The sequence below is a fragment of the Orcinus orca genome, chromosome 12 (assembly GCF_937001465.1).
Source record: "Orcinus orca chromosome 12, mOrcOrc1.1, whole genome shotgun sequence".
Classification (NCBI taxonomy): domain Eukaryota; kingdom Metazoa; phylum Chordata; class Mammalia; order Artiodactyla; family Delphinidae; genus Orcinus; species Orcinus orca.
In genome coordinates this window covers 31,604,103-31,748,281 of record NC_064570.1, presented here as the reverse complement: position 1 = coordinate 31,748,281, position 144,179 = coordinate 31,604,103, and the positions used below count along the sequence as shown (strand labels likewise).

General features: G+C 40.1%; 1 protein-coding gene across 1 annotated transcript; it reads left to right on the top strand.

The window, feature by feature from the left end:
* Positions 1-40,044: 40,044 nt before the first annotated feature.
* On the top strand, positions 40,045-111,675 carry TMEM200A (transmembrane protein 200A). The gene is made up of 2 exons (XM_004263831.4): positions 40,045-40,342; positions 108,720-111,675. Exon 2 carries the CDS (start codon positions 108,736-108,738, stop codon positions 110,209-110,211), a length of 1,476 nt encoding a protein of 491 aa, XP_004263879.1. The 5' UTR covers positions 40,045-40,342; positions 108,720-108,735; the 3' UTR covers positions 110,212-111,675.
* Positions 111,676-144,179: the final 32,504 nt, after the last annotated feature.

Here is a 144,179-nt window from a genome sequence, read left to right as displayed (position 1 = left end):
AAATAGAGCTGCAATGAACATTGTGGTACGTGACTCTTTTTGAATTATGGTTTTCTCAGGGTATATGCCCAGTAGTGGGAGTGCTGGGATGTATGGTGCTTCTATTTTTAGTTTTCTAAGGAACCTCCATACTGTTCTCCATAGTGGCTGTATCAATTTACATTCCCACCAACAGTGCAAGAGGGTTCCCTTTTCTCCACACCCTCTCCAGCATTTATTGTTTGTAGATTTTTTGATCATGGCCATTCTGACCAGTATGAGGTGATACCTCATTGTAGTTTTGATTTGCATTTCTCTAATGATTAGTATGTTGAGCATTCTTTCATGTGTTTGTTGGCAATCTGTATATCTTTGGAGAAATGTCTATTTAGGTCTTCTACCCATTTTAGGATTGGGTTGTTTGTTTTTTTGATATTGAGCTGCATGAGCTGCTTGTAAGTTTTGGAGATTAATCCTTTGTCAGTTGCTTCATTTGCAACTACTTTCTCCCATTCTGAGGGTTGCTTTTCGTCTGCCTTATGGTTTCCTTTGCTGTGCAAAAGATTTTAGTTTCATTAGGTTCCATTTGTTTATTTTTGTTTTTATTTCCATTTCTCTAGGAGGTGAGTCAAAAAGGATCTTGCTGTGATTTATGTCATAGAGTGTTCTGACTATGTTTTCCTCTAAGAGTTTTATAGTGTTTGGTCTTACATTCAGCTCTCTAATCCATTTTGAGTTTAGTTTTGTGTATGGTGTTAGGCAGTGTTGTAATTTCATTCTTTTACATGTAGCTGTCCAGTTTTCCCAGCACCACTTATTGAAGACGCTCTCTTTTCCCCATTGTATATCCTTGCCTCCTTTGTCATAGATTAGTTGGCCATAGGTGCATGGGTTTATCTCTGGACTTTCTCTCCTGTTCCATTGATCTATATTTCTGTTTTTGTGCCAGTATCATATTGTCTTGAATACTGTAGCTTTGTAGTATAGTGTGAAGTCCAGGAGCCTGATTCCTCCAGCTCTGTTTTTCCTTCTCAAGATTGATTTGTCTATCCGGAGTCTTCTGTGTTTCCATAAAAATTGTGAAATTTTTTGTTCTAATTCTGTGAAAAATGCCAGTGGTAGTTTGATAGGGATTGCATAGAAGGTGTAGATTGCTTTGGGTAGTATAGCCATTTTCACAGTGTTGATTCTTCCAATCCAAGAACATGGTATATCTCTCCATCTGTTTGCATCACATTTAATTTCTTTCATCCATGTCTTATAGTTTTCTGCATACAGGTCTTTTGTCTCCTTAGGTAGGTTTATTCCTAGGTATTTTATTCTTTTTGTTGCAGTGGTAAATGGGAGTGTTTCACTCCCATTGGTGGTGCTGAATTGTCTTAGCTTTTTCTTGTGTGTAAAGGTTTTAATTTCTCTATCCAATCTGAATGAGATCCTTGCTGGTTAGAGTAACCTTGGTTGTAGCTTTTTCCCTTTCATCACTTTAAATATGTCCTGCCACTCCCTTCTGGCTTGCAGTGTTTCTGCTGAAAGATCAGCTGTTAACCTTATGGGGATTCCTTTTTATGTTATTTGTTGTTTTTCCCTTGCTGCTTTTAATATGTTTTCTTTGTATTTAATTTTTGATAGTTTGATTAATATATGTCTTGGCATATTTCTCCTTGGATTTGTCCTCTATGGGACTCTCTGTGCTTCCTGGACTTGATTATTTCCTTTCCCATATTTGGGAAGTTTTCAACTATAATCTCTTCAAATATTTTCTCAGTCCCTTTCTTTTTCTCTTCCTCTTCTGGGACCCCTATAATTCAAATGTAGGTGTGTTTAATGTTTTCCCAAAGGTCTCTGAGACTGTCCTCAATTCTTGTCATTCTTTTCTTTTTTATTCTGCTCTGCATTAGTTATCTCCACTATTTTATCTTCCCGGTCACTTACCCATTCTTCTGCCTCAGTTATTCTGCTATTGATTCCTTGTAGAGAATTTTTAATTTCATTTATTGTGCTGTTCATTATTGTTTGTTTCCTCTTTAGTTCTTCTAGGTCCTTGTTAAATGTTTCTTGTATTTTCTCCATTCTATTTCCAAGATTTTGGATCATCTTTACTATCATTACTATGAATTCTTTTTCAGGTAGACTGCCTATTTCCTCTTCATTTGTTTGGTCTGGTGGCTTTTCCCCTTGCTCCTTTATCTGCTGTGTGTTTCTCTGTCTTCTCATTTTGCTTAACTTACTGTGTTTGGGGTCTCCTTTTTGTAGGCTGCAGGTTCGTAGTTCCCATTGTTTTTGGTGTCTGTCCCCAGTGGCTAAGGTTGGTTCATTGGGTTCCTTAGGCTTCCTGGTGGAGGGGACTGGTGCCTGTGTTCTTGTGGATGAGGCTGGATCTTGTCTTGTTGATGGGCAGGACTGCATCCCATGGTGTGTTTTGGGGTGTCTGTGACCTTACTATTTTAGGCAGCCTCTCTGCTAATGTGTGGGGTTGTGTTCCTGTCTTGCTAGTTGTTTGCCCTAGGGTGTCCAACACTGTAGCTTGCTGGTCGTTGAGTGGAGCTGGGTCTTAGCATTGAGATGGAGATCTCTGGGAGAGCTTTCGTCATTTGATATTATGTGGATCCAGGAGGTATCTGGTGGACCAATGTCCTGAACTCAGCTCTCCCACCTCAGAGGCGCAAGCCTGACCCCCGGCTGGAGCACCAAGATGCTGTTAGATGTTAGATGCCACATAGCTCAGAAGAAAAGGGAGAAAAAAAGAAAGGAAAGAAAGAAAGAATGAATGAAAGAAAGAAAAGAAAAGAAAGTTATTAAAAAATAATTAATAAAAATTAAAAAGTAATAAAAAAAACAAGATAGAAAGAAAGAAAGAAGAGAGCAACCAAACCAAAAATCAAATCCACCAATGATAACAAGCACTGAAAACTACATTAAAAAAAAAACCCCCAAAAATGGACCGACAGAGCCCTAGGATAAATGGTAAAAGCAAAGCTATAGAGACAAAATCACACAAAGAGGCATACACACACACACTCACAAAAAAACAAAAAGGAAAAAATATATATACCTATATATACTAAAAAAAGAAAGGAAAAGAGCATCCAAATCAATAAACAAATATACCAATGCTAATAAACGCTAAATACTAAACTAAGATAAACATAAAACCAGAAACGAATTTGATGCAGAAAGCAAACCCCAAGTCTACAGTTGCTCCCAAAGTCCACCACCTCAATTTTTGGATGATTCATTGTCTATTCAGGTATTCCACAGATGCAGGGTACATCAAGTTGATTGTGGAGATTTAGTCCACTGCTCCTGAGGCTGCTGGGAGAGATTTCCCTTTCTCTTCTTTGTTTGCACAGCTCCTGGGGTTCAGATTTGGATTTGGCCCCGCCTCTGCGTGTAGGTCGCCTGAGGGCATTTGTTCTTTGTTCAGACTGGACGGGGTTAAAGTAGCAGCTGATTGGGGGCTCTGGCTCACTCAGGCCGGGGAGAGGGAGGGGTACGGATGCGGGGTGAGCTTGCGGCGACAGAGGTCAGCGTGACGTTGCACCAGCCTGAGACGCGCCATGTGTTCTCCTGGGGAAGTTGTCCCTGGATCCCGGGACCCTGGCAGTGGCAGGCTGCACAGGCTCCTGGGAGGGGTGGTGTGGATAGTGACTTGTGCTTGCCCACAGGTTTCTTGGTGGCAGCAGCAGCAGCCTTAGTGTCTCATGCCCGTCTCTGGTGTCCGCGCTGATAGCCGTAGTAGCTTGCACCCATCTCTGAAGCTCGTTTAGGCGGCGCTCTGAATCCCCTGTCCTCATACACCCCGAAACAATGGTCTCTTAGGTCTCTTGCCTCTTAGGCAGCTCCAGACTTTTCCCCAGACTCCCTCCTGGCTAGCTGTGGCGCACTAGCCCCTTCAGTCTGTGTTCACACAGCCAACCCCAGTCTTCTCCCTGGGATCCGACCTCCAAAGCCCGAGCCTCAGCTCCCAGCCCCCGCCTGCCCCGGCAGGTGAGCAGACAAGCCTCTCAGGCTGGTGAGTGCTGGTCGGCACCAATCCTCTTTGCAGGAATCTCCCTGCTTTGCCCTCCGCACCCCTGTTGCTGCACTCTCCTCTGTGGCTCTGAAGCTTCCCCGCTCTGCCACCCGCAGTCTCCACCCGCGAAGGGCCTTCCTAGTGTGTGGAAACCTTTCCTCCTTCACAGCTCCCTCCCACTGGTGCAGGACCCGTCCCTATCCTTTTGTCTCTGTTTAGTTTTTTCTTTTGCCCTACCCAGGTACGTGGGGAGTTTCTTGCCTTTTGGGAGGTCTGAGGTCTTCTGCCAGCGTTCAGTAGGTGTTCTGTAGGAGTTGTTCCACATGTAGATGTATTTCTGATGTATTTGTGGGGAGGAAGGTGATCTCTACGTCTTACTCCTCCGCCATCTTGAAGGTCTGCCCCTGTCTTCTTATATCAGGGAATAGCATTCTACGAGAGTTTTCTGGCAGGCCTTTCCATTTGAGTCACAGAATCAGTTTCAGTGTGTTTCTAAGAAGGTAAAACACCATCACCATAATTGCCCCCCTACCTTTATAAATATTGGAACTTTTTAATATGAATGTAATCTTAGTAAAACCTATATTGCCTTTTGAGAAGACTTCATTTCATATGCAAAACATTTTAGAACCCTTCATGGGTAGCATTTGTATTAGTAGAAATATTTCATATATGTTATCTCATTATTGGCCAAAGGAATGATTTATTTTACAAGGTTAATTATCTTTGTCTTCTAAAAGTACTTGTTGGTTAATAAAACTATTTAAATTCTTTTTGTTTAAAAATTAAGTCACAATATACCACACTGTAACAAAATTCCTATACATTGTGCATATACATAGCTCTGGTTTTGATCTAGGGAACACAATTTTCTTGAATGTTATAGTTTTCTATTCTATTTTAGTATTATAATTTTTCCTGGCAATAAATAATGTGCTTGTATTGAATTCAAAATTACAGTAAATGTGCTCACTGCAGATAATGTAACACCTGTAAATTCCCAAGCCCTACAATTGTAGATTGCATATCTCAAAGCCTTAAGGATCTGAATTCTATTTCAAAAGTAATGAGCTGAAGATTGATTGCAAATGTGTATCTGTTAAGACAGCCACTAAGTTTTTCTACTGCTTTGGATAGATCTGAGCATGAGGCATTCAAAAACCACAGCAATGTTTTGGATTAGCAGGTTTAGACCTTTAAAAAATAAACTAAAATAATAGCTAATACTCTTCTCCAAGGGATTGAGAAGGGAGAGTCGGTCAGTGGTAAACCCAATGGTAGGTACTAGCCAGGAGTACCTTCGGTATATGATCTCACATGGAACAGTGCAGGGAGGATGGAATAAAGGCTGAAGCAGAGCCAGGAAGCCCTGACAAAAAACCACACATTCTGTGCTCCATCTCACCTCTTCTGCCAAATCACGCAGCTACAGAGAGGAGGAGCTAGATTTAAAAAGGAAAACCAATAGAATAAGTAAATAGGATCGACCTCCTCCCCATTCTTCTGTTTTTCATACTTTCAGAAGTGATGTTAGAATTATTTGATTCGAATCTTTTCTTGTAATTGAGTCTTTTCTACTGAGTATTGATTTTATTTATCCAGTTATCAAAAGAGTGTTTTATTTTATTGTCAGAATCACAACATATTAGCCCTGGAAGGTTATTTAGAAATCACTTACATTTGATTAAAGATGCATTTGACAAGACATGAGGGAACTGGGGCTTGGAGAAGCTATGTGCTCAGCCAAAAGGCCAGAGGCAAGGGCAAGCCCCCACCCCAGCCCACTGACCTGCCCTGGACTTTTGTGCAGCCACTCTCATGGTACTGGGTACCTGCACAGCAGTATTCTGAGTCTTCCTGAAAAAGTGAGGGAAGCGTCTTCCAGGGGCTGACCTTCCTATACTTTTAAAAATCAGCTGAAGCTTAGAGCAAGGGGAATGCCTGAAGTGTTAAAAATAAAATTTGTAAAGACAGTTGTTGGACTACTGCTTTCTTTTAGGCTTTTTCCTGATTCATCTCCTAGGTTCTAGTCTGGAAACATCCCATTGAGAAGGATCAAATATACATAAAAGGAAATACTTTGCTGAATACGCATTTCCTATCCTAAGGTTTGGATTCGGTCACACACTGGTGGGCTGACCCAGTTTATGGGGCTTCCAGTCCTAGATCCTTTTTCTCCCCAGACCATGACTGAGTTTTTAAAAGAGCAAACTACTCAGTCTTTAGCCAAGGAAAGTGTAGGTAGTTACAACCTGGAGTTGGAGGAGGGGATTTTTAAAAATTTATTTTGGGGGCTGACTTACCACACAGTTCGTTGTTGGAGCTTCCACTTCCTTCCATGTGTATAATTGTACAAGTCTGTAAGAGTAGGATTCAATCTGCCTCATTGTCAACTTGGGCATCAGTACAATAGGTGTCAGATATAAAATGATTGAGGTAAATCCTCCCACGCAGAATTTATGAAGAAAATGTTTGAGAACTGATTCAATATTTTTTTGACCTCTTTGCCAACTTCAAATGTAAAAGGGCTGAGAGCAGGGCAACTATGAGAAGCTCTTAGAGAGAGTTGTTATACTGTCCCTTCATCCCCACCAAACACAGTGGGAGTCACTGACCTCCAACTCCACACTAAGTGAGTGAGGGGCTGCTCAGAGAGCTTGATGCCTGAGACAAACTGAGAAATTTTAAGCAGAATGGAGGTGGCTGTGTTGAGGACACAGGCTATGGAAGGGTTTTCTGTGGCCAGAAGCCAGCTGTGTTAGAGAGAGGGAGACGAAGAGCCAAAGGGAACTGGTCTGGAGCAGAATTTAAAGTCCTGTCCTAGAGGAACTTCTGCTTCTACTTGGTTGGACAACCAGAGGACCAGGAACCAAGGTTGGAGAGGTAGCTAGAGGAACGGATTCTATCTCCCATCAGGAGAGGGGCCTCTGATGAAACCAAGGAAGTGCCCAGTGAGGAACAAGCCTGTTTGAAACCTCCATTGAGCCCAGAGAGTGTCTCTTCCCCTCTTCTTCCTCACTTCCGAGACCTCAGGTGCTAAACCACTGTTAGCACTGGTGGCAGAAACAGAGCAAAAGAGAGGAAGCCAGAGCTAACAAACACCTCTTCCTAATGAACACCTTCTTGCCTTTGTGAGTTGTAGCTGAAAGAGAGGGAGGAGAATAAATTTGGAACAAATAAATATGGAAGTGTTGATTGATATACTGGGCTGGACATTTCTCATGTGTAAATTGAGACTGTGTTTCGTGACTCTAAGTGATGGTGGAATATTTTATTAGTTTAAGAGTGAGAAGACATTGAAACTGCTGAATGTTTTTTCTGAAAACAGGAGAAGACAACTTTCACTGAACAACTTTGAAAACCACAGCGGGAAACAAAAAGTTAAGTAGGCACTGATTCCCAAGTCATACATGCTCAAGATATTGTTACAAAATGCTCTTGCCTTGTCAGGAAAGTCCTTCCTGGTCTCTAAGTTTTGCAGCTCCCCTCAGTCAGAGCTAGTATCTCAACGTTTGAACCAACTATCTGTCCGGAATCAATTCAGTCCTTAGAAGATAATAAAGTCATTTAACTCTGTTCACTCTGGGATTCAGTATCAAGTTATCCTTGTTATAATTTGGGACCTAATTTTGAGACCCCTGTTCTGATTCCGTGCCTTGTTTTTGAACCCCATCTTATTTTGTTGAATATTCATGTATTAATATTAATTACAGGTATACCTCATTTTATTGCACTTCACAGATACTGTGATTTTTTACAAATTGAAGGCATCAAGCCAGACTATCAGCGTCACTCTTCAAACAGCATTTGCTCACTTCATGTCTCTGTGTCACATTTTGGTAATTCTTGCTATATTTCAAATGTTTTCATTGTTGTTATATTTGTCATGGTGATCTGTGACCTTTGATGTTACTACTACGACTCACTGAGGGCTCGGATGATGGTTAGCAATAAAGTTTTTGTTAATTAAGGTGCGCACATTGTTTTTGTTAGACATAATGCTACTGCACACTTACTAGACTACAGTAAAATGTAAACCTAACTTTTATATGCACCGGGAAACAAAAACATTTGTGTGACTCACTTTATTGCGATATTTGCTTTTTTGTGGTGGTCGAGATCCAAACCCGAAATATTCCGAGGTATGTCTGTATAAGATTTCAGTGTGTGTGTGTGTGTGTGTGTGTGTGTGTGTGTGTGTGTGCAGCTGACCCTTGAACAACATGGGTTTGAACTGCATGGGTCCACTCGTACATGGATTTTTTTCAATAGTACATACTACATGATCCATGGTTGGTGGAATCCGTGGATGCAGAACTGCTGATACGGTGGGCCAAGTTATACGCATACTGTCAACTGTGGGAGAGTCAGCATCCCTTACCTCCCTGTTGTCCAAGGGGCAACTGGACATATATGCACACGCATAAACCTTTTGTTTGTTTTGGTGGCTGACTTTCTCAATAATCTTTTGATGTATCTTGATGTTTGTTCTTTTTAAAGAGTAAAGCACTAACAAGCTGATGGTTCTCATGGGGTAGGAGTGGGTTTCGCATGTGATGAGAATATTGAGGAAGTGACAAGACTTTTGCGTGGAGGATCACCAGCTCTCAGCACCTGTAGGACCTTTTTCTTGGGTTGCAATTTCCTTAGAGCGTTGGTTCAGCAATAGTTGTCATACTGTACCTGGATCAGAATTACTCGGAGGGTCTGTTTAAAAGGAGGGCTGAGCTTCACCTCCCTCACCGCCACACGCACAGTCCTCAAGGTTTGTGATCCAGTAGATCTATGGAGACATCTAGGGAGAATTTGCATTTCTGTCAAGTTCCCAGTCATTGCAGATGCTGTTGATCTGGGGACCACACTTTGAAAATCACTGCCTTGGTACAGAGTTTCTCAAACTCAGCACTATGGACATTTTATGCCACATAATACCTCGTTGTGTGGGGCAACGAGGTATTATGCATTTGGAGGAGGCTTACCAGCATACCTGGCTTCTACCACTACGATGCCAGTACCAAACATGTCTCCAGACATTGCCAAATGTCCCCAAAGGGGCAAATCACCCTGGACTGAGAACCACTGGCGACCTTATGTTTTTCTGTTCCCTGCCTGGAAAAGAAAAGCCCAGCTATAAGCAATCTGGGAGACAACGGAAGCCTTGAGAGTCTCACCATTCAGTTAGGACATTCAGTTAAGACATTCTGTTTAATTCCCTTAGTTTTGGTTTTGCCTTTCATCAATACCAACACACTTTCCATTTTCAACTGTAAGTCTCTCCAAAGATAAATCTCTTCAGTAGAGGTAGAAAAGGGCCAGACTCTTGGAGAGGGAACCTGGGGGTCTATCTGACTCTCACACAAACTTTCTACTTATCCTCCAGGTTGCAGTTTTGCTCTCAAGTTCTGCTTTCAGAAATATCTACTGTCTCTAGAATTTGTGCCTTTCTGACGTTTAGCAGAGCTAAGCAACTTTCTCTCCGGCAAGCTCACAGTTCTTTTATCTCTGATCTGTTAAATCAATTACTTTTCATCCATCTGCTTCCCTGAGCCCAAAGTTTTGTTGACATCTTTCATCTGCTGTTATCTGTTCTTCCATTCTTTTTGTTTTTGTAGATTTATGCCCTTTTATGCATTTATTTTCATTTTGCAGTATTAGAAAGGATCGACAGTAAATGCATGTGTCTAATTCACTCTGTATAACCAGAATTCCCAGCTGCTTTTTTGATATTAGCTTTTGGTGAGAGGGAGGGTGGAAAGGGCATAAAAGTATGTGAATTGGGGAGGTATTATTAATGACTTTGGTTAAAGATGAAGAAAAGAAACTTAAAGATACAAAATACAGTCTTTTCACATGTTTTGGCCTAAAGTCCTTAGTGTTATATTTTGTTATCATCTGTTCAATAAAAACAGCATTCGAAGTGGAAAATATAGGCCTTATGAGATTCTAAAATGGCGAAACCCAAAAAGCAAATATCTTTGAGCAAGACAATATTTATTAAAAACCTTTTATAAATTTCAAATATACACCTATGTTAAGCTATAATTCCTCATTTAAGAATATAAAGATTATAGGTCTTAATTTACCCACAAAATCAAAGCCATATATTCTTATAGTAGACTCGTTCTCTACTTTCAAAATAACACTGGCAGTAATCCAAGTGGCTTAAAAATGAGTTTAAAAGCCCCTGAAGAATTTAGAGGTTTTAAAAATTTATTATTGTTATTAATATTCTAGTCAGCAGAACCACTTGGCTGCTTCCCCCCAGATATTAATAATCTGAAATCTGAACACAATCTGAATGTGTTATTTAGGTATTAGTCATACTTGCTCATGTATAACTCCTCTTATTGTTGAGAGAGCCCAACTTGTGACTTTTGGGGATCAGGTGGGATTTAGTCATAAGTAACCAAAGAGGTTATTGAATTTAAATTCAGTGATTAACAAAATGACAGGTGGAAATTCTTTATAGATACCTATCTGGCTCTGGGAAAATTACTGGATCCCTCAGAAGTAAATCTCTCTCAGTAGGGGAACTGTACGAACATCACGGCTGAAATAGACTAAGTGTCCCATGTCTAAAACTTTGACCTTGCATTTGACTTCTTTTGAGCTTTCTGCAGGTATAGTTGTATGTGACAAAATGCCCTCCAGCTACTTCTAGGAATGATCAGTGCTTTTTGAATACTAGCACTTTAAAAAGTTTGGTTAGCACAGAGTCATTAAATATAAGTGAATAGTTCCATGGCATTATGACTTATTTGGATCTCAATATATGGACAAACCAGAGGGCTCCGTTAAAATTGTGTAGTATATCTGCAGGAATTCCCTGGAGGTCCAGTGGTTAGGACTCTGCGCTCTTACTGCCAAGGGCCCGCGTTCAATCCCTAGTCAGGGAACTAAGATCCCGCAAGCCGCGCTGCATGGCCAAAATAAATAAATTAATTAATTAATTAATAATAAAAATAAATTTATGTAGTATACCGTGCTTTCAAGCTAACAAGCATTGAGAAATAATACGGTGTTCTTGTCCTTGATTTTCACAACATCTGTTGACTTATAATGGCATGTTGTATAACTTGAATGTGCTAGGATGGAAAGTCAATAGAAAGTGTGGGAGGGGAGAGAAGAGGTCATTGCCATCCTACAGTGTGCCAGAAATATATATGGAACATTTATATATTCTCTCTATATACATATATAATATATAAATGTATGTAAAAACAAATATAATTATATGTGTATCAAAAAGAAGTCAAATGCAGAGATAATTTAGAATGTCGATGAAAACTTGGAATGGAGATGGCATATATGGGAATAATTGTCATAAGAGCCAGTGATATATGTTGGTATATTCACTGGATTTGACATTTGGAGATCCAGGCTTGTGACTTCAGATACAAGTCATCTGGCTTCTCTGAAATTTCATCTTTTCATCTGTAAAATGAAGATAATATTTGTCTTTCCAGGCTCTCAAGAGGTTTGTGAGGATTTATTGAGATAATAGAGGTGAAACCACTTTATAAACTATATATATTACATGAATGTATGTTGGTTTTTTTTGAATTTTATTTTATCTTTATACGACAGGTTCTTATTATCTATTTTATACATATTTTTGTATATATGTCAGTTGGGAGATTGTACGTTGTTGACAAGAATATAATCATAGAGAAAAACAGAACTGCTAGTATCCATAAGAGATTGCTTCGTTTATTCACCTGCCAAAGCCATTCAGGAAAGCATCTTATCTGTATATTCCTTTATTTATTTTGATGATATTTCAATTTTCTCCAAACATTTAACAATTGTATCTATTAAAACTGGGCACAGTATTTTTTTAGTATGAAATAGTTTCAAAAATAATTTTAAATTATTAAAAAAATAATAATCTATCACGTGAATGGGATTTTTCTTAGACATAAAGATGAGCTCCCCAAAGCAGGATCCCTTGATAGACTCTGGGGAAATTTGTGGCTTCCTTGAAATGCATGTGAAAGTGTGTGTATGTGCTAAGAGGCAACTTCTTGGGAAGAAGGGCCATATCTTTCATCATATTCTCAAAGAGATGAAAAAAATGGGATATTAGAGGGGAGAAGAAGGAAGGTGAAGAAAATGTAAGAAAAAAAAGAAGAGAGAGGGAATAGAAAGTGTGAACGCATTGATGGGAAGAGTGTGCTTTCAGTTGTCTGTGCCCATCCAGGACCAAGAAAATGTCTTTTATTTAAAAGGAGTGAAGGGCTTCCCTGGTGGCGCAGTGGTTGAGAGTCCGCCTGCTGATGCAGGGCACGCGGGTTCGTGCCCCGATCCAGGAAGATCCCACATGCCGCGGAGCGGCTGGGCCCGTGAGCCATGGCCGCTGAGCCTGCGCGTCCGGCGCCTGTGCTCTGAAGCGGGAGAGGCCACAACAGTGAGAGGCCCGCGTAACGCAAAAAAAAAAAAAAAAAAAATTCCAACAAACAAAACTGCAGGACCAGATGGCTTCACAGGCGAATTTATCAAACATTTAGAGAAGAGTTAACACCCATCCTTCTTAAACTCTTCCAAAAAATTGCAGAGGAAGGAACACTCCCATACTCATTCTACGAGACCACCATCACTCTGATACCAAAACCAGACAAAGATATTACAAAAAAAGAAAAGATAAATATAGTCGCAAAAATCCTCAACAAAATACTAGCAAACAGAATCCAACAACACATTAAAAGGATCATACACCATGACCAACTGGGATTTATCCCAGGGATGCAGGATTCTTCAATATACACAAATCAATCAATGTGATACACCATATTAACAAATTGAAGAATAAAAACCACATGATCATCTCAATAGGTGCAGGAAAATCTTTTGACAAAATTCAACACCCATTTATGATAAAAACTCTCCAGAAAGTGGGCATACAGGGAACCTACCGCAACATAATAAAGACCATATACAACAAACCCACAGCAAACATCATTCTCAATGGTGAAAAACTGAAAGCATTTCCTTTAAGATCAGGAACAAGACAAGGATGTCCACTCTCACCACTATTATTCAACATAGTTTTGGAAGTCCTAGCCACGGCAACCAGAGAAGAAAAAGAAATAAAAGGAATACAAATTGGAAAAGAAGAAATAAAACTGTCACTGTTTGCAGATGACATGATTCTCTATACATAGAGAATCCTAAAGATGCCAACAGAAAATTACTAGATCTAATCAATGAATTTGGTAAAGTTGCAGGATACAAAATTAATTGCACAGAAATCTCTTGCATTCCTGTACACAAATGATGAAAAATCTGAAAGAGAAATTAAGGAAACACTCCCATTTACCACTGCAACAAAAAGAATAAAATACCTAGGAATAAACCTACCTAAGGAGACAAAAGATCTGTATGCAGAAAACTATAAGACACTGATGAAAGAAATTAATGATGATACAAACAGATGGAGAGATATACCATGTTCTTGGATTGGAAGAATCAATATTGTGAAAATGACTATACTACCCAAAGCAATCTACAGATTCAATGCAATCCCTATCAAACTACCAATGGCATGTTTTACAGAACTAGAACAAAAAAACTTAAAATCTGGACACTATAAAACTCTTAGAGGAAAACATAGGAAGAATACTCTTTGACATAAATCACAGCAAGATCTTTTTTGATCCACATCCTAGAGTAATGGAAATGAAAACAAAAATAGACAAATGGGACCTAATGAAACTTAAAAGCTTTTGCACAGAAGGGAAACTACAAACAAGACGAAAAGACAACCCTCAGAATGGAAGAAAATATTTGCAAATTAATAAATGGACAAAGGATTAATATCCAAAATATATAAACAGCTCATGCAGCTCAATATTAAAAAAAACAAACAACGCAATAAAAAAATAAGCAGAAGAGCTAAATAGGCATATCTCCAAAGAAGACATACAGATGGCCAAGAAACACATGAAAAGCTGCTCAACATCACTAATCATTCGAGAAATGGAAATCAAAACTACAATGAGGTATCACCTCACACCAGTTAGAAACGGCATCATCAGAAAATCTACAAACAACAAATGCTGGAGAGGGTGTGGAGAAAAGGGAACCCTCTTGCACTGTTGGTGGGAATGTAAATTGATACAGCCACTTTGGAGAACAGTATGGAGGATCCTCAAAAAACTAAATAGAATTACCATATGACCCAGCAATCCCACTACTGGGCATATACCCAGGGAAAACGATAATTCAAAAGACACATGCACTCCAATGTTCATTGCAGCACTATTTACAATAGCCAGGTCATGTAAGCAACCTAAATGCCCATCGACAGACGAATGGATAAAAAAGATGTGGTACATATATACAATGGAATATTAATCAGCCATGAAAAGGAACGAAATTGGGTGTTTTGTAGAGACGTGGACGGATCTAGAGACTGTCATACAGAGTGAAGTAAGTGAGAAAGAGAAAAACAAATATTGTCTATTAATGCATATATGTGGAAGCTAGACAAATGGTACAGATGAACTGGTTTGCAGGGCAGAAATAGAGACACAGTTGTAGAGAACAAACATACGGACACCAAGGTGGGAAAGTGGCGGGGTGGTGGTGGTGGTGTGATGAATTGGGAGATTGGGATTGACATATATACACTAATATGTATAAAGTGGATAAGTAATAAGAATCTGCTGTATAAAAAATAAAATAAAATTCAAAAGGAAAAAGACACTGTTAAAATAAAAGAAAAAAGACTCCTTGAATCTGTGACTGCAGATGGATCAACATAACTGGAAAGTGTTCATTCAAAGTACATTATGGGATGAATGATTTTGTGAACAAGCTGGAAATCTAACAACCACTCATGATATCATTTCTATATGCAAAGGAGTTTTGTATTCCAAGCAACCAACGTATAAACAGAAATTGTAAAGAAGTGTGGGCTTGAGATACTTGCATTACAATTTGTCAATCATGGAGGCTGCTGCTAAGACCCACTAGGTGGCAGTGTGTTCGTGATTTGCTGGTAAACACAGAAAATGGAATAACTAGAGTTGAATCTCAAGCTACTATTTCTTTCTGACATTTATAAATTTACAATAGAAAATGTTCCCAGAATAGTAAATGGAAAGTCAAACAATGACTATCATGCCAACAGCCATTGACATATGAAATAAAATTGTTTTACAAGTAGTTAACAAGGAAGCATTTTATAAAAGTCAAAACAGCAAAGAATGTTGCCTGTTATGTTCTTTAGTGATTCTTCTGATAGATGAATATTAGACATATCTGAAGTATAGACAGGTGAGAGAATAGGATGATGAGTACCTCTTTGCCAACCGTTACAAAAGCCAGGTTGCCTAGCTGTGCCTAGCAGGCTTCAAGGGTTTTCTGTCCTCAGGCCACAATTCTTCTTAATCAGTCCACATTCCGTTTCCTTTTGAAATGCTATTGGAGACAAATCCCTGACAAGTCACTTCATCTGACTTTTTTTTTTTTTTTTTTTTTTTTTTTGCCCTACGTGGGCCTCTCACTTTTGTGGCCTCTCCTGTTGCGGAGCACAGGCTCCAGATGTGCAGGCTCAGCAGCCATGGCTCACGGGCCCAGCCGCTCCGCGGCATCTTCTCGGACCGGGGCATGAACCCGCGTCCCCTGCATCGGCAGGCGGACTCTCAACCACTGCGCCACCAGGGAAGCCCCATCTGACTATTTTACTTCATTCTCTCCATTTGTATTTCTCTGAAGTTATGTACAAAGACACTCTAACATTTTGCACTGTTAATTTTCTCTATTCCTTTCTGTTTCTGGGACCACTACTTAACTAGCTAGCTGTGTGACCTTGGACAAATTACTTAACCCCTCTGAGCCTCATTTTCTTTATCTGTAAAATAGGATAACAATAGTACTAACTTCATAGGATTGTTGTAGGGCTTACATGAGTTAATATGAGCGCTTAAAATAGTGGGGCACATGGTAAACACCACACAATAGTTTGTTCCCCAACTGTTACTGAATCAAACTTGGGTCTGCTTGCCCGATGTACAGTAAAGCCAATCTACTGACACCAGGTTGTGTTGTAGGAAATTACAGTGCATATTGCAGGGCTAAGCAAGGAGAATGGACAGCTCATGCTCAAAGGACCTGGACCCCACAATAGCTTTCTGGGAAGGGTTTTTAAAAGCAAGATGAGGGAGTTCCTCCTCAAGGGCTATAGATAATATACTGAGCCATATCCTTGCATTGTTTTGCAGATACTAAAACCCCCACCAGGTGGAAGAAGTTAGCTGCATGCTTACCATAAGCACATAGACCCCAGACTGGTTGGAACCAGAAGGTTGATGATGTTGACTAGGTGAAATATCACCTAGTTACCTCACCACCAACCAATCAGAAGAATGTCCACAAGCTAATCACAAGCCTTGCAGGGTCCTGCTCATTTTCACCACCAGAATATAAGGGAAAAGGGGAAAAAAACTGCATTCTTATTCCCTTTTATTTGTGCCTTATAAGTGGTGGATATGCAGCATATGCTCAATAAATACTTAAATCAATGAATGAATAAATGAATGGCTAAAATATGATGGTGCATGTGAGATACACAAGGGAGGACTTAATAAATACAATCTGGCATTTAACTTTGGAACATTTTTATGAATATATTATTCTTGCATGATTTTAAAAAATATTATTTATTAATCTATTATTTATTTATTTATTTTTGGATGTGCTGGGTCTTAGTTGCGGCATGTAGGATCTTCGTTGCAGCATGCGGGATTTTTTTCTTAGTTGCGGCATGCGGCTTGTTAGTTGTGGCATGCGAACTCTTAGTTGCGGCATGCATGTGGGATCTAGTTCCCTGACCAGGGATTGAACCCGGGTCCCCTGCATCGGGAGCACAGAGTCTTAACCACTGGACCACCAGGGAAGTCCCTTTTGTGATTAAAAAATAGAACGTTTAAAAAAGTTTTTTTTAACATTTAAAATATTTTTTTACATTTTATATAGATCAAATGTTATTAAACGTTAGGATAATAGCTCAGAAAGATGAGTTGAATCCCCAAATATTGATTTAGTAGACTTTATTAGTTAGAAACTAATTTTGAGATAATTAGGTGAACTCTCTCAAAACAAGGCCTTTAAATTCAGTAATTTTTTTTTTCCTTTTTAACCCATATTGCTGCCCCAATCTGGTAAAAGCCGTAAGTATGATGAGTATGTTAAGTGTAGTTGATTTTATTGTTTAAAAATACATGTGAGGAATACTCTTGGCATCTTATGTTTCTGTATGGTTGTATCAATTTATGGAGTATCAAAACATAATTAATTTTGGAACTAGCTTCTTTATCATAAAAATATAAAATTTTATTCTTGGATCTGTCTTAGACTGTTTCAAATTATGAAGCACTTTCTGGATGTTTGTACCAATTTACTGTGTGCTTTCCTCTTCCTTGAAACTATTTCTCTCTCCTTGAGGAAACTAGGTTAAAACTCTGCTTATCAGGAAAATTAGGCTTGGAGGAAGACAAATGATCTTTTAAATATATCAAGTAAATTCCTTAGTTCAAAAGAGTTGAACATTATTCTTGAAAATAACTGGAACTAAAATAACAAAAGTTACATTTTGGAAAAAATTTCTTGGAACAGAAAAATGTTAATTCATGCATAAATCTTGCCCAGACGCCATCACCTAATCTGGTCTGGGTGCAGCCTTCACACAAGAACTAATCCTTTCCTTGTGTCTTACACTGGAACACAACCCGGCAAGTTTGCCAAGGAGTTAGGGCGTCTTGTGGGGCTTTTTTGTTTTTGTTTTTTTTACCATTTTAAATGATAATCTTGCCATTTTTATTGAGTACCTTTTTATTGCCATAAATATCAGTGTAGCCTTAAATGAAATTCTGCAGGTGCAATTCGTCCCTGGAGAATTGTATCCATTTGCAAACAAAAGCTGTACCAAGCAGGCTTTTAGTTTAGCAGAAATCTCACTGCTGTTCATTTAGAATTTATATATTTCTTTGTATTCTTGGTGTAGTTCAGTACTGAGATTATTCTTTAAATTTCATGGTTGAAGTGCCTCAAATTCAATGTGTCCTTTACGGAACTTGTCATTGTCCATCTCCTTTCCAGTATTACTGACTTCAGGGAATGCACCTGAAGTCTATCCAGTTGTCCATTCAGAAATCCAGAAGCCAGCCTGCATTGCTTTTACTTGCTTGCTTCCACATTTCTCAGGCACCTAATCCCTGAGTTTGTTTCTTGTGTGTCTCCCCTGTGTGACTGCAGCTGGGCAGGGACTTGGTCTATGAACTCAGAGAGGCTATCACAGTCTCTGATGTTCAATAAATATTTGAGGAATGAATGAATGATGAACATTTATCTACTCTATTCCCTCTTCTCTATTTCTGCCATATTGACCCTAGTTTCACCATTCACCATAGTCTTATCTGGATTATTGTAATAACCTCTAAGTTGGACTCTGACTCTATTCACATCTCATTGCATTTGCCTTAAGTCTAGCCTCTTCTTTCTTTACTCCTGACCTTATTTTTTTAACTTAAATAGTATTGAGCTGGCTATAGCTCCTATATACCCTTATATTTCTTGCCTCTATGACTTTACCCATGATGTTTCTCTCTAGAAATGCTTGGTTATTTTTTTTTTATTTGCAAACTTGGTCATACACATTGCTCAGTCCATGTGACAAACTTCCCAGTAATTCTTTTCTGCAGTCCCAGCTTTTATTAAATGTCCCTTTTCTTTTGTCCCATTGCACCTTGTGCATTTCTCTAACTGAATAGATGTCTTGTAGTTTATTTTTGTCTTTAGCTGCATTTCCCTAACCGAATACACATATTATAGTCTATTTTTCTGTTTATCTGTCTGGCTTTCCTTCTATGCTCCTTTTGGGTGGGAATTCTTTCTTAGGCATTGTAATACATTCAATGGTACACAAAAGTCAGTCCATAAATATTCATTAATTTGAAATGTAGGTATTTTTCTTTTTGTGGAATGAATAAACAGGAATTTAACATTGTTCCTAATTTTAAATGTGTCTACCATATCTTAAGGCCACTGAGTACATTGTACACATTGTGCACTGCACAACACAAGGGGTGGGTACTAGTGCCATAGATTATAATGTGAATGTCCTCTCTACCTCCCTTGACTTGTATGTAAATTATACAAGTTACCCAACTACAAGCAGTTGCCCTGATGGAGACAGAGGAAGCAATGCAACTGCAAGATGATTATATTTTAAACTGAAATTTACTTTGGGTTTTTAAATATCAGATCTATATTCACTAAACAAATAAATTTGGTGATAATTTTTCTGATACTGTCTCTTTTCATAGGAAAACATTTGTCTTAACACGATCTATTTCCTTCCAGTACACACCTCATAAATTGTGAAATGTTTTACCTTTCTTTCCTGGACCATAGTCTCATTTCTTTGATTGAATTTGCAACCCCTGGAACATAAAGTTTGTATAAAGGGACAGATATAAGCCAATTGATTTCACTATGAAAAATAAACATTGGCTTGTAAAATAGTTATTTCCATCAAACGAATCAGTCAAAATTAGAACATTATTTTTTTAATCAGAAGATAAGGAGTTGATTCTAAAAAAGCTGCCAGTAGAAAGATATTACCTTCCTCCAGATTCTAGAAGTAGACTTAGTAATTGAATTTATCATTAAATTTCAAATTTATAGCTTTAAAAAAGACATTACTTTTCTCTAGGAGATAGAAAAACTTAACTCTTAGAGAATTTAGGACTAAAAAACATGAAATTCCATATTTAGTAGCTAGCAAATTATAAATTAATGGACAATAAACCAGATAACTATTTCAAGAAAGTGAATTTAGTAAAAATAGCCATTAAACTTGTGCATCAAGAAAGTATCAAAATAGGACTTCCCTGGTGGCACAGAGGTTGAGAGTCCGCCTGCCGATGCAGGGGACGCGGGTTCGTGCCCCGGTCCGGGAAGATCCCACATGCCGTGGAGCGGCTGGGCCCGTGAGCCGTGGCCGCTGAGCCTGCGCGTCCGGAGCCTGTGCTCCGCAACGGGAGAGGCCACAACAGTGAGAGGCCCGCGTACCGAAAAAAAAAAAAAAAGAAAGTATCAAAATAAAAACTGGATAAATGGTCAACTTGGCATAAGGCCTAGTGCAGACTTATTAAATGAACAGTTGGTATTTATAATCTGTATGGAACAGATATAGATATTAATATTTATAACAACCACCGTATTGAGGGTTATATAACTAGCACTCTGCTCCATGTTACGTACTTTTAATTTTGTCATTTTAATACTCAAAAGAATTTATAAGATAAAGATGATTACAATGTCCATATTATGATGGAGAAAACATATGTGTGAAGAGGTAAATAAATAAAATAAGGAAGAATTGAATGAAAAATTAATCAAAAGGTAAATATTTTCAAATTGACAGTTAACATTAACGAGCCCATCATTGTCTATCCTTAGACATGAGGTTAAATATAGACAAGCCAAGGAGGCTATAACTCTCCGCATATGGTCCATTCAGCCCCTGTCTGTCCCTGCCTGTCTTCCATCCACTTTCTGAGTTTTCCACACAAACTGAGCTTTGAAATTCACCTGCAGTTCATGTTGCAGATCTGGTATGGGTCCCTGGAAGTAGACTCATGGGCCAATTGACTGGTACCCTTCCCACAATTGCTACTAGTAGGCCTAACTGTGGGATGGACTCATGCCCAATTCTGACTCATATTACAGGACCTTCTGGGCCTGGAGCTATGTGCCTTGGACCCTGACTGCTGGCTACAGCCAAACGGTCCGGCCCTTGCCAACTCTCGCTTCCTGGTGGGCTGAACTCTGTCTCCTATCTAGAGGCACTGACTGGGGTTCTACTTCAGTCCCAAATTCCCTTTTTCCCCACCTCTCTTAGGATCCAGATGCTGTCACTTACACGTCCTCAATGCCCAGGAAATACTGATTCCACACATCATCTAAAAGAGCAGACCTTCTGGATATTCACACTAGCCCAGAAGGGAACTGAGTTTGCCAAGTCATCTTGGACTTGGAGCTTTTTACTGCCAGACAACTACACACAAGATCAACCCCAAAGCAAGTTTGGTCCTCTCAGTTTCTATCCAGCATACTTCCAACTCACCTCCCTCAGGCCACCATGCTGCTGCTAGGATCACAGAATGCCTTGAGGCCAAACCTGCTTAGCCAATAACAATCCTCGAACCTTGAAAATATTTTTCATTTGTTCCAGTCACCCAACTATTAACCCAGTTTGCTCGAATTCTGTATTCATGGCATCTATCTATTGTCAACTTTAAGGAATACTCAGGATAAAATATGGAAAATCATTTGGGATCCCAAGCAGATGGATGTAATGTAGAGACATTTAAGTGGAGAGAAAATAAGTAAAGTTTAAGAGTACAAAGGAGAGATGGTAGATTTGCCAAGATCAGGTTGATAGTTTCAGAGGGAAGTTAGAATATAAGAGGTTGATTTGAGGTGGGCACATTTATATGTGTTGATCACTGGATTAACCGCTTCTGTTTTCTGTTTTTAATCAGGTAGAGCGTATCTTTCACAATTGTCTTTGGTATGGTGGCTGCTATCATTACCGCTGCCTTGCTTATAATAGCTAAATAGATGGTACCAACAACAAATCTCAAAAATAATGTCTGGTAGAGTTTAGCACTACTGATTAGGCTTGCCTCTGTTACTGAAACTACATTCATTTTGGGGAACAATGACATCTGCCTGACACCTTTACCAACCACTTTCAGATACACAGCACCCAAAGTGAGGTCCTAAAGGGCGGTAGAATGAAACAGCCCAGTGACTCTGCTAAATGTGCGAACAATGAATAATTGCAGGAAGATACATCTCATGTATCATGGAGTAAGGAGAGTTATCTAAAAGTTAGATAGCCCCAGAGAATGGGAGGATATTGCCTGGGCTTGAGATGGATGCGAGAAGGGGACTTGTAGGATATGGGGACATAATATAAGGATGAAATGGCATGTTAGGGTATTGGTGTAGTATTGGCGTGGTATTGGAATGCAGTTAAAATGGCTATATTTTGTATTAAAAACTTTCCACTTAAACAGTATTTATGAGTTTATGTTGCCACCAAAGTTTTAATCTACATAACTAATCAAGAACTTACCAATATCAGGACTTCAATAGGGTAGAAAACAGTGAGATTCAGTCATGTATCTATGTTTTTAAGGATGGTTTACAGCTTAGAAGAGGGAAAGGGAAAAAATTTATTATGTGAATAAAGTGTTCATGTGCATCTGCTATGGTCTGAATGTTTGTGTCCCCCCCAAATTCATATGTTGAAATCTCAGTGCCCTGTGTGACAATATTAGTAGGTATGGCCTTTGAGAGGTGCTTAAATCATGAGGGCAAAGCCCTTATGAGTGGAATTACTGCTCTTATAAAAGAGTCTCCAGAGAGATATCTTGCCTCTTCCACCACATGAAGACACAGTGAAAATGCACTGATTAGGAAGCAAGAAACCAGTTAGGGGGCTCCTGCAGTAGGCAAGACAAAATATGATGATGATTGGGTTAGGATGGTAGTGGCAGAAATGGAGCAAAGTTGCGGGTTTGGGGGTAATTTTTTAGGAGGTAGAATTGACAGAATGTGAGAATTCAGACGTGGAAGGGGAAGGAGAGGACAATGAAGTACAGCTCCTAATTTTTTTGTTTTGAGTGACTAAGGCTGTGGAAGGTGGCACTATTTACTGAGAAGGAAAAGACTGGGTAAAGAACAGTTTTTGGGGGAAAGCAAGAGTTACATTTTGGACATGTTAAGTTTGAGAGATATATTACATATCCAAATGAAGATGTCAATCCCTTGATCTTGCTGAAGGTCTTCAGCACTAAAAACTATTTTAATGTATATTTGATGCATGCAAAAGAGTATTTGCTATGCATGTATAAGTTATGAAATATACATAATAAAGGGAAGCCTTGTGCTCTTACCGCCCACTTGAGATCTAGACTTTAGAACCTGATCCCAACCACTCGCACCCTTGCGTACTCTTCCCTGATCCCATTGCTCTGCCCTCCCCCAAGAAGTAACCAAGATTCTGAAGTGTGTGTTGTAGCCTAAGATGAATTAGTGATCTAATGCATCCTAACCCCTTCCCGCCTGATAGTTTCGTGAGTCACTACTAGCCATTATATTGTTAAATAGACCTGGATCAACTATCAATTCTAATGGAAGCTCAGTATAATTTAGTATAGAATTTTGAGTAAGTTTATATTTAATTCAAGTACACCGTGCAAAGGGAACATTATGACAGATTATAAACAACAGGAAGATGAGTTTGAATAAAGCTTCCATATGCGCTTGACTCTTGTTTGAGTCACATCCAGTACTGTAGAGCAGGGGTGATTCAGTCTATAAACGCTAGTGGCAGGAAATATCACCTTATTTCTTATTTTAAATTCATATAAAATCTATTCTAAGCTCCCATACAGACAGAGGAGAAATTCAGTCTTAGTCATTAAGGCTGCATGAGAATCAAGGAAGTGTATGTGGTACTGACAAACTGAGAGAAGATTGTTTCATCTCCAGTTTGCCGTGGTCGTCTTATCCTCATGGCTTACGCCCATGTGCTCTGTTTCTATGCCACACAGAGGCTGCAAAGCCTATGCTTGAGGCCCAGCCACAATGGGACCAGAGGACAGCCAGACCCCTTGTGGAGCTGCCACTTCTCTGGGGCTCTGAGCTGGAGCTACACTCAGGTTCCTGCACACAGGTCTCCATTCTTTTCCTTCTCTGTTGAAATCTTTCCACCTCCCTCTGTTAACCTCAAAGGCACTACTTTCTCTTTCATCTATCCTTGGAGGACTTATCATAATAACGTCAAGGAGTTTAGTCTTTTACAAAAACTAGGAAAGTTCTCTTTTTTTTTAGTTTTTTTTAAAAAAAATTATTTATCTTCGGCTGAGTTGGTTCTTCATTGCTGCGTGAGGGCTTTCTCTAGTTGCGGTGAGCGGGAGCTACTCTTCATTGCGGTGCACGGGCTTCTCATTGTGGTGGCTTCTCTTGTTTTGCAGCACGGGCTCAGCAGTTGTGGCTTGTGGGCTCTACAGCACAGGCTCAGTAGTTGTGGCGTACGGGTTTAGTTGCTCTGCAGCATGTGGGATCTTCCTGGACCAGGGATCAAACCTGTGGACCCTGCATTGGCAGGCAGATTCTTAACGACTGCACCACCAGGGAAGTCCGTAGGAAAGTTCTCTGATTTCAAGTAGCTTCTGCTTTCCAACCTGCCACACATATCCTCTCAGTCCAAGGAGCATAGCCTTGAAACTGGAAGTAGGAGAAAAGGGGAGGAGGGAAACACATTTCAACAAATTACCATCTCAGTGAATAATCCTGCAACACTTCTACATAATGCATGGGCATGTCGTTAAAGAAAATGTTTTAGGGACCCAGCAAAGACCATCAGACCAGCTTGAAGCAAACCGTAAGTGGGGACTGTTGACTTTCAGTGCCACCAGCATTCACCACCTGCCACTTGCACTGAGGACACTTGGGCACCTGGATCCACAATTATACTTTCTCCTTTCCAAACCCAACACTCAGAAAATAGGACTTGTAAGAATTAATTCACACTGTTAGCTTCTGCAGCAGGTTGTTGGGTGTAGAAAAAAGAATATTACTAGTTTGGATATTTGTCCCAATTCAATGTAAGATGTTGGCCTTTCCCATTCAAATATTCTACATAATTTTCTAAGTCTATTTCTCTCATTTTACCTGATCAAATGTATCCTCCTAATGTAGTCCCTCAAAAGTCAGAAGACTCTTAATATCTTGAAACCTCCCCCATAGGACTTAATATGTGATAAAGTAGTGGAGATATTTTGTAAATATAATCTTATTCTCCACTAAACTTATTGAGGGTGTTGGACCATAACTTATACCTCAGTATGTACCCTATCTTTAATGCAGAGATGGTCAAACAATATGTGTTTAATAATACTTTATTTGTCATCTATTGCTGCTATAACAAATCACCACACATTTGGTAGTTTAAACAACACAAATTTATTATCTTATAATTCTGGAGGGCAGAAGTCCAAAATGAGTTTGCCTTGGCTAAAGTAAAGGTTTTGACAGTGCTGGTTCCTTCTGGAGACTCTAGAGGAAAATCAGTTTCCTTGCCTTTTCCAACATTTCTTGGCTTGTAGCCCCTTCCATCTTCAAAGCCAGAAGCATAGCATCTTCGAATTTCTCTCTGACTCTCACTCTCTTATCCTCTCTCTCACTTACAAAGACTCTGTGATTACATTGTGCTTACCTGGATAATCCAGGATAAAGTCCCCACATCAAGGCCAGCTAATTAGTAACCTTAACTCTACCACAACCTTAATGCTTCATTACTATGTAACATAATATATTCACAGTTTCTAGAGCATTGGGGCATGGATATCTTTAAAGAGCCATTACTCTGCTGACCACAAATGTTAATCCTTTAAGTAAAAATAAGAAGGGTTAAGGTAAAACCAGGATGGATTCTCCAAACCTCATCTTTTAATTCTACAAGAATTCCTAGGAATCTCTAAAAAAAAAAAAAGAAGAAGAAAATACTAGATACAATCAAATTTGATATTCTGATCATATTTATATCATTTTGAGACTTTTTTTTCACAAACACCTTAGTTTCCTGCTATTGTAGCCAGTCATATGGCATCTGTTATGATTAAGTTCAAGGTTATGTTGCTTCAAATTGTGTTCAATCTCTTCTTGAAACTTTTTTTTTTCTGATGATGTTTAATTTCCCTGATGCAGTCAAGCCTCCAGACAAGTGTGTCATCTTTGAGTGAAATCTGTCTGGAAGCAAAAACTGTTGCCAGAAGCTTTAAAGGTTTCCAGTATATTTGGACCACACAAAGTTTTAGGTGCCGCTAATGACTGAGCTTTACTGACATTAGATTCCACAGACTCTCAGTGTTAAGGTTTTTTTGTGTATTGTTTGACAGTTTGCTGTCAAGAAATAAAGAAAAGCTAAGTGGTAATAACTAATATGGTCTGTCACTCTACCTTGCTTTACCACAGAACATGACATCAGCATTTGTCAACTAATTGACAACGTAGGCTATTCTACGGACAATGCAAAATGGTCAAACATGAATGACTTTTAGAATAAAGATGCAGTAGGAATGCCTAGTTCTTGCTTTTAATTCAGATTTTAGTTTTGTTTATTTGTTGATTATTTTCTCACTTAAGAACCTACTGATACTTTTTAAATAAGGAATGGAATAAAATCAGGCTTCACTTGCCTCAAAAACAAATGAAGTCCACTCTAGTTAGTTGAAGCCCACTCCGGCTTAAAAATTCCATTATAAATACAAGTGAATGAGGATATTCTGGGGCTGTAGATTCCATGACCCAGGTGATAGGGGTGTGTCTGTAGTCAGAGCTTTGCGTTGGTGTGGCGTGACTTTCATCTGTCCATGAGCAAGGACCCGGAGGGCGTCTTGGCATTGGTGCACTACATGTGGTGTTGATGGCAGCACGTGTGAGTGGGAAGTTGTTGGTATCATAGCATCTTGTTAAACACACTGAAGCATGCTCTTTTGGGAGCCTTTCAGGAAATAAATGGCGAAAGGATGGCATTTCATTATGTCTCTACTTTCTCTAAGCCTACTGACTGGCTGAAAGATTAAAATGCATAATTATGCGCTTTCTACACCCAAACACCTTCGTGTTCAATAAATTTTCAGCTCAGCTGAAATTCAGCTCAATAAATTTTAACTATTCATAAACTATTCTAATGGATTAAACTTGTCAGGGAAGTAGTTCTTACAAAGCAAAGACATAGACATGTCTCTTGACCTTGACATAAAACCTTGACCTAGCATTTGGACAGGGGTTCTTAACCTCAGGTTTATGGATAACTGAATAATCCTAAAGGATATCAGGCCAACTGTGAATTCTCTCCAAGCATAGGAAAAGATTTTGGCTATGATTGCATGTGTATTTTTCTGGGATGAGAAACCATAACTCTCATTTAATCCTCAAATGGCTCTGTGTCTAATAAATAATAAGGAAGAAAATAAAATGTTTAAGAACCAAAGATTTAGAATCTTTTTTTTTTAACAAAACGTTGCTTACAAACCTCAGGAAAAAATTGTTTTAGAATCCACAATGAGCTGTTTTTGGCTAGCATGCATAAACTGAGCAGCCGTTTTGGAAAATTAATATGAAAACACAAAAATGTAATTGCTAAGCAACCTGTGCATTAAGCATCATTTTCAATTAATTTTAGCTAAGATTTGGGCTATTAATTTTAATATCTTACAATCACATTCATAATTAATTGAAGTTAATCGCTTTAAAACTCCCTTTAGAGGCTCTGCAAACCATAGCATGTTTTGATTTTTGCAAGGATTTCTCTTATTAAAAATATGAAACCCCATATCATCTTGACAGAGTCCCACAATACTGGAAATGTAGGGATCTCTTTCTTTAATGACAGCTTAAAATGTGAGACTCTAACATTCAAAAATAAAAAAGAAAATTATTTAACCCAATTCTTAATCATATAACTAACATTTTGCATGTAACTCAATATTTTAGTTGATTTTTAACTGTTCTTTATCTACTCTAAGAAGCTAACTAGCTTTCTTGAAAGGTAGCAGTAACAAAATTATTAAAATGTTATAAATTTATCAAAGTGTTTAGTATGTAAAAGAAAAGGAAGCGTTGACCATGCTTTGGTAAGCAGTGTAGCTGGTGAACCTAGAAAATTCAGACCTTGCTGGGGGGGCCTTGATTCAAAGCTACTGGGAACAAAACCTGACTCTTCTAGAATGGAATCAAATAAGAAACTTTAGAAAACTTCTGGAAGAAGACAACGTTTTGGAAAAGATGATGGAATTTAATTACTTTGGGGATTATTGTTATTGATTTTTATGTACTTTGGGTATTTTTCTGTAATTTCATATTGAATCCGGCATAAAAGGCTATTTCAGGGATGCATTACCAAAAGCTCGCAGAATCTTGTCAAATAAATTTTTACTTAGAAAAGATTTCATTTCACTGAACGTTCATTCTCCCTGAAATCCCTCGAGTCAGCCCCAAATCTCCACAGCCTGAGGTCTTAAATGAATTACCTGTATTATAAGTCATGACCAAGAGATGAAAGGATGCTTTCTAGTCACACAGAACTTTGTTGGAGAGTTTTGGCCAGCACAAAAATAACATGCCAATGTATGGGTGGAGAAATAATTAATAAAAGGCATGTCTCAGCAGTATTGTTGCAAAGCTAAATGTATCCTATAGCCCTAATTCTCCAGTATTGTCCTGTTTCAAACATTGTCTACATTTTCCTCTCCTGGGGGTCAGAGGATGAATGCTGATTCACTATGAGGAGAGTTCAGTGTCAAGGGCAAAGGACAAGTAGCACAGTAGGATCTGGGCAAGTTAGAGGCTGGGAGTTCTGAGGGAAATAGCAGGAGACCAAGTGCCAGTCTAAGAAGAAATCACTGACAAAGGGTAATGGACACCTCTTCACCCCAGTAAATCCCCTGAGAGAGGGGCTTGCTGGAGTCCCCAAGGCAAGAGGCCACCCTCAGGGAGGAAACTATTTCTGGTTTTTGTTTTCCTTGTCTTATTAACAATTTATTTTTCTTGTTATAGAGTAGCAAATCTTCATTGTAGAAAATTTGGTCATACATATATAAGTGTATCCCTAACCAGTAAGAACAACTACTGACATTTTGTTACTTTTCCTCCCAGTGGTTTGCTGCATGTCTATTGCTTTCCATACATATGTTTGCACACTGACAAAATCCCAAAATCTAAGTGGTAATCCAACTTTATTCATTTAATGTATTATGTGTAAATATTTCTTCAGAGACACTTGTTTCTGACTTTCCCTGGTTCTGATAGGCAATCCCTCCCTGCTGACACCCCACCCCCCATATATACATATACTTTTCTAAATTATCTGATTTTTAAAAATATATATATTTATTTATTTATTTTGCCTGTGCTGGGTCTCAGTTGCAGCATGCGGGATCTTCATTGTGGCATGTGGGATCCTTAGTTGCGGCATGTAGGATTATCTGACTTGTTTTTTAAGAGAAAAGTTGAGTATTATTTTCACAAAACCAAAAACAGGAAGGAAAGGAAGGGGAAAGGAAAAGGCGAAAGAAAAGACAGGGGCTGGTGGGGGAAGAGAGAGAGAGAGAGAGGAAGAGAGACTGTGTTAGTTTTACTTTGGCCTAGGAAATGTTCTTTCTGCCATTTCAGGACACCTGCCCCCTCTATGCCCAACTCACCCCCTCCATGTCTTCTGTCAATATTTCTGCACACTTTCTTTGAGCCCCAAACACTGAACAGTACACAAGTGGAGGAAAGGGGGACCATTTATTGACCTAATATTGTGCTATGAATAAATTTCTGTCAAAGTAACCAGTCAATTTTCTCCAAACCTCTTGAGGTGGGGCAATGATCAAGTGGCCCAATAGCTAATGAGCACTTAATGAATGAGTGCTGAATTGAGGTGAATGTTTTGAGCGGGGAGAGGGCAGGGAAAGGTGGGAGAAGCCTGAAGGCAACAGGAAGGCATTAGGCGCCTGCATGGAAGTGGAGCTAGTAGGGTCCCACTCAAGGGAGAGAGGTGTTGTAAAAGGGGGCCTCGGGATGAAAAAGACAAAATTTCAAAACCTCACCATCTCTTTTCATCAATCAATCAGAAATGAGCATACGCTGACACCCACGGAGGCATTTCCTGTCTGGCAGCTCTGGAAACAACTCCTCAGCTTCTGCTGCCTGGGAGGGTGCTCCGCATCCTGAAAGGGGTGCTTTGGATGAAGCAGGAAGAGCTGTGTTAGTGTAGTTTGAACTGTATTCGCGTTGGTGAATAAGAATGCCCTAGACTAAGACAAGCCTTAGGCAAAATCATGAGGGAGGTTGGTTTTGAGGAGGTGGAGATAGGGAGAGAATCCAGGTCTCCAGAAAGCCCCTCAGAGACAGCAGCATTCAGAGCGCTTTCAAGGCCTTGTACCTGGCACAGGGCAAGCTCTCGGCACATGTTCTTTGAACAAGTAAACATGGAAACCGAGCCTTAGGCTCCCTCCCAGCAGGGAAGTGAGAATTCATCAGCTGTCCCCAACTGGCATAAAAGAAGTTGGGCTGCTTGACTTCACATATGAAAACAGGGAGCTCAAGAATAAAAAAAAAACCCAAAAATAGAGAACCGACCCTCATAACTGGGACTAGAAAATTCTCAGTATCTGTCCTGGGTCATGGATCGTGCCCTGTTCCCAAGTTGAATGTTAGGACAACAAGTAAGGCAATTCTATTAGTGTCCTGAGAAGGGTTATAGGGAAGTCTAGAAAGGTTGAAAAACACACTAGTTTGCTGTGGCAAGCTGAATATTTTGTATCTTATCTTTCTGTAAGAGGCAGCCATAGAAGTTTTTAGGCAAGAAAATGACCTGATTAAAAATTAACATGGTCATTTTGAGAAAGAAAGGAGGGTCAACTCCAGTTAAGGAGCTAAGTTAATGAACAAAGATATTAAGTCTTTATGAGTAAAAGTCCATTAAAATGGACTTAGTTGAAAACCCAAGTGTGACTCACAACTTAAGGAGTTTGAATCAAAACCTCTTCACTTTATGACTTTTCTTACTATAAATAGAACCCTCACCCTTGCCAATAGTAACCACCAATTCTCATATTTATGATTACAAATTACTTCCAATGAAAAAGGCCCCAACTACCCATCCTTTCAACCCCCATGCTAATGTAAAATCAAGGATAAGGCAATATCGCATCACTTAAAGATCATCGAAGAATAGGAAAATTTCTCCTTCTCAGAACTTATCATTGCAAGATGCCTGAGATCTTCATGCTCACTGAGTTAGAAACTAAACATTTTGAAGAGTAGACTTTTATTTTCAGTGGAACACATGGTTTCTGTGAGCAGCAAAGAAAGTATACACTGCTCTAGGGAGACGTATGTGTAACACCATGTCTTCATTCTGAGATTCTTAGAGCTTTGATATTAATGGGTGTCAGCCAAAAGGATCAATTGTGATATAGCTCATGTATTTTTGGTTTATAATTGTATTTTTGGTTTATAATTGTTGAAAAACTGTACTGTTGGAGGTGGTTGAAACATTTATCTTCCATTTCCTCATGTTTCTATGGGTAAAAAGCACAGTCAGGTGTTGGAGTACATACTTTTCTCTTTACTCCCTTTGGGGTCTCTGACGGACAGGAAAATTGTATTCTTGTTCTAGGCCTGACACTTATTAGGTGTCAAAATCTGGGCAAGTTAAACTCTTTGCTCCAACATTCCAGTGTTTATCTTCTCTCTCAAGGTTAAAAAAGTAATTTCAAATTCTCTATTGGGTAATTAATCAATCTGTGAAGGAAAACCTCCTGGCACACTATACACTTAAACACTGTAAAAGAGCATTGTTCATGATTATATTCGGTAAACTTTGTGAAAGCACTGTTCTCAATTTTTTGTTGGCACTTGTCAACTTTCGTTTAAGTAGTTAATGAGAAAGCCTATAGGAAGACAAAAGAGCTGATTTGGGGCTTCCCTGGTGGCGCAGTGGTTGAGAGTCCGCCTGCCAATGCAGGGGACACGGGTTCGTGCCCCGGTCTGGGAGGATCCCACATGCCGCGGAGCGGCTGAGCCTGTGAGCCATGGCCGCTGAGCCTGCGCGTCTGGAGCCTGTGCTCCACCATGGATGAGGCCACAACAGTGAGAGGCCCGCGTACCGAAAGAAAAAAAAAAAAGAAAAAGAAAAAGAAAAAGAGCTGATGTGACAAACACTTGAAGAATGGGGACTTATCTTGTCAGTAGGAAAAGAAATTCTAAATTTCCTATTCACTGGTACATGGCCAGTGAATAGGATTAATTTCCCTAAAAGCAATAATGTATCACTTTCTGTTTTTTAAAAAATTATTTGATGGTTGCTAATCAAATATACTACAGCAAAAAGTTGCATTCTCCCATAGAAGCAGAAGAGTATAAGTAGATAATGCTCTTGCTAGCAAGATAACAGAAAATCAGGCAACCATTACCTTACCTTTTTCCACATTTTGAAGTAAATTATTCTTTCACACATCTAAAAGAAAGAAAGACAATGAAGCTGCAGATTGATTGCATTTGCAAAAGATTCCTTGTGACTTTCATTTAGATATAATGAAAGTTCAGGAAGCTTTCAATTCAGTTTGCAGATCTCAGGAAGAATTTCAGAAATTTTATATTTTAGCTGATGAATTATAAGGTGAAACCTGGTTCTTAAATTTGTGGTTGCTTGTATATGTCAGTTTTGGAGAAAAGCTCTGAAAATATGAAGGTGAACTTCCTAAATCTGTCATTTATAAGTAAGATCCATCCTGTTGCTAGGTCCAGAGTTACAGAGGAGAGAAAGGTATCCAAGGTTATTGTCATTTTTTGAATGTTCATTATAAAAGTAACATAATGTCACTATAAAACAATTTTAAAAAACTAAATTGTATAAAATAAAAATTAGAAGAATCCTCTCACTGTTTAATTTTATTCCCCATTGGTAGCCTCTGCTAATATTTTAGTATATATCCTTCCATGCCTTACACACACGCACACACACACACACACACACACACTTTTTAGCAAAGATGGGATCACACTATTCAAGATGTTCTACAACTTCTTTTCTCACTTAACAGTGTCTCTTTGACATCTACCCACATCACTGGTTATAGATCTTTTCTGTTTAATGCTGCATTGTATTCCATTGTATGAACATCATAATTTAACTAGTGATGAGCACGGGGTGATTTCCAGTTTTCACTGAGAAACAGTTAACATAGTTCTTGAGAGCCCAGACTCTGGCAGCAGGCTGCATGTGCTCATAAGCCCAGTTCCTCCACTTACTAACTTATTCAAATTACTTAAATTCCTAGGTCTCAGTTATTTCATCTGTAAAATGGAAAGAAATTAGCACTTACCCTAGAAAGTTGTTGTGAAGAGTTAATAAGTATAGAATGCTTAAATAGTGCCTTCCTCACTGTAAGTAATATGTGAAGGTTCACTATGGTATTTTTGTTGCTAGGGACAATACTGCAATCTATTGCTTTCATATATATCTGAATTTTAACTCTTGAACAGATCGTATGTTTTTAAGGACACAGAATTAGGCTGTGGTGAAAATAGCCCATGAACTCTTAGCCTTCATTTCTTATATAGAAGAAATATTATGAACAGAAAAGGCAATACATTGCTCTGTTCATGGAACCCCAGTGCTAGAAACCATAAATAAAGACATTTATGTTCTGAATTTCTCCAATTTATCCCTATTTCCAAAGTCCTAGTTCAGTCCATCATCTTCCCTTGCCTGGGCTGTTACAAAAATCTTCTAACATCTTTGCCTGCCTGCTTCTGGGTCTCCCATCCCTTCCAACCAACCTCTACCACTGCTGCCCAAGGGACATTTTAATGTTCCTTAATCTCTCAAGGTTAAAATGTAAACTCTTTAACCTGGGATGCAAGGCCCTTTGTGAGCTTGTCCCTGCCTATCTCTCCAATCCTTTTTACAGCTCTGGCTTACTTCCATACTCCAGCCACACTGGCTTAACCAACACACCTCTGAATGCACCACACTGTTTCATCCTCTGGAAATTGCATGCACAGTCCTCCTCCTTTGATTTCTGTACCCCCTTTGTCAATCTTTTGAAGTCTCCTTGTTTTTTAAAGCCAAGATCTTGTATCCCCCTGTCTTTGATATCTCCTTTGAACTACAGCTTCTGAAAGGATTTCTGATGACTTTAACTTTATATCACCATTTTCTACCCTAATTAGGCACTTTTCACACTGCAACTATATGCTTATGGAAGTGCCAAACATACCAGGCCACAAATATGAAGAAAAGAGCTCGAACTCTGATTTTTATAAGATCCTAACTGAATATAATGTCCGATACATTATGCGAATGCTTTCTGAATTAATGAATGAACAATCTAAAACTGAAGCTCTACTTATTTTATCGGAAAGCTGTTTCCTTAGGTGTGGAGGCATGGTAAGGCTGGGGAAATGTATATACTTCCAGGGATGTGCTGAAATCTCTCAGTCGCCTGGGGATTTTAAAACAGCCTTTCATTAGTCATGTTTTACAAGTGTTGAATAAGCACTGAGTAGGAATAGAAAGACTTGGGTTATGATCATGGTCGCCCCACTCTCTGGTTATATGATCCTGAGACAGGCACTTATCTTGTGCTCATAAATTTAAAAATGAGGGAGCTGAAAGGAATGACAGCTAAGGCATTTTAAAGGTTGCTTTCCAGCAAGTTTAAAAACTGAATGTAGTGCCTAAAAGAAGATTTGACCTGCTCAAGTTCATTACAGCTCATTCCCTTATAGAAACAGGTGCTTTCAGATCAGCAATGGCACAGTGAGCAAAGATCCTAAGTGTCAAAACTCATCAAATTACTATTGTAATAGAGCAGATGATCAGGTTTGACATTTCTTTTGAAAAATGAATATTTCAACATTTCCTAATGTTCTAAAATACATGTGGGAAAGGGTATTCCCAGGGCTTCTACATAGCACAGTTAAAGCTGCATTCTGTTTTACCAACATCATGGCTTAATTAAGGTCTGTACATAAGTGTAAATGATTACTGTTTACAGAGTCAGCTGTGTGATGTACGGATTTCCGTTGGTAGTATAATTAAGACTTCCAGATATTTATAAACATTTTTTATTTCAAAATGACAAGTCATCTTGTACTAAATTAATAAAAAAGATCTAATATAACTGTCAAGAAAGACATTATCTTTCTTTACTCCAGATCATAAATTATAGGTGGAATATTCATTACCTCAAAAGGGAAACCCTGAATTCATTTAGCAGTCATACCCCATTCCCTCTCCCACAGATCCTGGTAACCACTAAACTGCCTTCTATATCCAAGGCTTTATCTTTTCTGGATATTTCATATAAAAGGAATCATACAACATGTGAAATAAATTAAATTATGGGTGAAGAAACACTAAACTGAAAGATTTGGTAGGTTTTAAATTTTTGTTTTATTGAATATTATTAATTTAATGTGTATGTAATGTGCTATTGATTTGATTGAGCAGGAACTGGTGATTAAACTTTTTTACAATAAGTTTTCACCATGCCTGAGAATGTTATGTAAAGAGGGCCTCCATCCTGGTTAGAGGATGTAGCATTCACACAATGGTTGAGAGACATCTGCTATGTACCAGGCTCCTATTTTATTATCATTGAATCATTAAAACAGCATCATAAGGACATACTATAATTATTGACACTTTATGAGTGAGAACGATGAAGCTCAGAACGGTCAGTACAAGTTGTTTGATTCAAAGGCTATGCTCTCCGGGTAACACCACACGACCATCACCAAATAAAATGTAGCTAAAAGGGCAACATTTGGGGTATGCCTCTGGAGGGGACTGAATTGAGGGGTGATATAAGCAGAGAACTAGGGAAGTCACAAGGCAGTGAGAATTGTGTCCTTGTGTTAACACTTCTCAAATTTCAACAAGCAGACTAGTCACTTGAGGATGTTGTTAATTGCAGAATATCATTCAGTAGGTTTGGGCTGGGACTGAGATCCTGCTATTCTAACAACTCCTCAGTGATGCCAATGTTGCTGAACCTCAGACCACACTTTGAGCAGCCAGGTGCTCACGCACCTTGACTGGTTCAGTACCATGGACAGGAGAACAGGTGGGCCACCACTACCATCTTCTCTGCCATTTCTCTCAAACCTCTAATATTTTCTATGGGTAGATTCTTGTAACAAAACACACAGTCAGAAATTTTTAAAGTACTTCTTGGATTGCTAGCAGCTATGTGGTGATCCTTCCCTTTATATAAGTAGGTACAAATCTGTCCAGAGGAAAGAACTGGGGCTTTATTTATTTTTTATTATTTTTATTTTTTTGCGGTACTCGGGCCTCTCACTGTTGTGGCCTCTCCCGTTGCAGAGCACAGGCTCCGGACGCGCAGGCTCAGTGGCCATGGCTCACTGGCCCAGCCGCTCCGCGGCATGTGGGATCTTCCCGGACCGGGGCACGAACCCGTGTCCCCTGCATCGGCAGGCGGACTCTCAACCACTGCGCCACCAGGGAAGCCCAGAACTGGGGCTTTAGAAGGGAGAGAGGGTGCCTGCGTCTGCATTTTAAAAGTGTATGTCACTAGTGCTACTCAGGTAGAAAGAATCTAATCAGGTTTATTATCAAATAGGGAATTCATAAAATATTTAAGTAATATCGTCAGCCTCAACATTATAAAATATCTATTTGAGATATCTAAGTTGCACATTTGATGAACAGAAACTAGCAACATCTTTCTGCTGCTAAATCTACTCAACTATTAGCCACTTGTACATAACGAGAGAGAAAAATTTTAAATATGGTAAAATGCTACTCAAAATAACAGTGAAATTAAAATGATTTAAAATTTTAACTTTAAATGTATTTCTGCTACCTTTTACTTTCTTCTGGATTCTTTCCACCTAATTCCGTATTTTAAGGATGAACTCAGGCAGATAATTTTCTTTGACTTTGTCCTTGTTTACCCCTTACTTTGAAACAGCAACTCTGGGCGCCAGAAAAGCTTCCTCAGGGGCTTTATGACTATCAATCTATTTCACAGCTGGAACAAAGTAATTCAGATAAGAGTCTGGCAAACAATTCCATTTGTTTGCCATTAAAGATATTTTTATTTTCTGGTTGAGGAATTTTGTTCTTAGGTCTGGAGATGCTATGGGCTACATTTATGGCAAAAGCAAATGACTACCATCCCATAAACCTTCTAATAAGCCTTCCCTTAACCTTGTTACACAATCTGCTTATGAATACTTGTTCTTTTTCATTTTAATATATGTTTTCAAAATGAATTCATTCAAAATGTTTTGCCATCCATCGGGCTTATATTTGTAGTGTACCAAGAATGAAAATGTTGGCTTCCCTGGTGGCGCAGTGGTTGAGAATCTGCCTGCTAATGCAGGGGACACGGGTTCGAGCCCTGGTCTGGGAGGATACCACATGCCGCAGAGCAACTAGGGCTGTGAGCCACAACTACTGAGGCTGCTCGTCTGGAGCCTGTGCTCCGCAACAAGAGAGGTCACGATAGTGAGAGGCCCGCGCACGGCGATGAAGAGTGGCCTCCGCTTGCCGCAACTAGAGAAAGCCCTCGCACAGAAACGAAGACACAACACAGCCAAAAATAAATAAATAAATAAATTAAATTAAAAAAAAAAAAGAATGAAAATGTTGAACTTCACATTTCAACATTTTTTCTCAAGTCAATTCTTGATTCCAGAGGAAGAGTCTTCTTTTTTACTATGTTAACAGCATTAAAACAAGTTTGTGGTGTGTGTGTGTAACTAAATATGTGTTGAGGAACTGTGTCACAGGTAAAAAGAGTCTTACACGTATTATTTCATTTAATCTGTGCAAAAATACTTTGAAATAGGTTTGTTCCTACTTAAGGGTTGGGAAAAATGAAGTTTCAAGTCCCTCTGTTAGTACATAGTTGAGCTTGAATTATGGGAATGTTCTGTTCCCACTATGCACTCTTGTAAGATGGGTTTGTTCTAGTGGAAATTTACACATCTCAGAAGGACACTGTAAAAAATACAATATGTGAAGTGCAGTGCAGCTTGATGGTGAGAGCTTCCATTCATTACCTCAAAAGAAAATATGGAGCTAAATTCAAAATCCATTACTGACCCGGTATTTTTGCTGCGCTTTTCCCAGATGGAGGGATACTGGCCATTAGCAGAGATGAAATAATTTACCTGAGTTTGAACACTCAATGCCAGGGAAGAATTTATAAATAATATCTTGGGAGTTGCTTGGTCTACTGAATTGCAGATAATCCTGTATTTATAGAATATTTTACCCCGTTTTTTCTGAGACTAATAGTAATTATTTTTAACAGAAATGTAAATAATTCCCCTTTGGTGATCTTATGTAGTCCATTTTTCAGCTTCTTTTTTAAAGTCTAAGTTCAGAAATGAATCATCAATATTTGTGGCCAAAAGAATGTGCTTATTCCTTATTTCATGGCCTGCATCTTTGAGGGAGGCTCAGTCTTTCACTGTGTAACGTGGCTAGATGACCATTTTAAATGTGTCACTACTTGTCTTAGGATGTCATGTTTAATGGTCCTGATGGACACCATGAGCCCATTCTTCATTTCCTAGAAAGCTACTGAACATAATCAGGAGATATCCTCTCTCAGGAGCTTTACAGAAAAATGTGGTTTCAAGATATTTAGTCATAAAAAGTAGAGGCTACGATTAGAAGGAAGGCACCATGGAATCACACTCCTTTAATGGGATGCCTGGGCAAATGTGTAAGAACACCTAAGTGAGTTGAGCAGTTGGCTGTGGGCTAAAGATTATAGAAAGAGGTGGGGCAAAAATAAAACCACAGATGGTTTACAGCGGTGACTCATTTCTCCACCCCCTTCCAACTTCCAACCCTTTTAGTTTTGTTTTTAACATTTCGATTGTGAAATTTTTACTAAAAGTGCCAAATCTCCAAGTTTTTCTAGTCGAGACAGGAAGATTGTACCAAAGAAATCCATTTCTACCGCAGTCTCTCTTCACTGCCCTGATTTCCAAGATTTTTTTTAATGTTAAAGTTTTGCATGGAATTCTATTCTCTCTCTCCCTCTCGCATACATTTTCCACATCCAGAAACAAACCCTTCTTGAAAATGAGATCAGCAGATTGCACATTGAAAGACACAAATACACTGCACTAGAATGCCATACTTGCCCTCTAGTTACCAGCTCAAATGCATTCAGGAGACACTAGGTACAACCCACTCCCTGCGCTGGTGGATTGTATGCTCTGTACCTGCCAGGGTTGTGGTTGGAATATCTGCTAATCCAGAGTTTTACATAAAACTTTATTTACTGAATTGACCGGCATATATACAACCATCAGTTCTGTCTCTGCGGAATAGGAGGTAACTATCATAACATTTTACTCTATGAATAGGGCACAGTCCCCACTCACAGGATGTTTGGGGGCAAGGAGGATTAACCTACACCCCTCCTTGACTGTGATGTTTGGAGTTGAACCTAAGCACTGCTCATCGAAGCCCTCAACGATCCGGTTCGCCCTCGTCCTCCCTGCCCATGACCCTCGCCCCCGAGCCGCTCTCCCGGAGCCCCTTTCCGGGCTAGATCTGGTGGGCGCTCCAGAGCGGTGTAGATAGCGGACGTTCGCGGTGTCCGCTCCGCGCGGTGTTTGGCTCCGCTTGCGCAGCGCCCGCGCAGCCCGCCAGGGGGACCCCGACCCGCCCAGGCGCCGTCTGATAAGAAAGAGTCCGAGGGGCGTGGAGCCAGTGTCCTGCCGCGCCTGCTCCAGGAAAACCGGGATTCAGCCGGGTCTTCTCCACTCCTCCGGGGACTGGCGGGACCCCGGCTCCGAGACCTGGGGTTCCAGCGAGAGGCTCGCCCCGAGGGTGGGAGTGTCCGTTTCCACCCTCTGGCCTTCCAGCCCGGAGAAGAGCTCCTGGAAGCGGGTATTTTGTTCTCAAAGATAGGTTTTTGTCTGCGGTGATTCCCTGTTCTGGAAGTGCAACTTTGCGGCCGCTGCACGGGTCTTGGGGGCTGGGGGTCCTGGAGGGAGAGGATTGGATTTTGTCTGCATCCTCGAGGAGGAGGCTGGCGGCGAGATTGGGGGCGGCCGGGCCGGGGGAGTGCCCACGGGTCGTGGACGGCTGGAGCTTGGCGTGCACCAGGTCGCGATCGCGTGGCCACGCTCCTGGTAGCCCGCCCGGCCCCCTGCACCCCGTCCCCAGCCTCCTCTTCGGCGCTTGGGGCGTGAGGTTCGGTGGGCATCTTTCAGGAGCCGAGCAGAAAACTTTTCCCTTCCCAGCCCCCGGTCCCTTTTGTCTTTCTTGTGCGGCGGCGGCGACGACTGAGCAGCGATTCCCTGTCCCCTGCCCGGCGCACCGCGCCGGGTGACCTCCGAGGGCGGGAGCGCTCGGACTCGGTGCGCCCTACGGCTGCGGCCGGCGTCCCGGCGACCCACGGCGGGCACAGACAGCGACGCGCCCCCCGCCCAGAGGCCGCCGCCGCCACTCCCCTCCGCCGGCCCGCACATCTCGCCGCCCGCCCCCTCGCCTGACTCATCCGCCTGCCGTGGCAGCGCCGCGCCCGCTGCCCGAGCCCCGCCGGGATGGGGAGCGAGACCGCGGCTGCCCGCGGCTGCCGAGCTTCCTGCTGACGCCCCCGACCCCGTCGCCTCCTTCGCTCGGCTCCGGAGGCGCCGGACGTCGCACCAGCTCCGGGAGTGAGAGCCGCGACAGGCGACCGGACCCCCGAGGCCCCGAGCTCAGGACAGGTGAGGGGGAAGGAAAGGGTGCTGCCGGCGGTGGGGAGGTGGGTGGGCAGTCAGTGCAGCTGAAACGGGGCGCTGCTTTATTCCCCCTCCCCCGCCCCGCTTGGGACCCCGGAGTTAGGGTAAACACTGTCTCCTGAAGTTTGCGAAATAAACCAAGCCCGCCGTCAGTTCCGGACTCCCCAGTCCTCAGAGCGCAAGAGGAGCCGCGAGGGGCAGCCTCTCAGAACCCGGAGCCTTGGAGCGCCTGGCTGGGTTTCTCCAAGCTACACCCTCCTTTGTCTTCGTTCCAGAGACTCAGCATTCTCTGTAAAGATGTCCACAGCGTAATTTATAGTAGTCCTTGGCAAGAGCAAAGTGTGGTCAGGGTTTCCTAAAGCAATATCTGTATGTGGTAGTATCTTCGTAGGCGAAATGGAGACGCGAAGCAATTGTTTGCCAAGTTCAGCACTATTCTTCTCCCTATGGAGTCTGTCCTTAAGAGAAAGGGCTGAGGGTTTGAAAGATTTTCTCCATTAATCATTCTTTTGCTATAATTAATTGCCCAAGCCAGCAGTTCACATTTTGTAGGTACAAGCTCTCTGTGTGTATTTACTGCTGCTAGATTTCGACTGAGAAGTATGTGTATGTGTGTGTGAGGTGATATTTGTAATAAGAACAGTTCACTATTTCAATACCAGTTTCAGGCATTGGTAATGCCAGATAGTCAGATGCTTCACATTTATGTAATTTACTCATTGAAGTCAGACCAAGTACACCTTAGTCTGGTGTTGGACTAAGTATGTTGGGCTAAAGTGTCTCTTACCCGGATTTTTCTTCTAAAGATCTTCAGATGTACTTGTGGACAACTGTACATACAGAAAACATTTCAAGAATCAACAGCTATTCTTATTTGTCAGTAAGAATATTGAACTTTTAGGTTTTGCTGTCAAACCGAGTTCTGAGATACACTTTCTGTAGTGCTTTATGAATAAATTATTACCAGCTCCTATGAAAGCTATTTACTTTGCTGGTTTGTCACGTCTTGCGTTATGGAAACTCTTATAAAATGACCTTCAAGTTTGTTATTTGGCTACTGATACTAGAATATATTACCATTTTGTAAAAAGTAGGCTAAATTTCGAAACTTCTCAAATCTTACTTTATTTTTCCACTATTTTTTCCCCATACAGAAGCATCTGCTTTAGTTTCATGCTTTTCAAACAGCTTAAGTGAAGAATAGGCATTCTTCTTAACAGAAAGTAATGCTTCTATTAAGTAGAAACTATAATAAATGCTTTAGTAAAGTAATGTTATGAGATATTTTTCACTCAAAATATATATACTGAAGGGTTAGGAATGATTTTCTCTAATGAAGTCCTACTACAGAGCTCATAATTGTGAGATGATTTAGGTATAATTTGTAACCCTGGTTATAATTAGCTTTGTATCCTAGGCTGGGGAATCTTTCAGTGAAAGAGAGTTGTGTGGGGAGCTTCTGTATGCAATTTCCAGGCAGCTGGCACATAGAGATTTACCTGCTGCTTCTGAGTCAGGTCCAGAGAAACACATGTAGTATTCCAAAGGCACCCACAGCAGAATGGATTCTTCAGGAAAGATCATTGTAAAGAATGATGGCTGCACTTGTATTCCAACTTGGAGGAATTATTAGTGAAGCTTTTGAATCTTCCCAGAGTGAGATAGCAATACTTGGACTTTTGTAGTTTCAGAATTTTGACAATAGCTCATTGGACAGAGAAAGATAACTACTGACATACAGAGGGAGTGGATTTGAACGGTTTGTTTCCCATGATAATTCTCAGCATAAAGGAAAAGAAATTCATTTTAATTTAGGAAAATAGATAAGAGCAAAAATAAAAGCAGATGTCACTTTTTACATTTCTTAAACAAAATTAGTAGAAGATAAAATAGTCTTCATGGTAATGCATATTACTTATCAATAGAATGCACAGTCTAAAAGAGGAGGCAGTTTTAAAATAAATTTCATTTAGTGTTGGTCTCCCTAAATGAGAGGCTGCATGGGGAGTTCGGTCAAGCAGAACACATCTGCAAAGAGAACTTGTGTAGAGATGGAAAAAACAAATCTGCAGTGAGAGGGACCCCTCATTTTATGACACAAGATATGATTTGCAGTTTTATCAAGTGTATTCATTTCAGGACTTAAGATATGTTTTGTCTGCTAAGGTCTGATATGTGCCCAAGCATGCAGAAAACATGGGTGAACCCTTGTTATGGTGCCAGGCTTGCTGAAGGACAGCAAAGTAGCCTCTCCTATGGGAGCTTACAGGCTGGCGGGGAGGGGACTGGAAAAGTGCCATAGACCGCTGAGCACCTGGAGGAGTCCTTGAGCATCAGGGGACTGGTTCATACTGGGGAGCAGGATGGTGGATTTCCAAGGACACTGGATGGGGAGTTGGAAAAGCCAAGTTGTTGTCCTGGCTGAGACACTAATGATGTGGCCCTGGGTATGTTTCTAGGCTTTTCTGAGCCTCTCTGCTTTCATCGACAGACCAAGGACTTTGGACTGTGATCTTTTCATCCTCTTTTTAAAATGCTGCATTATGAGGAAAAATCAGGATGAGGTGTGGGTGGTGGTGGGGTGGGTGAGTAGAGTCTGGGTTGGGGGAAGACAGGCTGTGCTGGACACAGGGAAAGAATAATGACCATGATAATAGAAGGTCAAGGAGATCTGACCTGGGGCATCTGGCCCATCGTTGATTATATGAGTTTAAAATACATAACAGGGGCTTCACTGGTGGCGCAGTGGTTGGGAGTCTGCCTGCCGATGCAGGGGACATGGGTTCGTACCCCGGTCCGGGAAGATCCCACATGCCGCGGAGCGGCTGGGCCCGTGAGCCATGGCCGCTGATTCTGCGCGTCTGGAGCCTGTGCTCCGCAGCGGGAGGGGCCACAACGGTGAGAGGCCCGCGTACCGCAAAAAAAAAACAAAAACAAAGTAATAAATAGCAACATTCACTTAGTACTTGATGGTTTTCGATGAATTTTCACACATAATGCCAATCGATTTTCATTACAACCACAAGAGTTTATTCAAGCAGAAAGGTGATGAAACCAGGACTAATTTCTCAAAGCACGTTTGCACCAGTACACTCCATTGCCTTTCTGTAGGAACAGGGAAAGCTAGAACACACTTTGGAAACCCTGTGTAAATGGGAGAGAGATATAAGGGTGGCATCAGATTTTAGTGGAGTTTCAAATTTCTGAGTAAAAATTTAGGTTACATTCTGGAAGATAAGAATCTCCAATTGTGAGATCAAGACCTGACACATCTGGAATTCTGATTGTAATCTTTAGTTTGATTACTCCTGTTCTGGGCTTCCTCCTGATCTCATCTCCCTCCCCATTCCCAGCAGGAGTTCTGGTGATTTGATTATTACAGTCATTGATAAGACTTTTCCAAGAGTTTTGAGTGCAATTGGAAAAAGGAAATTCTCATATAAAGCTGGGGATTCTTGGACCATTGTACTGTTAATTAATGGGATATGTTCCAATAGCAAATTGTGCTTTGGAAACTGTGACCAGAGGTGAAATTACACAAAATTCATGGGAATGTGAGCAAAGTGTGAAGAGGTGGATGTGTTCATTCCTTCCTACAGTGTCCTTGTCGCTCTGCTCCAAGCACTAAAGGGGTGTCAAGTGCACTAAAGGGGGTCAAGTCCCCTCCCCCTCCCCCTGTGTTCCTGTGGAAGGGAGCTGATCAGGATTCATCTGGTTATACACTCGAGGGAGCTACATTTAACTGCGTTAGGCAGAAAAAGTAGATTTATTGGCTCATGTGACTGGAAAGTCCAAACATGGACTTTGCTTTAGTCATGGCTGGAACCCAGAGGCTCACATGACTTTGTTACGGTTCTTTCTGTCTCTCCTCATTTCTCAGCTTCTCTTCTTTCTGAATCAGCTCATTCTGAGGCCTCTTTCTACATGCTAAGAAAGGTGACCATTGGTAGTTCCGAACCTGCATCCTTTGGCTTTTGATCCATAGGAAAGAGAGGTCTTCTCTCTTCCAGGTCCCGTTTATAGAAATCTCCTGAAAGGGCTATGGTTGGCCCTGCTATGGAGGTCATTGAGTCAGTCTCTGTGTCCAGCAGAGAGTGCTACTGTGATAGTCTTGGACTGGATCATGTGCCCAACCCTGTATATATGTGATGCTAGTGGTGGGATGGGGAAAAGGAGACTGGTAGAGGCACCATGATTGACATGATCTCTGTTAAGATCATATAGATCTCCCAAGACAATGAGGCTGCCAATCAAAAACAACATGTCTATTATTGCGGAGAATTGCCCCCTCCATTTTGAGACAGCCACTTGCACAACGATGTGACGTTTGCACATGGAAGCAACTCAGGTGACCACGGCCATGCAAATTCCAGAAGTGGGACCTTCCTCCCAGCCAAGGCAAAGCTAGGTGATGAAATAATTCCCTCCATGTCTAGACTTTGCTAAGAGGATCCAGAATTTTTTTTTTTTTTTTTTTTTTTTTTTTGCAGTACGCGGGCCTCTCACTGTTGTGGCGTCTCCCATTGTGGAGCACAGGCTCCGGACATGTAGGCTCAGCGGCCATGGCTCACGGGCCTAGACGCTCCGCGGCATGTGGGATCCTCCCGGACCGGGGCACGAACCCGTGTCCCCTGCATCGGCAGGCGGACTCCCAACCACTGCGCCACCAGGGAAGCCCCCAGAATATTATTGAATGAGGAGCCCACCATTTATCCATGTCCATGTGCTTTTAGCAAATAACCCTGTGCCTTATTTCCAGCCTAGGGATTTTATTTCCTGAAGGCCTGGTCTTCTAGGGATCATTTGATTAGAGACCCCTACTTTGGGCATTATGAGATTAGAGACCCAGTGACACAGTGACAGTTTGAACAAGGAAGTAAAGTGATGGACACAGAACTATTGTTTATAGAAGTTTATTGAGTTTGTGAGAAATGGGCAGAGGGGAGGCAGCAGGCACAGATTAGGGTTACCACTTAGGAGACCTAAGGTAATAGGTCCTAAATTAGAATATTGGCATGTGTGAGCAACATTATTAAGGTCTGGTGAGGATGAAGGAGCGTCTGTGTTGACAAAAACATTGGTAGGTTGAAACAGATCAAGGGGAACCAAACCAGGAAGGTAGGCTGGGCCAGTAGGTGAAGTGGCTGTGTGTTGCAGGTAGATTCATAGCAACTGGACTGTATCAAAAGGAGGCCTGTGGCCACCACGTGTCCTAGGGGCAAAACCTTTATATGTGTAGCACTGACATTTATTAAAGACCTACCTAGTATGCCAAGTCCCATGTTAAATGCTTTACATTCATTATGTTATTGAAATCTCAGAAAAGCCCTCTACTGTGAGAAAGCTGAAAGTTAGGGAGGTAAATAAGTTGCTCAAGGTTATGTGGTCATTAAGTAGTAGACCTGGGATTCAAACCCTGGCAGTCTGAAACAAAAGCCTGTGCTTAAACTACGCGACACCACCTCTCAAGGTCAAGGTCAGAATCTAGTATATCAGGCCAAATTGAAGGGTGGGCCCCATATTGGGCCTCCCAGTAGGCAACCAGAGTGCCAGGAGTCCAGGTCAGACAGAGGGGATGGAATAGAGGCTATCAGGGTGAAGGTGTAGAGCATTCGTGCTCAGTGGCAAACTGGACAAGAGTGCCACAGTAAGAATAGAACAGGCGTAGATTCTTGGTTTGGGGTTTGGGTACAGGGAGGAAAGTGAGTGGGAACAGCATCAGGAAGTTGAATAGGTGGGCAGATCAATAGAACTAGAGCTTGATTGTTGATCTGAGAACAGGAACTCTGCCGTCTGCCCTGCTTTAGATATCCTTCGTGGTGTAAGTCAGTAAGAATACGGCATGGGCAATGGGCAACTCCTTAGAGGGAGATGGAGTTCTATTAGTTGTCAGGCACTATTAAGGGAAAAAAAGCTAACATTTGTAGAGCATCTGCCATGTGCCTTAGATACATAATCTCACCGAGTCTTCATTAGACTCCTGGGAGGAGATATATCTCGGCTTTTTTTTTTTTTTTTTTTTTTGAGCAAGGAAATGAAGGCTTAGAGAAGTTAAATTACTTGCCTGAGCTCCTGGAGCCAGACTGGAAAATCAAGGAGCTGTCATGGAAACCGAGATATATCTGTATCTCCACCTCATCCTGGATCTTCAGGGAGACATCCTGGTCCTGGCAGGGCAAGGTCAATTTCAAGTCTGGGCCATAGACAGGGGGAAGTCAGCAGGGTTGTATGGTTGGGAAGGGACATCGTGAGTGAACGTTTAGACATCTTACTGTGAGCTGAGAGCAGGTCACCTGAATGGCGTTGTCCAGCAGGACTATATCCAGCTTTGGCAGAAAACTTAATAACCTAGTAGGTTTTTCCCCCTCAGTGCAGGCTCGCTATCATCATGCAGGATAGATACGTCAGCAAGTCAGATGTTTGGAGGGCTTAATTTTAGTCACTGACTTCAGTTGAAGAGAAGGGACCTCTGCCAGCTGCCATGGCCTGAATTTACCTTTATACACAAAGGTACTTTTCCCAGAAATATGATAAATAAGAAATAGATACATATATGGAGAGAGTTGGAGAGAGAGGAAGAGCATTAGCACATACTGAATGTAGCAGGTATGTGGAATACACTCCAGCTATAAAGGTCTATACTGGAAGATGCTCTAAATGAAACTATTTACTGATGAAATATGAGTGATATATCATTCCCCAACAAACGCAAGGTCAAATCGGTCTCTGTGTAATTTATGACTGGATGTAGATGTTCGCTGTAGATGAACTGTGTATACATATGATAAGAAGAAAGGGAATGAAAAGGTAAGTGAAAAGAAATATTTGAGACATAGTTTTGAGAATTCATAGCCTGTTTGGGGAGGTAGGACAACCATGCGTAAACTTTTAAAGCAGCACGATGGAATAATATGATTTCAGAGTTGGCAGTATTTTTCAGAGAGTCATCAGGATCACAGTGCCAGCCAGTATTATGAAATACAAACTTAATAGTAGCAGATGAACGTAAATGTTATGGAAACTAAAAGGAGTGGAACCATCTGAAACCTGGAAGGCTGATCAGGGGAAGCTTCTGGGAGTTCTGATAAGTATGTGTGGGCAGAAAGAAGAGACAAGCGTGTTCCAGGTAGGATGACTAAACTTCTCAGTGAGCCAGAGACCACTGGGAAATGACTTGTAGTTGAACAGGTTGGGTTTGCTACTTGTTACAGTGAGGGAAAAGGTACACCACAGGAAAACATGGGGTGTCGCAGTAAAAGGGTGTTAGAAATGCGTGATTATAGGATTTGGTCTTGTAAGTGATTTGGGAGAGGGTTTAAAGAAGCAGGACTGGGCTTCCCTGGTGGCACAGTGGTTGAGAGTCCGCCTGCCGATGCAGGGGACACGGGTTCGTGCCCCGGGTCCGGGAAGATCCCACATGCCGTGGAGCGGCTGGGCCCGTGAGCCATGGCCGCTGAGCCTGCGCGTCCGGAGCCTGTGCTCCACAACGGGAGAGGCCACAACAGTGATAATGCTATGAGTTTGTATCTTAATAAGTCTTCTCTAGAAGGAGCAAGACTAGAGAGGCTGACATTATAATTGGCAAAGATGCAGCAAATACTCATTAGCAAGATTAGGGGAATATTGGTCATTTTGGGGGTTGGATAATATTTGTGTTTTTGTTTGTGTTCAGATAGGATTACACAGTGGTCTTGTTTCTGTCCTGATTCAGCACGGTCACAGAGGGGCCTTGTCTGGTGCGGATGCTCTATGAAATCATTTCCATCTAACAGGAGGACCCCAGGGCCAGCTCCCCGATATAATGTCTACTGTGCTCTTTCATAAACTGCAAATGATATTCCAAAATGTACCTGATTTCATGCACCAACTGAGATTCCCATTACAATATGATACTGTTAGTGAATTCTTCTCTTGGAGTTATGGAGGTGATTTTCTTCCTATTTTGTAAAATTTTATTTAATAGCATTTATTAAGTTCCCACTGTTTACCAGGTACCCTGTTAGATTCTGGGGAGGTCAGGATGACAAGGATCTCAAGAATCTCATAATCTAATGAGAGAACTGCATGCAAGTCAGTGACTATGATGCCTTGAAATAAAGCTGGTAGAGATATGAGAATAGGTAAAGAAGAATAGGGGCTCCTGGGATGAAAGTGATGCTGAGAAAAGTGATGCTCTTTTACAAACAGTGGTGCTGTTTTACATCACAGAGGTGCTGATAGGTGGGCAGCGGCTAAGGTATGTTTGCAGTTTTGAGAGTCAGCATCTTTGGGCTGAAATGCAGTATGAACCCAAAGATTCTCAGTCCTCTCTCTAAGCCGATCTTGGTATAGAAGAGGCATGCATTTTTGGCTCACTTGGCAAAGCAAGTATCAGATCAGCTCAGTGCAAGTATGAGAACATACATGTGCAAGTATTTGTGATACAGTAGACTTAGCATTTCTGAAGGGGTGTTATTATTTCTAATAAAAGCAATACATGCTTCTAATGAAACTTTGGAAAATACAGTAACTATAAAAAAAAATCAGGGAGACAATTTGCCTATAATCCCATGACCCCAAAACACCCATAAGAGTCTGGCATTTTTCTTCCCCTTTATATTTAATGAAGTTTTTCCATAGTTAATAACATATTACAATGAGCTCTGTTTGCTTAACCTTGTGTCCTAAATATTTTCCAGCTTCTCGGCAAGCTTTATTAATGTTGTATAATATTTGATTGTATGATTTACCATAATTTATTAACTATTCCCTTAAGATTGGACCGTTAGGCTGTTTCCAAATAACTGGTCTTATAACTGGCATTCTGATGAAATCTTTGTTCATATTTCAGATTACTTCTTTAAGTGAGATCCACGGAAAGGTAATTCCTGGGTCAAAGAGTATAAATATTTTAAGACCTTCGGTACTTAATGCCAGCCTGATTTTCAGAATAAGTGAACTTGTGGTTGACAGTGCAGGGGAATCCCCCCTCACCGTGCCTGCACTAGGGGTTTATTTATTTTTTTCTTAAATGAGAAAAGCTACCATTTCAAAATGAGTAACAGTTCCGCCAACTGCTGATTTGGTTCCTTTGTACCCAAACCTCTCTTTTAAAGTGGAGGTTGGTCCAATGTTGTGATGAACCACTCGATTTAAAAAAATTTACTCACGAAGTGGTCCTGAATATTCAGATAGGGACCCATGACAGAGAGAAAATTAGCTTGTGAATGACTTTTTAAAGCCAATGACAGGCAGGCACATCGTGCGAGGGCACACTTCAGACCGTGGCGTGGAGAACCTGTGAGTGAAGGTGATGCTAGACAAAGGCCCCACTTTTGGGAGCAAACGCTCTACCAAGCCCGCCTCTGTGGCCTGGCAGTCAGGTCCTCGCAGTCCTGGAACTGTGGAACATTTGGAACTGTTGAGCTCGTGGTCCCTACCCTGTGTGAAGGAGCTGTCACCCAGGGAGCATGGTCTGTTTTGTTCAGGGCCGTGCTCTCAGCAGGCGACCCAGGAGCAGTTAGTGCTGATGGGTAGAATCTGAGGTCGGCTGTGCCCTAAGGTAGGATGTGAACACCTGGGAGATCGCTCCTTCCCGAGGCCCGAGGCCCTCTTAGTCACTGATCCGCGCAAAACGAGCCAAACAAAGATCCTGAATGTGGAACCTTCTGGTTTTACTCCCTTTCCCAAAGGCAAGCCAACCATATCGAAGTGTCTAGTTTTTTGTTTTTGTTTTTTGGTTTTTTTTGCGGTACGCGGGCCTCTCACTGCTGTGGCCTCTCCCGTTGCGGAGCACAGGCTCCGGACGCGCAGGCTCAGCGGCCATGGCTCACGGGCCCAGCCGCTCTGCGGCATGTGGGATCTTCCCGGACCGGGGCACGAACCCGTGTCCCCTGCATCGGCAGGCAGACTCTCAACCACTGCGCCACCAGGAAAGCCCGAAGTGTCTAGTTTTCAGAGTGATAAACCTTGCCTTATTGCACAAGAAGGAGGAACTTGGAGTTTATTCAGACCTCTGTGGGGTGTTTACTGCAAAGGAACTATTGAACTTTACCACAGCAGTCAATTCGAGGTGGTTTCTCAGTGCCTGTCTCAGTTTTTCCACAACTGCTCTTTTGCTGCAGAAATAATTCACAACTACAATAAAAATACTTCTGGTTTTCTTCTAAAAGTTGGAGAATATTATTATAGTGTTACGACTCCATTTTCTTCTGTGGATCTCAGTCAATAATTTTGAACAAAATTATTTTCATTCGTTCACCAAATCATTATTTACTGAGATTCATTCAGTAGTTGCTGTTGAATTATATTTATGACCCATTTTGTCAAATGTGAGGTGTGCCTTACACCATGATAGTGTAGAAAACCAGGTAGGAAAGTATGACCTATACATTTATTATTTGCTCTCTGATGAAACATATAAAAGTTCTCAAATCATCATGCATAACGTAGTAAATGCAAGCTCTGTAGGAAGTTCATTCATTAATAATTGATTCAATAAATGTTATGTGCCAGGGGCTTCCCTGGTGGCACAGTGGTTGGGAATCCACCTGCCAATGCAGGGGACAGGGTTCAAGCCCTGGTCCGGGAAGATCCCACATGCTGCTAAGCCCGTGAGCCGCAACTACTGAGCCCACGTGCCGCAACTACTGAAGCCCGTGTGCTCTATAGCCCATGCTCCACAACAAGAGAAGCCACCGCAATGAGAAGCCCGCACACTGCAACAAAGAGTAGCCCCCCGCTCGCTGCAACTAGAAAAAGCCCATGCACAGCAACAAAGACCCAACACAGCCAAAAATAATAAATAAATTAAAAAAAATAAATGTTATGTGCCAGGATCTGGGGATAGGGTAAAGATCAAAAGAAAGGTTGTGGTGGAGTGTACATCCTAAATGAGGAAGACAAGTCAGTTTCAGGAAGTAGAAAGTCCTATGAGAAAGGGAAGGAACCTGATGTAACAGAGTGCCTGGGGTTCTGTAGATCAGAAGGTCAGGAAGGACCTCTCTGGGTTTGTCATTTGAACTAAGACCAGCCTTGCATACTGGGGAGGGGAGGTAGGCTTTATTTTCAGGGCACTGGGAAGCCGTTAGAAGGTTTTTCTTCTGGAGCATGATGTTTGAGGTCATTTATTAAAAATAGTGGTTGAGGTTTAGAATGCTAAGCAATATTGTGATGATGGTGTTGGAGCCGGGAACGAAAGCAACGTTCACGTTAGAAACTCCCTGTGTAGTTCCGCTCAAGATGTGCCCTGCATCATTATGTGGCTGAAGGCATCCCGTAAATAGTATATCCACCTTCAAAGGGTTTTTAATGTGACTACAGATATTCTATATTAATATAAGTATAGTTCTGTCCATAAAATATAAACAGCTTAATCAGTCCACTGTGAAGTTTTTATGTAAAGCTTATATTTTTTTAACTGTGCCTAGCATAGTGACTTGTGTATTGTACGCATTCAGTTAATGTTTGCTGAATTAATTATATTGAATCTTCTATACTGTCAGTAAAATATCACCCTACGATATAAAATCACATTTAAGACAGAGTATTTTTATGAAAAGACCAAATTATTTCTTAGAAAAAAATTTAGATAAAATGTTAACTGTACTCTGAATATTAATTTTCAATTATAGTCAAAATTAAAAATTGAAATATTGAAAATAAAAATCTAATTCACAGCTATAATTATCTTCTTTATATGCAGTATAGGTGGAAGTCTCTGGAAAGTCCACATGTTAGATAAGGGTTTCATTAGCAACAGTTGGTTTTATCACACTCTATTTAACACATGTGGAAATGCCTTCTTTATTTTATGAGTCTCCCAATCGTTGAACCAACCTCTATTCAGAACTCTTCTACCAACACTGGCGTAGTGGAACGTAGATGATAATAGCATATAATTAGTGATGTTTGTTAAGCTCATTGTCTTACGGGAGACCGAGTTCAAAATATACTTATTGAGTCATCAGACATTTATGGAGAGTGGGCCAAGTGCCATCCACTGTGGTTGGTTCTGGAAGTTAACAGGCTTCTCGCGAGGAACTCACAGTCCAGAGAGCAATCTGGTACGTACTTAGAGCAAGGGTGAGAGTTTTGAAAGATGATCTTTGGGTCTCCCTGAGTCTAAGCTTGGGGAAAGGAGATGGTAATGAGTGAAACTGGGCATTATTTCACAGAAGCCTTCAATGTGGAATTTGGTTAGGTTTTTTTTTTTAAAGACAGATTACAAAAAGGAGACAAAGAAAAAAAAAGGCAGCACGTGCCATCCATCTTCTGGCAACAAGGCCATCTACGTCCCGATTCTCATTTCTACTGATATTACCCTGGGGGTTCCCCAGCTGCCAGTGACTCAGTGTTCACTTGGCAGGAGACCCAGGGACTGGCAACATCCCCCTGCCTCCTCCAACACACAACCCCATGAACCCTGCCCCCTTGGCTCACCAGCCTTGGGGTCTAGGGACCCAAGCTTGCCCTGCATGTCCTCGTGGGCACCACTCCTCCTGACCTTCACATACTCCTGCAGCTTTAGATCTGCTGTCTTCTCGGTTGCTAATAGAGCATCACTTATTCATTGCTTTATCCATTCACTCATTCAATAAATATTTTCTGAATACCTACTAATTTAGGCACTGGATATACAACAGGAAACAAAATGAAGTTCCTCGGGAGAGAGACAATACACGTATACTTTCTTGTGACAAGTAATGTGAAGAATGAAGCACAGCTCAGGGACAGAGAATGCTGGGATGGGGGTAGTGTAGCCTGGTCACGGAAAGCCCCTGTGATCAGGCCTGATGTTTGAGCAGAGACCTGAATGAAAGGGAGGGAAGGACTCATTAGAACGTCTGGGGGAGAGGAGAGTGCCAGGCAGAGAGCAGAGGGTGCAAAGGCCAGAGGAGGCCGCAGGAGAGGTGGGAGTTGGCTTGGAATGTTTGAATAGCAAAGATGCCATATGGGAACATGTATATGTATATGTATAACTGATGCACTTTGTTATAAAGCAGAAACTAACACACCATTGGAAAGCAATTATACCCCAATAACTGTATATGTATAACTGATTCACTTTGTTATAAAGCAGAAACTAACACACCATTGTAAAGCAATTATACCCCAATAACTGTATATGTATAACTGATTCACTTTGTTATAAAGCAGAAACTAACCATTGTAAAGCAAGTATACCCCAATAAAGATGTAAAAAAAAAACAGAGCAGGGGCTTATAGAGGGCCTTGGGGCCACGAGGGAACTTTGGGCTTTCCTCTGAGTAGCATAAGAGGCATCTGCCAGGGTCCTGACCTACAGTGGGGGCTTTGCTGGGCTCAGTCCCAATGGTCCTTGACTAGTCTCAGAAGGGAATGTGCAGCGAGTGGAGGCCTAGGTGTTCTGCCCCATCAGCTGTAGGCCTGACTTGATGGGCCTGAACTCCAGTTCAGGATTCTCAGCAGTGATGTGATCAAATGAAAGTGACACGGATAAGGACTTTGAAGCAAGAATAACCCAGAGAATTCCAAAGGAGATGTTTTACTTTGGGTGTGAGCCGAATTTTGCTGTAGATTGGAAACTGCATTCACCGATCCAGAGTGTGAGAGCCATGAGGAGACTTTTTCATACAACAGTAAGAAATCTGAAGTCTGGAAAGGCAGTCCGCTTTTGCTAAAGTTCACTTACTAAGTATTAGGTGCAGATACAGGATTAAAATCCAGGCCTTCCGGGGCTTCCCTGGTGGCGCAGTGGTTGAGAATCTGCCTGCCAATGCAGGGGACACGGGTTCGAGCCCTGGTCTGGGAAGATCCCACATGCTGCAGAGCGACTAGGCCTGTGAGCCACAACTACTGAGCCTGCGTGTCTGGAGCCTGTGCTCCGCAACAAGAGAGGCCGCGATAGTGAGAGGCCCGCACACTGCGATGAAGAGTGGCCCCCGCTTAAAAGAAAAAAAAAAAAAAATCCAGGCCTTCCTCCTCCTGATCTTGGCTCTTGAAGAATGGGGTGACATACATGGGTTAAGGAGGAGAAACACTGTGATATTTGGCCTGAGATTAGCTACCTAATAAGAACCAGGACTGTCAGGGTTAATGACTTGGAGCATGCCCCGAAAACCTCCTTAAATATCAGCATTCATTTGGTCAAGAGATGCTCATGGAGCAACTGCTGTGTTCTGGTTACTGACTGCGTGTGGTGCAGGGGGAACAGCGAGCTGTGTTCACAGGGTGGACAGGGAGCTTATGCTCTAGTAATGGGGGCAAAAAATTACATCATAAATAATAAGTGTGGGACTGCTCTGGTGGCGCAGTGGTTAAGAATCCACCTGCCAATGCAGGGGACATGGATTCGAGCCCTGGTCTGGGAAGATCCCACGTGCCGCGGAGCAACTAAGCACGTACGCCACAACTACTGAGCCTGTGCTCTAGAGCCCGCGAGCCACAACTACTGAGCCCGCGTGCCACAACTACTGAAGCCTGTGTGCCTTGAGCCCATGCTCCACAACAAGAGAAGCCACCGCAATGAGAAGCCCGCGCACCGCAGCGAAGAGTAGCCCCCACTTGCCTCAACTAGAGAAAGCCCGCAAGCAGCAACGAAGACCCAACACAGCCATAAATAAATAAATACATAAAATTTATATAAAAAAATAAGTGTGATTCGTGGCATGAAGACACACAGGTTGCTAGGAGAGAGGTTCGTGAGTCAGAGGGTCAGTGAAGGCTCCCCTGAGAAATGTCTTGTAAGATGGGACCAGAGACGAGAGGAACTTGTCTGGAGAAGATGCTTGCCAGAAAGGAAAACCCAAGCAGGGAGGTTGAGGAAAGAAGGAGTTGGGTTGTTTTTGAAGGACAGAAAGCAAGCCCTGTTATTGGTCAAAGTGAGCAGGGGAGAGACGGTGGAAGGAAAAGCTGTAAGCTGGTCCAGCCATTATGCAGTGCCCTGAGGGAAGTGGTAAGGGTTTGATACTTGATCCAAAGAGCAGGCTTTGCAAAAAAGAGGAATGACATGAACTGATTTGCATTTAGGTATCATTCTAGGAGTTTCCTGGTGAAGGAGTTGGAAGAAGCAAGAATGCATAAAGGAAGAGATAACAGGGCCTTCGATCGGGTGGTGGCAGTGATGTTCAAGAGAAGTGGACAGAGTAAAGACAGGTTTTGAGGGCAGAACCAGCAGACGTTGGTAACTGAGAGCATGTGGGAAAATGTGGTCCAAGATCCTCCAAGATTTTAGCATGGATGGTGGTAGCATTCATATAGGTGAGGAAGACTTTTCCTAAGTTCCGTTCATGAGTTCAGTTTTGGACATGTTACATTTGAGTTGCAGGTGAGATATCCCAGGGGAAAGGGCAGGTAGGCTTTTGGACAGATGAGTGTGGAGCTCAGATGATAAATTTAGAACGGAGACATAAATTTGAGAGTCCTTAGCTTGTAGTTGGTAATAAAGTCCTGGAGAGGATAGAGACCAAACAAAGAAGGTGACTTAGGAGCATGGTTTGGGGATTTCCACATTTAAGGGTGGTTAGAGAAACATACAGAGAAGTAGCAGCCCTGGAGGTAGGAGAAAAGCCAAATGACATCACGGTGTGATGTCATTCATGAAAGGTACGTGGTATTAGCGAGAAAGCTTTGTTTGCCTGCTCCTTCCTGAGCCCTTTCTGAAGATTTAGGTTCAATTTCTTTCTCCAATTAAACTTACAAGTGCAACCGTGATGTAGTTTAACCTATAAACTTTTGGGTGAAATGGGATTAGAAATTGCTGAAAATCTTTTTTTGAATTCCATGTCATAGTTGTTGATGCTAAATTAGAACAGAATAAATGCACGAATCATACCTTCACAAAAAAATCATGATGGAATAGCATATCTGAAGGTCATTTTCATTATCATGCTGGTTACTCATCTATTCCTACTATCAATTCCATTGCTGCCTTCCAATTTGGTAGGTCTTTGAACTTTTAAAAGCATTTGCATATACATTTTTTATTTAAATTTTTTAAAAAATTTTATTTATTTTTAAAATTTTATTTATTTTCTAAAGATTTATTTATTTTTGGCTGCATCAGGTCTTAGTTGCAGCATGCGGGATCTTCATTGTGGCGTGCAGGATCTTTCGCCACGGCACGCAGGTTTCTCTCTAGTTGCAGCGTGCAGGCTTCTCTCTAGTTGTGGTGCACGGGTTTTTCTCTTCTCTAGTTGTGGCACGCAGGCTCCAGGGCGCGTGGGCTTTGTAGTTGTGGCGTGCAGGTTCCAGAGCACGTGGGCTCTGTAGTTTGCAGCAGGCAGGCTCTCTAGTTGAGGTGCGTGATCTCAGTAGTTGTGGCACACAGGCTTAGTTGCCCCACAGCATGTGGGATCTTAGTTCCCTGACCAGGGATCAAATCCACATTCCCTGCGTTGTAAGGTGGATTCTTTACCACTGGACTACCAGGGAAGTCCCCATATATACTTTTTAAAAATTGAGACATAATTGATGTATAATGTATGAGTTAGGTATACAACAAAATGATTTAATATATGTATGTGTTGTGAAATGCTTACCACAATAAGTCTACTTAAATTAACATCCATCAAATTAACGCATAGTTACAAATTTTTTTTCTTGTGATGAGAATTTTTGAGATCTACTCTCAGCTACTTTCAAATATACAATACAGTATTATTAACTATAGTCACCATGTTGTACATTACATTCCCCAGGACTTATTTATTTTATAACTTTATTTTAAAGCATTACTAGGTCATATGTTATCTATGTGACAGGCATTTTAAAGCTATTTTCTTTTCCAGGACACTATAAGGAAAGTATATAATTTAAAAGAGAGTTGCTTGGATAGCTAGCAGAAGACTCAGAGGATTACCCTGGCTCTTACTACAATTGCATTTTAGCTCGTTAAAATTGAAGAGAAAAGACACCTGTTATTTGAGGTTGCCTTTAGCCTCCCCACTTGGGAGCTCAGCTTAGCCCATTCTGTGTGTGACAGTGGACCCTGAGGGAGCATCACATCCTTGTTTTTGTATTTTCCTACAGGAAAAGACACAGTGGAAATTCACCAGTAGTACATGAAACTAATGTGCAAAATTAAAAATCACCCTTGTGTGCGCATTGTCAAATTAGAGGGGATTAACTACATTTATACTTTCTCTAATCTTCTAATGTAGTCTTTTCATTTTTTACCATTTTTCTTCATATTAAAAGATTATTTAAGATTCAGGAATGACCTTATTTATAGTGTGAAGTTATCAAAACACTTAATAATGCTATTATGTCCATAGTACTTTCTTAAGTTATGATTGAAAAGTATATAATAAAAAACTCTCCTGGACTTTGAGTCCTTTGGGAGTTTGTACCTTGCTGCCCAGGGTCCCCTGTGTCAATGAGAATCCTCCAGACCTCCTTCGGCACCTTTCTTTTGTTATTTGAATGCTTAGAAGGTGAACTTACCACTGGTTTTATCCGTCCTGGCATAAGTGTCCATCAGTTACATAAGACCTTCACAGCAATGTGTCCTAAGAAGTAGTGCCAGATACTGCTGGCTGTATTTGATGATATGTCTTCTTGCTCGCTCCCAACCAAAAAACAATTTTTTTTTCCGCATCTGTGCCTCTGCGTGAACCATTTCTGAAGATAACCTTTGAGGAGAGAAGTGGGGCCGTTTTCTGGTTCAGAGAGGACTTTTTATAAACTAGTCATGGAAGTTGACTTCCCTGTGGATAACTATGTCTGGTGCAGAAGATGAATGAGAAATAACTGTCAGCCCTGGATTACTGTGCTGGGGACTCCAGTAACTTTTCTGCAAGTGCAGTTCTTTTAGAATGTAGCCATCTTTCTGTACAACTGCAGTACATTGAGTGACAGTCCCTAAGCTGCCTTGTGGTATGTCAGACACACATTATAGCATGATATTATTCCTGCAGAGTGGGAGAAAGCCTTTTTTTTTTTTTTTTCTGTCGAGGTGCACATATAAAAAGCAGTCTGTGGAAAGAGGCAGAGTGCCATTTTTAAATTTAAGTGTAGGCACCAGAAAGGTTTATATGGTCCTTATCCTTTAGTTCTATAGTTTAGCCGATGAGATTTGAGGAATTGCTAATTAAAGGTTAACTTTTGAAAGGCTGGCTCCCGGACCTGCTGGACCATCTCTGAGTGGGATCCCATCTCTTACCTGCATTTTCTCTTCCGTTCATTCCAGAATCCCTATCACCTGGCTGAAGTGGCTCCCCTTCAAAGATATTTTTTAAATATAGAGTCAACTTTTGATTATCTGGGCTATTTATGATTTAAGTGAGATTTTGTTTGAAAAAAAGAGTCCCATTGCCAGGGATAATTTGAAAATCACTGGAGAATTCGAGCTTTACACCCTAAAAGCTATGTGATCTTGGTCAGTTACTTAACCTCTCTGAGCCTTAGTTCACTCTCCCTAGCGTTGGACAGCATGACTTCCTTGGAAGCATGGTTGGGTTATAAAAGGTCATGTAAGTAAAGGGTCTGGCACAGTGTGAGGCACGAAGTGGAAACAGCATGAGACAGCAAGTCTGGGCGTCCTGTCATTCCAGAACACAGCCAGATGGGGAGTGTTCAATGACAGTAGATAATCCAGTCCTTTTCCTGGCCTTTTTCTCCACTGGCTCCCACCACCATGCCTTTGTTTTGCACACACAGTCTGTGGGATACAACTGTTATCTCTGCCTATTACCTAAGATGAAATCCTTTCTTGGGGTGTCGGGGGGAGGGTGCAAGCACTTTTCGTTCTAGACCCACCTTGATTACACCTCTTCTGTGGCGTCTTCCCCTGCCTCTCCTGGGAGAGTTGGTTGCACTTTCCTGCACCTTCGAGATGCTTTGCTTATGCCAGCAGTTAAGCCTGACCCACAAAGAGTGACTTTTCTACCTTCTGTCTCTGTTCTAGACTGAAGTGTATAAGTAGTGAAAGTGGACCTAATGCCTCCCCCAGGACAACAAAAAGAGTTGAATGGAGAGTGGAAGGGGAATTATTTTTTTCTATTGGTGGTGGTACCACCAGGAATGTTACCAAAAAATAGAACCACTTCAGCTTTTTGGAGACCAGTGGACAGGGGTCTCAAGAAAGGCAGCAGCCCCACAAGCAGTAGGGGTATAGGATGAAGAGATACAAACTAACTACTACGCATAACATAGATAAGCAACCAGGATATCCTGTATAGCATGGGGAGTTATAGCCATTATCTTGTAATGAAACTAATTCTGAAACTAATATAATATTGTAAATCAGCTATACTTCAATAAAAAAACAAAAGAAGTACCGCCTCCCCACGCCCAGAAAGGTTCTTTCTCTGTCTTCTCGGGGCAGGGGCAAGGTAGACGCACCAAGCAGCCAAGTTTCTGCTCCTAAGTCTGCTGAGATCCTGCTATTAAGTTTCTTCTGTGACCAGGCTCCTCTAGACACCTGCTCCGGCCCCCTAGGGACTCCATACCGGAAGCAAGCCCTCTTACCTGATGAATGGTGTGAGCTCCTTATGGCCAGTTGTGGTGTTCTATTATGTTTAAGACTCCTCTCTAATTTTGAATTGTCAAATTCAGTTGAATTAAAACAGCAGCTCTGAGGGGTTTATGAACCCCTGTAGTAGCATCAGGTGGGATAGTGTCACCTTGGTTGACGTGCAGGTCTTATCAAGCCAAAGGTATTATCTAGTTCAGAGGAAGAGCTACCCTAGACTTAGTAGCTTTCTTCTCTTTTCTGTAAAAAAGAGTCCCATTGCCAGGGATAATTTGAAAATCACTGGAGAATTTGAGCTTTACACCCTAAAAGCTATGTGATCTTGGTCAAGTTACTTAACATCTCTGAGCCTTAGTTCACTCTCCCTAGTGTGGGACAGCATGACTTCCTTGGAAGCATGGTTGGGTTATAAAAGGTCATGTAAGTAAAGGGTCTGGCACAGTGTGAGGCACGAAGTGGAAACAGTATGAGGTAGCAAGTCTGGGCATCCTGTCATTCCAGAACATAGCCAGATGGGGAGTGTTCAATGCCAGTAGATAATCCAGTCCTTTTCTTGGCCTTTTTCATTTATATGTTTTGAAACATCCATGAAGGTATCTTAATAAAACTGAAAGTTGAACACTTGAATGCCTGGCAGTGACAAATAATCGGCTTCCCAAACATAGTTCATAACTCAGCTGTGTATCTAGATATTACTCCCCGGTCTCTCTGAAAATACTGATCAATAAAGTATGAGCTGTCAGGCTCAAAACCCAATAAGTGTCTTCAGTTTCAATTTTTAATGTTTTAGCAAATCACATTTGGTTGGCATAGAGATAAAAATGAATATCAGAAAGTGGTGAATACTGTCTTCATTATGAGTACAGAGGATTATCATTCTCTTTCAAAATTTTTCTGAATAATTCTGACAAATATTAAAACTTTGAGGGCCAATGGACCCAAAGAATTTTACAGGAATAATATATTCAAATAATATGAAAAAAGAAGAAATCATTTCTTAAGTACTTTCTCAACATTGTAAGTTGTCTTTATCGGTACTTTATAAAAAGTAAATTTATTCTTTATGAATTTTTTTAGTTTATTATAAACATTTGTCAAGGTACTGAAGTTTTGATAAACATACCTTTCTAAAGGCTGCAATGTGGTCTGCTACCAACGTTTTCAAATTATAGTTTTTAATTAATTAAAAAGGAAATATTGATTCTTGTGATATTTAAACCTTTCCTTTGCAATTTCTTTGCAATCTTGGGAAAGAAAAGCATGTTTTTCAGATGTATCATTGGATATTTTGGAATTATTTTAATGAAGCTTAACATTTAAAGTGAAGATCGGGTCACACTTGTTAACTTGTCAAGGGGCAGATAACCATCCCCGAAAGTTTTCTGAAGGAATTTTTTTTCTCTTAGAAGCCTCACGGTGTCAGACACTTGGGGATTATTTTTGCTTTTCTTCTAATGTTACAACAGTTAACATCTGGAGTACATTTATTATCTTTTCGTAAAAGGATTTATCTTTATTAGCATCTCATCCAGTGGTAGAGAGAAACACAGGAAGACTGTCAGGTTTAATACAATCTTTTGGATATAAATATGGAAGAAAGTAGTCAGAAAAAACTCTTTATCTAGAAAGGGGATTTTCTTTGTTAACATTTTGCTCCATGCATGCCTTTTGGAGGAATTATCAGTTATGGAGACCACATGATAAAACTTTTAATTTCTTATAGCCTGAAGCTAGTGCAAGGTCTGATGGGGACCAGGGCTCCTTACTGGGACTCTGTGCCTGGAGGTGAGTGAGCGACAGTGTGGGATGACATCAGGGCCCTGGAGGACATGGTCACCTGGAAGGTGGCTTTCTATGATTATTTTTATTATCTGTTTATTCTTTCAGGGATCTAACAAAGTTCCTTTAAATTCCTAACAGTCTATTGTCAGGGATTTGGCAGGCCATTGCTTTTGTTAACCTGATTATATAAAGCAGTTGTCTTATTTTGCCAAAGCTTCTCCAGTAAATACTTTTAATGCACAATAAAGATAGGCTGCTACTCTGGTGAAACACTCACTGTAAAAAAGTTTGCAGATCACTGTGTTGAGGAGGCTCTTTAGCAGGATTGCCTCTCATTCCTCCAGGTCTTTACTCTCCACCCAAATCCCCAAAAGGAAATGCCCTTAGTTAGAAGCTCATTGTCGAAAAGAAAAATTAATTTCTCTGCACTTCTGTAATTGTAAAACTACATTATGTTCTGCTTGGAATGAAAGGAGGTCTATAACCTTTCAACCACTGATCTTGCCTGTCATTTTCCTTTTTGAAAACCTTTTCTAAGAGTCTGAGCCTCAACTAACTCATAACGCTATGTAATCTCACATTATTATAAATAAACCATAAGAAGAATTTTCAGATGAGTTTTTCGGGGCGACATTTTGCCCTTTGGTCATGCTTTGAAATGAAAATGAACAGCTGAGAATATTATCCTTCAGCTGAGAAAGAAACTCCTGTTCTTCTGAAATCATATTGATATTCTAAGGAAAATTGTTAATATATTTGCGAGAAAAGGGCTCTTACATTTACATTATCTAGAATTTTCCTGTATTCTTTTTTCCTGTATTTCACTCCTGTGTATGTATCAGGGTTTATACAGCAACTGTATAGTCGTTGGGAAAAATATAAACTATGGAAAAGTATTTCACCCTTTTAGGGCAGAAAAGAAACTGTAGGTCTTTTTTTTTTTTTTAACATCTTTATTGGGGTATAATTGCTTTACAATGGTGTGTTAGTTTCTGCTTTATAACAAAGTGAATCAGTTATACATATACATATGTTCCCATATCTCTTCCCTCTTGCATCTCCCTCCCTCCTACCCTCCCTATCCCACCCCTCCAGGCGGTCACAAAGCACTGAGCTGATCTCCCTGTGCTATGCGGCTGCTTCCCACTAGCTATCTACCTTGCGTTTGGTAGTGTATATATGTCCATGCCTCTCTCTCGCTTTGTCACAGCTCACCCTTCCCCCTCCCCATATCCTCAAGTCCGTTCTCTAGTAGGTCTGTATACAGACTGCCAACAAACACATGAAAGAATGCTCAACATCATTAATCATTAGAGAAATGCAAATCAAAACTACAATGAGCTATCATCTCACACCAGTCAGAATGGCCATCATCAAAAAATCTAGAAAGAAACCGTAGGTCTTTAAAAGCTACTCGAGGCCATTAGCATTGAAACACTTTTTCTCCCACCTCCCCACAGCCAAAAAAAAAAAACCAAAAAGAAGAAAGAAAGAAAAAAGAAACTAGTAAAAATGTAATCTCAGCAGGTATGACCTTGGAACATTTTATAGTAAATTTGCTTTGCAAATTTTGCTTTGTTATTTTAAAACTTGGGCTCAAAAGTCAGTATTCCTTTTTCTTCAGCAGCAGCAGTTGAAAGCCAGATCCTTTAATAGATTTCCCTGCAGGACTCCCAGGCACTCCCTCACTGAGAACCTATTTCTAAATCGGAAACCTTTCAGCTGTGTTGAAGGCAGTCTCACAACATGGCTCATTCATCAATAATCCTCTGATGCTAAGTGAGTGGGTAGGAGAAGGCCCTTTAATTATCAATTCTAAGAGGATCTGACCTTTATGATCCATTCTAGCTCTATCATCTTGTGATAGTATGTCTTCCTTATGTGAAGTTGGTGGTGCAAGACTCTGAAATGCATGAAAAGAAAGAAGGAGGGGTTAACTGTCGGTAACTGTCCCCCAGCCCTATTGTGTTTATCATAAAAATATCAATCATATAACAACATTAAAGGCCTTTGGGAAAATTCCCATAATTCCTTTGTAGCAGAAAGGCTGTTTTGTTTGGGTAGTGTTGTAAAAGGATAGGTCACTGGGTGTGGTCTTTTGAGTGTGGTCATGTGGACTCAACCACATGACTTTTCAAGTTTGTTTACAAATGGTTGAGCCAAGGGAACTCAAATCTGTAGAGGGAACTCTAGACCAAAATCATGGTACAGTTTCCATACCCTTAACTGTGTTTCCCTGGAACAGTCATAGGTGAGGCTCTTTGGCTACTGGATTTGGGAGTATTTAGGTTTAAACTTTTTTGTTTTAGAGATTTTCTGATATATTCATTGTTTTGTATATTTATTAGGTTTAAATTTTCTGATTAGAGTGACTCAGAGTGCTGTCCAATTGTTTTCTCTTTGGAAGTTTCAAAAATTCTGTTTCCCTTTGTGAAAATAAGAAAGAATGCAAAGATGTGAAGGGTAGGTATTCCAGTGTCTCAGAGAATTGAAAATTTACAGTTAGTTTCCACTTCTCAGGATAATTTTCCCTTCACAGGTGGACATTTTCATAATGAGTATATGGGAGTGGAAGGGAGAAAGGCAAGTTCCACCCAGGAAGAGGAGAGTGAAATTTTAAATGTCAGTAACATCCTTATACTGTACACTAGTGGAGATCATCATGTCCACTTCAGTAATCTCCAAATGAAGGGGCCGTGAGGGAGTTGATGTTCAGGTGAGCAATAAGGCCTGCTTAAGATGTTGCAAAATGTGAAAGGAACTAGGATTATTCTGGAAAAGAGAAAGTATATTAATAGCTTTCAAATGTAAGAATCAGATACCTCCCTCTTTAGGGAAAAAACAATTCGAAAGGATATGTGCTTAAATTACAACATTAGGAAATTAGCTATATAGACACTTCCTAAGTTGATAACCTACAGAATGAATAATCAAGAGAGGTATTATACCTGTCCTTAGGGAAAATGGGACCTATTTTCAGAGTATGACAATTCATTGCTTAGATAAGTTCAGTGTCTGTTGATGTTACATGTGCATTCTTGATTATGTGTGTTTTCACTCCCTAATCTAAACTCATATAGCCCTATTTTTTCTACTTCTGATAAGGTGATTGATTTAGTGAGTGGCATAATTAGATAACCATGCTTTCTCAATCTTGTCACTAGAAACAATGACTATTAATTTTTATGTACATTAAGTACATATTTGATTTTTTAAAATAATTCCAGTACTTAAAACATATGTGCATCAATCAGTTCTAAACACTAAAATCACTAAGACTGAAAAAAAGAAGCATTTCAGTATCCTTCCAGAAAGCATATTTATTGCAGTTTATGTGAATTACATCAACCTCTGCAGGTATGTGTGCTTACAAAATCATATAACTCATGGCACTCACTGAATGGTGGTAATTTTAACACTGATCACTACGTTAAAGGAGAAGACAAGAAAACTTATTAAAAAAGCAACTGCTCATCATTAATCTAATAAAGGTAAATTGAATATAAATATAAAATAAACATAATTTGAAAATACTACTATATTCTAGCTTCATTAGGTTTAGGTAATTAGATAAGCCAATGATATCTTCATGGCCTCTCAACAAATTAGAACCTTAGGATATAATTTTAGGTTATAACTATAGATTGTTAGATTTGGGTAGACTATAGAAGACCTTCTAATGTAGTCCTCTGATTTTACGTATGAGAGAACAAAGAGTTAGAATTGGGATCCAGTCATACTGCAAGATATTAGTGGAACATTAGTGGAAGCAGGAAGCAGATTGGGAAGGGCCTGAGGGGTCTCCTGATTCTCAGCCCAGGGCATGTTCTACTGTAGTGCATGGTCCAGAATGCCAGGTGTAGACTTTGAAAAGGGCAGTGAAGGCACATGCTGGGAGTAGTGATGCGCAGAGTAGATATATCCGTGCTTGTACCATTAGGGGAAGAGGGAGGTGTGAGCCTGCAGAAAAGGATTAAGGAAAGCTTGCAGCAGGAACTTTGATTCACCAAGCCAGCTCCACTGTACATGACCCCTGTGAAAGGTGGCCTTTCCAAATGGAAAGGTAAATATTACTTTAGAACTTGAATTTCATCTTTCTGTGAAGGAAAATGCCTAACATTTGTTAGTATGTACTCTGTGTACCTTGCTAGGTACTTTGTCCATGCCTTCTCACTTGATTCTCCCTGCACCATGTGAGGTGACAATTGTGCATCTAAGAATATTCTAGAAAAGTGAAGGAACTTGTCCTTGGTTGCTCATCGAGTAAGGGGTCTGTCACTGGAGCTCTTGCTCCTTTGACATTATGTTGCCTCCCTCAACGCACAACTGTATCATCATCTTATAAAAAATTGAAAGTAAACGTTATATACTTGAGAGTAATATAGAAGGTTAATGTGGATCCCAGGGCCCTCCACCAAAATTTTTGAGTATGGTAGGAGGAAAGCAGTGACACAGCTCCAGAATTTTGAGAAACCATTACTTTTAGATATAGGAGATCACAGCCAGATTTTAACACCATCAATAGATTCTGATGATTCACTGAATTTCAGATTTTCCCAGAAATTTCAAACTTTCTCAGTAAAATTTCCAGGTGAGTTGTGCTAAGTAAAGGACATATGTTCAAACTTCTGTGGGCTCATTACATGGGCCCACTTTGTCACAATAAAGCTATAAATTCTCCACCCAGTTCCTTGTGAATATGCTTCCTTAGGAAGGTTTAACCAGGTAAAAATTGCTCGTATTGACAATTGAGTTACTAATAAAAGTTATTCTGCTTACAAGTACATTAAGCACACCTCCAGAATGGCCAGAAGTGTTTTGATTTCTTGGGTGTTCTGCTTAACTAAAAATTACTCTGAATGCTTTATCAGTTTCCAAAAAACTGTAGGAAAAATTAAATGCCCAACAGCCTTCAAACTATTTTTGACTACATAATTTAATTTTTCTTTGATTATAAAATTTCAGCCCTGACAGACATAATTATTAAATCATACAATTTTACTTATTTTATCTCAGTTATTTGGATTCTGGAGAAACAAGATCTAGTTATTTTTGTTCTTTCTTTTTTTTTCTTTTATTTTCATTGAAGTATAGGTAATTTATAATGCTGTGATAGTTTCAGGTGTATACAGCAAAGTGTTTCAGTTATACATATATATATTTATTCTTTTTCAGATTCTTTTCCATTATAGGTTGTTATAAGATATTGAGTATGGTTCCCTGCGCTATACAGTAGGTCCTTGTTGTTTATCTATTTTATAGGTCGTAGTGTGTATCTGCTAATCCTGAACTCCTAATCTATCCCTATCCCCAACCCCCCAGTCATCTAGTTTTAACCAGGAAGCATTCTGAAGTTCTTCACTGTAGCTGAATAGCAAACTTGACTGAGTCCCGTTTTGGTGAAATGCCGGGTGCCTTGTGTCATGTCGGGTGAGTGTGAGCTGCGTTCTGCAGGGTGCTATCATGCAGAGGGCAGGAGAAGCAGAGGGTGACATCAGCGTTTGGAGCAACACCACCACGTTCTGTGTGGTCTGAAGTATGTCATTTAATCTCAGTGAGCCATTAATGAATTGACAAAGTGCGGTTAGTACTACCTGCTTCACTGGATTACTCTGAGGTTCAAATGATAAAGTATGTGAAAAAGCTTGCTAAGTTAGCTTTCTTTATACCCTTAAGAGTGTGAACCCTGCCTTTCTTATGAATATTTCTCCTCCATATCATGGGGGGATTGCATTGCATATACTAGGTGCTTAATAAATGCTGATAATGGATTGGGACTGTGAAAAAAAATACGGCTCGGCAAGGAACACGGGTCCACTAAGATCAGATATCCACTCATTTCCTGGCAGATTCCTTCGGCTGGAATCCACTCCAATGCTGAGGTTGCTCTGATCCTCCAAGGCAGCCCCTTGAGTGTTCGGTCCCTCTGCCCTGGACTTTGCTCTCCTTCATTAGAGCAGGATTTCTCAACCTTCCCACTATTGATTGTTTGGACCAGATAATCCTTTGTTGTGGAAGGTCGTCCTGTGCATTTTCGGATGTTTAGTCTCATCTGCCAGTAACTTCAGCGTTAAGAGCAGACCAAGTTGAACCGTAAAAAATATCTCCTGACATTGCCTCTTGGCCTCTGGGGACAAAGTTGCCAGCAATTGAGAATCACTGTATATCCAGCATCCCTGGATTTGTATGTAATAATCAGCTTGCCTGTATCTCCTCCCAACCGGACTGCCAGCCCCTAGGAGGCTGCACTGTGTCTTTCTCTGAGCCTCAGCTCCCACACAGGGCAGAGGTGCATTGAATATGGAAAGAAAAGGAAAAGACACTTAAAGAACTAATCAATTATAGTAACTGTGTTGGTTCATCATATGAATTTTTTGTTTTCTTCTGGACCAAAAGGGCAAGGACCCGCCATAATCTCAAGTCTCTTTTCTGAAACCATTAGTGCTACCACCTTCTCAATCTTCCTTTCCCCCATGCCCTGATAGTTGACGGAATTATGCAGTGTGTTCACTCAAAGTGGCATTGGATACTTGAGACTTTAGGCTTCAAGGTCCAGGCAGAGATCAAAGGTGCCTCTTTCTCTCCACCTTTTTTTTAAAACTTTATAACACTTTCTGCACCCAGTCTTCAAATACCACCTGTACCCTGAAGATTCCTAAAAATGTATCTTTAGCTTAGAACCTCCCTATTAACTCCAGAATCATGTTTCCTAGCCCTACTAGAGATCTTGTCTTATATATTTCACAAACTCTGGAAACAAAAACCCAGCGTGTATCCAGTTGAAATCATGATCTTACTTCCTTGCCCCTTTTCAACTTCCTTCAGGATTCTTTATCCCAAGGACTGGTGCAGGGCTCTGGAGTCAGAATCTTCCTTTGTTCTTTGATAACTCAGTGACCTTGGGCATATTATTTCTGCTCTTGTTGCCTCATCGTCCTCCTCTGTCAAACGGATACCAATCTTCCAGGGTTATTGTGAAGATCAAATTAAGTAATGCATGTAAATCACTTAGAAAATATTGCCTGGCCTGCTTAATAAATGGTAGATGTTGTTATTGTCCAAAAACATGCCTTCACCAGGTACCTGAGAACCATCTCTTACTCCTTCGCTCACCATTTCCCTGGTCCCACCCAGCAAATCCCTACAAATCCCTTTTGTTAATCCCACCTGTCATTTCAGTTCAGTGAGGCCCATTCTTATCCATTTTAAGTGCAATGGCTGCAGTGAAGGCTTTGGTCCTTTCTTGCTTAGATTGTTACAGCAGTCCCTAAAACCAGCCTTTCTGCCTCTAGTTCCACCTTCAGCCTATCTATTCGTTGTCTTGCTTCCTGGGTGGGGATACTCCTTAGTGTTTCCCATTGCCTTTATAATGAAGGTCAGCCTCTCAAGCATGACGTGGATGGCCCTTGGTGACCTGCTTACCTTTTAGGCTCACCATGGGTAATATCCCAACGTGCTTTAGCAATCAGACCCTAACATGCCAGGTTCACTGATGCTTCCATGCCTATGCTAACTGTTCCCTCCTCCTTGTTTTTTCTCTTTTCTTTGTGAAGCTAACATCTATTCATCTTTAAGTCAAAGTTCCACTGTCTCTTTATCTTAGAAGCAGTACTTGACCACCCTTTGCTGAAATAATTTGTCCACTATGTGCCTGTGCTCTTACCATAGTAACACTCTGCATAGGTATCTTCTGGCACTTACTATGATGACTTATGTTTCTTGATTGTATTTCCCACTAAATTGTGAATTTTTTTTTTTTTTTTTTTTTTTTTGGCCTTGTCACACAGCTTGTGGGATCTTATTTCCCCGACCAGGGATGGAACCTGAGCCCTCAGCAGTGAAAGCACGGAGTCCTAACCACTGGACGGCCAGGGAATTCCCTAAATTGTCAATTTTTGACATTGCATTCATTTTGATTTCTCATTCATTTTGGTTTCCCTAGTGAGTAGCTCATTTCTTGGCACAAAATAAGGTGACGACTGTAAATAACTATTTATAGTTGAGTAAAGCTAGGATTCCATAAGATTGAGTCAGGCAATGTAGACTCACAAAACTGCAGGAACAAAATTGAATCAGAATAAATTGACAGAATTAACCAGCAAAATTAGGAATGAAGAAACCATGTAGGTATCTCTATTGGATAGAATCCAGCGGTCAGTAGATACAGAAGCTTAAAGCTGAGATCAGGTTAGAAGTCTTAACAGAGAAAGCTCATCTGTAATAGATAATAGAGGGAGGAATTCCAAAGGGTCTGGGTGTTCAGGCATGCTGCCTTCTCTTACTGTCGCTGAGCACGCGGGAGACACACCAGAAGGAAAAGTGAATCAATGCTTATAATAGAGTGCTATTCAAAAAGGTATACACCTAGTGTTATGGCAACAGAGATGAAGTACTTTTGCAACAAATGGAGTCATTGCCTGGGGGCCAGAAATGACCAGCTCAACCATCAAAGGCACATGCGCAGTGGGCAGGTGTTTTACAGCAGTTTCGAGCCTCCAGTGCCAGTAACAGCTGTGTATAAAGAGCCTGATCAAAGACAGTGTTCAGCGGGCCACACTGCCTTGGGATCACATGGCCCGAGCCACAAAAGGTACCAGTGTTGTGTCATTTTCTACCTAAGCGTTTTTAGACTAGTTCGCTGCTAAAAGCAGTAGTCTCAAGAGTCCTTTTTCAGGAAGACCATTTTTCAGGCCTGACATACAAAGTGGGGAAACGTGGTGTACAGCTTTCTCAACATTAAGGAGGTGACCAAAATATCATTTAGTGACATCACTAATTATTTTAACCCATGATTCCATCGAAGGAACCATGTTGTTTTCTGGTTGGGCAAAGGAACACATTTCTTTGTTGTTCAAATATGTGCCTTTTATAAATTACATTTGAAAATTCTCTAGTCATGTTTTATCGTTTGAAATGTCATCTCATCTTCTCAGGAAGGATTTCTCTCCCTCTTTTTGATTTGACATATCGAACAGCACATGTTGCCCTTCAATTAGAGTAATGAACAAGTTTCCACGCCCGTTATTTGTACATTGCTTTGTCACTGAGGTGAAATAGCAGTGAATTGCATCCCTGGTTTTATTTAAGGGATTCAGTAAACTGTATTTGTGAGTCAGCTGTTAGAGTTTGACGTCAAATTTCATCCATTTCTGAAAAACCTTACACCAACCCCAGATTTGGGTCTCGACTGCTCTGTGTGGAAAATGCCAACACCCTTCCTCTAAACCCAGCTGAGAATCTGTAAGCCTGGGACTGCTTCAAGGGAAATGCAGAACTGCTGCGCAAGAAAGACCTTTTATCAAGGCTTGATCTGATTTTGCTGTTTCACAACTGTCACACTGAAATTCCCTTCCGTTCCTGCAGAAGGGGATACTTCCTTCTGCCAGCAGGTTCCTGCCAGGAGCTGGAATGCATCCCTGTAAATACTCAGAGTAGCGGGGGTGGAAGAGCTTTCTTCTCTCCCCACGCTGCTTCTGCTTCGGGCAAAGGTTTGGGTATTGGCAGGGGCGCCCCGCCTCTGCACAGTCTGCTCTTGGAGGTGGGGAATTCCTCTTACTTCCAATTACCAGTTTCTCTACACGTGGGAGGACATTTCTGGGCACGGATTAGCCTCTTTGCTTCATGTCTGGCTGACAGCGCCCTTGCTGATTTATTTTTTGGCATTTTTTATGCATTTGTTAAGATGTCAAATGGTACATACAGAGCATTGGAGTGAAGGCTGAATTTACATGCTGGAGCTTCCAGTAGGTATGGGATGTTAGAAGTTCTGTCTTGGGAATGAAAGTTATAGTACTGGGTAGATAGAGGGTAGTGGGTGTGATTTACTTGCCTTCTCGCAAAAGTCTCAAGACCCTTTAGTGAACAGTGAATCACAGAATCCTAAGCTTGTAAGTGGGTCAGGATTTGAAAGTTCATGTGATCTGTTGCCATGTGATCTGTTGCCTTCATGGAGGCTGAGAACACTTAAGTGACTTACCGATGGCCACCCAGCTGGCCCATGCTAGAACCCACGCCAGAATACTGGTCTTCTCTCTTTGTCTTGCATTATTTTCACTATATCTCAATGCTTTGAAAGTAGTACACTGAGTAGAGCACTCAGTACATTTTATTAGGTATATCGAATACCTTCATGGTTGTTTCTGCATATAGGATGGAAAAAAAAAACCCTCATCCCTTTCCCCACCAAAACAATCCTGGCTAGCTGCATAGCCATACTGGATGGATTGGCTATAATTCTTGCAGCTAGATTGAGTTTCCTGGAAAAAGGGTCATTTCAGTAGTTTTCCCTTCTCCCAAGTGGTTGGAACCCCTAGTTGAAATGCCAGCCAGCTGAAACATGTCAAAATCAATCTGTAATTTTGGAGCAGTTCCAATCGCCTGCCCTGGACAGTCTGTTCCATTATACTATCTGAAACATTAATAGCACATTTGTGAAGGCATACTCAGGAAAAACAGATCTCACAAATTGCTTCTTCAGAGGGAATGATCACATAAACAACTCATTTGAGTGAAAGTAGCTCAGAAAATATTTCAGGTTCTGGCTGAGAATCTTAAATGCTTAGTTAAGTAATTTTTACAAAGCTCTTATGAAACCTGGCATTAGGAAGTGCTTTTTTTAAAATAAAAGGTTAATAAACTATATATCTGTTCATAACAATTGCTTTTAAATTCACTGGTCAGCTGGGGAAGGTTTTGCTGGTAGTGATGTTAGAAGAGGCTCGCCACTCATTTCCTTGACTGCATGGTGTTATGTATTTAAGAAGGTTACTAGCTGGATCAAAGTCTGATTGAATTTTTTTAAAAAAACACTGATCTTCTGACTTGCAGTTTAGTGCCCTTTACCTTAGAGCCCATGATTTTATTTTATTTTATTTATTTATTTCCTTTGGCCACTCCGCACAGCATGTGGAATCTTAGTTCTCCGACCAGGGACCGAACTCGCGCCCCCTGCATTGGAAGCACGGAGTCTTAACCACTGGACCGCCAGGGAAATCCCCTGATTGAATTTAAAGCAAATGCTGCATATAATGGTAGTTAAAATATAGAGACCATAATGGTGTGGCCTTTTTTGACGGCAGTTCTAAAAAGCGCAGGGATATCAATTTTGTGATGGTGCCCTTAGTGGCTAAAACTTAACACTTTAATGTCTTCATCTTCCTCCCTGGACTAAGTATGAAAATGCTAATAAGGGACATTTGGTGTTGAAATCATTTTCAAACAAAAGTATCAGACATACTTTAATTATGATCTTGTGTGCAAAATCTATACGGTTTACATTTTTAGGGGCCTTAAAAATATCAGCAAAAGCTTTAAAAAACGTTCTCCACTCTCAGACTTTATATTTATTAGTGTTTCTGACATTTATGGACGTGGGGCCAGCAATTTCTTACACATAGTGGGTGTTCTGCAGATACTGGCAGGTGATAATATAAAAAGATTTAAAAAATTTAAGGAAAATCTTTTGCACCAACTTTTTCTCTATGTATTTTCTAAAATTTACTTTATTGAAATATAGTTGATTTACAATGTTGTGTTAGTTTCAGGTGTACAGCAAAGTGATTCAGTTATACACATATATACATTCTTTTTCATATTCTTTTCCATTATGGTTTATCACAGGATATTGAATATAGTTCCTTGTGCTATACAGTAGGACCTTGTTTGTTTATCCATTCTATATAGAGTAGTTTGCATCTACTAAACTCCCACTCCCTCCTTCCCCCACCTGCCTTGGCAACCACAAATCTGTTCTATAGGTCTGTGAGTCTGTTTCTGTTTTGTAGATAAGTTCATTTGTGTCATATTTTAGATTCCACATATAAGTGATATCATATGGTATTTGTCTTTCTCTTTCTAACTTACTTCACTTAGTATCATAATCTCTAGGTCCATCCATGTTGCTGCAAATGGCATTATTTCATTCTTTTTTATGGCTGAGTAGTATTCCATTGTATATATGTACCACATCTTCTTTATCCATTCATCTGTCAATGGACATTTAGGTTGTTTCCATGTCTTGGCTATTGTATTATTTATGTATTTTTGTTTGCTTATATCGTTATTGGAATTTTGAGGAAATCATCAGACATTTTGGGCTTTGACCAGTTTTATTTTTGAACTAAGAATATTCCAAATTGGTGAGATAAAAGTTATAAAAAAAATCAAATTTCCCAAGAGGAAATGAGGGAGTTGGTTTTTGAGACTGTTGTTGTTGGTTTTGTGAAAATAATACTCAACTTTTCTCTTAAAAAACAGATCAGATAATTTAGAAAAGTATAAAGAAATAAATACAAGTCAGTGCAACCTTCATACTCCAAATCTGCAGTGGCTTAATTTCATATTATTTCTGTCACTGGCAGCCTTGCTTCTCTCCTTCTATCTCTAGGTACAGCTGTACCAGGTAAAAACATTTGGGAAAAGCACATGGATGGAACATTCTGTCTTGTATTCCTCACACTAATGGTCCCCCCCATGCTGAGAGGTATCTGACATGTGACTGCATTAGTGATCACTAATTACTACTTTGAATTCTGTTGATAAGTGTAACAGAACATTCACAATAATTAATTTTTGATGACAGCAGATCACAGATTTCCTTTCCCATTGTTCAGACAGAATGCATGACCAAAGAAGATATCACTCCCATACCAAGCAAATGCTAGATATGTAGAATAATGGAGTCTTCTTTATTATTGTTATTATTTTGATAAATGGTGTTCAGACATAATTCTCTCTTTTTTTACCTTTGAGGAAATTTTTCTGGCTAACTTACATTGGTGATCCCTTATATGATCACTGTTATTGGAAGAAGCAAATTGTATGTTTAATATTACAAAATTTTGAAAGAGAAATGTGTAATCTTTGATAGCTTGTATTTTTAAATCCAAAAGCATGAATCATTCTATGATTTTTGAGTGAATCATTCTTTTTTTTTAAAAGAATTTAATTAATTTATTTATTGGCTGTTTTGGGTCTTCATTGCTGCACGTGGGCTTTCTCTAGTTGTGGCGAGCAGGGGCTACTCTTTCTTGCAGTGCACGGGCTTCTCATTGCGGTGGCTTCTCTTGTTGCAGAGCACGGGCTCTAGGCACGTAGGCTTCAGTAGTTGTGGCTCGCAGGCACTAGAGCGCAGGCTCGGTAGTTGTGGCACACAGGCTTAGTTGCTCCGCGGCATGGGGGATCTTCCTGGACCAGGGCTCAAACCCGTGTCCCCTGCATTGGCAGGGGGATTCTCAACCTCTGTGCCACCAGGGAAGCCCGAATCATTCTTATTATGGAAACTTTGAAGAATTTCTTTACTCACTTAAATCCACTACTGCAGCAGTTTGTTTTGATTTCTTCTTACCATGCACTTTCCATTAGTTGATTTGGTGTCATGGTGGGAGAGTCACTTCAAGATGGAGAAATTATGTGCATCACATCCTTGTGAACAGTCACTCACCTCTGACAGCTGGATTGCTCAGGGCTGCTGGAGACAATGCCACAACCTTGCACATCACTGCCCTTACACAGTTGTGGTCTCCAGCCCTGGGTGTGCTGAAAGCACACCCAGAGGACTCAGAGGTCTTCTTGGGAGCCTCTTGTCCTCTTCCTATGCCAGCTCATACCGACCTCCCCAGGTTTCCTCACCCACTGCTTTCTGGTCCAGATGACAGACTTGCAATGCGTACCACCTCACTGGACCACAGCCTCTCCATGTATTGGACAGATCCATATGAAATTGTCAATGTTTGACCGGTTTTGACTTGCAAAGTCAGCAGTTGCATCTGCGTCAAACTAATGTGTGCTTCTTTTCATATTTTCATCCTTCTGTCATTCCCTGACTTCTAATAAGGAATAGATGACCCTCTTTTCCAAGGTTCATTCATCCATCTCAGGAACCCATAAATCGTTGCTCTTCTGGGATCCACCTCCAACAGTTATCCTTGTCTTTTCATAACTTCCATTTCTAACTTTCACCTTGGCTCCTTTCCATTAATATATAATATAGCCAAGTCATTTCTGTCCTTTTATTTGATTTTGAAAACTATATACAACATACCACATGTATAAAGGAGAAATATAAAATGTATGCGCAGTTTAAAGATTAACACACACAACCTAGCTTAAAACTAGACCGTTTCCAATACATCTGAACCACTTGTGTGCTCTGATCCTCTTCCTTCTCTCCCCCAAACAATATCCTGAATTTTATATTATTTTCTCCCTTTTCTTTATCGTTTAATCACATGTGTATGTATCTCTTAAAAATCTTTTTGCATCTGAAAATGCTTAAACATATTTTAAGTAACTTCTGAATAACTATGATAGAAGCAAAATTAATTGGAAAAAATCTTACCGAATGTTTCCTTTTATCCAGGGATTCAATCACTTTGGAACGTGACAGGTATCAAGATTGTGAAATATGACACATGTTTGGCATCAGGATTAACAACTTCTTCTCATTTGGGCCAGGGTCTTACTATAGTAGGATTGCTGTGCTTAAGAGATATATTTTGTCTGCATTAGCAGAGATTATTAAAATAATGATCTAGGTAATTCAAAACCAAACCTTTGTTGCCTAAATTATCTCTATTCAAATAATTATCTCAATAATTTAACATCAGTTACACCTTTACATGAAGATACTCTTTACATCTATGTACACCTGTGTACATGAAGATACCTATGTACATGAAGATACTCGATTTGGCCAATATCATAAATGCCTACGATGTTTAAAACACTGATTCGGGCTGTAAGAAACCCAGCAATGAGTAGGAGAGACAGCCCTCAAGTTGCCACCAATCTAGAGGAGAAAAAACCCAAAGTAGACAAATAATGTATATTGCAAATCAGCCTACAAATGGCATTTAATAAACAGAAAAGGTATATAAAGGTTCATGTGAAAAGGGAGCTTGACTCTCACAAACTTTGAGACAATTTTCTTTTGAAGCAGATTTAAGACTACATCTCAGACTTGATTTTTGAATTTTCTGTCCTCTATCCTTTTATTTTTATATAACAACTATGTTGATGTATTACTTACATACCGTCGGTGTTCTAACACTTGTGATAAATTCAGTTCATTCATCAAACTTGTGTTGGTACTTACTATGCTCCACTACAAAGTGCAGGCATACAGTGCTTGATAAGATGTGGCTGAGAAGTTCAGAGCAGTAAGGAGATAGATGTGAAAACCGTGGGATGGAGAGCGGGGGAAGGATTAGGAGTTTGGGGTCAGCAGATTCAAACTATTATATTTAGGATGGATAAACAACAAGGTCCAACTGTATAGCACAGGGAGCTATACTCAATATCCTGTGATAAACCATAATGGAAAAGAATATGAAAAAAGGATGCATATATGTATAACTGAATCACTTTGCTGTACAGCAGAAATTAAACACGACATTGTAAATCAATTATACTTCAATAAAATTTTTAAAAAAGAGACCATATTCCTAGTACAGTATAAGTGCCCCAGTGTACACAATACTGTAGTGACCCAGTGGAGAGAGGCGGGCGGGAGCTCTGATTAGATCAGGTTGCACAGGCTTCAGGACCCAGTGGGGCTCTTAAAGGATGAATAGAAACTTACCAGAGGGACACAGAAGGGGAGTGTTCCAGGTTTTCTGCCCAGGTGGACATTTTTCATGGATTTTTCTTCAACTACACCTGGGGCTGGCGAAAGTCTATGACAGACCTCTTCCCAGACATTTTGATTAGTTCTAGCCTTGCTCTGGTCTCCACCCTGCATCCTCAGATCCTGATCTCCTATTTCTTACCTACTTTCCTTGAATTCTGACTCTAGGTTCTGGATGCCTCCAGAGCCCAGAATGGATTTGTCAGGTGTTGTGGCTTAGATGGGGTTGGGGAATCAGACACAACAGGAAAGAAGGGAGCGTGTGAAGAGTCAGAGAAGCAAAACTGGCATGCGGCATGTGGGGCATGAGTAAATACGCCTGGCTGGAGCACAGGTAGGATGCTTATGAAGAAGAGGTGGAAATGGAGTTGACCAGAAAAAGCAGGATCCAGATCCTGAAAGAACATATGTGCTTTGCTGAGGAGTTTGGACATTATTAGGTCGAAATGGGAGAACCCTGAAAGGCTTTCAAGTAGCAGAATGACATGAAAGACTTGTGTAGTAAGTATATTCCTACTGTTTAGCTAGTTTTATTGTTTCTGCATTGAAGCCGTTGATGAGGTTGCTGTTCTGACCTCCCTTCAGGAGGGAACTGCTGTAGGAGTAGTTAGCCAATAGCCTGCAGGTGCCACATCATCTGATCTGCCACAACATCCCCCTCAGGGCCACACTCTCCGTGGGCTGCTCCCAGGATAATGACTGAGCGGAGCCTGGGGCCAGGCCATTCTGCCCAACGGGGACTCTTCCAGTGGGTGGTCTGCTTGAGGCTGGGCTGGCAGAGACTTTCTCAGAGCCGTACACATCCGAGCCTCCTCCTATTCAATCCTTCTCCTTCTTTTCATGGGTGCCAGGGGTTTATGATGGTCTCAGCCTTCCTCTGTCTATTCCTGAATCCCTCGCCCTTTATCTTCAGGAGTTTCCCCCAGTGATCTCTTTTAGTTCTAATTCTGTCTTGACATTGGCTTTCCATAGGACATGAACTGACATATGATGCCTCAAAGCCTACTTTTAAATTTTAGCATGTACCTTTAAGCGGTTCTTTATACTTTTACTCTCTGAACTAGCATGCTTTCCTTTATATGAAATACACTGTTTTATGAAGTCAGAGGTAATCTTAAGTAAATGATCTCAGGACAGTTTGGATTCCTGGGCATGCCAAGCTTCTCCACACAAGTTTGTCATTACAGCTACCTGGGATCTGACAGGCTTCTGAGGAACTAGGGCAGAACTGGCAGCCTTGCTTAGTTCTACTTAGTAATATATTTCCTACATCCCATCATGGCAGGATTGGCTCAGGTTCAAAGAGTTGATTAACAGGAAATGCTTCAGACAGAGAAGACTTTTTTCCTGACTCTCATTCTTATAAAGTATTTTGATATCTCATGACTAGCAGGTGGTTAGATAAAAGAGGAAGATAATTCAGCATCTTAAAAGCCCGTGACCTAGCATTTGGGAGGACAGGATTAATTATAGCAAATCACTGTATGATTTTTGAGGCAGTGTTTCTCTCTAGAATATGGTGCCTTATATATGAAAAGCACTACCTCTCTCTCTCTTTAATAAAAAAATCACTTTAAGTAAAAACAGTGAATCCTCTTCTTGAAGTAGGTTGTGATCTTCAAACATGAGAAATCTATGGAAGTTAATTTTTTGTTTTTAGAAGGTCTGTCATATTGCAGTTTATATAATATGGCTAACAGCAAAATTGTGTACTACATTTACTTAAAATGAAATGCTAGGTTGAGTATCAAGATTTTTGAAACTAAAATAAATTTGTTTGAGATAAGTTGTAGAATTGAGCATTATCTAATCTCCTGGGCAGACTTTCAAGTGTTCCTGTGATCAGAGGTCTTTTGTGAATTCTCTGTGAACGGGGATTCCCTGTGTGGTCCAGGATTTAAGGAGGGATTGAGGACCAACCTCATGGTTTTAGCTGCACTACTTTGCTCTCATTTTACACACAGAATCTCTTCAGTAAGTGACAACTAAAAGGCTGACAGAAATTCAAATGGATTCAAACTATGCAGAATGATAAAATGCTAAATACCTTTAACATTAACTTTTCTATTAAAAAAATGTATATCTATTAAGGCCTAATGATGTAACTGGAGTTGTGGGCATTATCTAGTAAGTTTTCATTTAAAGATAATACATAGTAGTTGCTTAAATGTGAAAAGAACCATGTGAAGAAAAATCTCCTATTTCTCTGAACTTACTTAATAGTGCTAAGAAGTTTATCTGGTGAAAGGATTTTGTGTGATATAATTTTGCAGTATTAAGACCCATGCACAATTGAGATGTTGCTCCTGTTCATGTGGCATATCCCTTCTTTAAAAAAATCTAAATGATAATCAGTGAACATGACAAGAGTGATTACTTCAAAAGCCCAAGTGAAATACTGATGAACTTATGTCTTAATTCTGATAAGATTGAATTTCGGGGGCATGACCTTCTTATTCAATTAAGAATAAGTTATTAATCATAAAGATCAGATCAGAAATAAATGAAAAAGAAATAAAGGAAACAATAGCAAAGATCAATAAAACTAAAAGCTGGTTCTTTGAGAAGATAAACAAAATTGATAAACCATTAGCTAGACTCATTAAGAAAAAAAAGGAGAAGACTCAAATCAATAGAATTAGAAATGAAAAAGGAGAAGTCACAACTGACACTGCAGAAATACAAAGGATCATGAGAGATTACTACAAGCAACTATATGCCAATAAAATGGACAAACTGGAAGAAATGGACACATTCTTAGAAAAGCACAACCTTCTGAGACTGAACCAGGAAGAAATAGAAAATATAAACAGACCAATCACAAGCACTGAAATTGATTAATACTCTTCCAACAAACAAAAGCCCAGGACCAGATGGCTTCACAGGCGAATTCTATCAAATATTTAGAGAAGAGCCAACACCTATCCTTCTCAAACTCTTCCAAAATATAGCAGAGCGAGGAACACTCCCAAATTCATTCTATGAGGCCACCATCACCCTGATACCAAAACCAGAGACAAAGATGTCACAAAGAAAGAAAACTACAGACCAATATCACTGATGAACATAGATGCAAAATTCCTCAACAAAAGACTAGCAAACAGAATCCAACAGCACATTAAAAGGATCATACACCATGATCAAGTGGGGGTTTATCCCAGGAATGCAAGGATTCTTCAATATATGCAAATCAATCAATGTGATACACCATATTAACAAATTGAAGAATAAAAACCATATGATCATCTCAATAGATGCAGAAAAAGCTTTCAACAAAATGCAACACCCATTTATGAAAAAAACCCTCCAGAAACTTAGAGGGAACTTACCTCAACATAATGAAAGCTATGTATGACAAACCCACAGCCAACATCATCCTCAATGGTGAAAAACTGAAATCAGTTCCACTAAGATCAGGAACAAGACAAGGTTGCCCACTCTCACCACTCTTATTCAACATAGTTTTGGAAGTTTTAGCCACAGCAAACAGAGAAGAAAAAGAAATAAAAGGAATCCAAATTGGAAAAGAAGAAGTAAAGCTGCCACTGTTTGCAGATGACATGATACTATACATAGAGCATCCTAAAGATGCCACCAGAAAACTACTAGAGCTAATGAATGAATTTGGTAAAGTAGCAGGATACAAAATTAATGCACAGAAATCTCTTGCATTTCTATACACTAATGATGAAAAATTTGAAAGAGAAATTAAGGAAACACTCCCATTTACCATTGCAACAAAAAGAATAAAATACCTAGGAATAAACCTACCTAGGGAGACAAGACCTGTATGCATAAAACTATAAGACACTGATGAAAGAAATTAAAGGTGATACAAATAAATGGAGAGATATACCATGTTCTTGGACTGGAAGAATCAACATTGTGAAAATGACTACACTACCCAAAGCAATCTACAGATTCAATGCAATCCCTACCAAACTACCAATGGCATTTTTCACAGAACTAGAACAAAAAATTTCACAATTTATATGGAAACACAAAAGACCACGAATAGCCAAAGCAATCTTGAGAAAGAAAAACAGAGCTGGAGGAATCAGGCTCCCTGATTTCAGACTATACTACAAAGCTACAGTAATCATGACAGTATGGTACTGGCACAAAAACACAATTATAGATCAATGGAACAGGATAGAAAACCCAGAGATAAACCCACACACATATGGTCACCTTATTTTTGATAAAGGAGGCAAGAATATACAATGGAGAAAAGACAGCCTCTTCAATAAGTGGTGCTGGGAAAACTGGACAGCTACATCTAACAGAATGAAATTAGAACACTCCCTAACACCATACACAAAAATAAAGTCAAAGTGGATTAAGACCTAAATGTAAGGCCAGACACTATAAAAATCTTAGAGGAAAACATAGGCAGAACACACTATGACATAAATCACAGCAAGATTCTTTTTGACCCACCTCCTTGAGAAATGGAAATAAAAACAAAATTAAAAAATGGGACCTAATGAAACTTAAAAGCTTTTGCATAGCAAAGGAAACCATAAACAAGATGAAAAGACAGCCCTCAGAATGGGAGAAAATAGTTGAAAATGAAGCAACTGACAAAGGATTAATCTCCAAAATTTACAAGGAGCTCCTGCAGCTCAATATCAAAGAAACAAACAACCCAATCCAAAAATGGGAAGAAGACCTGAATAGACATTTCTCAAAGAAGATATACAGATTGCCAACAAACACATGAAAGAATGCTCAACATCATTAATCATTAGAGAAATGCAAGTCAAAACTACAATGAGGTATCACCTCACACCAGTCAGAATGGCCATCATCAAAAAACCTACAAACAATAAATGCTGGAGAGGGTGTGGAGAAAAGGGAACCCTCTTGCACTGTTGGTGGAAATGTAAATTGATACAGCCACTATGGAGAACAGTATGGAGTTTCCTTTAAAAACTAAAAATAGAACTACCATACGACCCAGCAATCCCACTACTGGGCATATACCCTGAGAAAACCATAATGCAAAAGGAGTCATGTACCACAATGTTCATTGCAGCTCTATTTACAATAGCCAGGACATGGAAGCAACCTAAGTGTCCATTGACAGATGAATGGATAAAGAAGATGTGGCACATATATACAATGGAATATTACTCAGCCATGAAAAGAAATGAAATTGAGTTATTTGTAGTGAGGTAGATGGACCTAGAGTCTGTCATACAGAGTGAAGTAAGTCAGAAAGAGAAAAACAAATACCGTATGCTAACGCATATATATGGAACCAAAAAAAAAAAAAAAAAAAACGTCATGAAGAACCTAGGGGCGGGACAGGAATAAAGACACAGACCTACTAGAGAATGGACTTGAGGACACAGGGAGGGTGAAGGGTAAGCTGAGACAAAGTGAGAGAGTGGCATGGACATATATACACTACCAAATGTAAAACCGGTATCTAGTGAGAAGCAGCCGCATAGCCCAGGGAGATCAGCTCGGTGCTTTGTGACCACGTGGGATAGGAAGGGTGGGAGGGAGAGAGACGCAAGAGGGAAGAGATATGGGGATATATGTATATCTATAGCTTATTCACTTGGTCATAAAGCAGAAACTCACACACCATTGTAACCAATTATACTCCAATAAAGATGTTTAAAAAAAAAAAGAATAAGTTATTAGTGATGTCACAGCTCTAGGGAAACCACAGTGGATTGTAGACTTGGCTACTATCGGGAGGCTGCCTTTGTCAAGTGGAATTTTTGGAAAACTCAATATGGCATCTCACATTGACACTCGAGATTTGTTTCAAACCAGTAATTGACTATGTTGGGATGACTGGGTGGGGCACTAAATCAAATCAATGCCATTTTGGGAAGTGTTTATTTTTTTTTAAATCTCATGCTTACAGAAATTTTTCAAGTATAGTACAAAGAACATTTTTTCCTAAGCCACTTGAAAATAACTTGTTGGCATGATACCTTCACCTATAATATAACCATCAAATTCAAAACATTCCCATTGGCACATTACTACCGTCTAATTTTCTGACCCTATTCAAGTTTTGCCAGTCGTCTCTATAACGTAAAGGATCTAGTCCAGAATCATGTGTTGGATTCAGTGGTCATGTGTCTTTAGTCTCCTTCCATCTGGAATGTTTCTGTAGTCTTTCCTAGACTTTCATGATCTTGAAAGACCAGTTACTGTAAGATGTCTCTCACAGTGGGTTTGTCTGATGCTTCCTTGTTGCTAGATTCAGGTTTGGTGGGAATATCACAGAAGTGTTGTTGAGGTGGAAAATCACTTCTCCTTTATTGTCTTTAGTTCAGTGTTTGGAGGCCTTTGAATTAAACTAACAAAAGACAGATTAGCGAGAGGAAAGAAAAACAGATTTAATGCACATATGCACAGGAGTTCTCAAAGAAATGTGACTCAGAGAGGCAGTTAGGATTTGGGGCTTACATACCATCTTAATAGAGAATCGGAAGGGCCAGAGAGATACCTCTGGGAGAGCAAATAACTTCTTAGAAGGGAAGTGGAGAGAAAGGGCACTTAAGGAAAAACAAATGACATTTTGGAAAGATAAATGGGCCTTAGGAGAATAGATAGGATATGTAGTAGTTTTGTGACAGTATCTGTTTGGCGGTAGTGCCAACTTCTCTTTCTGAAAGAGAAGATTGGAGTTGTTCCCAGGGATGGGATTTATGACAATTGAATTTTTTGAGTTCTTTTGAGAAGCTCTGCTTTTAGGCAGATAAGGGATTTCAGGAACTCAAATGGCTTTAGCTTAAAATAATTTTTATGCCACAGTGGCTTATTCTGGAGCCCTTCATGGTGCTGTGTTGTGTCATTTGGTGTGTGATTTCAGTTCATCTCATGATAATGATGTTCACTTTGATCCCTTGATAAAGGGGTATGTGCCACTGTAAAGTTTCACATTGTTTTCCATTTTTAGTTAATAAGTATTTTGTGAGGGGTACTTTGAATTTATGCCAGTATCTTTCAATTTACACATATGTGAGTTTATATTATTGTGGTCTCATGGTTTAATGGGTTATAATCTGTTACTATCATTCATTTTGATGCTCAGTTATCCCTTATTTGGCCAGTGGAAGCTTATTCAAGCTGACTTTTATGTTGACACACCCCCATTAATCTTTGAGCATTTCCTTGTTTTTTGGGAGGCACATGTTGCTCCAAGATCATCTTATACTTTCCCTGCCTTAGCTCTGAAATGAGCCATTTCTCCCAGAAGCCCTGATTCTTTTTAGTGGAGAATGGTATTTAGAAACCAAGATCTGGATGATAGGTGTGCTCATCGCCATCAGGGTGTTGCTGCTGCCCACAGACTCTCTCAGTAGGTACACAATCTCTCATCACTGCTGCTCCCAAGCCACCCCTTGGGGACTCCCTCCTCATTGTCAGTGCTCTGATTCCCTGCATTAGGCTACTGTGCAATAGCACTCCTTCCTCGTTGCCCAGGTCTCAACACCCACGTCAGGCCACCTTGTCCCCTCCCACAGGGAGTCCTATCTCACCTTGCTCAGGCTCTGATGCCCTGTGCTGGGCCACAGCCCCAGGTAGAAATGCTTCTTGCTTTGCTTGGGCTCTGAAACTCTGTGGCTAGACACCTCCCACCCCACAACCCCATGCCCTGCTGTGGCGATGCCTTCTTTCTTCCAATCAGATTTTGACACCCTGGTTGGAGCTGCCACCCCTATGAGTGTACATCGTCCTCATCCTAGCCAGCCTTCGACACCCCACTCTCTGTCATCGTGGCTCCTCTACTCCTGTGTGGATTTCTGCCTTCCTTAGCTCCACCACATGGCTTCAGGAATGAATTGTTCATGAAGGGGAATAGAGCTCAATGCCATTTTAAAGTGTGGAGTTAGAAGTTACCTAATAATTTACCAAAGTCGGAAGATCTGTGGTCTTATTTTTTAACCAAGGTTCTGGAACATATAATTGAAGAGAAATGATTTCTTGAGACTTCTTATGTCGATTTTTTTTAAGATTTATTTTTAATGTGAAAATACATATTTTAGTAAGGCAAAGGTTTGATGTTTGATTCTGCATTCAATGAGAAACTAACATATATTTATAGCATATCTTCTCCAGAATATACATGTGCATTAATTACTTAGGAGTAAGTTATCTTCAGAGGATTCTGTGTCCAAAATCCATGATGAAAATTTTGGAATCCAAGTACCAGCAGTTCCTCATTTACATTCCATCAGATCTGTACTTTTTTTTTTTTTAATTAATTAATTAATTTATTTATGGCTGTGTTGGGTCTTCGTTTCTGTATGAGGGCTTTCTCTAGTTGCGGCAAGCGGGGGCCACTCTTCATCGCGGTGGGCGGGCCTCTCACTATCGCGGCCTCTTGTTGCGGAGCACAGGCTCCAGACGCGCAGGCTCAGCAGTTGTGGCTCACGGACCTAGTTGCTCCGCGGCACGTGGTATCCTCCCAGACCAGGGCTCGAACCCGTGTCCCCTGCATTGGCAGGCAGATTCTCAACCACTGTGCCACCAGGGAAGCCCAGATCTGTACTTTTAAATCAGACAAAAGGTCTAAGGTACTCTCCGTTCTACACGTGGGATGTATACTAAGGACCCTGAGTTTATATTTCCAGCCCAGATCTTGGCCCTAGAACTACCTTCAGACTCCCTCTGTTTTGGACTACCCTTTAGTCTCAATGGTGCTAAAACTTTGTCATTGAGATGGCTATGAGATATAAAATGCAGATGTCAAGTAGGCATCCCCCATGCTTCATGCTCCTATAGCCAGTGCCTGTGTGACATCTCCATTTTGATGTGTCACGGGCATCTCAAACTCAGCATGCCCACACCTGAACCCTTGAATCCTGATACTTCCCTCCAGAGCACAAATCTACTTCTTCCCAGTCTCAGTTAATGGCACAACCATCCCCCCTTGCCCCCCACAAAGCCCCAGCCAGAGACCTGGAGATGTTCTTGGCTCTTCTCCTTTATCCTTTATGTAGAATGGGTCAGTGTATTCTGTGGTCTGTTCTGTTCTTTTCAGCACTTCCTGTCTCAAGCCTAGTCCAACCCACCGACATCTCTCGCATGGTCTACCTCTTACTCCATTCTTGCCACCTTGTGATTCATTATCCTCACAGCTGCCAAAGTGATGCCTGCATATTGGATCATGTCACTAACCTACTTAAACACACTTAACAAATTCTACAATTCTTATGTACACCTGCATGACTAGCCCCCTATTCATCTCTGCAGCCTCACCTTATGCTATTCACCCCCAAGCACTTGGCCTTCTTTCTGTTCCTGGAACATATCAAACATTTTGCTACCTTAGAACTTTTGAATATCATCTGTCTAAAATATCATTAACTTCCCTATTCCAAATAGAACCTTTGAATCTTTACACTAGAGCCAAATGCTTACTGATGAGTGTGATTTGGGGACTAATCTCTGTGCTCTTACATATTCTTTATTTTGTACTTGAAGGAGAATCTCAGTGGCAATTAGTATGAAATAATTGTTAAACTTAATTTACTATTAAGAAAACAACAAGAAAGAGTCTGCTTCCAACTGCTTCCAAAATAAAAATCTTAATAAAAATCAATGTAATTATGACATTTAAAATGTAAAAAGGAAAAAAAGGCACTATGTCTATAAAATATTCAGTATATGAAACACTTTGAAACCCTGGAAGAAAAGGGAATTCAATGTATTATTGTTACCAAATTATTACTAGTTTACTTTTCACGTGACTCATTTCAGTAAAGATGGTGAATTTTTATTAATGGTGTTTGTAAATACTATAATTCCTTACATGTACGTTGCACAGTCCAGTGTACAAGAATGTGTGCATGCATTGTTTTTCTTGAATTCCAACCTCTTGAGCACAGAGAAGTGACTTGTTGTAGCATCACTTGGCCAAGTCCAGTTCTCTAGACTTATCTTCATTCAAGAAATGTTATCTGAGAGTATATTGTGCATCAAGTGCTATGCTAGGAAGTTATGAATAAAAATGTTCTCTTAGAGCTCCTGGCCTAATGGAGTAGACGCATAATAAACAAGTCAGCCAGCAAATGCATACATGTGGCTGGGGGGTATTTTTCCTTGTTCATACACACTGTTTTTCTGGAGCCAGGAATGTACTGAACTTCCAAACCAATCTTTGGATATTAAATACAAAGGAAGGGAAGAGTCAGAGACTCTTGGCATTATTAACTCATAGGAGGTAAATCATTTTACGGCATTATGAAAGATTTTATTGTTTTGTAAATTATTTGGGGGCATTATAAAAGGTTTTATTTTTTTTATAGATAATCTATCCATGAGAGCTAAAAGCCCATCCCTACCGCCCCATTCAGAATAGAATTCAGTGGAATGTAAGGGCTTGCAAATTTAGCCTCTGAAGAAGTAGGAGCAAGGGGAAGAGAGTCAAGGAGTTAGAGACAGTGGGGGATGTAAAGAACAGAGGTCTAGCCCAGACAGGGAGGGATTTTTTTCTCCTTCCAAGTGCATGATAAGGTGCCAAGTCAGGAGGATAAGCAGAAGAGAGTAATTCCCCCTGCACCCTGTAGAGACGACAAGATGAAATTGGAAGCTGAAGAGATGAACCATTTTGTATGTGCTTCTCGATTCTGTGTGCTTGACTTACCAACAGCAAGCTTCATTATTAATGAATTGCATCATTACTTGGTGAAGAAGTTAGCTCTTTATAATTTAAAGAAAACTACATGTCAGTAGTTAGAAAAAAGAGAACCAAAATGTCCATAACGTAATAGACCCTTAACTTTTGAAAGGACACTGGGACTCGTTTGAACACCATTTTTATAGTTTACTAAATAATTACAATAAATGTGTCACCCCTTTCCTGCTCATGAGATCTATTTCTCTCTACTGAAGTGTCATTAGATGCCTCCTTTCCTGCTGCCCACAGGACAATTTTTAGAGGGTGTCTGAGGTTGTGCCCTTATTTAAAAGAAAACTGCAATCTGATGTATAAATGAGTTACTGTGCTATATATGTGTAAGGAAGTATTATAGTATTTATAAGCATCATTAGTGAAAATTTATCTTTATTGAAACAAGTCATTTGAAAATTAAACCACAAATAATCTGGTAACAGTAGTACATTGAATTCCCTTTTCTTCCAAGACTTCAAACTGTTTCATATACTGAATATTTTATAGACATTGCTACTTTTTTTCTTTTTGCATTTTTAAATATCATAATTACATTGATTTTTATTAAGACATGTATTTTGGAATTAGGCTTTTTTGGGTTGTTGTTTTCTTAGTAGTAAATTAAGTTTAACAATATTCCATACTAATTGCTACTGAGATTCTTTTTCAAGTTATAAAATAAATAATATTGTAAGAGAACATAAATTAGTTCCAAAATCACATTCATCATGTAGTATTTGACTAGTGTAAAGATTCAAAGATTCTATGTCACTAAGAAAAACAGCATCATTATGATTCATAGTCATTAAGCCTCATGCTTGTTTTATCGATGGATTAAATTTTCAGCTTTTGATGAGTGTGTGTGTGTGTGTGTGTGTGTACATGTATCGTCAGTTAACAGTAAGTCTCTAGGAATGTAAGATCCAATGTTCAAAGCTAAAATTTCCCCTCCAACAGCTTCTTTCTATTTGTTCCTTATTTTTCTAAAAGGTGCCATTATCCACATCCAGTTGCTCAAGCCAGCAACTGGGCATCATCTTGACAAGTGTCTCTCCTTTATCTCCCACATCTACTCTAATGCCAGGATCTATTTATTCTGCCTTCTAAACTGCCTTCTCAGTTCTGTCCACTCATTGATCCCATAGCTGCCACCTTCATTCAAGTTACCACCATCTCTTACGTGGATTGCCACAGGGCTTCTTAACTAGTCTTCCTAGATCATTTGTACCTCCTTTCCGTATGGCAATAAGAGTCTTATAATAATGCAGATCTGATCCTAGTCTGTCTCTGCATAAAGCCCATGCATCATGTCTCCTAAGATAAAGTTCAAAGCCCTTAATATGATCTATGAAACCTCATGTGGTCTTGCCCTTACTATCTTTTCACTCACCTCCTTGCCTGAGCCACATTGTTTCTGTTCATTTCTTTGAGAACCTGCTACTCAACCATTTCAGAGTCCTGGAACGTGCTGTTCTTCCCTCCCTTCTCTACACTATCGCAGTGTAAAGTCACTTCCTCATACTTCTCGGACTGAGATAGGTCACCTTGATATTCACTTCCATGTCATCTTACACTTTCCCTTCTTAACACATGTAACTCAGAATTATTTATTCAAAGTCTGTCTTTCCCACTCAACAGGTGGATCCAAGGAGGTGAGGATCAAGTTTGAGTTGTTCATCATTTTATCCTTTTTGACATTATACTTACTTTTGACATAATGACAGAGTTCAAAAAACCCAAATAATTAAAATTTGAACACAAGTGGGTAGTGCTTATTAAAAATTTGTTTGAAAGTATCATCAACAGTCGTGTTTACTCAGGTTCAAATTGACTTGGCAATGTATGGGTACATATGGAAAGAATCTTCCAGGTGAAGAAATTTCAATATATTGGTAAGCCCTGAACAAGTGGCCTCTTTATGAGAATGTATGTGGAATGTAAAATCTAGAAGAGATTTATTTTCTTGTAGTCATGCTGCGTGTATCTAAACACATAAAAGAGGTTCCAGTATACTAACTTTACACTCACTGGAAATTTGCAGACAGATTAAGAGCAGCAAAACAGGAAGTAGACACACACCCCAAAAGTCAAGTAGATGTCATAAAGCCCAAAGCGTATGTATCCTCAAAGCCTTCACTCCAACTTTGCTTGCTCTTTACTTGTAGATAGTATCAATAAATCTATTTGCTTGGCTTTCTCATTTCTAAGGCCAAAGCCCCAAACAAGAACTGGACAGGGAAAGATGGTTGCAGGAACCCACTGTTCCCAATGGCAGTGTCGGCTGACAGCAGGGTCATCTCGCCCTCCTCCAGACTTTGGTGGGACCTTACTTGTGTGACAGCACTAACCATATGCTTTCCAAAAGTGGCATGATTATGCTTTCAAAAAGTCACTTCCCATTCTTGATCCTAAGCTCTTAAGGGGAAACCTTGACTTTTTACAAGACTTTCAGAGTATCACACAAAACCATGTCATAGTTGATGCTCATAATTAAAATAAAGCAAAACAACTCTGAGTCATCAAGAGAAAATTGAATTATGTTTAATATTGTTTGAGGTACCTGGAATGAAATATTATATTTTAGAAATGTTTTCATACCTAATAATGGAAATGAAAAGCTTTTCTTCTAAAAGAACTGAATACAAAGTTATTACTTCCATTTTTTAGAGCCACTTATAAACCATGGAGTGTCTCAGAGCTGAAGTTTTACTATTTACTACTCCTAATTCTATCGATGTATAGTTTGCAAACCCTTTAAACAACCTAGCTGACAGCAACCTATGAAGAAGAGAGGGTAAGTGTTCTCACTTTACAAATAAAAACCCTGAAGCTATAACATAAATTATTACCTCAAGATTACAGCTATTAAGGGCCAGAACTTTTAGTCTTTCTGGATACATTTAGCCATAAAACCAATGTAGCGCTGTGGTAAAATCACAAGCTTTAGTGTCAGAAACATCTAGATTTGTCTTTCCTTTAGCCACATACGAACTGAGTCACAGTGGGTGATGTGCTTAATCTCTTTAGATGAGGGCAAACTGAGCAATTATTAGTCATGTGATATATCAGTTTGGCAAAGTATGAACTGGAGCCACAAGGGGGAATCTTTGAGGAATCAGCTAATGAATTCCTTTGGGTTTTGAAGCCAGAGGATCAGGTATTAAACAAAAAGACATTTCCTGGTGACACCAACCCTCTGTGTTTTAGTAAGGTATTTTTCAGTCCATCTGACTCTCAGCTTCTCTGGGTATAACACTGGAATAACAGTAGTACCTATCTGTATCAGTCAGAATAGGTTATGTGCAGTAACGAAGAGTCCCCAAATCTCAATGATTTAAAACAAGATGTATTTCTTACTCACTCATGTCCGTTGTGGGTTGCCCAGTAGCTCTTTCACATCACCCTTATATGAGAACCTGGGATGATTGTCTTTTTATTATCTGGAAGGTTGTCATTATGGCATTATGACCATTATGGCAAGGGGAAGGGATCACAGCAAATCACACACGGGCTCTTAAAGGTTTTTGCCAGGAAAGGACATACATCTCTTCACTCACATTTGACAGACCAAGGTAAGCCACCGCTCTTGCCTAACTTCATGGGGTTGGGAAAATGAAAACCAACAGTGGGCCTGTGAGCCTGGGAAGAGAACTGAAATATTGATGAACAGCCCTAATGATCACCACCTGGCCCTAGTAGGATTGCCAGGAGGGTTAATTTAGTGAATGGAAAACACTAAGCTTAATGCCTGGTACCTTACAAGAACTAAGTAAATGTTAGGGATTGTTATGACTTACATTGGTTACAAACTTTATTCATAATGATGATTTGAACCTTATATCAGCTTGTTACATGTAGTGTGTCTTAGGAAAATAGAATTTTTGAAATAGAGCCTGTGTCTGGAAGAAAAATAGAGCTGCATGACTTCCTAACCTTGCATGAGGGAAATGCCTCAGTGTGCTACACAGACACAGCATCAGGACTCAGCTGACTTAGATGTAACAGTAGTCAGTTATTCTTTTCTGTCCAGATGGGAAATTTGTTATTTATAAACTGCTAAATAACAAAGAGGATTGGAATTATACATTTCATGTTATAGAGCCAAGTTCATTATTTTTGAGTGTCCAACCCTGTTTCTGCACATTCCTTTGCACTGTGTTAAGCTGCAAAGCCCTGCTTATGGTTCATAGATTCTTCCAGGTTGATGGTAAGCAAGTCATACTATAGTCAAAGCCATTTAGGCAAAAACAGGTCCTCTTGGTTTTTAGAGTCCTCTTTTGTCTTCCTTCTTCCTTGGGAGGAGACATTTCTCTTGCCTTATTTTTTCACTCTTTTCCGCTAAACAGGAAAGAATCGGTCATTGGGTCATTGTGGTGGATGGTTGATTGATTACATTTTACCACAAGTGACTTCGTGTGTTAGTTGGCACTTTGATCTTAAATGTGTTATTCTGGCCTGTGAGCTTCTCTACAGTGAAGACCCTGTCATCCTTTAGCCTTGGGTCCCCAATGCCCAGAAGCATCTGGAACTTAGTTGGTCTTCATTAACCGTGAATGAAGGACAGAATGACAGTGCAACAAAGGTACAGTCCCCAATTAAAGGAATTTCAGGCATAAAGAGAGAACAAGGGGACATTTTCTCAGTGCAGGAACCCCTGCAATCCTATGCTAATTATCTTTTTCCTTTCTCCTCATTTCTTTCATCCTCATGGCTGGCAGTGACCACTGGGGAAGCAAGGAGGGGTCTCCCAGATCCTACAGCACTGCTGGACATTGTTGCCTCGAGCCATATTTCTCTAACAACAGCATTGCCTTCCCCACCTCCTTCCATCCCTGAAAAAGCGTCCTGTTTTAGAAGAATACAGTCAGCCGTCCCCTCCCCACTGTTGCATCGGAGTAAAGACTGGGTCTGTTAAGGAAATTCCTCCATCTCAGTGGCTCTCAAACTTCAGTAGCATCAGCATCACCTAGAGGGCTTGTGGAAACAGATCGCTGAGCCCATCCCCAGGGTTACTGATGCAGTAGGTGGCAGAGGGCCCATGAATCTGCATTTCTAAAAAGCTCAGGGGTTATACCAATGCTGTGTTACTTTGAGCAGCACTACTCCATCTGAACTGTTCTGCTGCTCCTTCCAGAAGGAGCACCAATTTTCCAGTGCTAGTTTCTTTCTAGGTACTGGTTTTGCTTCGTTTTTCATGTTGCTTTTGAACTGGTGGAATGTTCCTAATTATTTATCTTTCTGATATCATAATACTTGTCTTCTCTTTTATGTGTCTACCCAAATGTTGTTTTGATTGTTACGGATTATGAATTCCTACGTACGGGAGCTGTCTCATCCCAGAAGACCTTGTAGAGAGAGAAAGCTGAGGGAGTTGCCTGCCCAGCGCTTATGAAGGCTGTATTTGGTCAGTAAAGGGATGGTTTCCTTGTAGCAAACATTTGGAGCCTTTAACCAACTATTTAAGAAATTCATGAGGTTTTTTCTTTTTTTATTATACTCCTGGTATCTAGCTAGTTAGCTGGTCATCCTTTTTGAAATCATTAAAAAGGAATTACTTCAGCTATATTGGTAGGAGATTAAATTAATGTGTCTGCAGTGTTGCACAAGGAGTTTTATCATTTAGTTGACTGCTTCAAGCTTTAATTTCATGGTATTAGCTCTTAAGTTGATCTTGACGTAACAACAGAGTAATCTGACTTTTGAGAATAAAGACACACGTGAGCCTGAAGAAATGAAAGTCCAGATTTTAAGCGATTTTCTGTTTGGGATGTTTATTAATAGATGAGCAAACTAGAAATTACATTAGTTAGACCATAAAATCAGCTCTTTTCCAAATGGCTTATCTGGGTATTTTCTTTATGTATATCTTTTCTCTGTGTATATCTCTAGTTACAACAGGGGAACTTGTGTAGCTCAATCAGTACACTATAAACAGCTGTGTACATTTTGGTGTCTGTTCTCCAGCCATGTGTGTTTGGGTGTGTGTGTGTGTGTATGTAAAATATAAATTTTCGAGTAAATGAGATTGCTACCACATTGTTCTTTTTATATTCAATTAGCATATTTATTGAACATTTTTTCCTGTCATTAAATGATTTTCTAGATTTGTAAAACTGACTACATGGTATTCCTTTATTTGAGTGTATCATAATTAGTTGATCAAATCATTGTGTTAATATAATTGAAAGGAAAAAAAAACCATGTTGTCAAATTACCCTCTGGAAAGAGAGAAAAAGCTTTTGTATAAACAGTGCTAACAAAAGCCTTTTGCTAACATTTCCTTAGTTTATACTTCTCCTCGGATACTTTAGGTGAAAAGTGAAATCTTTAAGCTGATTGGGTTTTAAAATATTATCTATAAGTTTAGGGTAACAGGAGTCAGTTTTTCATATCCTTAGTTTTGGAGCAAGATGGTAAAATCTGTAGCAGTAAAAAGATAAAATACCAAAACTCATGCCTCAAAGTAATAAGATATATAAGAAGCTAAATAGATTGAGTGTTGCCATCCGTTACTTGCTTTTGGGGATATTTGATCTTTCTTTTATCTATGTATTGGGTGATGTGGTATTTGGGTATTTGTGGTATTTGGTTTGGTTTTGTTTTTTTTTGAGGAACTTGATTACTTCCCACATACTATCTTGAAAATTTTTATGTAAGTGGTTCTTGTAAAGGTTAGAAGCTGAACTCATTTTGTCATCACCAACAATCACAAGTTATTGAGGGCGTGGCACTATGCCATGCAATTCAGAGATGCATATGATTTTTTTCTTTAAATAATGTATTTTTTCTTTAGTGACACCTTTGTTTTTTCTATAAATAATGTATTTTTCCTCACTACATCCTAAATTCACGATGGTAAACTCTTCTTTCTCCCCCTCATCTCCTTGTTTACTCTCAACATTTCCAATTATGCCTCCTTCCCCTAATCCTATTTCTGTTAACAAGCAATACAATTGAAGGAGAAATCACATGATTTTAAGCTAAACAGATCTGGGCTTGAAATCTTGCTCTTCTACTTCCTGGCTGTGTGGTGTTGAGCAAATTACTTACCCTATCTGAGCCTCAGTGAAATGGTACAGTTTTTCTTCTCTTACAGACATTTTCTGAAGATTAAATATGATAATATGTATTAAGTTCCTAAAAAAAAAAAATCAGAGCTCAGTAAACACTAGTACCTTTCTCATTTTTAACTTTTTATTCTTTTCTCAATTTACATCCTCTCCCCCAAAGTCTCCAGATAAATCATTTGAACTTCTTGGCAGTTCTCTTGGAAAAGATTCAGGATAAAACTTTTTCCCTTCTTTCTGGGATTCATTAGTATTAAAAAGTCACCATTTGGGCTTCCCTGGTGGCGCAGTGGTTGAGAGTCCGCCTGCCAATGCAGGGGACACGGGTTCATGTCCCGGTCCGGGAAGATCCCACATGCCACGGAGTGGCTGGGCCCGTGAGCCATGGCCGCTGAGCCTGCGCGTCCGGAGCCTGTGCTCCGCAATGGGAGAGGCCACAACAGTGAGAGGCCCGCGTACTGCAAAAACGAAAAAAAAAAACCTCAGATTGAAGTCATGTGAATTTATAGGAAAGCTCACCCTTGGCATAAACTCATCTTAAATAAGCCCAGGGTTGTTAATGCCTTGAAGAAAAGTTCAATGTAAATATACCTTCTTTAGGTTTAGATTAAGCAGGGGAAAGGCACGTATGAGGTAATCCTTGAGTGCAAGGGTGGTCTCCTTCCTGCCCCTCCATCCAGCTCCTGCCATAAGGCCCTGCCCAGACAGACCCTCCCACTGGGATGACTCATGGGTCTCTGTAGACACTGGGCTGTGCTGCACACAAAGGATGAAACAGGGTAAATGGAGGGGACAGACAGAGATTTCACTGCAGAACATGAAAATTAAATAAAATTCAGTCTTGCTCCGTCATCTTTACGTGGAGATAAATATAAATCAGGCTAAGTGGAAGACCCCTTTCCGGAGCCCCAGCCCAGTTTCCCCCTCATAATGAAGCTGAAGATCTCTGTCCAGACTGGGTGACTGCATGCTTTATGAGAATAATAATTTTGAAGTTGCCAGATAATCTCCACAAGAAACCCATTTGCATAATTGAATCAAAGTTGGAAGGTGAGAGTAACCAAAGGCTCTCAGCAAGGACTGAGCTCTGGGGAAAGAAATCAAGCCACACCCCCTCTGAAAGCCAGAAGGGAGTTGTGTGAATAGGTCAGGATGACCCAGGCACAGAGAAAGCTGATCAATCCTGATAAAAGATTTGCTTTACAATATACAGCATTATCCTTGAGCACGGTCTAGATTATAAATTGTTTAAAGGCAGATACCAATTCTTAATTCATGCTTTATGTTGCCTTGCACCCAGTAAATGCAAGCATTGCCCGGGTAGGTAAGAATTGTTTCCTGTGCTTCAAGATTATGATGTACCATAAGTAAATATTTCATTCCTGAATTTCTGGTTTAGTCTGGTTAGTGATTTTTGCCATTTCCTATTTTTTTCAAGTTCTGCATTTTTGCCTCAAAGGCTACATTACACCTGTTTTTAAATTAGCAAGTCCACCGAATTACCCAAATGTCTATTGGGTTGGTCTACTTTTTAATCTTATTTGACAAGTTACAGCATCCTTTTTTTTGCTCTGTATTTAATTAAGAGTCCCAAAATGGAAATGAAATAAAAGCAGTGCACGCTCCTTGCAAAAACGTGAATAATTTGGATATGTAGAAAGTGAGCGTTCTGTTAGGTATCCCCCGCACTCCCACTCTTCAAACATAAGCACCGTTAACAGTGAGGTTGCCTCCTGCGTTACTTCAGTGCATATTCAAACACGTCTGTATGTTTGACACCAACAGGCCTGGACTCTTATTTCTGTTGTAAAATCTCAAAAATATGATGTGAAAAATTTTCTTTATTGGTCTATATCAATCATTTTTGATATCTGCATAATATTCTATTATACAGATGCAGCACAATCTTCTGTTGATGAACCTTTAAGTTATTTCCAAGCTGTTGCCATTACTGTAGCACTGAATGCATGATTTTATGTGTACTTCTGCAAGTCTTTCTAAAGGGTGTCTTCATAGAAGTGAAATGGGGGGTGTGGCAAGGGGAATGGACAGTTAAACTTTGGAAAGTCATTCCCAAATTAACCTCAAAAAAGTACCAATTTGTCCTCTCATTGCCAGCTTATTAGAGTTTATTTTCTTACACTTCACCAATAAGGGGCATAATCAATCCCTCTTTTATTTAATTGTGTCAATTAGTAAGTGAAGTTATAACTTTACTTTTGATATTGCTTTAGTTTGCATTTCTTTGCTTGCTACTGAGTTGCCCTTTTCATTTGTTAGCTGGACATTTGTATTTTTTTCTTCTGTGAATTGACTATTAATGTCTTTTGTCCATTTTTCTCTTGGATTTCTATCTCTCACAGGAAATTACCAATGAAGCAAACCATTCTAAAGTATAACTGATATTTGAAGCTAAAAATATCTTAGCCATGATCCCCAAATACCCTACCCTTGTAGAAAGTCATAATGTGCCTGTGTAATGTTTTTAGAAACACAGTTTTATCCCCTGTTGATGTTAGGTTAGGTCTCTCTTGAATCATTTTTACTGCTAAGCATTCTTTCCAGTCTTTTTCATATTGCTGACATTTCATACAGTCTATCATTCTTCTCAACTTTTCCCTTTTAGCTAATATATTTATTTAGAGTCAGGATTTGTAGAAGATTCAGTCATCCCAGCAAACCCAGGAGGACAATTCCTGTCCTTATATAAATGTTTCTTTAAAAGAAGAGATGAAAAGAAGTAAGGACCTTTAAGGAAATATACAGGAGTTGTTCATGCTTTCAGATAGTTAATGTTTGCACTAATAATCCATAATTTTCTCCCCCAGTACGTTTCTCCATCTTGTCCTCCACTTTTCCCACCTTTCCCTCTTCCTTCTTTTCTGCCCTTTGCCCATTTTCTCTGTCGTCCTCTCCCTCAGCAGCTCTGAATCAGTTAATTTTGTCTCCTGGAATTCTAGGTAAAAAGTCTTAGTTAAAACAGGCATTGATTGGTACTTTTTCAGGGGTGAAACAGTAGGCATTCCCATTCAATAGGAGCGAGGCAAGGATGTCCATGTCATTCCTGTTGTGTACTTGTTTACCTTTGCTCTCTGGGTAGTGGGGGATAGTTAGATAATAGCAATTGTAGGTTTAAAATTGGGAAAGGGGGGCTTCCCTGGTGGCGCAGTGGTTAAGAGTCTGCCTGCCGATGCCAGGGTCACGGGTTCGTGCCCCGGTCCAGGAAGATCCCACATGCCGCCGAGCGGCTGGGCCTGTGAGCCATGGCCACTGAGCCTGTGCTCTGCAACGTTAGAGGCCACAACAGTGAGAGGCCCGGTACCGCAAAAAAAAAAAAAATTGGGAAAGGGGAGGCAAAAATATATCTGGATGACATAATTATATTTCTAGAACTAAGAGAATGAACTGAAAAGTTTTTTATTTAAGTGAGCGAGTTCAGTAAAGTAGCTTAGTACTAAATTAATGTACAAAAATCAGTAGCCTTCCTACATCCAAACAACAATCACTTGACGATAGAAATGATACTGACAGAAAACACACCAATGTGCAATAGAAACCCAGTGACAAAATACCCAAGAAATAAAAAGTAACACAAATTAAGAAAGATCTATGTTTAAAAAAACTATAACATAAAATAAAACCTTTTAGATAAAATGCTGCTGTGGTACAACAACGCCAAGTTTCCCTATAGTTATGTAGAAATTTAGCACGATCCCAATAAAAATACTAACCGGATATTTAAAAATCAAATTCTAAAGTTCATAGGCAACATAAAATGTGTAACAATAGACAAGAAACTTTTGGCAAAGGAGAATGAGAATGGGCTAATCTTATCAGATATTCAAATATGTATTTTAATACAAATGGTAATTAAATGAGTTTGGTTATGGCAAACTAATAGACTGATTAATGGAACAGAATGGTAAGTCTTTTTTGAATTTTATTTTATTTATTTTTTTATACAGCAGGTTCTTATTATTTATCCATTTTATACATATTAATGTATATATGTCATTCTCTTAATATTGATCCATATGCACATGAGATTTGGTATATAGTACTGATATATGAAAGTAGTACGTAATGGAAATAGCATTTCAAATCGAGAAAGGAGTGACTGATTACCTGTGAACAAAGTAGATCCCTATCTCAGTTCTTACACAAAAAGGAATTCCAGATACATCAGAAAATTAAAATGGAAGAGAATTGGCATACAAAATTATTAGAAGAAAACATGGGAAAATTTTTAATATACTCTAACATTGAAGAAGGTCTTTCTAATGATTATATGAGGCCATCAATCAACATACTGATAAGGTTAACCACATACAATTGGAATCTTCAGTTTGGTTAAAGATACAATGAAAAAAAGTAAAAATATAAATTGAATATGTTTGCCAGGCATATCACTACCAAGCTGATTTCTTCAGTATATAAACAACTTGTATAAATCAATTGTGAAAAACCAAATGAGAAAATATTCTCCCCCCTCTCTGGAAATAGCTAGGAGAAATCCAACACTCTGCTTACCTCTGGGAAAGGGAACTAGAGAAAACGGGTGGGAGAGACTTCTTCACTTTGTACTGTTGGGTTTTTACCTTGAGCACAAGTAATTCCCAAATAGAGAAGATAAGAAAAACACAGACTGGCCAACAAATACTTTTTTTAAAACTGGAAGCCTAAAAATACGTTTTCCTCAATTCCCCTTGCTGCCACTAACCTGTACAAATAGGAGAAGAGAGGGAAGAAAATGAAAATAAAAATAGTTACATGCATCCCCACTGTCTCCTGTATTGTTTTTTCAATACGTTTACCAATAGTAGAGTTTCTCTAGAGGACCTGTGGCACATGTCCCCTAAATGCTAAGGGACTTCTGTATTTCCAAGCTTAATAGATTCTTTTTTAGTGTGAGCTGTGGAGTCTGCTCTTGCCATCCCTCACAAGGCCTCTCTTCATACCACTTTCTATTTTGCCTGAAAGGCAATCCTGCTCAGATTTTACTTATGGGGAAAAAATGTAAATTCTCTAGATGGACTTTGAACTATTTCCTAATGTTTTTCTAGGGTTTTAAAAATGCTATGTAGCTTAGAGCTACTAAGCTACGGTTGGAAAACTTTATAAGAAATTTGATGTACTACCGTACTGTTAGTATGGATTAAAAGATGACATGGCTCACTGCTAATTCAGATGGTGTTTTTGCTCTGGTGAGAGGTGGTTCCTTCTTTACAGTAGAGAAGAAGGTAAGACCTTTTGCATCCTTAACGGTATTGGCACAGCTGTGTTCCATGCAAAACTGACAGACGTATACAAGATAGTGGCTAGAAAGTGGAGCAACTGGGATTGAAACTTCCTACTGCCCTCCAGCTTTTTCCCTTGTCCTATAGGAATGTCAGCATGTATTTGGATTTTCCAGACATTTAAAATCACTGGAAAGGACATTACTACTTTTTAGAGTCTCACTTTCCAATATCGCCTTCAAAAACATGGTCACCCTACCTGAAAGTGAAGTTACGAAATATGTTCTTCTGCAGAGCAGGGATCTACATAAAAAGTCCAATTTGTGATTTTAAATACTTCAGCTCTTTATGCAGGAATATCTCAGCTAATTTCCTGCATCTTAGTAAATTTGTTACTTCTTTAGTGATAGCTTCTTTACACCAATTTCAAGTCGACTTCCTGTCAGGAAACAAAGTGAACAGGGAGTGTGACAATCCTTCTAAGGACTTGTCCAGATTTGAAGAACTGGGATCCAGGGCGGGAAGTATATTTCTACTTTGGGGAAAGAGGTTCTGATTTCTTCTGTTCCTGTGGAAAATGTCTCCCACTGGCTCTCAGCAGAGTTTTTTCTAACAGCTCATTATGGATCTGTTATTTGGCCTCCTGAAGATTTTTGTGTTCCATGGGCTTCCTGGCTTTTAGCCCTTGGAAAGAAATTGTTCCACGTCATTGTTACACAGCTCATAATTGGTTTAGGCCCATATTTTATAGTTTGTCAGGCTGGCAGGTTATGAAAGCATCAGTAACAAAAAACATATATAGATTTCCAAGTGCATTTTCCATTCCTAGCATTTCTGCATGTTTAGGAGGTACTTGACCATAAAATGATATTTTATCTTTAATGACTGGGTATCATGCTGCTAATTATCAAAAAATTCTGTATTTCCCTTTAGTTCTAGCATTCACGTGGAAGTAGAGCTATACTAAGTATTAAGAAACCATTCTCTCCATGGTAGGCCAGCAAAGGTCTTCAGAATGTACATAAAATCATAGCTTAAACTTTTTGTCACAAAATTCACATATTGTAAATTTTCACTTTATGTCACCCTTTCAGCATCTTCTCTAGTTCTCATATCCCCAACCCATATTCTTCATTTTCAGTCTGTTTTATGTCCAGGTGTCCCAATGGAAACAGAATGGTGCTTGCAGAATTCATCAGATTACTCAGGCATACGATTTAATTGCATCACTAAGTAAAAACAGCAGATGAACTGGTTTGGGTTTTTCTACCTTGTTTTTATTATTGCTATTATTTTTTGACAGAGACAAGTCTCCAAATCTCAACAAATAGAATGAATTGAAAAGAAAATCATGCTTTATTCTTTCTGTAACATATTTCCCACCTGTCTCTCTCTTACATACACTCAACTCTTCTTTGCAACCACCAAATTATTAATGCTTCTGCCACTAAAATACACAGACGCCACTCAGATAGTTTTTGACTCTAAATCCCAGGACAAACTTGCAGTCATAATTTCCTTCCCATGTACAGTGACCCATCATTAATTATTTAACTCAATATATTAAAATATATTTTTAGTTTGCCTACCTGAGCAATGAATAATAAACAATGAAGAGTTAATAGCTATTGTTTATTGAGGAATTACTGTAAAGTGTAATAGTGAACACTTTATATGCTTCATTTTATCCTCAAGAAGACCTTAAAATCAGACACAGCTGACATCACTGATGTAGACCTTAGTTCCCAGACACTGAGCTGTGCTTTGCATTTATCATTTCCTTTGCTTTACAACAACCTTATTGATACTATCCTCGTTTTACAGATGAGGAAACTGAGGCTCCAAAGGTTGAGCCAGTTTTTCAAGGATGGCTATTAAGTGGTGTGTAGGGATTCAAGTCCCCCCAGGTCTTCTGCCCCCAGTGTACTGTATCCTCTGTATTAAAGACGGGTTTTGCCATTTTATACATGAAGGAACTGAGAGGAGAAAAGTTTAAAACAACACGCCCAAGGTTGCATGGCTGTCAAGTGATGGAGCAAGGGTGTGAACCCCTGTCTTTCTGATTTCAAGGCCCATGTGCAAAACCATTATGCTACACATTAAAAAATGATTTCTATTCTATTCTTATTTTTTAAACTTTAATATGATTGAGCTATCTGTCACCCATAGGCATTTTCTCTTTCAGCTCTGGTAAAGATATAGATTAGAAATCCTCCTCTAAAAGTTTAAAATGTCTCTACAGGGAAGGAAGTCCTAAAACTGTTCTAGCTTGAACAGAAAATATTTCCATCTGTCACATCTGTGGATACCACATGGGGTTTTAATATAATGCTTTTGTTTGGTTCTGAAGGCATAGATTAATTTTCACCTCCTTTTGGCGGATAGCCTCACTGTCTGGCAACTTTTTAAACCTCGAGATTAGAATAAAAATTCAAAGTATACGTAAGACAATATCAAATATATTTAAAATAATAGGCACACTTCAGCTGAGAAGATGAAGAAAAACTGTAGGGCGAGGACTCTCGTGAAACAGTGAGGAACGAGAATGACTTAGAATCTGCATGGCAAACTCCTACTGATGCACCAGGTCTCCATGACTTGCTGCTGTTTCTTGGAAGCTTCCCTTGATTCCTCCAGATGGTGTGGAAGAGCATTCTCTAGTATAGCTCCATCAGAGCAATTCATACATTCTACTTTAAACGTGTACTTTGCTTTCCCACTGGACCCCATACTCCTTGAAATCAAGGATCAGGTGTCGTTATCTTTGTGTCCCTAGTTACTAGCATATTTCAGTCATAGTCAAGCCTTCATCAAGGCAGTTCACAGTCAACAAATAAACTTGCTGAGCACTTAACTACATTCCAGGCACTGAGCGAGGCATTGGAAGATAGCATGAAAAATAATACAAAGAGGAATATCTAACCAAGAATGAACATTGGCCTGGGAGTCTGAAAACTTAAATTCCAATCCTATTCTTTCTGCTGATTCATTGTTAGATCTTAGACAACATTCCTGTTTTTAGCTGGCTAAAAGGAATGTCTGGATTCAAAGTCTTCTAAAGCTTTCAACTCTGCAAGTCTATTTACTTACCATTACCTTAGATATGAGCATGTGAATGCATTTAGAATCACATCTGGTGTATAACAGGCTCACGTGTGGTGAGAATAGCAGGTCAGTGTGGTCAGAAGAAGACTTAAGTGTACAGAAATAAACTTCCATGGGGCTGTGAATATTCAAAACTTGAATGGATTAGGGCTGTGAAAAGCGAATTCCAGAATGTGCTTAAACTTGTAAAAAGGGTAAAGGACAACAAAAATAAGACTTTTAGAAGTATAATCAGAGCAAGAATAGGAGAGGATAAACCTGACAGTTAGATGTGATGGTGTAGTGTTGATACGTGATACACAGGCAGAAATCCTCCTAGTCAAGGAGAAAGAGCTTTCAGCTGAAAGGTGTACAATAAACATGGTCCAGAGGAGAGATGAGCCCAAGGTAGACGAGTAGATGTTAAGCGTGCTTGAAAGAATGCAAGAGTCTGCGTCTGTAGTGAGAAAGGTAGCAAATGAAATTGAATTCCTACTGATGATTTCTGAGCTCTACGACGAGTGGGTACGATGGCAAAGGCCTGGAGATAGCCCAACAGGATCCTGGTTTGCACAGTGAAGAAGCAGGTGTGTTGTGTGAAATTTAAGCTGCTGATCTTTATAGCTGTTGCTAGAAAGATTGTAGCTGATTTATGAACACTGAGAATGAAAACTAGGACGATTGATATGTAGCTAAAAGTTAACCCGAACTAATTTTTTTTTGTTTTGTATTGTTAACAGAAGAATATCTTTTAGCTTGGCGTTTGACAAAACCGTGATATCTCTTTGGAGAATACGGAGACACTGAGTGTAGCTGACCCTCTCGTTAGGCTAGTTGAATGACCCCCTCAAAAAAATAGCTGCTAATCATTATATTCTTTAGGCCAGGACACATATTTTGAGCCCTATATCTACTACAATACCAGATATCAGTTTTTACTGATTACGTGAATGAATATTTACATAAATTAACAATGTCCACCTAGGAGGCGGTCTCGAGGGGAATGCCACAGGGCTTTCTTCAAGTTTCAGAAGTTTGGGTGAAGCCTTGGATCCAGAGAGACTGATAAACAAAAGCTCTGTGCCCAAGTTAACAAAAGGAAATTCAGTGTAGAAAAATTCTTCACTTGGATTTTTGAGGAAATAAGGCCCAGCCCTACCCTACCCAGGATGGTAGAGTAAGGAGGGGAGTCAGGGTGGACAGTGGTCTGTTCTGAGTCTGCACCTTCATATGCGGAAGGTGATCTAGACAGATGTGAGAGGCCAGTGCTCACCCAAGGACGGGTCTTCACCCTCATCTACTCCCCATGAAATGGAAGTGGAAGTCAGTTGGTTCATAGTCACAGTTCTAAAGGCACAAAGCATTCTTTAGGGTCTGGTGTTCTGGCAGAAACAGGAATCAAAATAAGAAAACGGACAGGGAAAGAAGACCTCAAGCAAAAGCAAATTCAGAGCAAATTTAGAGGCCCGTCCCCGTCTCAAATTCTGTAAGAGCATACGCTCTGGAGCCACCTCTGAGCTGTGTGACCTTAGGCAAGTCACCTAAACTCTCTGAGCCTCAGTTTTATCATCTGCAAAATAGAGATCATAATGATTGTGTCCACCTCCAGAATTGCTGTGAGAATAAATATGTTCTTATACCTAAAACACTTCGAGTGGTGCCTATGAGCACTGTGTGTTAGCTATTATTACGATTATTGTTATTATTAAAACTTAGAAGGATGCTATGATTTGTTACAATAAGAAAACTGTAGTGAACGGGGTCCCTATACTCCAATCCCTTCACCACCAGCAAAAAAAGAAAAGTCATAAAAGTGTAGGATGGAAGAGATGTGGCTTTGCAGCATAAATAAAGAAGTAGACTTAGCTGTTTTTGCATGTACTGAACACATTGGACCAAGCTGACATTGCAGTTTGAAGATGCTGAGGCCTGTGCATTCACTGCCTCTAGGTTTTATAGTTTCACTAAGTTTCTTATTGCAAAGCTGCCTTTAGCATCCTCATGCTATTTCCCAATATCAGTCCCTCATTACGGCTTTCATCTACAAGTTGAGATTCATTTTCCTAAGATGGCAACAACTGTGTTTTGCATCTTCCTCCAACTCCACTGAGTGTGAGTGTAGCATTCAAGCATTCGGGAATGACTCTTACTCCCTCCCAAGACCTGGCCCTCCCCCTCCCTCTCTAGCCTTGCCTGGTTCCCTCCCTCAGTGCCGCGCTGGGTGCCAAAGGCTGGGCAGAGCTCTGTTCCCCAGCCTTTCTTTTTCTTGACCTTACCCGAAGTACCATTCACGTGATTTTTTTACCGTGATAAATGTTAGAATGCTCTCGCCTGCATGAAGCCTGCTGTCAAGGTCCTCCCTGATTGAAACTTGTATTCTAGGGGTTACCACCTTATGTTTTATGTAGGTGTATGAGCCCCTTCATTAGCTTGCAAGCTCTTTGAAGCAGGGACTGAGTTTGCGCACTTTTGCTTTGCCAACTCAGGGTCAGTTTGGGGTCCTGAATCCCAAGAGAGGCTCACGTAGTGTTGAATTGCCTGGATTGGAATTGAGGGAGGACAGACACCCACCCTGAGCTTGCCGATCCTTGGGCGTGTTGGTGCCCCTGTCCGGCTGGCCAGGGCGGACTGGCTGAAGAAGCTGTGTGAGCCTCTGTCTCCCCCTCAGTCTCATCTCGATTTATCAACTCCTCCAGGAATCTGTCCTCCCTTCGCTCACACTCTTAAACGGCCCTGCTTTTTCTTCCTGTCTCTTCTGACTGGCTTTGCTTGCTTACAGAAGAGCCCAGTCACTCACTGCACTTTTCCACCTTCTCTCCTCATCTGTATTTCTCAAACTATTTTCTTTCTCTTCCAGCCCCTTTTCCTCTATCAGCTTCAGGAATAGAAAATGGCATCACCAGCAGAAAATGTTTTCCCAAGTTGGGGAGGACTGGGAATGTGTATGGAATGGGAATTCACCGAGGCTGCTTTTAAACCAGATGCGAGTCTTTTGCCCTTGTTTTCATTCTATTCAGAAAGAGTTTAGACAAAATTCTTATCCTGCCATTATGGAAATAATTGAGTTAGATGGCTCCTATGTAATCTAAGCATTTTTTCAAGAGCTCGAAGCTGTTTTTCGTTCAAGAAAACGTAGGTTGACACTAAGCTTTGTTTTAGCCAAGGTTTGGCAAAGGTTCTAAGCTACAGTATGTATACTTTGATAAATTTCACAGACTAGAGCTATGGGTTATAATATGGTTTGTTCTTCCAATATTCAACTAACTTTAATCTAACTTACAATTCCAACGAAGGCTGGATTTACTCACCAGCCAGTTCAGCTAGCTAAAACTATAGATACCATCCACGACCCTGTTATTTAAGGACAATTCAAAAATCATAAATAGAAATTCAAAAGGAGAGCTTGATTTTGCAAGACAGAATTCGATGCTATGAAGCAACCCTCTCAGAACTTTGCCAGAGACCTTGTGGGTCTTAAAATATTCTCTGTTTTCTACCAGCCAGATTTGGCCGCTTGAGAGCTATTCATCACAAATGATGACAACCATTTTACCAAGTCACAAAATGTTGCTGTTTATTTTGGTATTAAATTTGTTCAAATTTTTAACTAGGAAAGTTAGTATAGTAATATTATGATTATATAGCAAATCTCAGGAAAAGTATTACTCCCTTACTGAGCATTTTAGCAAATATCTCTTGACACTAGCTATGTGTAAGGTATTATATTAAATATTTCTGATAATAATAATGTGGATTGAACTGGATGTTTGACCACAAGAAGTGGAAGAACTAAGACATTATAATATGGTGAGTGCCATAGAACACTTGCTAAAGTGTTCTGAGGAATGAACGCGTGTAGGAGTTTGCGTAGTGAGTCAGAGAAGGCTTTACAAAGGAAGTGGAATATCAGCTTCAGTGATTAGCCAGATGATAATATGTGAAATATGTGAAAAGGGGGATCTAGACAGATGAAACATTATTAACGGAGTCTCAGAAATGGTATAGTATGGAGCACAGGCAATATGGTTGCGTTTTAGTTTTTGTAAATGAAAGAGAGCAGCTGGAGATGAAGCTAAATGCAGTAGTTGAATTCATGGGTTTGAAATCCCAGATTAAAACTTTGGTAGGTAGTGGGGAATATTTTATCCATTCTTCCACTCTTTAAACAACTTTGGAACTGTATTTTAGGATAATTAATCTGCCCTCAGCGTGTGAGCTTGATTGTGGACGAAGAGAAATGGAGTTTGGAAGACCAGTTGGGAAGTTATTATAATGGTCTAGTAAGAGTTCATAAGACCTGCACTAGGCTGGGAAGAGCAGGATTGGAATGAAGGGGTAGAACTGAGAGACATTCTATAGTGAACATTTCTAGGAGTTAGAACCTGATTGGAAGATGAGAGGAAGAAGGAAGGGAGGAGTTAAAGGTAACTATGGAGAGTCAAGCCTGAGAACTGAGAGCATTGAAAAAGTCAGACAAGTCAAGTAGTATGGGTGGAAGGTGAGTCCAGCTCTGTGTGCTGTGGGATGGAAGGTGAGTTCAGCTTTGCTAGAGGAGCATCAATGTACATATATATGTCCCCCAGTGGAGAGCTGGAAATGTGAAATTGAAACTCAGGCCACAGTTTGAAATACAGACTTGGGACTTATTAGCTTAAAGGAAATGGTGGAAAGCGTGGGAGGGAAAATGAATACCAAGGGGGAGCATAAAGAGAAGATGGCCAAGGACAGGACACTGGAGGGAAGGTGGTCTACTTGTAGGTGAGAGAAGATGAGCCAGAATCGAAATAGTCAGTGAGGTCAGGGAAGAGGCAGAAGGCTTAGTATCATAAAGAGCTGGACAAGAGAGAGTTTCAAGAAAGGAAGGGTCAGGTAATATCCACGGAAAGAGAGAAGTGAGGAAGATGAGAATTGAGCAGGAGAAATTAAACGTGGTAGGTAAGAGTTCATTGGTGACCTTCACAAGAATGGTCTTAGAACTGTGAGTTGCTGGAATGTATTCTATTTGTAAATCTAGAGTTTGTTTGGGGCCTATTAAGTGTTCTGGATTTTTCTGTTTCTTTAAAATAACAGATAATGAAGGATGATGTGTGTGTGTGAGAGAGACAGAGACAGAGACAGAGAGAGAGAGAGAGACAGAGATAGAGAATATGTGTATCTTGTGACCAAGGAACTGTTTTATATAATAAGTGATAAAATTATTTAAGTAAAATATACCTTGAGCTCACATTTCATTAATAATAGAAACACTAATTCAGCCAAAAAAGGAAATATCCAGAATTTTACATTAGTCAATAAACAAAACTTCTACCCAAATTAAAGCCTTATTCCTCGGCCCCATTGCATTATATGAAGCAATAACAACAATATACAGCGTTGGCCAAAATGTTCGCTCGGGTTTTTCCATAACGTCTTATATAAACAAGTGCTGAACTGCTCTGCATACCTCAGAACATACTTAAGATTGTCGTCTTTTTCTCTTCTTTTCAGCATAAAAGACTGAACTATGATAGCAACTGGTGGAGTGATAACAGGCCTGGCCGCCTTGAAGAGGCAAGACTCCGCCAGATCGCAGCATCATGTCAACCTCAGCCCGTCGCCTGCTGCCCAGGAGAAGAAACCGGCCAGGCGTCGACCTCGGGCCGATGTCGTGGTTGTTCGCGGCAAAATCCGGCTTTATTCCCCATCTGGTTTCTTCCTCATTTTAGGAGTCCTTATCTCCATTGTAGGAATCGCAATGGCAGTCCTTGGATATTGGCCTCAAAAAGAACGTTTTATCGATGCTGAGACGACATTGTCAACAAACGAAACTCAGGTCATCCGGAGCCAAGGTGGTGTGGTGGTTCGCTTCTTTGAGCAGCATTTGCATTCCGATAACATGAAAATGCTTGGCCCTTTCACAATGGGGATTGGCATTTTCATTTTCATTTGTGCTAACGCCATTCTTCACGAGAACCGTGACAAAGAAACAAAAGTCATACACATGAGGGATATCTATTCCACAGTCATCGACATCCACACGCTAAGAATCAAGGAGCAAAAGCATATGAATGGCATCTACCCTGGTCTAATGGGGGAAATGGAAGTAAAACAGAATGGGAACTCCTGTGCCTCGAGACTGGCAGCAAATACCATTGCTTCTTTTTCAGGTTTTAGGAGCAGTTTTCGGATGGACAGCTCTGTGGAGGAGGACGAGCTGGTGAGAAGTGAAAGTAAGAGTTTTGGACATCTTATGCCACCTTTGCTCTCTGACAGCTCTAACTCTGTTTGTGGCCTCTATCCACCTCCTTCCCAGACAACTGATGATAAGACCAGTGGCCCTAAGAAATGTGAAACCAAGTCAATTGTGTCATCGTCCATCAGTACTTTTACATTGCCCGTGATCAAACTTAATAATTGCGTTATTGATGAGCCCAGTATAGATAACATCACTGAGGACGCTGACAACCTCAAAAGTAGGTCGAGGAATTTGTCAATGGACTCCCTTATGGTCCCTTTGCCCAATACCAGTCAGTCCTTCCAGCCAGTCAGTATGATGCTCCCAAGGAATAATTCCGTTGGGGAGTCACTGTCAAGTCAGTACAAGTCCTCTGTGGCCCTTGGACCTGGGGCTGGACAGCTCTTGTCTCCTGGGGATGCTAGAAGACAGTTTGGGTCCAACACATCCTTGCATTTGCTCTCGTCACACTCGAAATCCTTAGACTTAGACCGGGGTCACTCCACCTTAACCGTTCAGGCAGAACAACGGAAACATCCAAGCTGGCCTCGGTTGGATCGAAGCAACAGCAAAGGATACATGAAACTAGAGAACAAAGAGGACCCGATGGAGAGGCTGCTTGTGCCCCAGGCTGCAGTCAAGAAAGACTTTACCAATAAGGAGAAGCTTCTTATGATTTCAAGGTCTCACAATAATTTGAGTTTTGAACATGATGAGTTTTTGAGTAACAACTTGAAGCGGGGAACTTCTGAAACAAGGTTTTAATGTTGAAAAAAGATCTTATTTTACAAGGCTCTATATTCTAAACCTATTTTCACCAGTGTTCCCTTGTTAAAGCCTTGGTTATAAGCCTTTTTAATCAAATGGTTTGTAGTGTATTAGACCTGGCTGCTTAATTCTGTAATGGAGATGGTTATATGTTTGGATTACTTAGGATTGCAGTACTCTATATTACTACACATGAATTTATTTTTTTCCGTTCCCTTGAACGCATGGGTTCTTTCATTAATATGAATACAAAATACTTGCATCCAAATTAAAGTTCCTATTCTTTACTTTAAAGTTCTTCCACGGATGGTCATATTCATAGAGCAAAGTGTCCAGTTTAGAAGAGGCAGGGTACCAAAGTGTAGACTAGAAGTGCCAAATTCAACGCCAATCTTAGGTGTCATTTTCTGAAAAATTGCTTTTATATAGGATTGGTTAAATTATTTAAAAGGAAAAAGATCTAGCTTCTGTGCAAGCTAAATAATGTGAATCGGGTAAATTGGCTTAGTACTGAGTAGCTAATTGACAAGAATTGGTGGAGTTTGGTTGTGACTAGTACCCTGAGCTCTAGGTAGGTAGTATTTTTTTCAACATCAGTTCTATTTTAGTGATATTTTATTAAGAAACCATGTATTCAAGAGCCATGGCTGAGAATGCCAGATATTCTTAGGGGTAAATATCAAAATGCTCAGCTATAACTTTAGATATTCAGAATCAAAATTTCTTTGCAACTGACTTGAAAAATGAATGAACCAATTTAGTGTTTAGAAGTGCTATCTTGAAATAATTATATATATGAAGAAAAGATTGACTAATGAATAAAAATACATGCTAGTTAATGCTAACTAGTCTCAGTACCTTTTCCTAGCCGTCTCTCTTATCATCTAATATCCACTCACTCCCACATCCTTGTTTTCCGCCAATATCTTTTAGATCCTGTTATTTGGAAGATAATCAGCTAACCTTGACATTTCTTTTATCTTTGCATATCACTAAGTTGGTGGTTGAAGAAAATTTAGTCCTTGATACATTGCCTTGAAATTTACCTTATGCTAGAAAGCCTTATGGTAACTCCGAAGACTTTCTTATGGTGTAATAGATACTTTGGATTGTGATTCTCAGTTATTGAAGATAATAGATATTAAAATGGATTTTCCATCAGAAAATTTTCATGTTTTCCATTAAGGTAACCTAATTTAAAAAAATTGTTTGATGGAATACTCAGGAAATTTTACAAGTTTTTCCCAATGCATACACATTTCTGAACATCAGTATTGCAGTTGTTGTGGAAGAGGAGAAGGAAGATAGCTTTGTATTTGTAGCTCCCCACAATTCCACCTTGTATTAGCATCATGAGCTTCCTTGGACTGAGGCACAGTGTTACTTGTTAGAACATCAAGCCTGTGTATTGTAATGGAGTGGGCTTAATACTTTACGATAAAGCATTTAATAAACCTCCAGTCTTAATACTAGTGTGTGTTCTTCATACATTTCTATTATTTTTTGAATAAAATACATTTCTGTTCAAAGTACCATTTTTCAAACTTTCAGATACGTTGTACTGAAGGTGCTTGATACCCTAGCGTCTGCATCGGGTGCTCTGGCTTTTTTCTTTTGCTTCTATTAGGTTAAAGAGCTAGGTCCATCCACCTGTTGTATTGAGCTATTTTCATATTTTGTTATTTGGACGTGATGGTTAATTTTATGTGTCAAGTTGACTGGGCTAAGGGATGTCCAGATTTCTAGGTGTGTCTGTTAGGGTGTCTCCCGAAGAGACTAGCATTTCGGTTGGTAGACTGAGTAAAGATAATTGCCCTCGCCGATGCAGGTGGATCTAATCCAATCCACCGGAGGCCTGAACAGGACAAAAAGGCAGAGGAAGGCTGAATTCCCTCCCTCTACTTGAGCTGGGGCATCCACTTTCTCCTGCCCTAGGACATCAGTGCTCCTGGTCTTCAGGCCTTTGGACTCAGACTGGGACTTATGCCATTGGCTCCCTTGGTTTTTTGGTCTTTGAGTTTGGGCTAGAACTACCACTTGCTTTCCTGAGCCTCTCTAGCTTGCAGGCAGATGGCAGAGAGTAGGATTTCTTGGCTCCAGAGCCAATCCTTCAAAATAAATATATGTGTGTGTGTGTATATATATAAATGTCTATCTACCTATCTATCTATCTATCTATCATCTATCTACCTATCTATCTATCTATCGATCTATCTATCTGATCTTCTATTCGTTTAGTTTCTCTGGAGAACGCTAATACACTTAGGATGATTTTCACTTAAAATTTCATTGACTTTCAGGAAGATAACCAGATACATAGCATCTAGCAAATGTCAGTGATACTCCCAGATCTGAAAACAATGGCTCACAACACCCCTGATGTGACAAATGACTAAAGCCATATAATTTGTTCAGCTCACCCCTGAAAGAGCTCTAGCAATTTGAAGAGGATTAAACAGCATGGGTCTTGGAAGATTTGAATAAAGGAATTGGGAGCTCAAAGCAGAGATTTCTGTTCAGCCTCCACTCCATCAAAAAGCCTGAGTTTTTACTTACCAGACAAACCAAGTTTATTAAACAATAAATAATTTTCTTATTTTAAATTAATCAAAGACATGTTGCTAAGTAAAATTTTAGACGCATATGAAATAGCTGATGTCACCATATTGACTTGATGTAATTCCACCCCAAAGCAATGGAACCTGGAATTTTAGTTAGACTCTATTTTGTGCATTTCCCTTAGGCTTTTATAAATATTGCATATTACTTATAAACTCCATTTCTTCCTCTGGGAAACCCCAGGAATCTGGACCATGAACTAGCTGCCCCTAGTCCAAAGAGTTTCTAAGGCCTGTGGCCTATCCAGGGTATATTAGTTTGCTCAGGCTACTATACAAAATACCACAGATTGGGTGGCCTAAACAATAGAAATTTATTTTCTCCAGGTCTGAAATGCAAGATCAAGGTATTTGGCTTGTCCTGAGGCCTGTCTCCTTGGCTTGCAGAAGCTACTTTCTCACTGTGTGTCTCTGGTGTATCTTTGCCTTATGACCACACCAGTCATGTTGGATTCAGGCCCTACCCTAGAGGCCTTATTTCACCTTAATTACCTTTTAAAAGGCCCTATCTCCAAATAGGGTTACATTCTGAGGTACAGGGGGTTAGGATTTAAACAACGAATTTGGGGTTGTGCCCATCACATGAGGTGTGCCCTTGAGAAGCAGGAAAGCTGTGTGTTCTTAGCCTGGATTAGGTGACAAGAGCACAGTATGCCCCCAATGGCTTCGCCACCCTCGCTGTGTAGCCTTGAATAAATCACTTCATCTCTGCATTTCAATTTCAATTAATTTCTTAATTTCAAGCCTTCATTCCTCAAGTGGGAAACGAGATGGGTAAGAACATAAATTTTAAAGTCCTTTCTAACTCTAAAAGTCCCGGGTTCCTAGTGCCTTGGGATGAAGATCCATTGCTATAGATTAAATGGTTTGATGCTCATAGGGGATCCAGGATGGTGCCTGCGTGGGCCCATAGCGAACACTCAACATATGTGAGCTATTACTGTCTGAAAGTGTCACCTAAGAGTTCTTCAAGCTTCACACTGCCCCCACCCTACCCCCCAAGTATACCCCCTGTGGTAGGGTGAATAAAAGTCCTCTAAAAGTGTCCACGTCCCATAGGGCAAAATGGACTTGCAACTCTAAGTTAAAGATCTTAAAGTGGGGGAGATTATCCTGGATTATTCAGGTGGGCCCAGTGTAATCACAAAGGTCCTTGTAAGAAGGAAGCAGAGGAGACGATGATGTGACCCAAGCAGCTAGAGAATGGAAGGCCAAGATCCTGGCTTTAAAGATGGAGGGAGGAGCCATGAGCCGAGAAATACAAGGAAGGAAGCTTTAGAAGCTGGTAAAACCAAGGAAGTGGATTCTGCCCTCAGCGCCTCTCTAGGAACCAGCCCTGCTGGTTGACCTTGACTTTAGCGCAGTGAAAATGATTTTGGACTTGCGGCCTCTGGAATTGTAAGAGAAGAAATACATGTCGTTTTAATCCACTATTTTTGTGTAATTTGTTACAGCAGCCATAATGAACTAATGTTTTCCCCCAGTCCAGATGAACTGCTTCAGACCCATGAGCCAGTAGTCAGCAGACTCATAAGCAGGGTCAAAGGTGTCTATACTAGGTGATGGCAGGTGGCCCAAAGCAGAATGTATGGTCAATTTTAGATTTAGGTTAACACTGATAATCTTAATGTAAGTATAATCATTTAAACAAAAGTGGTAGCGCTTTTTTGAAGCAGGAAGTACTGATTTTTATACATAATAAAAAATAGAAAACCCTATAGTTGGCTTAGAAGTAACCATCGATTATAAAAGCTTTCAGGCTCAAATTAGTGTTTCCATCTACATAATTTTAGAAGAAACAGTGGTAATCAGTAAAAATCATTAAAAAAACCCCATTTTTAGCACAACTTTGTATCAAAGTGGATATTACGCCAGCATTTAACAATTTACTAGATGAAGATAAGTTTTTAGCTACTTGTTTTAGCAGTTCAAATTTAACCCTTTTTAATCATTACAGGAACACACCATGAATAACTAAAAGAAGTAAAATAGGTTCTTAAAAAAATCCGCCAGTTTACCAAAATTTTACTTATAGCATTTTAAATATTAAAACGTTGACCTGCCTGGTGGTATATATTCAACTGCTATGGTATTTAGATTGTTCAAAGATCTTAATCATTTGTTCCCTAAGTAGGAACCGTAAGAGCCATACACAGATTATTCTGTCTCTTACTTTCAATGAATTGCCCTGTTACCCTTCCCCCACCTTATATGGAATCCTGTTTTAGACCTTATGTCAATAATAGGGTACATAAACTTGATATAGGATCCCCATTGGATGAGTTAAGTGCTTTGTGACCTGAATTCAGACTGAAGTAATTCAGGTGGTTTCTCTCTATATGCTCTTTCTCCCAGGACGATGGCACCAGGGAAAAAAGGCCCACTTCACTGAAGCGCCTTTTACTCAATAGCTGATGTCACCTTGAAATAGTCATTTAAAAATCAAAGAATGAAATACTGCCATTTGCAGCAACATGGATGAACCTAGAGAATATCATACTAAGTGAAGTAAGTCAGAGAAGGGCAAATGTTATATGATATCACTTATATGTGAAATCTATTAATTCATTTACAAAAGAGAAACAGACACACAGACATAGAAAACAAACTTATGGTTACCAAAGGGGAAGGCAGGGAGGACAAATTAGGGCTTTGGGATTAACAGATACTACTATATATAAAATAAACAAGGACCTACTGTATAGCACTGGGAACTATATTCAGTATCTTGTAATAAGCTATAATAGAAAAGAATCTGAAAAAATATGTATATATCTGAATCACTTTGCTGTACACCTGAAACTAACACAATATTGTAAATGAACTATACTTCAATTAAAAAAAATTTTTTTAATAATAAAAATCATGTCTGCTCAAGAATAGGGCTCATTAACATGACAGAATTAGGTCACTCAACCTTTATATGTTCATATAAGTCAATTCCTATTCTTGAAACACATTTCTGGTAAACTTATTTACATTTATGTTTGTTATTTGCTGACAGTATAAGAAAAGAGAAAATAAGTCATAAAGAAGATATAGGAAATCTCTGCACATAGGATCTTGTCATTCTCACTTCAGTTTGGCTATCCTCACAGTCTTAAACTTTATATATACTCTTTCTATTGTTTCCCTCTGCTACTGGTTGATCCAGCCCTTGTTTTATACCAGAAATGATTAAGAAAATTACTTTTATTTCTGTCTCTTCCCTTATTAATTCACCATTTAATAGTTTGAGACTTCTAATAATTCTCTAGTTCTTCCTCATCACTGAAGAGTATAGACTGTGTCTCCAGGACGATGTGTACTCTACAAGTTAAATGCAGAGATTTTGTTGGCAGTGCAATGGTTTACAATCTAGGCAAGGCCACAGCATTTGTGGTACAAATGATAGAATACTTGCTAATAGAAACATGCCAATCTGGAATCAAGAAGCAATAAGGACATGTGAGCTGACACACAGTGGAACACACAAGGTCATGGCAGAGGCAAGACTTGAATCCAGGACTGTTGATTCCCAGTATCACCATCAATTAAAACCAAACCAAACTTTTTGAAAAAACATTTTTAAAAAACATACATTCAAAATCCAATGAATAGATTTTGGGTTTATTAGGACTGGTAAAGAGAAAAGTATCTAAAATTTCGGGCAGAAAATGTAATTTGAATGCTTCATCACATCATAGAAGTGCGTGTGAGGTCATGGGGTGATATACTAGGGGCTGACGTTAGAGAAGGCACAGAGTTTGGAACAAGAATTTTCAATACTTATTTTATAGCTTGATTTCCTGTGTTTGATTTATTAACTATGCAACTCTGCCATGAAAATTATGCCAGTATGCCCTTCTGAGCCATTATATTATCTTTGAACAAGATCTATGGAACTAAAATGAGTCATTTGCACCCGTATCCAATAAACCACATGTACTAGAAGGAAGGCAGGAAGACAAGGGGGAGGGAAGGAAGAAGTGTGGGATTTGGGGGCTAGAGAGAGAAGAGAATGCCATATGGTTTTTCTGTTTTGTTTTGTTTTGTTTTTCTGCTTATTGAAAACTCATGCCCAGCAAAAGGCATTCCATTTACACTTTATTTTGGAATAAAACCAAGCTTATATATATATATATTTTTTTTTTTTGCAGTACGCGGGCCTCTCACTGTTGTGGCCTCTCCTGTTGCGGAGCACAGGCTCCGGACGCGAAGGCTCAGCGGCTATGGCTCACGGGCCCAGCCGCTCCGCGGCATGTGGGATCTTCCCGGACCGGGGCACGAACCCACGTCCCCTGCATTTTTCCCTAAAGCATTTCCAAATTCCAAATGTGTTACCTTGTGTTATCAGTTACAATGTTAATAATCTGAGAAGTCACATTAACTTTCCAGCCAGTTAGTTGAAGAGCTAAGGAAATGTCTTTCAAAGGCTCTTGCATTTTATGAGTTCGCTATTATAGTCTATTACTATGTCAGGGCATTAAGAGGGCATATGAGCAAAAAGTATGGAAGACATTTAGAACCTGGATCATATTCAATATAGGCTATAAATAATTGTCCTGTAAAGTGTAGCATGCTCCTTATCATTTAACAGAGAGGAAAAAAATATTATCTTATGAAGTAATCTAAGTGAAATATATTCACTTTGCTGTGTGAATACCACATTGTATTTTATATTGGCTAAGAAAATATTCAGCAGCTTACAAAATAAATTTAATGTAAAACATTCTTTTCTTACTCTAGAGTTCTGGCAATGATATACACTAAGAAATTTGGACACAAATTTATTGTATATTTATAAAATTATACCAAAAGGGTCTAGTCCTACAAGTATAGCCTGCTCTCAAGTATTTAATTATTTAGTGTTTAATCTGTGGATTATTCACACTCTTCTCTTTCAACTTTTAAAATTTATTTGTATATTTTATAATTTACTTTCATTAACACAATGTTACGGTTATGTTCTCTTTGGGTGATGGGTTAAAGGAGAGGTAACATTGAGTACTGACCATTCTGCAACATAATGATAACACTGCCATGGGTTCACAGTGGAAGCAAAGGAAGAAAATCTGAGAAGGTGCTACAGTGGGGTATTCAAATTATGTATTTCATATTTGTTATTTTTGTTCTTTCACTTCTGTTGCCACAGTCTACCAAGAGTTGACTCTTGGTCACAATGGAGGTTATTGTCAATTTAGGTATGTCATTGAATTATTTGTATATTGGAAAGTTCAGGAAATTCTGGAACTGATTTAAACAAATTCTTTGTAGACTCTTTTCTCAATATTTCTATTCTTCTAGACTTCAGACTTTATTCATCAAGATGCATCAGTCTTGCACAATGCTGGTACATACTGGGCTCCCAGTGGAGACTGAGAGAATTAATTTACTTTTTGTTCATGGTGAAAAATATAGGCTGTATTTCATTGCCCTACAGTTATGGATAGGTCAGTTCCCAAAAGACCCTATGATAAGAAAGGGAGAACGTATGTGGCTGGTTATAAAATTTTAAGTTTTACTAGAATATAAGGCATGGACTGGCCTATAAACCAACTGCTGGAAGATAAAGAAAGAATTAATGCAGTGGTACTCTTGGTATTTTGATCCTAGAATGAATAAGGAAAGTAATCTCAAAAGCTGTGTATATCTTTTTAAAAACATGGAACATATCAATAGAAAACTATTTTTGTAATGCAAAAGCAATTCAGTACCTGTAGAGTTGGTCAATGGCCTTTCTGAAACATTAACTTTGTATTATCTTTGTGTCCCATATACCTGCCTTTTAACTTTAATGCCCAAGCCCTATTTGAAGTAAAGCAGTTATTTCCATTTCATCAATGAAACAGTTACCCAGGTATACATAATGTTTCAATTTCATGAACTTATCTGTCAAAATGATCATCTGCGGTTAGTGTTTCTAGAGAGTCGGAGGTTACAATCCATTTACCAAGGTCTTGGGATTGGTATAGCACATCTTCCTCATTCTCCAGTCTCCCAGGAATTCCAACATTACCTGAGCATGCAAATTACCTTCATTTCATAGATGTAAACCTGAAATAGAAACTTGCTCTTCCTGAAATTTTATACCTATGAGCTAACAGCAGATACCAGAAGAGAGGGAAAATAGAAATTTAAGATGTAAATATCCAGTCTTCCAAGTTAAGTGAGAAGGAATCCAGATGTTATTCATTTTATTAAATAAAGAAATAGATTTTTTAAAAGACTCTTAAGAATCTTATACACATTCATGAGATGCTGTTGACGGCATTGGGAACCAGCTATGAGAGCTGCCCTATCCTTAACACCCTGAAGGAACATCAAAAAGAAGGTAATGCTTTCTGGGAAGAAACAACTTGAGGTATACTCTGAAGGATTTGTATGAATCAAGGAAATAGTTCAAGGGCAATCTTTTGGAGGGAAATACCTCCAAGGTTAAGACCCAGAACCAGGGAGAAGTAAAGCCTGCAAGACACGTGGTCTGTCTGGAGCACTGAGTTTAAAATGGAGAGAACAGAAGGTAAGTTGCAAAGGAACGGAGTTCACATTCACAATAACTTCAAAAGCCAGGCCAGGAATGGTTCCTAGACTCATGGTAAGACCTCCTAAGCATAAGAGGAATACATCAAGGGAGGTTTTCTAGAAGTATATGCTTAATGGTGATCTGCAGAGTGGTTTGGGAAATATTGGAAGGAAGGAAAGAGTAGTTGGGATCTGGATCAAGGTAGTAGCAAGGAAAATGGGGAAATATTGATTCTCAGTCATTGTCTTACTAATTTACCAGCTTCATTTGTCTGTTTTTCTCTCCCTCATCTTTGGTTTCTTGGACAACATATCCTCCTGACTTTTTTTCCTGCTTTGCTAGTCCCTTCTTCTCAGTCTCCATGGCTGGTCTTTCCCTTTCTTCACTAACATTGGAGTGTTCTAGGGCTCATTCCTTGGTTCTCCTCTCTTCTGGATCTACCCTCACTCACTTGGTGATCAGATGGCTTTTTAAAACATCTCATGCCCATGACTCCCAAACTCTCCCTTTTATTCAGACTCTTGTCTTTTCCACTTGGCTGTCTACTAGACAAATGAAAGTTGACATATCAAAATTGAACTCCCATCTTCCTCTATCTATTTCATTACACACACCCAATATTTCAGCAAATGCTGTGGGCTCTGCCCTCAACATATATAATCCAAACATTTCTTACCCACCTCCACTGTTTACTTCATCATCTTATCTCATCTGGAATTCTGAAATACCCACATAACTAGTCTTCCTACTTCCATCCTGGAGTGTAGTCTATTCTCAATATGGCAGCTGGATTAGTCATATCACTTGTCTTCTCATGCCCTGCCGTGGCTTCCCAGCCCTGGCAGGACCTACATAATCTGTCCCTTGTTACACCTCCAGCCTCATCTATTACTACCTGCCTCACTCAGCTCCACCCACTCACTTTCCTTCCTGATCATTGAACAGAACAAGCATTTGCCCGTCTCAAGGCTTTCCACGGTGTGTGCCTTTTGCCTAGAATGCTATTCCTTCAATATCTGCGCCTGCCAGAAATCAAGTGGCATGATGTGCCTGGGGCTTCCTTGAGCCACTTCTTCATTTCGGAGCCTGAGATAAGTATTTATGGTTTACTCTTTTCTCATGCTCTCTTTCTTCCCCTGTCCCCACTAGGCATAGCTTGAATTCGCATCTGGGTCCTGACTCATTTGGACAATGGATGCTGATTCCTACCAGAGCCGTCTTCCACATCTCTCTCTCCTGCTCTTCTTGCCAGTTACTATATTCCCTGTTTATTTAGTCTCTCATTCGTGTCTAGGTTTTTCCTTTTGATTTGACACCGCAAGCTCCTGCTTCACCTTTGCTTTCAGGACTTTCTTCAACTATTATTCATACATTTAAAATTATTTGCATGGCATTACTGATTATGGAAACAATCTTCAGTCATTATTTTTAAAAAACACACACATTCCAACAAAATGGAACTGTAGAACTTAGAAAGTGAAATATCTCCCATGATTGCACTCTCGGATAGCCACGGTAACAATCACTTTCAGAGAGCCCAGGGTGCACTAGGCATTGTGTTAAGTGCTGTAAAAACAAAGCAAAATAAGACATTGCCTGTCCTTCAAGGAGTTTACAAGCTCAAATAACCAAGTTCTCCTTTGCTGCATGGGAATAGCCACTGTGCTATGACCTTTAGCTCACACCTTGCTCTGGACACTACCAGATGGTATCTACCACCCACTCTGTAGATACCCGTGCTAGCCCTGCAGATACACAGAACCACCTGCTGACAGCAAGAGGGACGAGGAGGTGGAAACAATGGGCTTAGAGTGAAGAGGCTGGATGAGGCCAGGAAGACCAAAGGCAAACAGTTTTGAAAAGACTGTTTCTGAGATGATCCAGAAACTGAAAAATTATTGTCAAGTCACCTATACTTGAATGGATTTGAGTATATTCTAAGTTTCTTTCTTTCTCAGTGACAGATCTTCCCAGAACTTTAAAAATCATTATTTTAAAAAAGTCCCTTAAGCTGAAACAAAGTCTTCTCAAAACAGAAATAGACTCACAGACTTAGAGAACGAACTTATGGTAGGGAGTTTGGGATTGACACGTGTGCACTGCTATGCTTAGAGTGGATAACCAACAAGGACCTACCACTGTATGGCACAGGGAACCCTGCTCGATATTATGTAACAACCTAAATGGGAGGAGAATTTGAAAAAGAATAGTTACATGTATATGTATAACTGAATCACTTTGCTGTATATCAGCATTGTTAATCAACTATACTCCAATATAAAATAAAAAGTTAAAAAAAACACAACTTGAGAAGCAGAGTGGCACACAGTGTTAACTACACCTGAAAAAGCATCCAGGCTAGGAGGGGTACTTGACCCAACCCAAGGGGGCCCTAGGAAATTTTTAACACATGTCTGTTTGCAAGTCAGCCTTTGCTACCCTCCTCTTCCTGTCTCTACACGTGGCTCTTTGGAACAATATCCTCCATCCTCTGTGCTTCCAAGAGGAAAAGATCTAAAATGATAATTCATGCTAGTTGACTGATTAATTGATTACACTTTGATTTTTAGCCTTTTTATCTCTAACTGTGGAATGAATGTCTTTGTTCTCCAGTAAATTATCCCAGTCTTCGCAAGAAGTTGGGGCAGAGGGAAATAATACTTCTGCAGGCTCTACTCTTCTTGAAACTTCTTTCTCAAGAAGGGAAAACCAGAAGGGAAATCTCAGGCTCCGAAATGAAGAAGTGGCTCAAGGAAGCCCCAGACTGGCTTAGCTGCCAGAGAACTTTTCCAGGAATTGCTGGGAATGGAGGAGCTGAAGTCCCAGATCACCTGTTCTTCTAGGACCTAGAACCAGTCTTCATTCCCTCCATGCCAGCCCCTCCCCCAACTCCTCCTCGTCTCTTCTCTGCCTGAATTTGGATTCCATTCTATCTTCTCATCCCTTCGCCTTATTTTCTCCTCCAACTTCCTACCTCTCTATTCCAAGTCTCCTGAGCATATGATTTATAGTTTTCATTACCACTACAGACTGACCTAAGCCAATGTGGGCGCAAACAACCATGAAGTTCTGGGTCTGAAAATTAAACTGACAAAGGCAGATTAACAGGAGAAAAACATACAAATTTTATTAAATTTTTACATGTACATGGGAAACTTCCCAAGAGAATGAAGACACCTGAAGAAGTGACCAGAGCAGGACGATTTTATAGCCCTTTTAGACAAAGAAACAATAAATATGAGAAGAATTGACAAGACAAAGGGGTTTGGGCTGGGGATAGTAAATGATGAAATAACCAAACTTGTTCATACAGCCTTTCAGCCCTATGCTCCCTATCCGTGGGGACATGTAGGGAACATAAGAATGTCCCTGTCCTTCCAGATACAGAGAGAGTGCCTTTCGCATGGGACATTTATCTCCTGCTTTCAGGGAAAATAATGTGAGTGGAGGGTATCAGAGTGACCTTCCTGCTTCTGCCGTTTTCTCAAATTTCTTCATCTTAAGATATTCAATATGCCGAGGTGCCATATTTTGGGGTAGCGTGTCCTGAACCCCCTCAATATCCTCCATGACAGTTTCACTCAAGGCAGACACGACAACGATCTAACTAAGGGGTTCTCAAACTGTGGGGCTCAGGAACCTTTATATTCTTAAAATTTATTGAAGACTGCAAAGAGATTTTGTGTATGTATCTTATATCTATGGGTATTTATTGCATTGGAAGATAAAGCTGAGAACTTAAAAAAATATAAACACACCTTCCTCTAGCTGCCAGAGCAATGATGTTTTCACATATCATGGAGACTCTGGAAAACTCCACTGTATACCCATCAAGGAATGAGAGTGAGAAAAGCAAACAGAACCTTTTCATTAAAAAAATAATTCTGACCTCATGCACCTCTTTCAAGCCTTCAGGGCCCCCAGACGTCCCTGAACCGTACTTTCAGAATCACTCTTCTACAGTCACGATCCAGTTATTCAAAAAGGAACAGACGCAACCAGAATCTTCTGAACCGATATCTTGGCTGTGGGGCAATTTAAGAATAAAATCTTCAGGCACCATCCCTATGGGTAAAAGATGAAGAATGAAATAAAACAGATCTCAGGACTTTAAAACCTGTTCATAAATGTGTAGGAATAACGCCAAAACATGTCAGCCAATCCTCTTGTCTTGAATACCACAGATTTCACAAGCAGAAGCCCATCTCTCACAGCCATTTTGCTTTTAGAAAGCCACTGATTTTAACAATGGAAACTCATTTCTAACATCATAATACTAATTAGCAAAGTCTCTGCTGCTGAGTGATTGAAAAAACAAAAAGGTAAAGGTCTCACCCCAACTACCGCTACCTCTGAATTATCTTGGAGCAAGTCCCAGACACACCATTTCTTCTGTAAATGTTTCAGCATTTAGCCCTAAAGGAGTCTTCTCTCATCTTAATCTAATCACAACATCATTATCACACCCAAAAGTGTAACAAGAATTTCTTAATATTATCAAATACTCACTTGGTATTAAAATTTCTCCAATTGTTTCATACTTTTTTTTTCCCTGTCAGTTTCTTCATATCAGGATTCAAATAAAGTCCACACCTTACCATTGATTAATATATCTTAAGTCTCTTTTAATCTTTAGATTTCTCCTCCTTTCTTTTTCCTCTTGCAATTTCTTTGTTGAAGGAAACAAAGTATTTTTCCTGTATCATTTTCCACATTCTGGATTTAGCTGATTGCATCCCTCTGGTGTTATTTGACAGGTTTCACTGCCCCATATGTCCTATTTATGGGTTGTCTGATCAGTGAGGTTTTTTGGCAGAACATTTTATAGATGGTATTGTGTACTTTCCACTGGATCCCCTTAAGGAGGCACATGAAATCCATGGACTCTTTTTGTAAATTGAAATAACAGGAAATATCTGTAAATGGTCTCTGCTCCCAGTTCCTGGCACAGGGCTCCTGAAACCCTTGTCGTTTCCTAAGTGATAAGAACATTTAGGAGCATCTTTTGTTCTAATGAGGCATCTCTGGGTGGGCTCATGTATGACTCCTGTGTGGGGACTGGTCACCAGAAAGACCAAGCCATGATTAGAAGCTTGGAACTTTCAGCCCCAATCCCTATCCTCCAGAGAGGAAAGAGGCAGCTGAAAATGGAGTTAATAATTGATCATGCCTACATGAAGAAGCCTCCATAAAGTCCCAATAGTAGGGGGTTCAGAGCTTCCATGTTGGTTGAACACATCCACACCAGGAGGGTGACACGTCCCAACTCCAGAGGGACAGAAGCACCTGAGCTCAGGGCCCTCCCAGACCTCTTCGTATGTATCTCTTCATCTGACTGTTCATCTATGTCTTTTATCATATCCTTTAAAAAACTGGTAAGCTTGAGTGTTTCCCTGAGATCTGAGAGCCACTCTAGCAAATGAATCAAACCCAGGGAGGGTCTTTGGAACCCCTGATCTATAGCTGGTTGGTCAGAAGCACAGGTGAACCGGAGCTTGTGCCTGGCATCTGAAGTGTGTGTGTGCAGGGGCAGGGGGTCTTGTAGGACTGAGCCATTACGTGTAGGATCTGACACTATCTCTAGGTAGATACCATCAGAATTGACTTAAATTGTAGGACACCCAGCTGAGGCTGCAGAGAATTGCTTGTCATGGGGCAAAACCTCCACATATTTGGTGACCAGAAGTGAAGTGTTTGTGTGAGTAGTAATGGTAGACTCACAGGGGAGAGAAACACCGTAGGGAAGAACTGGGTTTTTCCTTACACAGAAAGGAAAAAGAGCTGAGTTTTTCCAAAATAGTAACGTTACGATTAAGTGGGCTGTTAAAATTGGATTGTGTAGGAATTGAGAAATAATCTTTATTGAATTAAACCTCTGCAATTTCTCAGATTTTCTGCTACAGAAGCCATGTTATTCCTCAATATTAATACACCTAAGGTAATACCCCTTCATCCAGGAGGAAGTATTATAAAGTAAATTATAAACATCTCAACAATCATCTTTGACATTATCAATTTTTAATAATATTTTAATAATGTAACCCTCTTTACCTGAAACACAACTATTTCTATAATTATTTCTCTCTCTGATACTTAAATTTCCAAGGGAAATATGTAACTGAAACAGTATCTTTGTTGATAATGACTTTATGATCTTTTAAAACCAGGACAGTCTAATCTTCAAACAACCATGCCCAGTGACAAAGATTTTTTTATTGTCTTGATATTCCGTTAAGAACTCTTTTGTTTACACAATAATAATTTCTTCCTGTCCAATAATAGACTTTCTTGATAACATCTTAGTGTATTTATGGTTTTGGCAAAGCTCTCTCAAGCAGGGCAATCTCTGTAAAAGCCACAAACTTTTAAAACCTCAAAGATCATAATAATCTAGATTCACCTGATTCTCAAAAGATAAGGATGTATAGAAAAAGGAAAAAAATAATAGCAAAAAAATGCTTGAGAGTTTTCCTTTATGAGGTGGACTTTCTTTTCTGCACCCTGACAGAGTCATTCAACACCCCCTACGTTTGAATGAGAAAAAAGTTCTTCAGTAAATTGAAATATAACTGTTTACCAGGAGACTTCTTTACTCACAGAGAACAAAACTTGATAATACTTACGTCGCCTGGAAAAGAGGATTTGGGCTCATGGGCCTTTATAAAAGTGTTTGCTTCTCTTTATTTGATCATGATTAATTTGGCCAGAAATGATGTGATTATAGCCTCCACTGTTAGCCCTATGGGTATTAATCATCTCCAAGGTGATCTCAGTTTCCATGACAACTGCAATATTTAGTTTTTCACTATAGCACTAGCTGGTCTCCAGTGGTTGGAAGGGCAGAGTAATCCTGAAATGTTAAGTCTCAGTCATAAGTTTCTCATTGCTGATATTATTAGAAAGCCAGTTCACTTCCAAGTATTATTATTAATCTGTATTCAGATAAGTGAATTACAAAGGTGTTCTGAGACAACTCTGTCCTTCAGTTCCACGTTCTCAGGTTTTAAGGTCCAAAGGGTTTTTGCTGACTAAAGAAGCTCCTGGTATTTGCATCCAGATTTTCATGATAACTTTAAACATACATAATGTATCACTCTCATATTTATATGGAAGTAGACTGAGGAGGTCTAGGTATAACTCTCTCAAGGAAAAAGAAAATAAATACTAAGCATAACTTTATATATTCTTCAGAACAGAGATATCAATAAAGCCCAACGGACATTGAATTAAAGTTTCTGAATTTCTTTAAAATGAATAAAATTCAAGAGTGAATTGTAAATAAGAAAAATTCTCCAATCTTTCCTGTCTTCCCCAGAAGTCATAAATATTGTATCAGTTATCAAAATTTTCCTAGAAAGAGTTTCCAGAACAATGAAATCGAGCAGGCTGTCTTACACCTAGGTGGACTCAAAGGTGGAAGAAAGTCTTTTCTGAAAGATGGCCTGGGGCAAAATTATAGATTCTTGGTCCCTTGAATTAACAGTGTCGGTATTCCTGGCACGTTTCTTCAAGTTGTTTTCATCCTGTGTGTCTTCTAAAATATATGATTAACCAGTTAGACTAATACATTTTAAAATGATAGTTCTCCTAGGATTTTAAAAACACATGCCATGGAAGCATCTTCCACCGTGATCATGCACAAAATTGGCCCCATCTTTTTCCCTGCCAGAAGGTACTGCAGAATGGCACACTGCCCTCTTAGAAACCTGTTTTATCGTCTCTGGGATAGGAGGTGGGGAAAGCTGCAGCGGGGGCAGAGAGGGGTAAGTGTAAGGACAGAGAGTGAAGTCATTAAGATTCATTCACTTTGTGGGGCCTTACTGCTGTGTGCACTGGGACTCCTATCCTGTTCTCTAACGAGCTCTGCCTCTGCTAAGTTCAGAAGTGTCCATGCCTGGTGCCTGGTGGCTGCAGAGGAGACGAGGGTTAAGGAAACTGAGCGCCCAGAAGAGGGTCTTTACACAACACGTGCTCAGAGGACAGGCTGTAGTAAAATGTAAGGAAAAACTTTAGTCCAGCCAAAGGGCACAGCTTTAAACAAAGAGCTCTTGCGGTACGTGGGCCTCTCACCGTTGTGGCCTCTCCCGTTGCGGAGCACAGGCTCCGGATGCGCAGGCTCAGCGGCCATGGCTCACAGGCCCAGCCGCTCCACGGCATGTGGGATCTTCGCGGACCAGGGCATGAACCCATGTCCCCTGCATCGGCAGGCGGACTCTCAACCACTGCACCACCAGGGAAGCCCTAAACAAAGAGCTCTTAAATTGGGAGATTGGGGTTGACATATACACACTACTATATATAAAACAGATAACTAATAAGAACGTACTGTATAGCACAGGAACTCTACTCAGTACTCTGTAATGACCTATATGGGGAAAGAATCTTAAAAAAGAGTGGAAAGAACTTCCCTGGTGGTGCAGTGGTTAAGAATCTGCCTGCCAATGCAGGGGACACACGTTCCAGCCCTGGTCCATGAAGATTCCACCTGCCGCAGAGCAACTAAGCCCATGTGCCACAACTACTGAGCTGCACTCTAGAGCCCACAAGCCACAACTACTGAGCCCACGTGCCACAACTACTGAAGCCTGTGTGCCTAGAGTCCATGCTCTGCCACAAGAGAAGCCACTGCAATGAGAAACCCACGCACCGCAATGAAGAGTAGTCCCCGCTCTCCAAAACTAGAGAAAGCCCGTGCACAGCAATGAAGACCCAACGCAGCCAAAAATAAATAAATAAATAAATTTAAAAAAAGAGTGGATATATGCATATGTATAACTGATTCACTTTTCAGAGCACAACATTGTAAATCAACTATACTGCAATAAAAACTTTTAAAAAAGAAAAGTGACCCCAAACAACTAGCTAAAAAAACAAAACAAAAGAAAAAACTCAAAGCAAACAAACAAAAAGAAACAGTGAACAATCTCAAAATTCAAACTTTTGAACTTTTTCTACTGTATTCCTTAATTCAGACACAGTGGACATCTCCAAATATGAAAATAGGACCATGCAAAATGAATCCCAACCTGAGTCCCTGCTCCTTCCTCCAAAATTGGAAACTCAACAATTAAGTGGTTCTATTTCTCTTTCAGTGCTTCCAATATAAGTAGGGGGGTGGGGACAATAAAATACTGCCAGCATTGGGACACAGTAATTAGGTCTGCTTCTCTGTGATGTCTTTATGCTCCTATTACGGAAAATCCCTGTAGAATCTCAGACTGATTTCAAAGTCTGCTGTCATCATGATAAAAGGAATCATTTGAATTAGACATGAATGTAATTAGCTCAGTTCTCTTAGAGGGAGCGCTGTACCTTTGAAGTGGCTATTCAGAGAGTGGACACTCCCGGAGGGAAGTCTTTGCAATAGACAAGATTGATGTGATTCTTTAAAAGCACATTATTTTATGGAACAAACTCCGGAGTCTGGGTTCCTAGTGGTGGCTGCTTTCTATTGGATGAAAGGAAATTGGGGTTTCCTGACGTCGCTCTTTCAGGGTGTGTGTGCGTGTGTGCAGAAAACGAGTCACTTCCTGTGTGGAAGCCAAGTTCTGCCTCCTTTATTTCTCTTCCACTTTGAGCATTTTTCTTCTTGTGTAACTGGCAGTCTCTGTCCCAAACATGGAAGCACAACTATACTTAACTGACGTTGGAGTGAAGCGCTCACACGGCACAGGACACAAGCGCCTTGGAATGAAAGCTCACCCTCCCCACAGACTGGCACTTTGCACAGGAAAACAGGTGTTAGTGGCTCACTTAGAGCCAAATCCTCCCCAATGATAATTGTAAGCGCACCAACCTGAAGTGGCGAGAGACCCTGAAGTAAATACTAGAAAAGCCCTCGACTGCAGCATTTTGGATTTGCAGGTGGCTTACAGGCTGAAGGAAGAAAAGAAGGAGCAATCATTGGTGGCCCTGTTCATGGCAGCTCTGTCTGCGGCCTCAGACCAGTACTGGCCCTCTCGGGGTGTGTCCTACTGTAAAGGCACAATATGTTCTGAAGACAAATATAGCTTAATTTTAGGTTCTGATTGACATTCCCTACATGACTTGAGGAGATGGAATTTGGGGGATGGCAAGCAGTATACCACGCAATACAGTGTGCCAGCAACTGGAAAAGTCACATTGGCTTAGGTCCTGCCTCTGAAGGTACCAGTTTTCCAGACCAGGTGAGATGGGAGAGCAAACACAAAGGAGGTAAAAGATGACAGAATCATGGAGGCACAAAATAGAGCAATATAAATAAATCCTAATGTTAATACATTTGATTGGACATTAAAATCCTACTGTCTGATCAGATACCATGTGTTCCCTCTCTGGCTCCTGTTTGAGACACAGCCAAGCTTGCTGACACTTCTCTCCAGGCACTCAGCTCTGACAGCCGCCTCCCTTTCAGCCCTCACTTCTCTCCCACACTGTCAGGTGACTGACAGCCTCCTCTGGGGTCTCTGCAGGGCTCTAGAGACTCAGCCTTCCCTGCGGGGACGCAGAGCTACAAAATTCACTTGAAATCATTCTCCTCGCCTCCCTTTTATTTTTTTTATTATTTTACTTTATTTATTTTTTTTTTTGCGGTATGCGGGCGTCTCACTGTTGTGGCCTCTCCCGTTGCGGAGCACAGGCTCCGGACGCACAGGCTCAGCGGCCATGGCTCACGGGCCCAGCCGCTCCGCGGCATGTGGGATCTTCCCGGACCGGGGCACGACCCGTGTCCCCTGCATCGGCAGGCGGACCCCCAACCACTGCGCCACCAGGGAAGCCCTCCCTTTTATTTTTAAGTGAGTGAACTCAGATGAAAGAGAATGTCTTAGAGGGGAAAAGAAGGCACAAAAGGGAGTATCCAGCAGAAGGGCGGAGCATAGAAAAATAAATCGGATGCCTCTGAACTTTGTCAAGGGCTCCAGCCTACGTTGGCAGCAGCTGGGAGAAATGCCTCTTGTTCCACCGGCTCTGAGATGCCCGGTCTTGCTAACTCCATCTGCATTCCTCCTGTCCCCATCTCACCCCCGGGACCGCTCCGCTCCTTCATCCCACCACCCACCTCCATCTCGGCAGGCAGATATGACGCAGATAACATAGAAGCCCAAATTGTAAACCAAATCAAAAGCCATGCTCGATCTATAGAAGCCTGTGAACCTCTGTCCCCTAGGGGGTGTTTTCTAAGTCCAATTCTTTGGAATCTAGGCAGCCCATCCTGCAGGGGTAAGAGCATGGGTTTGAGAAGAGAGGTCTGCATGTAGGCCATGGTTCTGCCTCTAAACTGGAGTTTTCTCATCTGCCAAGGGGAATAAGAGTGCCTGCCTCCTAGGGCTGTTGAGAAGATTAAACGCGATAACGCCCATTAAATACGTAGTAAATGCATTACAAATGTTAGCTGTGGTTATTGGCAGAGTTAGCCGTAGGCAAAAATGGAAGGCAGGCTCTGTTAATTTTTAGAGTCTTTTTGTTCTACTTTCAGTTCTCCCACATCTTAGTGGGCAGCTTCCATCTTCCAAAGCCCAGAGGAATGTCTGTAGACACATTCCCTGTAACCACCACAGCCAGGACTCATAACGTAAGCCCCTTTCCAAGTTAACCAGGAACATAGCGCCCAGCCCCCCGTGAATCAAAGAATGTTAAGACTGAGGCTGCCTCCACAGAAGTATCTTAAGAGATTGGCTAGTTAAAGAAAAATTAATTTTTATTCAAAACTCAGAAAACATTTCATCCCTCATCTAGATGTAAATGTCTATTTACATCCCTCTATGCACTATGCTAAAACTAACCTTAAAACTAAGTGGTACTAAGTTTTAAAGAGTTTCGTCTACCAGGTAATATGTTTGCATAGTAACAGAGGATTTCTCGCCCAAACTTACATAAACGTCCAGTGGTAGGATTTGCAGGCTTTGCTGACCAACTAGAGTAGAAGGGACATTGATTAGTGTAGTAAGGAATGTCAGAGCCAGGTAGATGACTGCATTTTATTTTGGAAACTATTATGTTAAGGGACTCTGCAAGGGTTAGTTATGATATCAACAAGCCCTCACCTTGAGACATGGAAATGTTTTCTTAAACAAAATTCTGTATTTAAAGGAAATTCATTAAAATAGTTTTACTTACGGCCCATGTATTATTGAATTATCAAAACAAATCCCTATTTCAAATATTAGTGAAAACGATGGTTTGCAAATTTCATGTATATAAGAATGTCTTAGGACACTCATCAAACATGCTACCATCCCAGTGATTCTGGAATGGTCTCTGGGACTCTGTATTTTAATGAGCACACCAGGTGTTTCTGATGCAGGTAGGTTAGAAAAATGTCTTGGGAAAAACTGCTGTCAACACATTCTATGTACAGTCGTTCTCAGTTGGAGGTGAATTTGCCCCCAGGGAACATTTGACAAGGTCTAGAGATATTTTTGATTGGTGGGGTGGGGAGCGGTGCTGCCGGCATCTAGTGAGTGCAGGTCAAAGATGCTACCACACATGCTACAGTGCACAGGACCGCTCTCTGCAGCAAAGAATTACCTGATTCAAAATGATAATGGTGCTGAGGTTGAGAAAACCTGCCCTATAACCACACTGACCTTGGCAGACTTGGGTCCCAAACTCTGAACATTCAGCCTTTAGTTCCAGGTTCCCCCCACGTCAAGCCTGGCATTGGTGACTGCTCACCACTCACCCCCTCCCATGTCCACTCAGTCTCAGGAGTTTACTATAGAGCATTTTGACAACCTGGGTACCAAGATTTAGGATGGAAAATGCCAACTCGTCTCTGACCCTTTGGAGGCAATTAGACTCGGAGGCTTGAAGGACGATGGGCTTGCTCTGTGGCCACTCCTGAGTCATCACTGCAGTTGTCAGACACAGTCACGCTGGAGAGATTTCTCTGGGAATTTCAACTCTGATTACAGTTCGGAAACAGTGGAGTTGGAATCAAAGTAGATGATCGAAAAGCATGGTTAAGCTAGAAAGCTGTGGAGGCTTTGCTGACCAATTACATCTGTCTCGTTTCAGCTCAACAATTCAACAAAGGATTCTGTGCCAGGCAAAGTGTAAGACAGAGGGAAAGATTGAAAATTGGATAAGACCGTCCCTTCCTCAGGGAGTCACAGCCTCAGCGCCCTCTGCCTTTCTTCTCTCTGCTGTGTACTTTCTCCCTCACCCACCTGAAAAGCCCTTCCTTACGACTGACTTCGATTTATTGGCTGCTTAGGATCTAAGAAGCTAAAACGACCTGAAGAGACCAATCTAGAAGTCCCAGAAAAGGCAACGGAACAATATCCCTCTTTATAGAAAGGTTCTGGTAATTTATCGTTTACAAAGAAACAGCCTTCAATGGGGCTATTAAATACTGACACTATATAAGAACTATCTCAGTTAATACCTCTAATTTGTAGACAGTGACTGTTTGCAAGTGAGGTTACTCTGCTTGCTTAGGTGGAATAGCCATAGGACCTGGGTTCCGCTGGGAAAAAGATGCAAAAGACATTAAACTGTAACACACTGGAGTCAGAGTAAGAACAATAACACCTGCCAGCCCACTCAGACCTTACCAATATACCCAGGAACCACCCAGCTGACTATGCAGAAGATACAAAAACTCCATGACATTTTCTTGAGAAAGAAAAGTTGTTCAAGGAAACCCTATCCACTCCCCTTTCACTCACATCATTTACTCTCCTTTGCAGTCTTTTGAAAAGCTACCTCATATTGCTGGGCTCTAAGTTCAGGATAGAGGCTTCCTTCCCAGGGCAAGAGAGGCAGTCCATGGAGGGCACCCACAGAGCTTCAACAGTAGGCAATATCCTTTTCCTTGAGCTGGGGGGCGGATATATGATGTAGTATAATGCATCAATCTTTAAATATTTGTGACCTGTATTCCTTGGGATATGTAAACTATTTCACTGTAATGAAAAACAAAAGTTTCTAAGGTAATTCTTACAATCGTCCAGATGTACATTCTGTATTGTTTCTCCAACTTTCATCGCTCTTCTCTGCTTCTTCCAAACTCCTATTCCTCTGAACTCCTATTCCGTCCTGAACTCTCTGTCTGTCTTTCTCAATCCTGTATCTCCACCTGCCACTTCCTCCCACTGCCTCCTCTTCCCGTCTGGCTCCATGTCCCATTTCTGCAAAACCTCCTACTCTTTCTTCCCACAGTCTGGGCATCTGTGAGGAGGGAGGGGCTGGTGTGAGCAGGCAGTCAGGTTAATTCTAGACCAAAAGCTTCACTTTGAGATTGCCCACATGGTCCCCCAATCCTCAGATGTTTTCATAGCTATACTTCTTTAAAAGTGTTCATTACTTAACTTTCTGCACCAAGGATTTGAGATTAATTACCAAAATACATAGACTATAGAAAGATTGAATAAACAGTTGAGAGAATAAGAACAAAGTTCCCACCATTTTGTCACGCTGGGTTTGTATTACATCGTTCTGTTATCATCTTAATTAAGCTGCAACTGTACTTCTTAGAATCCCCATCCTTAGATGATTCCAGGTTAGAATTGGCCAAAAGAGAACCTTGTATAAGATAACGGGAGGCAGGACTTAGCAGCAGCCTCCCTCTCTTGATGTTGTATGGTCAGAGGTGCCAGTTGGTTCTAGTTTCAACTCACTCTCCTCTGCTTCTCTGTCAACCATCCTTCCTGACTTCTCACCGTTGACCAACAGTAGCCCAAGCCTATCTCCAGACACCTGCTGTGTCTAGACTTCTCTGCTGGCTCCGTCTGTGCCTGCTTGTGTTTGGCTTCTCAAATTAACTGGTCAGGCACTCTGTTGATCCTTCAGCTCCCCCGTGAGACCATCACTTCCCCAGCACCCTCTCCCTCCCCACAATTGTGAAAGGTCTAATTCCTGTAGTCCCCTGATTCTTAGAGGTTTGGCTTCTTGGACAGACACAGTGAGAACAGTGTTCAGGATCAAAAAGATGATACAGACCAGCCATTGTCTGTGAAGCATTGACTGTGGCACAGCAGAGGTAATCTAGTCCACTAATCTCATTTACAGATGAGAATATGAAACCCTGAGACATTAAATTACAATCATCATCCATCGAGGTCACAGCTACACTGGCAGACATGGGAATAGGACCCAGCTTACTGACTTGTAGAGTTTCAATTTTTTTTTTTTTTTTTTTTTTGCAGTACGCGGGCCTCTCACTGTTGTGGCCTCTCCCCCTGCGGAGCACAGGCTACGGACGCGCAGGTTCAGTGGCCATGGCTCACGGGCCTAGCCGCTCCGCGGCATGTGGGATCTTTCCGGACCGGGGCACGAATCCGTGTCCCCTGCATCTGCAGGCGGACTCTCAACCACCACGCCACCAGGGAAGCCCTCAATTTTTTTTTTAACAGTGACTACTGTCATATTTTAAATTACTATTAAATCAGTTTGTTTAAAAAAAAAAAGAAGAAGAAGAAATGATGTGTCAAAGCAGGAATTAGGAGACTTCCCTGGCGGTCCAGTTGTTAAGACTTCGCCTTCCAGTGCAGGGGGTGCAAGTTAGATCCCTGGTTGGGGAGCTAATATCTCACATGCCTCACGGCCAAAAACCAAAACATAAAACAGAAGCGATATTGTAACGAATTCAATAAAGGCTTTAAAAATGGTCCACATCAAAAAAAAAAAAAAATTAAAAAAAAAAAGAAGCAGGAATTAGTACTTTGACACTGCTTGGATCATTCTTTTAGAAAATAGAGAACTGTTATGATTATTTTGTTTAATAACTGACAGGAAGCTAGATGGTATATCATACAGATGCTGAATTTCATTTCTTTAAAAAAATCAATAAAAAAAGTTTTTAGAATGAAAAAAATTCTGAGCATATGAGAACCTCAAAGTTGATCCTGAATCTACAGTTACTATGGCAACATTACTCAGAAAAATTGTATGTATTAATTTTGTAGTTCATTGAAGATATTAGCATCTTTAATATTTAAAAATAAAGTCTCAAGCTGTTCCTGTTTATGTATTTTCTTGAATTTTTGAATTTTATTTTATTTATTTTTTTAATACAGCAAGTTCTTATTAGTCATCCATTTTATACATATTAGTGTATACATGTCAATCCCAATCTCCCAATTCATCGCACCACCACCACCACCACCCCGCTGCTTTCCCCCGTTGGTGTCCGTACGTTTGTTCTCTACATCTGTGTCTCAATTTCTGCCCTGCAAACTGGTTCATCTGTACCATTTTTCTAGGTTCCACATATATGCGTTAATATACAGTATTTGTTTTTGTCTTTCTGACTTACTTCACTCTGTATGACAGTCTCTAGATTCATCCACATCTCTACAAATGACCCAATTTAGTTCCTTTTTATGGCTGAGTAATATTCCATTGTATATATGTACCACATCTTCTGTATCCATTTGTCTGTCGATGGGCATTTAGGTTGCTTCCATGACCTGGTTATTGTAAATAGTCCTGCAATGAACATTGGGGTGCATGTGTCTTTTTGAATTATGGTTTTCTCTGGGTATATGCCAAGTAGTGGGATTGCTGGGTTATATGGTAATTCTATTTTTAGTATTTTAAGGAACCTCCATACGGTTCTCCATAGTGGCTGTATCAATTTACATTCCCATCAACAGTGCAGGAGGGTTCCCTTTTTCCACACCCTCTCCAGCACTTGTCATTTGTTTTCTGATGATGCCCATTCTAACTGGTGTGAGGTGAAACCTCATTGTAGTAATGATTTGCATTTCTCTAATAATTAGTGATGTTAAGCAGATTTTCATGTACTTCTTGGCCATCTGTATGTCTTTCTTGGAGAAATGTCAATTTAGGTCTTCTGACCATTCTTGGATTGGGTAGTTTCTTTTTTTAATATTGAGCTGCATGAGTTGTTTATATATTTTGGTGATTAATCCTTTGTCCATTGATTCGTTTGCAAATATTTTCTCTCATACTGAGAGTTGTCTTTTCGTCTTGTTTTCAGTTTCCTTTGCGTTGCAAAAGCTTTTACGTTTCATTAGGTTCCATTTGTTTCTTTTTCTTTTTATTTCCGTTACGCTAGGAGGTGGATCAAAAAAGATCTTGCTGTGATTTATGTCAGAGAGTGTTCTTCCTATGTTTTTTCCTCTAAGATTTTACAGTGTCTGGTCTTACATTTAGGTCTCTAATCCATTTTGAGTTTATTTTTGTGTATGGTGTTAGGGAGTGTTATAATTTCATTCTTTTACATGTAGCTGTCCAGTTTTCCCAGCACCACTTATTGAAGGGACTGTCTTTTCTCCATTGTATATCCTTGCCTCCTTTGTCATAGATTAGTTGACCATAGGTGCATGGGTTTATCTCTGGGCTTTCTCTCCTGTTCCATTGATCTATATGTCTGTTTTTGTGCCAGTACCATATTGTCTTGATTACTGTAGCTTTGTAGTATAGTCTGAAGTCAGGGAGTCTGATTCCTCCAGCTCCGTTTTTTTCCCTCAAGACCACTTTGGTTATTCGGGGTCTTTTGTGTCTCCATACAAATTTTAGGATTTTTTGTTCTAGCTCTGTAAAAAATGCCATTGGTAATTTGATAGGGATTGTATTGAATCTGTAGATTGCTTTGGGTAGTATAGTCATTTTCACAATATTGATTCTTCCAATCCAAGAACATGGTATATCTCTCCATCTGTTGGTATCATCTTTAATTTCTTTCATCAGTGTCTTATAGTTTTCTGCATACAGGTCTTTTGTTTCCCAAGACAGGTTTATTCCTAGGTATTTTATTCTTTTTTTTGCAATGGTAAATGGCAGTGTTTCCTTAATTTCTCTTTCAGATTTTTCATCATTAGTGTATAGGAATGCAAGAGATTTCTGTGCAATTAATTTTGTATCCTGAAAGTTTACCAAATTCATTGATTAGCTCTAGTAGTTTTCTGGTGGCATCTTTAGGATTCTCTACGTATAATATCATGTCACCTGCAAACAGTGACAGTTTTACTTCTTCTTTTCCAATTTGTGTTCCTTTTATTTCTTTTTCTTCTCTGATTGGCATGGCTAGGACTTCCAAAACTGTGTTGAATAACAGTGGTGAGAGTGGATATCCTTGTCTTGTTCCTGATCTTAGAGGAAATGCTTTCACTTTTTCACCATTGAGAATGATGTTTGCTGTGGGTTTGTCATATATGGCCTTTATTATGTTGAGGTAGGTTCCCTCTATACCCACATTCTGGAGAGTTTTTATCATAATGGTTGTTGAATTTTGTCAAAAGATTTTCCTGCATCTATTGAGATGATCATATGTTTTTTATTTTTCAATTTGTTAATATGGTGTATCACATTGATTGATTTGCATATATTGAGGAATCCTTGCATCCCTGGGATAAATCCCACTTGATCATGGTGTATGATCCTTTTAATGTGCTGTTGGATTCTGTTTGCTAGTATTTTGTTGAGGATTTTTGCATCCATATTCATCAGAGATATTGGTCTGTAATTTTCTTTTTTGTAGTATGTTTGTCTGGTTTTGGTATCAGGGTGATGGTGGCCTCATAGAATGAGTTTGGGAGTGTTCCTTCCTCTGCAATTTTTTGAAAGAGTTTGAGAAGGATGGGTGTTAGCTCTTCTCTAAATGTTTGATAGAATTCACCTGTGAAGCCATCTGGTCCTGGACTTTTGTTTTTTGGAAGATTTTTAATCACGGTTTCAATTTCATTACTTGTGATTGGTCTGTTCATATTTTCTATTTCTTCCTGGTTCAGTCTTGGAAGGTTTTGCTTTTCTAAGAATTTGTCCATTTCTTCCAGGTTGTCCATTTTATTGGCATAGAGTTGCTTGTAGTAGTCTCTTAGGATGCTTTGTATTTCTGCAGTGTCTGTTGTAACTTCTCCTTTTTCATTTCTAATTTTACTGATTTGAGTCCTCTCCCTCTTTTTCTTGACGAGTCTGGCTAAATGTTGACCAATTTTTGTGTGTGTGTGTGTGTTACACGGGCCTCTCACTGTTGTGGCCTCTCCCGTTGCAGAGCACAGGCTCTGGACGCACAGGCTCAGCGGCCATGGCTCACGGGCCCAGCCACTCTGTGGCATGTGGGATCTTCCCGGACTGGGGCACAAACCCGTGTCCCCTGCATTGCCAGATGGACTCTCAACCACTGCGCCACCAGGGAAGCCCTGTTTATCAATTTTGTTTATCTTCTCAAAGAACCAGCTTTTAGTTTTCTTGATCTTTGCTCTTGTTTTCTTTGTTTCTATTTCATTTATTTCTGCTCTGTTCTTTATGATTTTTTTCCTTCTGCTAAGTTCGTGTTTTGTTTGTTCTTCTTTCTCTAGTTCCTTTAGGTGTAAGGTTAGATTATTTGAGATTTTTCTTGTTTCTTGAGGTAGGCTTGTATTGCTATAAACTTCCCTCTTAGAACTGCTTTTGCTGCATCCCATACTGTTTATATTTTTAACAAATAGATATGTAGTCTATGGAGTATATTTTTGCTGTCATTAAGATAGACACACAAACAATGGAATCTCCTCAGTTCCATATTCGAAATTTTCCCTCCTAAAATCGAATTTACATTGATGAAAATATAAACAGAATATGTGTTGATTGAAACAGTAGTAGTTGCATGAAATTATTTTCCAGGTATGAAAGAAAAGAGATAGTGTAAACCACTGTTTCTACAGCTCCCGGGTAAGATGTGGAGCCCAACAGTCAATGGGGCAGATCTTCAGGTGGCTCATGGTGGGAGAAGGTGCTCTGGCTACCAGCCCCTCTGTGTCACTCACTAACTGGGTAACCCTGGGAAAATCACATCATCACCACTCTAATCTGTTTCCTCATCTGCAAAAAAAGAGAGGACATCTGGATAATCTCTGAAGCACCCTTCTCTCTGTAAGTTGTAAGTCTCATTTTTGTGTTGTGCCAAGACATAAAATGATGGTATAACTGAATTTTTAAAAATTGAAGTATAGTTTACAATGTCATGTTAGTTTCAGGTGTACAACACACTGATTCATATATATATATATATATATATATATATATATATATATATATATATATATATATGTTCTTTTTCAGATTATTTTCTCTTATAGGTTATTACAGAATATTGAGTAGAGTTCCCTGTGCTATACAGTAGGTCCTTGTTGCTTATCTGTTTTATATATAGTAGTGTGTATATGTTAATCCCAACCTTTTAATTTTCCTTCCCTCACCTTTCCCCTTTGGTAACCATAAGTTTGTTTTCCATGTCTGTGAGTCTCCTTCTGTTTTGTAAATAAGTTCCTTTGTATCTTTTCTTCTTTTAGATTTCACATACAAATGATATCATATGATATTTGTCTTTCTCTGTCTGATTTACTTCACTTAGTATGATAATCTCTAGGTCCATCCATGCTGCTGCAAATGGCATTATTTCATTCTGAAATTTTATTAGGGCTATTGTACTGGTATAGATATACTCTTTGGTGATTCATATAATTATAATTCTGACAAATTTCTAGATACTTTGGCAATCATTATCAAAAATTGACTTTTTCTAGGCATCTATGATGGAAGCAGGATTGACCATCAGATCAGCCTTTGGTCTAAGATAAACTTAGCTCCATCTCAGATAATATAGATTTTTTTCAACTCAAGTAACTAAAATTCCCTCTAAAGCACTTCTGGAGCATGCTGATGCATATGCTATGGCTTGGCTACCCAGAGCCATTCACAACTCCTTCCCCTTCCTTTTTTCCTCTACCACGAGAATCCAGAAAGCCACAACACCCACCTGCCCAGGCTTTCTTATGTCTGCAGTGACAGTATGATCCAGTTCTGGCCAGTGAAATTCGGACAGAAATCACTGAGAAGAGTTTTTGAAACACATTAGAGAAGAGACAGGCAAGTTGGCATTCTCCTCTGTCCGTTGGCTCACCTGCCTCCCACCTGAGATCTGGACCCAAAACTGAGAGGTGCAGTAGTCCTCCTGCCACCACGAGGCCAAGGCCACACGCTAAGGAAGGGGAAGCAGTCAGTAGGAATCTGAGCCTTGATGGCCCTCTGAGCTGTTATCCGAATTAACGCACCCCAGACTCCTTTTTGGGGAGAACAAAGTCCTGATTGGTAGAAGATTTCACTGTGCTGTTGCTTGTAGCCAAGCACAGTGTAACTAGTACGCATGGACTCTGTGGATAGTGTTAAAACAGGGTCTAACTTACATGGCTTAAAGTGGAGAAAGGTGACCAATAAGTTTGGACCACTACACCTCAGTGCCATCATCCACAGCCACAGATTTTTACATATATGTAGTGAGAGCTAGAAGAGTCCCACAAACAGAACTGCAGAGAGAATACCGCTGCTTTGTAGAGAAGATGAGGGGCAAAGCTGCAAGAGAAGTGGAGGGAAACAATGATGAGGCTCATCCTGAGAGAGGTGAGGAAGTTAGTCCTGCTCTTCCTTCCTTTCCGTGAGGACTGCACCTAAAACAGCAGAACAATTGGAGGAATGTCTGTTTTTGAATTGTTAGTTAAAGGGAAATACAAGTTTTTAAAACTTTGATCATAATAATTCCTATCTATTCATCACTACTCCTGGGTTGTGTAGGACAATTCTCATTTCTCCACATTCTCAACAACACAGATGATTCCCAATCTTTGTGATTTTTTTTTCCAACCAGGAGACTGGATTTACAGCACCTTGGATTTTTACTGACTATGACAGGCTAAATAATGGTGCCTCAAAGATGTCCACATCGTAACCCTTACAACCTGTGAATATGTTACTTAGTAAAAGGAACTTTGCCCATATGACTAAGTCAAGGATCTTGGATGAAGGATCTTGAGATGGGTTACTTCCTACACAGATTATCTGAATGAGCTCAATGTAATCACAAGGGTCCTTATAAGAGACAAACAAGAGGTTCAGAGTCAGAAAAAGGCCACGTGATGACAGAAGCAGAGAAAGAGATTGGAAAATGCTATGCTGCTGGTTTTGAAGGTGAAGGATTGGGCCATGAGCCAAGGAATGCAGGCATCCTTACCAAGCTAGAAAAGGCAAAGAAAGAGCCTTCAGAGAAAACAGAGCCCGGCCAACATCTTGATTTTACTACTTCTGACCTCAGGTACTATAAAATGATAAATTTGTGTTATTTCAAGCCATTAAATTTGTAGGAATTTGTTACAGTAGGCAACTAATACACAGAAGTTTTGCACCTCAGAAGAATCTTCCTTGACCATGCCAAGCTGGCAATACCAAGCTAAGTCCAGGGTGAAGCTCAGACAGTTTTTTTGTTTGGGGATTGAGAAATACTTAACATAAAATTTGGGTTTTTTCTTTGTTTACCAGCATTTGAGATATTATTGACATATAACATATATAAGTTTAAGGTGTATATTGTGATTATTGGATATATGTATATATTACAAAATGATTATCACAATCAAGTTAGTTAACATCACTATCCCCTCACATAATTACAATTTGTGTAATTGTATGTGTGTGTGTGTGTATGTGTGTGTGTGTGTGTGTGTATGTGTGCGCTATGATAAATGTAAGATCTATTCTCTTAACAACTTTCAAGTATATAATACAGTATTGCTAATTATAATCGCCATGCTGTGCATTGGATCCTCAGATTCTATTTATCTTATAGCTGGGTGTTTGTACCGTTTCACCTTCATCACCCCATTTCTCCCACCCCCAGCCCCCGGCAACCATCTTCTCTACCAGTTCAACTTTTATTAGATTCCACATGTAAGTGAGAACATATAGTATTTGCCCTTTCTCTGTCTGACTTATTTCAGTTAGCATAATGCCTCAAGGTCCATCCATGTTGTCACAGAAGACAGGATTCCCTTCTTTTTTATAGTTGAATAATATTCCACCATATACATTTTCTTTATACATTCATCCATTGATGGACACTTTGGTTGTTTCCATGTCTTGGCTACTGTGAATAATCAGACAGTGTTAAAGTAAGAACTGGGCGGGCTTGTTTCAGAGGTCTTTCTTTACCTATACATGATCCTTTCTCTCCACAGGTGCCCCAGGTCTCCCTGCCCTGTCTCTCTTACTCTGTGAGTCCCAGGCCTCTTCTTCTACTTTCCTAATATGTGTTCTCTGTCCCATTTCCTCAGGAAGATGGGCTGCCTTTTGTCCACCCAAGGTCATAAACAAACTCATCAATATAAAGTAAGGTTTAGGAGTCCCAGCTTTGGAGTTGGACTGCTAGGATTTACTAGCCTTGTGGTCTTGTGCAAATTCACCTAAGGCAAAGTAATAATTTTCTTCATTTATGAAATAGGGATAAGAGCAAATATCTTATAGGGATAGGGTGGAGATTTGAATTTGTGATGTGTTTAGTATGGGCACATAGTAACACTCAGTAAACATTAACAATGAATGCTGATGATTTGGTGTTATTTCATTCAAGTCATTTGGAGTTTTAAAAGGGCTTTTTCAAAATATCACCTTAACACCAATCACTTCATTTCTTATTACAGAATTTCCCTTGTTGTGACATATTAGTTTGGATGATGTTGGGGAAGGAAGACATTCTCTGGCCCATCATATCTATCGGTCAATCTATAACTATTCATTAGGCATCTTCAATGTGCTTGGTGATGCAATAAGCCGTGTGTGTGTGTGTGTGTGTGTGTGTGTGTGTGTGTGTGTCGTGAGGAAGCACAGATGAATAAGAACGTCCCTCTAGGAGTTCACTGTGTGACAAGCCATCTGGGCTTCTTCCTCTAGGGTCATTCTGCCCCCATAGATCATCCAGTGCCCTGGGTGAGGGAGGATGATCATTCTGGCTGCAATAAGGCTATCAGGGAAGTTAACCTGCTGCATTTGGGAACTCGATGGCAGGAACAGAACTGGCTCTGCTTTGTGCAAGTCAACTTTATTATCTACCTACTGTGGGACCACAAAGGACACCTCAGATGCTCCCACAAAAGGAGATGGTTTTCTGAAGTCCACAGCATAATTACCTGTATTCTTAGCCTCTGATGGCCTCTTTCCACTATTAGGGCGATTTTCCACATTTTCTAGATTTTAGTCTAACCAACTTAACTGCCCATAGGGGTAGGTTGGAGATGGAATGAGAGACTGTGAATCAAAAGTAGGACCATTTCCACTGACATCAAACAAGAGTGCCAAACAGGTAATTAAACCTAGCATGTTTCTAATTAAAACTCTGATTGTGTCAAGCTCTTCTAACCCAAATAGCTAAGGGACGATTCCTACTGCTTAATGAAAGCAAAATTCTTACCAATCGATGCTCTAGCCTGACGCTCATTCACGTATACAAAGGTCAATTGCCACATAATATCCACTGCTGCTTGCCACCCACAGAAAAAGTAGTAGGAGGGAAAAAATTCATGTGATATTGGTTACTTTCGCCTAGTTTTCCAGCTTTTAAAAATACCTGCGTCTGTGTGATGACTCCACCAGGAGGCCTCGATTGCAGCCCGTTTTTATATAACAGAAGGGACTGTGCTTTTTAGCTGTTCTAATATAATATTGGCTTGTACCTACAGGACAGCGAGTCCTTTTGTTTGGTGTCATTATCATGGTTAGTCATACAGCACAATTTCTAAAAATGTCTCCATTGCTCATTGGAAAAGCCTTGTCAGACATGATTCACGTTCCCACCTGTCAAATTTCAATCCGATTTTCAGACAAACACTTATGGAGCAAGATAACATAGTATAACCAAATCAGAAAAACACTAAGATCTCAAAGGAGCCGGCAGCCGAGTCATGAAGCAAAACACTTCTCTCCAGATGCTTACCTGATTATCATGCTAGAAATTGTAACTGCTCTGCTAATGAGCTGATGCCGAAGGGCAAAGCAGCATCCCACAACTCAACGGAGGATGGGAAAATCTTACAGAGTATAATGTAAGGAGCCAATTTTTGTTTTTAAATCAGGGAGAAGGTTATTGGTGA

Coding starts and splice junctions, on each gene's coding strand:
- TMEM200A (XM_004263831.4), top strand. CDS start 108,736: ATGATAGCAACTGGTGGAGTGATAACAGGCCTGGCCGCCTTGAAGAGG.